At 54.4% G+C, this 108,680-nt stretch overlaps 4 protein-coding genes and 2 long non-coding RNA genes across 19 annotated transcripts; 3 read left to right on the top strand and 3 right to left on the bottom strand.

Moving 5' to 3' along the window:
- The first annotated feature begins 3,464 nt into the window (after nucleotides 1–3,464).
- PITPNA (phosphatidylinositol transfer protein alpha) lies at nucleotides 3,465–47,992 on the top strand. The gene is made up of 12 exons (XM_003912057.5): nucleotides 3,465–3,735; nucleotides 7,787–7,817; nucleotides 13,773–13,918; nucleotides 18,205–18,296; nucleotides 24,039–24,046; nucleotides 25,460–25,534; nucleotides 27,436–27,519; nucleotides 29,297–29,374; nucleotides 29,520–29,630; nucleotides 30,425–30,547; nucleotides 44,191–44,258; nucleotides 45,417–47,992. Exons 1-11 carry the CDS (start codon nucleotides 3,716–3,718, stop codon nucleotides 44,233–44,235), a joined length of 813 nt encoding a protein of 270 aa, XP_003912106.1. The 5' UTR covers nucleotides 3,465–3,715; the 3' UTR covers nucleotides 44,236–44,258; nucleotides 45,417–47,992.
- On the bottom strand, nucleotides 33,776–34,124 carry LOC116271003. The gene is made up of 3 exons (XR_004179306.1): nucleotides 34,046–34,124; nucleotides 33,852–33,920; nucleotides 33,776–33,813 (listed from the first exon to the last, which is right to left on the bottom strand). It is a non-coding gene; the product is annotated as an uncharacterized LOC116271003 (long non-coding RNA).
- On the bottom strand, nucleotides 47,890–49,489 carry LOC116271002 (atherin-like). Of its 2 annotated transcripts, none has more exons than XM_031657240.1 (2): nucleotides 48,850–49,489; nucleotides 47,890–48,235 (listed from the first exon to the last, which is right to left on the bottom strand). In XM_031657240.1, exons 1-2 carry the CDS (start codon nucleotides 49,463–49,465, stop codon nucleotides 48,213–48,215), a joined length of 639 nt encoding a protein of 212 aa, XP_031513100.1. In that variant the 5' UTR covers nucleotides 49,466–49,489; the 3' UTR covers nucleotides 47,890–48,212. The 2 variants fall into 2 exon arrangements, with proteins under 2 accessions (XP_031513100.1, XP_031513101.1); XM_031657241.1 differs by having other exon boundaries at nucleotides 48,931–49,489.
- INPP5K (inositol polyphosphate-5-phosphatase K) lies at nucleotides 49,076–72,548 on the top strand. Of its 8 annotated transcripts, none has more exons than XM_021928510.2 (13): nucleotides 49,395–49,507; nucleotides 51,696–51,830; nucleotides 52,362–52,469; nucleotides 52,780–52,888; nucleotides 57,368–57,484; nucleotides 57,866–58,041; nucleotides 58,591–58,702; nucleotides 59,428–59,537; nucleotides 69,056–69,242; nucleotides 70,353–70,490; nucleotides 70,749–70,850; nucleotides 70,993–71,097; nucleotides 71,274–72,548. In XM_021928510.2, exons 4-13 carry the CDS (start codon nucleotides 52,856–52,858, stop codon nucleotides 71,328–71,330), a joined length of 1,137 nt encoding a protein of 378 aa, XP_021784202.1. In that variant the 5' UTR covers nucleotides 49,395–49,507; nucleotides 51,696–51,830; nucleotides 52,362–52,469; nucleotides 52,780–52,855; the 3' UTR covers nucleotides 71,331–72,548. The 8 variants fall into 8 exon arrangements, with proteins under 8 accessions (XP_003912101.1, XP_021784200.1, XP_009187569.1 ...); XM_021928511.2 differs by lacking the exon at nucleotides 51,696–51,830 and adding an exon at nucleotides 50,404–50,420 and having other exon boundaries at nucleotides 49,434–49,507; XM_003912052.4 differs by lacking the exon at nucleotides 51,696–51,830 and having other exon boundaries at nucleotides 49,076–49,507; nucleotides 70,749–70,832.
- LOC110741567 lies at nucleotides 71,600–74,545 on the bottom strand. The gene is made up of 4 exons (XR_004179305.1): nucleotides 74,429–74,545; nucleotides 74,090–74,158; nucleotides 73,312–73,466; nucleotides 71,600–73,114 (listed from the first exon to the last, which is right to left on the bottom strand). It is a non-coding gene; the product is annotated as an uncharacterized LOC110741567 (long non-coding RNA).
- MYO1C (myosin IC) lies at nucleotides 73,813–104,167 on the top strand. Of its 6 annotated transcripts, XM_021928506.2 has the most exons (33): nucleotides 73,813–73,992; nucleotides 74,377–74,698; nucleotides 82,853–83,008; nucleotides 83,428–83,543; nucleotides 84,078–84,276; nucleotides 84,461–84,541; nucleotides 86,433–86,612; nucleotides 86,692–86,790; nucleotides 87,642–87,755; nucleotides 87,846–87,917; nucleotides 88,430–88,549; nucleotides 88,670–88,752; nucleotides 88,966–89,071; nucleotides 89,185–89,265; nucleotides 89,559–89,650; nucleotides 92,721–92,815; nucleotides 92,895–92,941; nucleotides 93,062–93,142; nucleotides 95,525–95,630; nucleotides 95,729–95,846; nucleotides 96,421–96,534; nucleotides 96,610–96,686; nucleotides 97,067–97,135; nucleotides 97,237–97,321; nucleotides 97,421–97,580; nucleotides 98,155–98,238; nucleotides 99,544–99,637; nucleotides 99,732–99,787; nucleotides 99,962–100,097; nucleotides 100,176–100,246; nucleotides 100,536–100,633; nucleotides 100,839–100,938; nucleotides 102,444–104,167. In XM_021928506.2, exons 2-33 carry the CDS (start codon nucleotides 74,624–74,626, stop codon nucleotides 102,468–102,470), a joined length of 3,192 nt encoding a protein of 1,063 aa, XP_021784198.2. In that variant the 5' UTR covers nucleotides 73,813–73,992; nucleotides 74,377–74,623; the 3' UTR covers nucleotides 102,471–104,167. The 6 variants fall into 6 exon arrangements, with proteins under 6 accessions (XP_021784198.2, XP_009187576.1, XP_021784199.1 ...); XM_009189312.4 differs by lacking the exons at nucleotides 73,813–73,992; nucleotides 74,377–74,698 and adding an exon at nucleotides 75,365–75,496; XM_021928507.2 differs by lacking the exons at nucleotides 73,813–73,992; nucleotides 74,377–74,698 and adding an exon at nucleotides 79,821–79,913.
- The last annotated feature ends 4,513 nt before the right edge of the window (nucleotides 104,168–108,680 follow it).

The following is a 108,680-nucleotide window of genomic DNA, read 5'->3' as shown; positions in this document are numbered from 1 at the left end:
CCACCATGCCTGGCTAATTTGTGTATTTTTAGTAGAAATGGGGTTTCACCATGTTGGCCAGGCTGGCCTCGAACTCCTGACCTCAAGTGATCCACCCACCTCGGCCTCCCAAAGTGGTGGGATTACAGGTGTGCGGACTGTGACCAGCCTAGAGGTAGTTTTGAGAGGCGGGAGTGTCCATTCCTCCTTGTTCGCAACACCTTTTTCTCAATAATAATAATAATAATAATAAGGAAATATGCCACTCACTGCACAAAGCTGCTTTATGTTCATTGCCTCATCCAAGGAGGCTCAGCAGCCCCATGACACGGGTACCGGCATGTTCCCTGTTTTCCAAGTGAAGACGCTGAGACACAGAGAGGTGAAGTCACTTGCACAAGGTCACAGAGGTAGGAAGTGGAGGCCTGGGACTCCAGGGCAGTGGGAGTCTGCCTCCGGGGCGGGACTGTTGGCTCACCGTGGGGCATAGCTGGACAGTGGTGTGACCCTGCCTCTAACCCCTATGGACACCTGCAGCAAACTTGCTACTGGAAGAGATGGAAAAAACATAACTCAAAATAAAATATGAAAAACAAAATACACGGACCTCGCCTGGATACCGAACTTCTCTAAAGGAAACTATAGCATTTTTTAGATTAGCAAGGAAATTAGAATATGAACTGGGGATGAGACAGCATCGGGAAATCATTATTAATTTTGTTAAGTATGACAATGGCATTATGCATTTTTTTTTTTTTTTTTCTGGGACAGAGTCTCGCTCTGTTGCCCAGGCTGGAGTGCAGTGGCGCGATCTTGGCTCACTGTAAGCTCCACCTCCTGGGTTCACGCCATTCTCCTGCCTCAGCCTCCCGAGTAGCTGGGACTACAGGCACCCGCCACCTTGCCCGGCTAATTTTTTTGTGTTTTTAGTAGAGACAGGGTTTCACCGTGTTAGCCAGGATGGTCTCGATCTCCTGACCTCGTGATCTACCCACCTTGGCTTCCCAAAGTACTGGGATTACAGGCGTGAGCCACCGCCCCCGGCCCTGGCATTGTGCATTTGTAAGAAATATGCATATTTCTAGAACGTGCGCTGTAACCTGGAAGGGTAAGATGACATGATGTCCAAGGTCGACTTTTTTTTTTTTTTCCTGAGATGGAGTCTTGCTCCGTTGCCCAGGCTGGAGTGAAGTGGCTTGATCTCGGCTCACTGCAAGCTCCGCCTCCCGAGTTCACGCCATTCTCCTGCCTCAGCCTCCCCCGAGTAGCTGGGACTACAGGCGCCCACAACCATGCCCAGCTAATTTTTTTGGTGTATTTTTAATAGAGACAGGGTTTCACTGTGTTAGCCAGGATGGTCTCAATCTCCTGACCTCATGATCTGCCCGCCTCAGCCTCCCAAAGTGCTGGGATGACAGGCGTGAGCCTCCGCGCCCGGCCTAAGGTCAGCTTGTTTTTTTTTTTTTTGAGACAGAGTCTTGCTCTGTCGACCAGGCTGGAGTGTGGTGACGTGATCTCGGCTCACTGCAACCTCTGCCTCCAAGGTTCAAGTGATTCTCCTGCCTCACCCTCCCGAGTAGCTGAGACTACAGGCGCCCGCCACCACACTGAGCTAATTTTTGTTTTGGTAGAGATGGGGTTTTACCGTGTTGGCCAGACTGGTCTCAAACTCCTGGTCTCAAGTGATTCGGCCACCCCAGCCTCACAAAGTGTTAGGGTTCCAGTTGTGAGGCACCAGCCCGGCCCCCACTCTAGGATCTGATAAGTAGGTGCAGTGCTCAGGGCAGACCCGGGGCGCCAGTCGCATCCTGATAGCAACATGGCCAGCTGTTCCACCCTCCCTTCCCAGGTCCCTGTCTTGGGCAGCCGTTCACCATCTCCCCTGGATGCCCCTCTGCATCCTGCGCTGAGTGTGAGTCCAGCACTGGAGGCATTACCTGCACCCATGCCAGCCTGTCTTGCCTGTGTTCTCAGAGAAGACAGTACCGTCCACCCCGGCTCCCAGGCCAGAAACCTGGGTGGTTTTCTCTCCTCTCAGCCAATGAGTCAACAAGTCTCATGGAGTTTACCTTCTGAGTTGCTCCTGAATCCAACCCTTCCATTTCTTCCCTCCCAATGTCCTAGTCCACCTGCACATCTGGAGCAGCTTCCTCACCAGTCTCCCTGCCTCCGCTCTGGCACTCCATCCCCTCTGTCCACCGAACCACTAGAGTGAGCCTTTGCCCAGGACACCCGCTTATGTCACTGCTCAGAGCCCTTATATGCCCCCCCATCACCCTTAGGGTGGACTCCAAATACCTTATCATCACCCACCAGGAACCCTCCCCTATTGAGCTGCTCAGCCCTGAAATGTTCTGTTCCACTCACTTGTCAGTTCTCCAAATGCACATGCTCTCCCGCTTGCCTCCAGCCTTTGCATTCACTCTGCCTGCTATGCTCTTCTCTGAAGCCCTCTGCAGAGCTGAGAATCTCTTCCTCCGGGAAGCCTTCCCTGACTACATCCCTGACGCTCAATTAGGTGCCCCTCCTGTGTAATGCCGCTAAGCCTGTGCCTCACCTCTCACAGCCCTTTTCATTCTCTTTTTTTTTTTTTTTGAGGCAGAGTTTCGCTCTGTCCCCCCAGCTGGAGTGCGATGGTGCGATCTCGGCTCACCGCAACCTCCGCTTCCCACGTTCAAGCTATTCTCCCGCCTCATCCTCCCAAGGAGCTGGGATTACAGGCGCCTGCCACCGCGCCCGGCTAATTTTTGTACTTTTAGTAGAGACGGGGTTTTGCCATGTTGGTCAGGCTGGTCTCGAACTCCTGACCTCAGGTGATGCGCCCACCTGAGTGCTGCATTACAGGCATGGTGTGCCTGGGATTACACGCATGAGCTGCCGCGCCTGGCCTCACAGCCCTTTTCTTTTCTTTTCTCTTTCTTTTTTTTTTTTTTTTTGGAGAGGAAGTCTCACTTTTGTCCCCCAGGCGCGATCTCGGCTCACTGCAACCTCCGCCTCCCGGGTTCAAGCAATTCTCCTGCCTCAGCCTCCCGAGTAGCCGGGATTACAGGCGCCCGCCACCACGCCCGGCTAGTTTTTGTATTTTTAGTACAGACGGGGTTTCACCATGTTGGCCAGGATGGTCTCGATGTCTTGACCTCATGATCCACCTGCCTCAGCCTCCCAAAGTGCTGGGATGACAGGCGTCAGCCACCGCGCGTGGCTATTAATATTTTTTGACACAACCTTTTCCTGGGTCTCAATTCCCTCAACCGGGGAAGCCCCTCAGCCAGCACCCGCGTGCATCCGTGGCGGTTCACACCGAGGGCGCTGACGGACACCGCAGAGTCCGCCCCGTCTCCTGCCGGGCCCGGCCCTCGCCAAGGGGCGCCACCTCGGAACCGACGCCTGCGCCGCGGCCCATTTAAGGACGGGAGGGCGGGCCCGGGAAGGCTCCGCCCCGCGTGACGTCAGCGCGCACCGCGGCGTGTGACGCTCTGGTTGCCGCAGAGACGCCCCGCCCCCGCGCGGCGCTGCGGAACCGGAGCTCCGGGCGGCGTCGGCAGCGGCGCGAGAGGCGACGAGGCCGGGGCGGCAGGAGCCGGCGCGGCGACCGCGGCGAGGGCGGCGGGGACGGAGCAGACCACGACGAAGGCGCACAGGCAGCCGGGCCGGGCCGGGCCACGGGGAGAGCGGCCGGCGGGCAGCGGGCGGGAGGCCGGGCGGGCCGCGGGCAGCCACCGAGCCGCGAAGCGACATGGTGCTGCTCAAGGAGTAGTGAGTGTCCGGCGGCCGTGCGGAAGCGGGGAGGAGGGAGGGTGGGGACGACCGCCGGGGCGACGGCGCGGCGGGGGACTCAGGGCCCGGATGGACGGAGGGGCGGCGGGGACGGGGGGCGCCTAAGGCGGGCCCAGCGGGGACGGAGGGGATCCGGGGCGGACGGCACCTGAGGCGGCGCCCACGGGGCACGGAGGGCGGCCGGGACGTGGAGGAGCAACCGGGGCACGGACGGGCGGCCGGGACGTTCGGCATCTGAGCCGGGGCCCACGGGGCAGGGACGGGCGGCCGGGGCATGGAGGGGCCCACGGGCACGGAGGAGCGACCGGGGCGGACGGCTCTTGAGGCGGCCCAGGGGGCTCGGAGGCCCAAGTGGACCCAAGGAGAGGCCGGGGACAGCGAGGGCCAGGCCGGGCCCGAGACGGGGTCAGGGCAGGGAGCGCCGGCCCGGGACTGGGGGAGGCCGAGGGGACGCCGAGCGCTGGGAGGGCTGTGGGGTCGCCCTGCGCGGGCCGAGGAAGAGGCGCACCGGGGCAGGCAGGGCCTCCCTGCGGTGTGGAGGGTGGAGGGCCGAACAGTCCACACGGGGAGCCGGGTGGGTGGGTCAGAGGCTCCGGGATGGAGTCGGGATGGGGATGGGGAGGAGCGGCCGTCAGGCATCGGGTGAGGGGTGGTGGTAAGTGGACGCAGGAGGAGGACTAGGAAGTCAGCGCCCTGCTCGGGCGACAGGGGAACGGTCAGAGGAGATAAAGCAGAAGAGACTGAGTTGGGGGCCCGAGTGACCGTGGTGCTCAGGCAGCGGGTGCAGAAGAGGAGGCTTTTGGAACAAGCTTGGGATGACTGCTTGGGACTTTGGGGACACTTGGGCGAGGAGGCCAGAAAATGTTGGGTAGGCGGCCAGGAAGTTACCAGGGTCGAGGCTGGCCCGGAAAGAGAGTATGTTTGTGGATGAGTATACCTGTTGTTGGAGATGGGGGAGACCCAGGGCCAGCTTGTTTCTAGGGGATTCTCAGTCTTGGTGCAAAGAGGGAATTCTTTGAGGAGTTGAGGGGTCCATGAAGCTGTGAACTGGGGAGAGATGGTAAAGGGGGTGGGGAGTTCTTGAGTAGTGAAGAGGGGTACGTGGGAAACTGGTGACATCTGGAAGGAGTTGCAGGATGATGGGTTTGCTCCTGAAATCCCGGGGACTGGGGGGACAGGTGGAGATGTTTGGCGGAAACTGGTGACTTCTGGAAGGAGTTGCAGGATGACGGGTTTGCTCCTGAAATCCCGGGGACCGGGGGACAGGTGGAGATGTTTGGCGTACTAAATCTTTCAAGTACCAGATGACCCATTGTAGAAGCTCAGGGTTCCAAGTAAACATCACAGGATGTTTTTCCTCCCTAAGAGGAGAGATTGGATGTGTGTGTACGTATCTGTGTGTGCGTGTGCGTGTGTGTGCGCACGTGTGTGCACAGAATTTACAGTGAAACTGCTTTCCTGGAGGGAAGGCACGCGGGCAGCATAGGGCCAGAAGCCCCAGGAGTGGGAGATGGCCAAAGAGAGCAACTTGTGGGGTGCTCTCGGCAGCCAGGCAGGCGTGCACAGGGCTCTTTCCACTTTGTCAGCCAAGGCACTTTGACCATCCCCACCATGCTGGCTTCTTGGAGGTGCTTAGGACATTTAGGGCACAGAGTGGAGTTTGGGTAACAGAGGGAGCCGAGACCCACATGGCATCCCAGCTGAACACCTCATCTGAAGAACATTATTTTGAGGCCTCACCCGCTCTGTTTCTTGACATCCAGTCTGATGTGAATTCAGCCAGGGTTCGGAGCTTTTCGTGGTGAGGAGGAAGACCTTTAGGATGCCAACAGGAGAACGTGGTACACTTTGGGTTTTAATCTTCAGTGCCCAGACTGACAGGCTTTTCCCACCTTCTGATTTGTTTTTCTGTTCCCAGATGAATCCTAGAATCTGTAGAAATCTGTGGTTTTGAAATGAAGGTCAGGCAGGGAAAGGAAGGGACCTTCAGAAGAGATCTGAGTGAGGTTTGAAGAGAGGCATTCCTTTCCCCTTCTTTGTTCTCCTCCCCTTGAAGCCTGCGAGGGAAAAGTCCAAGGTGCCGGAGATGCAGAGCCTGCCTGGCATCTGCGTTTCCTTCCTGCCCGACTTGTGCCGTGTGCGTGCATCCCTGGGCAGGGGCCAGGGGAGGAGCAGGGGCATCCGAGACACTTGGCTGTGGCTGCAGCGCTGCAGCCTCTGAAAAGGGTGCGAGTGAAGGTCACGTTAGAGTGAGCCCTGCTCCAGGCCCAGCCCAGCAGTTCCTCTGTGGCCCTGTCCTTTGGAATTGTACCCGATCGCTGCCGACGTGGTTTTGTTCCCGAGGAGCAAGGGGGCAGTGTCTGAGTGTGCAGCTGTCCTGCCAGCAGCCTCAGCGCATCCCGTCAGGAATTGGCCCATGTCACTCTCTTCTGGGTGAGACTTGGTTCCCACCCAGCGTCTGCAGGTTGCCCCTGTTGATTTTTCCAACACCACTTCTGACAGGATTCTATTTAATTTGATTTCTGCTAACTCTCGGGTGCGATGTTGACTGCTGTTCTTGAAGATAAAAGGCTTATTGTTTTCTAGGAAGTTTCTTCCGAGGGTGCGGAAATTCCAGCCTCCAAGTCGGGAGTGTTTTTCTGCACCGCTGGCTTTGTCTAATGGGAGGGGAGCCTCGGTGGCCGCATCCAGTAAACTGGAGGATTCACGTTATTGAGTGGCTCGGGAGGAAGGGAGTTGTTAGCAGGCAGTAAAGATTTGGAGCCCATTTTGTTTTTCCTGCTACTTTCATGCTTGGTGCCTTGCCTTTAATGTGATGTTTTCCTCAGACTCCTCTGTGTCCTTCTTGCTTCCTGGGGGACCTTTGTGGAACTAGAAAATAGCTGTTTACCAGCCTGGAGCAAGGAGCCTGAGTGGTGAACCCACTGCGTGCGGAAGGCACAGCAGCTCATGCTTCACTACACATGCCAGACACAAAAGGACTCAGAGGGCTCCAGCAAGGGTCTGGGGACCGAGCGTCTAAGCTTGGGAACTGGCTTGACTTGTATGGGTAAAACCAAGAGTTTTTGTCTTTGCTCTCCCGCCTCGCAGCTTTGAACTGGGAGTTGGCTGTTGGCCTGCATTTCAAATGCAAGGCACCCGGAGAAGTGCTGCCGGCCCTAGCACCTCTGTGGGGTTGTGACCCTGGTGAAGACTTTGCCGGCCATGGCTTCTCCAGCAGGTCATTGGTGGCATCTCCAGCAATTGGTGGTCATTGAGTTGGAGAAGAAGAAAAGGAAATGATAAATTGGGATTCCTTTGGACAGCTCCTGGAGGTTAGGACATAAGTTGAATGCCCTCTTGGTGGCCTTGTGGTGGCAGCTTGGATTGTAATATCCGGCCCCGAGCAGAGGTGCCTGGTGTGTGTTCTTAGGGTGATTAAGGCTTCAAGGGGCTTGGTCCCTTCCTGGCCTTTCCCCGGAGGGCTGTTCTTGGGAGGTTGGATCCACAGCAGTGTAAGTCCCCAGGGCCTCTTCTTTGGGTCTGAATCCTCGCTGTGGTAGGTCCTCCTGTGTTAACCTGTCTTGCTAGACTCACTGGCAGGTCCTGCTGGGGGATGACTCGTTGGCAAGTTTGGGTGAAGTTAATCATCCATGTGTCCAGCTCCATGTGAGGTGGAGGCCTGGGAAGTAGCTGGGGGAGGACAGGTTTGGACTGAATCGCAGGGTTCTAACTGGGAGGCTTCCGAGGCACAGAGGGTCCTGTCCTCAGAGCACTCAGAGGGCCATTCTGTGCGGGCGTGGTGGGGAGGTTTCGTCATGAGTTTAGTGTCTTACACAATAGAATGCTGACTGGCGGGGGGGGGGGGGTCACCACGTCACCGAGTTTAGTGTCTTACACAATAGAATGCTGACGGGGGGGGGGGGGTCACCGCATCACCGAGTTTAGTGTCTTACACAATAGAATGCTGACTGTTTTAGGATGATGCTTTAAAGAGCCTCCAGCAGATTGCACAGCCTAAAGTTGATACTCTCTTTTTCCTTTCTTATAGTCGAGTAATCCTGCCTGTGTCCGTAGATGAGGTAAGTCCTCTTACTTTCTAGTCCATAGTTGTGTGTAACTGTTTGTGACCATTGGCTAAGTTGGGCTCTGAGTGGTCATCCTCTTTATGTAGTTTTCTTATTTGTTCTAACATAAAGATTTCAACGTGAATTTTCCTGGTGCCACTTTCAGTTGAAAAATGGCACTTAATTTTAATATCTGGGCAACTATGTGCAACCTGCCCCAAGCTGTTGGTATGCTGGATGACTCTGAGTAGAGACTAAACCAGCCCCTTTTATCTGCTGGGGCTGTGCATGTTTGGGGACATGTTTTGTTGTTGTTGTTGTTTTTTTGAGACGGAGTCTCGCTCTGTCTCCCAGGCTGCAGTGCAGTGGTGTGATCTCGGCTCACTGCAACCTCTGCCTCCTGGGTTCAAGCAATTCTCCTGCCTCAGCCTCCCAAGTTGCTGGGATTACAGGTGTGTGCCACCACACCCGGCTAATTTTTGTATTTTTAATAGAGATGGACTTTCACCATGTTGGCCAGGCTGGTCTCGAACTCCCGACCTCAAGTGATCCGCCCGCCTCAGCCTCCCAAAGTGCTGGGATTCCAGGCGTGAGCCACCGCACCCAGGCGGGGACACATTATTGATGGGATCAAGTGTATGCATTTCTGGGACCTCCATGACTCAGCTGGCAAGTGTGTGTGGCTCTTTCTGGTTGTGCAGCAAACCAGCAGGGCAGGAAATCTCTTGAGGCCCTCCCTAGTCACGATGGGTGACTGCTGGAAAGACCAAGACACAGAACCCTCCTTTTACAAAGGGCAGGGAATAACAAATAGACTTGACTTGCCCTCTGTCCTTTTATAGTTCCTGGGTCTGACATCCTTGTATGTGGGGATCTGGCAGCAGGATTTGCTGTAAGAAGGTTCATAGGCCATGCTGACTCAGAGTCAGTCTCTTGGACAACAGAAAACTGTCACGGAACCTCCCTTGTCTCACTCTTTCCCTGAGCTGCTTCCACTCTCCTCTCCTGGCGCAGCCCACCCCACCCCAGCTTCCAGTTAAACTCGAGTTTGGGTGAGGTTCATCAGTCAGTGTAGTGCCTCCAGTCACTGGGCTTCGTCTCTCTTTCCTGCAGTGTCAGCATGAAGCTCCTGTGATAACTTCCACTCTGTTCCAATATGAACTGGACCTTTGAAAAATGAAATCAGGCCAACAGAGCCTGCAGCACACTTAGCTGAGACAGACATCCAGGCTTGTTGGCCCCCGAGAGGGGTGGGCAGACATTGGCCCTTTAGAGGATTGCCTCCACGGGTGGGCTACATATCCGATAAGAGCTGTGGGGATCCGGGGAGGGGCCAGAGGTGGGCCCTGACCATGATCTGGGGGTTCTGGGAAGGGCAGAAAAGAGAAACGAGACTGGGGAACCTGGGAATCTGGGAAAATGAGGGAAGGACTGGGTAGGTGGCTCCGATCCCTGTCGGCACTGGGGCCTGAGAACCAGGTGCCTGGGCTATTAGGTATTGGCTTGGAAAGGGTCTTGTTAACCCACCTGCTTTGGCCATGCTGTCTTTATTTTTTTTATTTTATAATATTTCTTTTAAATAGTGGAGATAGAGTCTCACTGTGTTGTCCAGGCTGGTCTTGCCTCAAGCAGTCCTCCTGCCTCAGCCTCCCAGAGTGCTGGGATTACAGACGTCAGCCACTTCACCCAGCCTGTGCTGTCTTTATTAAAAATAGCAAGCAATGATTTTCCAAACCAGAAGACCAAGCAGGAAAGCCCAGCATGTCCCTCGCCCTCACACTCAGCTCTTGGGGAGGTGTCTAGTGACATCCTCTCTGCTGTACAGGATGATCCCACCCTGATCGTTAGGAACTCGGGATTTCCTCGGCGTGGTGATTGGGGTGAAATGGATCCTTTGATAGGGAGTTTCTTGATGGAACAAAGGGCTGCAGACCAAGGAGGGCCAGCCTGTCCTGGAGCCCCTGGGGCTGCTCTTGGAGTGAGGCTGAAGGGCCTGACACTGATGGCTGATGGTGGGGCCAAGACTGGAAGGAAAGGGGAACCTCCACCTTGACAGCATCCACAGCTGGCGGGTTTTCGCTTGTGATGGTTTTTCTGCAGCATTGAGGAAGTGGTGGGGCGGAGTCAGATAGTCAGAGCCTGAAGTCTGAGCAGAAGTTTGGGAAGTGAATGCTGGTCAGGATTCAGCTGTCTGCCTGGCGGTGGTCAGCCCATTCTCAGCAGGAAACCATTGACGAGAAAGTACCACGTGGCCTGGGTAGGGTTGAAGCAGAACCTAGTTTCAGAGGATTAGAAAAATCTTGGAGGGGAAGGCTGAAGAAGAAACAAGTCATGATGAACCTTTTTTTTTTTTTTGAGACAGAGTCTCGCTCTGTCGCCCAGGCTGGAGTGCAGTGGCGCGATCTCGGCTCACTGCAAGCTCCGCCTCCCGGGTTCACGCCATTCTCCTGCCTCAGCCTCCCAAGTAGCTGGGACTACAGGCACCGCCACCTCGCCCGGCTAGTTTTTTTTGTATTTTTAGTAGAGCTGGGGTTCCACCGTGTTAGCCAGGATGGTCTCAATCTCCTGACCTCATGATCCGCCCGCCTTGGCCTCCCAAAGTGCTGGGATTATAGGCGTGAGCCACCGCGCCTGGCCATGATCAACCTTCTCAGAGTCTTTGTCAATAACTCCATCCTGACTCACAATTCCTATGGGAACAGCTCAGCGCCATGTGGCTGGTGGATTCGCTTCCTAAATTGAAGGCCATGACTTGAGGCCCTTGCAGTTTTCTGATTTAGGGGGAAAAGTGAAGAAAGAGAAAGAGAAGGTCATGCCTGTGTAATCATTCTGATGGCCTGCAGCAATGTTTTGGGGGCAGAATTAGCTTCTGGGTGGCCAGAGCCTTTGGTCTAACACTGAGTGTCCAGGCATTGTGCAGCAGAGCGAGAATGCCCTGGCTGTGTGACGTGCGTGTGTCCACCAGTGCTTCCTGGCGCAGGTCGGCCGGCTGCTTTACTTCTTGTTTCCAGAGATTCGTGGCACCATTCTTCCTCTGGTAGCCAGCCTGACAGGGCCATGTTGGTGGGACCAGTGCTGCACTGTTGTTTATGACATGTTTCATATCGTATTTCAGGCCCACCCACTGGGCTCCCGCTCCCAGAGTGCCAAAGTGGTGGAGTCTCTGTTTTTCTTAGTTTAATGACTTAGTTCTTTGGGACAAGCGAACAAATCTCAAGAGCAAGGAACATCATCGTAGGTCTGAGGAGGCTGCAGCCCCAGTCTTCTTGGAATTTTTTAAAATCTGATTTAATGATCTGACCCCCCCACTCCTCCTATCTCCGCCCCATCTGAGTCTGGCTGCTTTCCCGGGGGGCAGAGCAGCTGTGCCAAAAGGAACTCTGTAACGTGAAAAGCGCCCTTCACTTGTGGCTTGTGCAGGCCAGTCTTCCTTACCCCTTTAGATTCACAAAACTGCCTTCACTTGTCTCATTGGGATTAAAGGATCAGAATATCAAGAGAGATTAAAGGGGGAAGATGCCAGCCAACAGGCTGATCCTCTTAGAACCTGCCCTCTGATTCCGGCAGCTGAAGAGAAACCAAGGCGATGAGTCTCTGCCTGGGGGCCCCCTTCCCAAGTGGCACCACTAGCCGGGAACCTCGTCCCCTCCACCAGGCCCTCTCCCCAGCCTGTCCTTTAGAATTGCTGAGTCAGTGGTTAGATGTTCTTACGACTCTTCTCTGAAACGGAGTTTCTGCTCCTTCTTAGGCACCCCTGGCTCAGCCAAGCCCTGACCCCCTTGACGGGTTTTCATGTGTGCCTAGCTAGGTGGTGGACTTGGAAAGGCACAGGGACAGCTTGGGGCTCCAGGGGGCATTGAGGCAGCACTGATGCAGCTTAGGATTAGCAAGGTCGAGGTGACTGGCTTTCACCCAAATGTTCCTCTTTTTGGATTTAACTGAGCCTTGGTTGCTTGCCCCTTTTCATGGCATTTTGTTCTGGAATTTTGCTTTGAAAGTTAGGGCTCTTTCAGCCTTTTGGTGAGCAGTGAATTGTCCTGGTCCCCTGCTTCACCTTCCAGATTTTGCCCAGAAATGTCCCTGCAGTGCTTAGGAAGCTGCCTGGTAGAGCAGGTTTCCAGGTTTGAGGCGAAGCAGCTCTGGAAGCTGCCTCTATTCCTTGCTGTTGCAGGCAGTGATTTAAGTGGCAGCTGCCTAGAGATACATCCTTTTTTTTTTTTTTTTTTTTTTTTTTTTTTGAGACGGAGTCTCGCTCTGTCGCCCAGGCTGGAGTGCAGTGGCCGGATCTCAGCTCACTGCAAGCTCCATCTCCCGGGTTTACTCCCTTCTCCTGCCTCAGCCTCCCGAGTAGCTGGGACTACAGGTGCCCGCCACCTCGCCCGGCTAGTTTTTTATGTATTTTTAGTAGAGACGGGGTTTCACGGTGTTCGCCAGGATGGTCTCGATCTCCTGACCTCGTGATCCGCCCGTCTCGGCCTCCCAAAGTGCTGGGATTACAGGCTTGAACCACCGCGCCCGGCCGAGATACATCCTTTCTTTTTAATCTCAAAGAGAGAAAAACCCGGTGCCTGTAATCCCAGCTACTTGGGAGGCTGAGGCAGGAGAATCGCTTGAACCCTGGAGGTGGAGGTTGCCATGAGCCGAGATCGCACCACTGCACTCCAGCCTGGCGAAAGAGCGAGACTCTGTCTAAACAAAAAAAGAGAGAGAGAGGAACACCCTGGCCTTCCCCCCCGGGGTACCAGGAGTTGGGGGAGAGGGCGTAGAGCTCGAGGAAACCCTTTGTCCCTCCCCGCACCCCCCCCCAGCATGTGGGGTAATCCCGTAGCTTTTTCCCTTTGTCTCACACTCCCTAAGCTGTCACGCCTGATAGGGCTGTGGTAGGAAAGACACATCTGTTGGTGTAGATATAACTTCCTGCGTCAAATGTTGCTGTTCATTTTCTTTTCACCTTGTTTTCTCCTCTGGACGGCTTCTCAGAGAAGAGGGCAGAAGGACTGAGTCCGGGCACTGCCTAGGTCCTTGGCCCTAACACAGCCATCCTGACAGGGTCAGAGGAGGCCAATCATGTTGACTGGTGACTTGATAGGGTGGCATGTGACCCAAATAAAGGAAAACTAGGCTTTTGCCGTGTAGTAAGTGCCAACACAGAGGGTGTACCCAGCTGGCACAGACTGTGGGGCAGGAATCTGTGATATCTAATGTGGGAAGGAGGAATACTTGCTTCGGCCCCACCAGGAATCTGGAAAGTGTCAAGAGGTTTCATTGCCTGAAAGAGCTACTTGCGGGGTGAGGAGAGGCCTAACACTGGAGAAGAAGCAAGTAGATGAGCCAGTTTTACCATCGAGGTTGTGGATTTCACAGAGCGCTGAGCACCTTTCTTTAACAAGAAATCATGTCTTAGGATCTATTTAAATGAGTGAGATAAAGTGATTTCTAGCAACCAACCCAGATCTTCCGGGGTCTTAATACCAGAAGCAGGTTCAGCACAAAAGCTCCTTTGGACTCTGTAATCTGTTTTCTGCATGGTGGTGTGAGGTTAAGTAGATTCACCTGCCTCTTTAAATCCTGACGGATTGACTGGGAACAGTGGCTCCTGCTTATAATGTCAGCACTTTGGGAAGCGAAGGTGGGAGGATGGCTTGAGACCAGGAGTTTGAGACCAGCCTGAGCAACATAGCAAGACCCTGTCTCTACCAAAATAAATAAATAAATAAAAATAAACCCTGATGGATGATGTGAAAATGAGAAGGATGAAATAAACATGTCTGATGGGTCAGGAGGGGCCATGGAGCAGCACTCTCTGTTGCTTTGGGTGGATTTGGGCAAGGCCTGATGGGAAACTCCAGAGTGAGCTCCTGCATGAGGAGACCCCAGGGTGATCCAATTAGACACTTACTGGCAGCTGGATTATGTGTCACCATTGAGAAGAGTCTGTGTTGAGAATAACATCTGTCTCTGTTCCTTTAGTATCAAGTAGGGCAGCTGTATTCTGTGGCTGAGGCCAGTAAAAACGAAACGGGTGGTGGTGAAGGCGTGGAGGTCCTGGTGAACGAGCCCTATGAGAAGGACGGTGAGAAAGGCCAGTACACACACAAGATCTACCACCTGCAGAGGTACGCAGCGCGGGCAGTGGGCTGGATGCTGGCTTTCATGTGTGTGTGTAAATGAGTGTTACTTCCTGTATTGTTTTATATAGATGGGCTTATACTAATTGTTGTAGCTTAACAATTAATGTTAGTAGTTATATGCTGACTATATAAATGTTATACTCACATTTATATAGATGGGAATATACTATTCTGTTTTCTTTTGTTACTTATCATGGCTGCCTCTCTCGGCCTGTTCTGTCTGCCTCAGTCTCTGAAGTCCACATAGGATTCACAGTGTCATAGGGTACAGATGTGCTGCAGGTTGTCTAACCCTCCTCTCCTGATGCGTATGTCAGTCATTTCCAGATGCCTACATAATCCAGTAAAACTCCTTCTGTGTAAATCTTCTGATGTCCTTGTATATGCAGATCTTTAGCAAATATTCCTAAAACTGAATTCCTAGAGTTGCTGGGCTGGTAGGATTTTAAATTCTGATATTGTGAAATCGGTTACCAGAGAAATTTTGATACCTCTCTTTGGATCAAAGGCATTAGTATTTTTAAATGAAGCTTGAACTGATTTGTGTACTGGAATCCATATCAAACTATACAAATTTGCTGAATCCCTAACCAAAAGAGTAATACTTCAGTAAACGATGAGCAGACCCAAAGGGCATTGATGATGTTAATCATACATCAGCTTGAATGGAAGTCAAACCAAGCTAGTTTTAGCAGCTATCCAGAACTGGAAAAGGTAAACCTGAGTCTTTTTAAAAGTTATGATAAAGTACACATAACATAAAATTCACCGTTGTGACCATTTTTAAGTATACAGTTCAGTGACATTAAGTCCATCCACACTGCTGTGAAACTGAAACCTGGATCTTAATTTCTAGTCTCTGAACTGAACTGAAATCAGTTGACTTTCATTTGGTCAAAGCCCCACTTCACTGTGGTCTGTCACTTTGATGGTGTCAGAGTACTAACGCCAGAGGGTCCAGGACCTCAGTGCCGGGGTGCGAGGAGAGCAGTGCTGTGCAGTGGGGAGGAACCTCGCCATCACTCAGTCTCCTTGCCAGCACACTTTTTCTCCATGTCTCCTATTGCTCCTCCTCTGGTGTTTGTATTTCTTAAAGAGAATTTTGAAGAGAGATGGTGAATTGGTATTTTAGGTAGAAGGGGCCAGTTGTTTCCTCAAGACTAAGTTGGTCCAACCAAAGTGACAGAGACAAGGTCTCTCCATATAAAAGGTAGGACCTGGCTGGGCGCTTTGGGGACTCACACTTGTAATCCCAGCACTTTGTGAGGCCAAGGCGGGTGGATCATTTGAGTTCAGGAGTTTGAGACCAGCCTGAGCAACATAGCGAGACCCCGTCTCTACAAAAAATAAACAAAATTAGCCAGGTATGGTGGCGGGTGCCTGTAATCCCATCTACTCAGGAGGCTGAGGTGGGAGGATCACCTGAGCCCAGGAGGTCAAGGCCGCAGTGAGCCATGGTCACGCCACTGCACTCTAGCCTGGGCCACAGAGTGAAATCCTGCCTGTCTTCTGAAAAAAAAAGAAAGAAAAGGCCAGCAGTGACTGCTGCCACTACCTCTTCCCATGGTGACAAGAGAAACTTTACTGTATCAGCCATCTAGCTGCCCAAATCAGAAAAGAGAGCCCGCCCCCCACCACACACACACACACACACACACACACACGCACACGCACTCGTCCCTCATATCACATCAAGTCCTGCTGACTCCATCTCCTTAGTGTCTCGAACATGTCCCTTCCTTGCCTTCTCTTGCCTGGATTACTACAGCAGCTTCTACTGAGTCTCCCTGCCTTCCAGTTCTCCGCACTGCTTCAAGTGTTCAGTCTGGATGGTCTGTCACTCCCAGCGCCACAACTACCGACGGCTTCCCTTTGCCTTCGCGATGAAGTCCATGCTCTCTGACATAGCTTACAGGACCTTTTAGCCAGCCTGGGCAACATAGCAAGACCCTGTCTCTACCAGAAAATACAAAAATGAGCCAGGCATAGTGGTGTCCACCTGTAGTCCCAGCTACTTGGGACACTGAAGTGGGAGGATCACCTGAGTCCAGGAAGTCAAGGCTGCCAGTGAGCCATGATCACACCACCGCACTCCAGCCTGGGCGACAGAGTGAGACCCTGTCTCAAAAAAAAACAAAATTCTTTTAGGATCCAGCTTCAAGTGTCTCCTTGAACTCCCCACCTTGTACTGCACAGGTTACTTGAAACTTCTCCCTCTTTTCTACAGCTTTTCCCACCCCACCCCTTTCTGTCTCTTACCTTAGCCCCACTCTCTGTTCCATGCATTGGTTCATCCTGACTTTCCCTGCAGAGCCTGCCCGGTGCACTGCGTGTCCCTCCTTGTGTTCTCACAGCACTCCGCCGCCCAGGGCCCTGTGCCCTCCCCATTATGGCATGCACTTACCGTGTTGTGCTTGGCCTTGTCTAGTTACACGCCCCAGTAGACCAGAAACTCCTTGAGGGTGGGAGCCACATCTGTTTGTTTCTCTGTGTGTCCCCGTGCCTAGACCTAGAAATACTGGCCTGAATTGGGATGGCAGTGAGTTCGTGAATCACAGAGGTCGCCCCAAGTGCTCCAGGTTAGCTGTTTGCTCTAGTTCACTCTGTCTTAGGCCTGAGGCACTAAAGCTGATGAGGTTGCCAGAGCTTGCCAAAGACTGGATAGATTATCCGTTAGAAACCAAGGACGGCCGGGCACGGTGACTCATGCCTGTAATCCCAGCACTGTAGGAGGCTGAGGCGGGCAGACTGCCTGAGGTCAGGAGTTCGAGACCAGCCTGTCTAACATGACAAAACCCCGTCTCTACTAAAAATACAAAAATTAGCTGGGCGTGGTGGCACATGCCTGCAGTCCCAGCTACTTAGGAGACTGAGGCAGGAGAATTGCTGGAACCTAGGAGGCAGAGATTGCAATGAGCTGAGCGTGCGCCACTGCCCTCCAGATTGGCGATAGAGCGAGACTCTGTCTCAAAAAAAAAAAAAAAAAAAAGGTAAAGGAATATATATACCATTTTCATTTTAATTTAAAAAATTTTTTCTAGGCCAGGCGCAGTGGCTCCTGCCTGTAATCCCAGCACTTTGGGAGGCCGAAGCAGGCAGATCACAAGGTCAGGAGATTGAGACCATCCTGGCTAACATGGTGAAAAATAAGCCGGGTATGGTGGCAGGTGCCTGTAGTCCCCGTTACTCAGGAGGCTGAGGCAGGAGAATCGCTTGAACCCAGGGGGCAGAGCTTGCAGTGAGCTGAGATCGCACCACTGCACTCCAGCCTGGGCGACAGAGCGAGACTCTGTCTCAAAAAAAAAAAAAAAAAAATTATAAATGTTTTCCTAGTACGTCAAATCACACACCCACCAGAAAAAAAAGGGGGGGAAGGGCAGGGTGGGGCTTATACTGTACATGTTGTTCTGTAACCTGAGATAAGAATTGAGTAGAAGAGGCTGGGCCTGGTGGCTCACGCCTGTAATCCCAGCATGTTGGGAGGCTGAAGTGGGTGGATCACAAGGTCAGGAGTTCAAGACCAGCCTGGCCAACATGGTGAAACCCTTTCTCTACTAAAGATACAGAAATTAGCTGGGCATAGTGGCACGTGCCTGTAATCCCAGCAACTCAGGAGGCTGAGGCAGGAGAATCGCTTGAATCCGGGAGGCAGAGCTTGCAGTGAGCCAAGATCGCGCCACTGCACCCCAGGCTGGGCGACGGAAGGGGACTCTGTATCAAACAAAAAAAAAAAAAAAGAAGAAGAAGAAAAAAAAAGAATTGAGTAGAAGAAAATATTTTGTCCTGGGAGACAAATGGGTCTGAGGCCCTCCTGGCCTCTCAGAGCTGATGACAGCAGATCAGATAATCCTGGATCCTATACCCAAGTTAGTCAGCCAGTCACCCTGGCCCGTAAACCCAGACTGGTTCATGCTTGGAGGCATCTCCTTTGTATGTTTTTCGCGCACCTTGTAGTATAATGCCCTGGGCCCAGCGACCTCTGGAAAAATGTGTAGTGTTGACGGAATGGGTGATAAGCCACAGCAGGTAGCCTGGGGTCTCCTGTGCGGTTCTGTTTCTGGTGGCTGATGGGGCACTTTGTGGGTACGTGTTAGGAGCCAGCCAAGGTGGGGTGTCAGGCTCTGACAGGTAACTTCTCACTCCTACCAGTAACCTGCTCATCTCATGGAAACTTGCTTGTCAACTCCCCATGAGGAAGCTGGATCTGAAAAGCCTCTTGTCTCCTTTCTCTCTTCCATCTCTATTTATAATCCTTTTTTTCCCCACTATAGCAAAGTACCCACGTTTGTTCGAATGCTGGCCCCAGAGGGAGCCCTGAATATACACGAGAAAGCGTGGAATGCCTACCCTTATTGCAGAACCGGTGAGTGCAGATGTGGCCACATCGGCCGGACGGGGGAGCAGCAGGGCTCTGTGTCCCACCTGCATGTTCCAGATGAGGTCAGGGAAAGGGTCAGGCTGGGGCCCCTTCAGGCTTTGGTGGGTAGCAGTGCTGTGTCCAGCACAACGTGGTGGACAGCCGGGTGGGAAGCAGCAGTCGTCATGGCCTGAGAGCATACAGCCAATCTCTCACTTGGGGATGCTGTAATAATTTTGATTGTTATTATTCATTATAAGATTTTAGTATATTTTTCTAGTCATTTTTGTTTTTATTTATTTGTTCATTTTTTTTGGAGATGAAGTCTCACTCTGTTGCCCAGGCTGGAGTGCAGTGGCATGATCTCGGCTCACTGCAACCTCTGGCTCCTGGGTTCAAGCATTTCTGCTGCCTCAGCCTCCCAAGTAGCTGGGATTACAGGCGCATGCCACCATACCTGGCTAATTTTTTTGTATTTTAGTAGAGATGGAGCCTAGGTTGGTCTTGAACTCCTGACCTCAGGTGATCCGCCCACCTTGCCCTCCCAAAGTGCTGGGATTACAGATGTGAGCCACTGCACCCGACCCAGACACATTTTCTAGACAAATTTTAGATCATTACTAATTTTTTTTTTTTTTTTGAGGTGGAGCCTGGCTCTGTCACACAGGCTGAAGAGCAATGGCACAATCTCAGCTCACCGCAGCCTCCTCCGCCTCCCGGGTTCAAGCGATTCTCGTGCCTCAGCCATACAAGTAGCTGGGATTACAGGCGCCCGCCACCATGCCCAGCTAATTTTTGTATTTTTAGTAGAGATGGGTTTTCACCATGTTGGCCAGGCTGGTCTCGAACTCCTGACTTCAAGTGATCCACCCGCCTCAGCCTCCCAAAGTGCTGTGATTACTAATATGATTACTAATTTTTTAATTGCTTTTTTTGTCTCACTCTGTTGTCCAGGCTGGTGTCCAGTGGCGCAACCACAGCTCACTGCAGCCTTAACCTCCCAGGCTCAAGTGATCCTTCTGCCTCAACCTCCCAAATAGCTGGGACTATGGGCGTGTACCATCATGTCTGGCTAGTTTTTTTGTTTGTTTGTTTGTTTGTAGAGATGGGATCTCACCATGTTGCCCAGGCTGGTCTTAAATTCCTGGGCTCAAGCGATCCTCCCACCTTGGCCTCCCAAAGTGTGGCATTACAGACATGAGCCACCATGCCTGACCTAAGTTTCTCATTTTTCTTCAGTGAATAGAGAACATTTTCCCCGTCACTAAGGTGTCTGGTATTTGTTGTTTTTTTTAAATATTTTTTATTTATAATAACTGCGTAGTATTCCATCATACGAATGAACTGTGGCTTCTGCTGAAACAGCATGTTCTGTAGTTGAGGATAGGGTGGAATTATTTTCTTAATCTTGACCAGTCTCCTGCATAGAGTTTCTGGAAAGGAAAGATTTGAACCTCCACAGAGAACTTTCTATTCTAATCCAGACATTCTTGGATTTATTTGGATGATTCAGTTTCTTAGCTTTCCAAGATTCCTAGGTTTCCAGGGCCAACTAGGACTAGACCTGTTGGGAGGGCTTAGGCCTCAACAGACTCAGACTACTTGGGAGTCTGAGGCAGGAGAATCACTTGAACCCGGGAGGCAGCTTAGGCTGGTACTGATTTATAACCCTGGGGAGTCCCGAGAGGTCCCCTGGCACTTGTCTGTGAGGTGGGTGACCTTTCCTCCCGCCAGCCTCCATGTGTGGGTACAGACAGTATTGGGCTGCGGTGTCCTCCCTGCAGCCTCTGCTGACCTGTCGTCCTTCACTTGCTTTCTTTGTTGGCACCTGGCACTCCCTACAGTCTGATGAGTCTGTGATCCTTATGTGATGCACGTCACCCTTATCCTGTGGACTTTGGGAATGACTGCAATCCAGAACACGGGGTCATTGCTCTTTCCAACCCTCGGTGGCCCCACACAGGTTTAAGGACCTTGTATCAGGAGATGCGCGGTCATTGGTCGGGTCTGGGATGTGTAACCCTTAGAGTTTTCTTGCTGTAGCTGAAATGCAGCCCTCCCCACTCCCTAAGCACTGGGCCGGAAGTTAGATTCTTGGAAATGAGGCACGCACACATGTTCTTAAAAGACAGGGCCAGGTGCGGTGGCTCACGTCTGTAATCCTAGCACTTTGGGAGGCTGAGGTGGGCAGATCACTTGAGGTCAGGAGTTCAAGACCGGCGTGGCTAACCTGGTGAAATCCCGTTTCTACTAAAAATACAAAAATTATCTGGGCATGGTGATGTGTGCCTGTAATCACAGCTACTCGGGAGTCTGAGGCAGGAGAATCACTTGAACCCAGGAGGCAGAGGTTACAGCGAGCCGAGATCGTGCCATTCCACACCAGCTTGGGCAACAAGAGCAAAACTGTCTAAAAAAAAAAAAAAGTATGCAGTGTGGCTGGGTGTGTCTGGTCTAGGGCCAAAGGTGGATTTTCTTAGTGTCTGAGAGAGTCGCAGTGAGCATGCGTTGTAAGAACCTTAGCCAACTTGGCATAAACGAGGCAAACGGATAGTGTGGACATCTCCCTGTCTGGGGCAGGGTTCTGGGTACACAGCTTGTGCCAACTGAGAGATGCCCCTGTTCTCTGTGTAATTCTGGGGAGAGTGTTGCAGCTGACATGGGCATTTTTCTGCACATTAAATGTTAGTTCATATATTGATCCTTGGCCAAAAGAAAAAGAAAAAGAAAAACATAATTTCTGTATCAGTACCCTGCGCTTACCGATTGCGCCACTGGAGCTCCTCTGGAAAAATATAATTTCTAACTATTTCATGGAGACAGGGAGTAGGGGAAGGAAGGTTGGTTTCCTCAGTGGGTACTGGCCTCCTGTTCAGGATACACCTTCACACAGAATGGACATGTTGGATCTTAGATCTGTTTAGTTAGACACTTGCTCTTTTAAAACAAGAGGTAGAAATAGGCAAGGAAGGCTACCTTCCAGTTACCTTGGGGCTGATGGGAGAGAGGTTATTAGTTCAGACATCTTAGCTTGGCCTCAGTAGATCCAAGTTTGAAGGAAGATAGATGGAGGAGCATGAAGTAAAATGCCCCATGGCTTTTGGAAGGCTCTTCCTTACTCTGAGTGGAATGCAGATAGATTGGGACGCTCTGGTAATGATCAGCTCTTGCTGTTCTTAGCTTGTTTCCCTCTCTCTTTTTCCATTGAAGCTGATGGGTTGGAAGTGAGGAGAGGGTAAGATAGGAGTTGGTCTGTGAATAATTGAAAGTGGGAAAAGGAAGAGAAAGTTTGTTTCTCCTTCCATCCCTTCCTGGAACCATAGCCCTCGGCTGGATGCAGTATTGCTAAGCCATGCTTTTATTTATTTATTTTAAACTTTTTTATTTTTTGAGACAGAGTCTTGCTCTGAGTCTTGCTCTGTCACCCAGGCTGGAGTACAGCGGTGCAATCTCAGCTCCCTGCAACCTCTGCCTCCTGGGTTTAAGCAATTCTCCTGCCTCAGTCTCCCGAGTAGCTGGGATTACAGGCATGCGCCACCACGCCCTGCTAATTTTTGTATTTTTAGTAGAGACGGGGTTTCACTATGTTGGCCAGGCTGGTCTCGATCTCCTGACCTCAGGTGATCTGCCTGCCTCGGCCTCCCAAAGTGCTGGGATTACAGGCATGAGCCACTGCACGTGGCCCTGCCATGCTTTTTTTTTTTTTTTTTTTTTTTTTTGAGACGGAGTCTCACTCTGTCGCGTAGGCTGGAGTGCAGTGGCCGGATCTCGGCTCACTGCAAGCTCCGCCTCCCGGGTTTACGCCATTCTCCTGCCTCAGCCTCCCGAGTAGCTGGGACTACAGGCGCCCGCCACCTCGCCCGGCTAGTTTTTTTTTTTTTGTACTTTTTAGTAGAGACGGGGTTTCACCGTGTTCGCCAGGATGGTCTGGATCTCCTGACCTTGTGATCCGCCCGTCTCGGCCTCCCAAAGTGCTGGGATTACAGGCTTGAGCCACTGCGCCCGGCCCCTGCCATGCTTTTAAAATGCCTTATTAGTCTTATTTGGAAATCCCTGCTCTCCCACTGCAAAAGATTTCCTGCGGCTTTTCTGTGTACCTCGGGTTACAGTTTGCACAACAGGGAATACTGGAATGCAGAGGTGTTTGAGGGCCTGGGAGGCCTGGAGAAGGTTTGGGGAGGATTGTTTGGTCACCGAAGTTGGCATGAAAAGGTGAGCAAGGGCTGTCACCCTCATGGATTCGGAAAGCCAGTTTGTCAGAACTGAGTGGATGTGTCTCACGGTGTCACAAAGACAAATGTATAAAAACCCCAGCGCCAATCTGTGAAGTTACACTAAAATGCAGAATGACTACCGAAACTGGGCATCCCATTTGATGATCAGGGCATTCTCTCCTTGTGGATTCTTCTACATGAGAAACCAAATTACAATCGGAACGCCAGTGCGTGGCGAAGAACGTCACCTTGGCTGAGTGAGCAGAGTCCTGGTCCGTTGATGAGCACGTCTCGGAGAGGCCGGACCAGGAGAGGCTTTCTCAGGGGAGGTGGATTCAGAAGAGGTGCTCAGCCGGAGGAGTTTAATGGCTGGTGTCATCAGACCAGGCCAGCCTGGCACTGCTGCCCCCACTCCAGGGTTGGCGCTGCCCGAGATGCCGCATGCGCGGGCTGGGGCTCCCGGGCCCACTGGGGCACAGCAGAGTTTCTGCCGACGAGATACTGTACCCGTCATTTCCTTTTCTTGTTCTAACGTGGTTTTCTTGAAGCTGCTCACAGGCGGTGACTTCAGTGGAGGCCTTTCGGTTGTGATCTTAATCTGGTGCTTCCTTCTAAGTGTCTTTCGTTGGGTTGGGGAAGTTACAGTCTTTTGGGTTATTTCTGTACATGATGGCTCTTATTCTTTTTTTTTTTTTTTTTTTCTTTTTTTTTTTTTGAGACGGAGTCTCGCTCTGTCGCCCAGGCTGGAGTGCAGTGGCCGAATCTCAGCTCACTGCAAGCTCCGCCTCCCGGGTTTACGGATGGCTCTTATTCTTTATATTTCAACTTTGCCTCATTTTGTGCTCAGGGGTAACCTTCATTTCAGTTATGGTGTTTATTAGCCTCGCATCCTCTACAAACATGGCAGTGGGCAGCCAGCAGAAATGGACATAGCTCCTAAATTCAGAGGGTACTGAATGAACCAGGCAGTCTCAGGAGCAGCTAGTCCGCTCCCCAGTGCCATGAGAGCTGCAGTCATTTTCTCTGATAAATAATTGAGCCATCTTTCTAAGGGGTTCCCATTACAATGAGCAGGAGTGCCGTGCCTGGGAGGTTCGATTACAGCGAGGGGAAGGGTGCAGGAGGCAGAGACAGTGCCTGGCCCCAAGCCCCCCGCTCTGGGCCCCGGGAGGTAGAGGCTGGGGTGGAGGTGGGAGGCGCCTGGGAATTCTCTGATGTGAGAGTGATGGGTTGCGGCACCTCCCCTGGTCAGAGCTGGTCCCTGTCAGTGTCCTGCCAAGAAGAATCCCAGGAAGCCCATGGTGGCGTCGCTTTAATTAAATTCCCTATTTGGTTTTTTGGGACATTTGTCTGAGTGAAATTTGTGGGTTGGTGCGTTAAGGTATTTCTGACTCCCTGGGGCTTGGAGGTGACTGTGGAAGAAGCCACAGGGAGTGAAGAACTCTGCCGTTCATCCTCCCTGTGGGGGGGCAGGTGTTTCTGCATCCTCAGTAATCTTTTTCTCTCTTCTTTCCATGTCCTTGCCTGGGAGCAGTTATCACAGTAAGTACTGGCGAGGGGGCTGGAACTGTAGATGACGCGTAAGAACAGGAGAGAGAAACGTGACCGCACTGCTGGTCTCGGGTATTCTTTCCCGTGGCTGATGTTTGGAGTTGCTGAGGCTCAGTCCTGTCAATGGACTAACGAGGAACCTGTTCACTGGCATGGTGACCTGCTTTAGGCTGCATTGGCCTGTGGCTCCATCAGGTGCACCCTGGCTGTGAGTCTGACTTGTACACAGTGGCTCGAGGCCGTCCCTCCCCAGGTCACACCTCTTCAGGGTTGTGGAGGGATCTCCATTCAGCTGACCTGACCGACATCCCTTTCCCATCTGTGCATCTGTTGACCCCACTGAGCACTGACCCTTGGCAAAATCGTGACGTCAGCAGGGTTTTTCTTCCACAGCCATCCCCTCTGTCATTGCCCACCCCCAGCTATTCAGCACACCCATCTGAGTGCCCTGTACCTGCCGGTAAACACTGGCTGTCTCTGGGAAACTGGGTCCTGCTGAGGAGTTAATGGGTTAATGTGTGTCTCCTTTGAGAAGTTCCAATTTTTAAGAGGCAGTAAGGGAGGGAGGCAATAATTAGCTTGAAGGGTTGAGTTACTGAGAAGAGAACTGAAGGTCTCAGCCACAGGCTAGTTGGCGGGAAGGGGGCTGTGGTCAGTATCTTTGATGGGTTAGGAAGTCTTCCTGTGCCGTTTCCACACGACTTACTACCCATCAGCACTTGGCACACTGAAGTATGCTAGAGTGGCTAAATGCATGGATTTTTGAGGTCAGACAAACCTGTTTTGAGGCCCAACTCTGTCATGATCTCTGTGACTTTTTTTTTTTTTTTATTAAAACAGAGTCTTGCTGTTACCTAGGCTGGAATGCAGTGGTGCAATCTCAGCTCCCTGCAACCTCTGCCTCCTGGGTTCAGGCGATTCTCCTGCCTCAGCATCCTGAGTAGCTGGGATTGCAGGCACCCACCACCACGCGTGGATAATTTTTGAATTTTTAGTAGAGACAGGTTTCACGATGTTGGCCAGACTGGTCTCGATCTCGTGACCTCAAATGATACACCCGCCTTGGCCTCCCAAAGTGCTGAGATTACAGGCGTGAGCCACCATGCCCAGCCCGATCTCTGTGACTTTGGGTAAGTCGCCTAACCTCTTTGAACTTCACTTTCCTCATCTGTCAAATGAGGGTGATTCCACAGAGCTCTCAGGCTGGGGTGGGGATTGAATGCCTGGGAATGTGGGAATCATGCATGCCTAGTGTGTCATGGGCTCCCAGTCTAGTTACTGTTACTAGAAGGCTGGACTCTCCCAGCTGCCTGTGATCCATTAATGCCCATCTCCAGTAATGGGAGATGGTTACTCTCAACTGTGAACCTGTGACTTTCATGTATTTTTTTTTCCTTCTTCCAGAATGAGTACATGAAAGAAGACTTTCTGATTAAAATTGAAACCTGGCACAAACCAGATCTTGGCACGCTGGAGAACGTGAGTAGTAGTTCCCAAGAGCCCCAGGGTGAGGTCTCGAGTCTCTGCCTTGTAGCTTCTCCATCGCTCCCATGGGGTCCTCCCTGTGGTCCTCTTTTGCCTGGCCAGGAAGGCGGTGGCCTCTGCCTAGACCTGTCTTACCAGCATGGGATTGCTGTGTGTCTCATTTGCAAAATGTGATCTCCAGAACTTTTTATGAGGCTTCTTGTGCTGCTTGGATTGGTGCACTTCCTGGCACACGGGAGCTGTATTTTTAAAAGACCAAAATTACAGTTTTCTATAGAGTACAGTTTGCAGTAACTCCCCAGATGTAAAAATACACCTGTCCTTTAGCATTTCCATGCCTGGGAGTTGATCAGATAGTTATTTTCACACGTGTGAAATAACATATGTACAAGGAGACTCATTGCAGTCTTCTTTGTGTAGCCAAAGATTTAAAACAATGTAAGACCGTACTGGGCAACATAACAAGACTCTGTCTCTACCAAAAAAAAAAAAAATTAGCTGGGCATGGTGGTATGTGCCTGTGGTCCCAGCTACTCTGGAGGCCAAGGCTGGAGGATCATTTGAGGCCAGAAAGTCAAGGCCGCAGTGAGCTGTGACTGCACCACTGCACTCCAGCCTGGGCAACAGAGTGACAGACACCCTGTCTCCAAAAACAAAAAACAACATAAGAGCCCGTTAGTAGGACAACGGTAAATGAATTGTGATGCAGCCAAATAGTGACATCCTTGCAGCCGTGAAAAAACCAGTAGGGAGCAGTCTTCAGGTTTACTGTTTAGTTAAGAATGGAAGTTATGAAACAGTGTGTATGCATGCCGCCCTTCATATTAAAAGCAAAGTCCACGCACATGGATGTTTGCATGTAGGATCTCTTAGAGGTGGCTGTTACTAGAGTGAGGGCTGGGGACAAGCAAGAGGAGGAATTACTCTGGTTACTCTCTATTGTATCCTTTTGTCCATTTTGAATTTGTGTCATAATTTTGTATTATGTGCGTGTACAGCCTGATCCGAATTATCAGCATGTTGCTAAGCAGGCACCATCTCTGGAAGGGTTTACAGTCTTTACAGCGGGGAACATGTGGAAATGGTGTGGGCACCGTGAACACCCGGAAAGCACTTTGACCTGTAGAAGTGACGTTTAGCCTGAACAGTCAGAGCATTCGTTCTCAGTCATGTCTACTTAAAATTCAGCAGGGGCTGGGCGGGGGACGGGAGGCCGAGGCGGGCGGGACACTTGAGGTCAGGAGTTTGAGACCAGCCTGGCCAGTATGGTGAAACCCCATGTCTACTAAAAATACAAAAATTAGCCGGGTGTGGTGGCGGGTGCCTGTAATCCCAGCTACTTGGGAGACTGAGGTAGGAGAATCGCTTGAGCCCAGGAGGCGGAGGTTGCAGTGAGCCAAGATCGCACCACTGCACTCCAGCCTGGGCGTCGCAACAAGACTCCATCTTAGACAAACAAACAAAACATCCAGCTGGGTGCAGTGCTGCGCGCCTGTAGTCCCAGTTCCTCAGGAGACAGAGACAGGAGGATCACTCGGGCCCAGGCAAGAGGATCACTCGGGCCCAGGCATGAGGATCACTCAGGCCCAGGCATGAGGCTGAGGCAGGAGGATCACTCGGGCCCAGGAGTTCATGCCGGAGTGTGCTGTGATCACTCCTGTGAATAGCCACTGCCTGAGAAACATGATGAGACCCCGTCTCTTAAAAAAAAAAGAAAGAAAAAAATCCATTCTCCCATTTCTTTGGATAATTTTGTATGTAATTATATAATTACTTACCAGTAGGAATCTTACATCTGCGGCTGTGGGAATGGCAGTTTCTAGGTGTCCGTTCTCCCTAAAGGGTATTTGATAGCTGACAAAAACTGCATAGTGGTGACCCACTTGTTCCCGCAGGTGCATAAGCTGGAGCCTGAGACGTGGAAACATGTGGAAGCCATATATATAGACATTGCAGATCGAAGCCAAGTGCTTAGCAAGGTAGGATCTGTTTAAAGATGTGGGTGGCCTTTGAGATGCAGAAATGACTTCTCAATGTTAGAGAAACCAGGAAACCATACCGAACTTGGCACAAAAGGAAATTCTGATGTGTATTGTTTGTTTTATTTTTAAAAGTGAGTATTAGGAGTCTTCTTGTCTTGAGTTGGGGATACCACCAGAAAATTAGTGGCCCAAATTTATGTGCCCTGTTTGGCCTCTGAAAATTATTACTAGACTTAGTAGGTGCTGTAGCTAGAGTATTTTGCCCTGCTAAAATGATGCTTAGCCTGAAAAATCAGAGCACCAGTTCTCAAATTTATTTTTCCAACTCAGTAATTAAAAAAACATTTATTTCCTGCCTACTGTGTTGTGGAATATTGTCAGGATCTCTGGGTTCCAGGTGAGGGATGCAGAATGTATGGAAAGACAGGTCCTCTGCCCTCAAGAAGTGGGTGGTAGCTTTTCAGAGTAACACACATTGCAGCAGTGTTTGTTAGGACAGTCCGCTGCTGGACCATGACCTTGGTCAGAAGAGGGACCAGGTCTTGCTTGCTCACTGTTTTGCACCCAGGAAGTGTTTGCTCATGGAATGAGGGGGTTATTCATTCTTACTAGGCAGAGGCCCTGTTGGGATTAAAAGGCAGGAATGTAACTCGAATGCATGTTTGCTCCTGGTATCCCAGGGGTGTGATACGTCTTTCCTGTGGTCACTCTGCACTTAAGATATTTTGGGGCCGGGCACGGTGGCTCACGCCTGTAGTCCCGGCACTTTGGAAGGCCGAGGTGCCTGATCATCTGAGGTCAGGAGTTCAAGACCAGCCTGGCCAACACGGTGAAGCCTCGTCTCTAATAAAAGTACAAAAATCAGCCTGGCGTGGTGGCGGCGCCTGTAGTCCCAGCTACTCGGGAGGCTGAGGCAGGAGAATGGCGTGAACCCGGGAGGCGGAGCTTGCAGTGAGCTGAGATCGCGCCACTCACTCCAGCCTGGGCGACAGAGCGAGACTCCGTCTCAAAAAAAAAAAAAACCTTCTCAGCTTTGGGAAATACTTTATGAGAGAGAGAAATTTATTATCTTTGTTATTTTTGTTAAGTAGATGCTATGAGTTTGTATTTCCCGAGCCCACACAGAGGGACAGCTGAAATTTGAACTTCTGTTGTGGTTTAATTAACACAGGAAATTGACTGCATTAGAAATCCGTGAAGTGAGACTCCCCAGTAGTGGACGGGTTCCATACAGTAAATATTTCCAGTACTGACTTTGTGAAACAAGCCAGAGGAGATGGCACTGGGAGAGTTAAGGAAGGACACCTGGTTATTCTGAGTGCTGGCTGTGTTTTAGAGTCACTTGCAGAGATTTAGAAAAACAAAAAACAGATCTGTGCTACCCTCACCTGCAGATATTCTCAGTCACTGGGTTCTAGTTGGAGTGACTCAAAAATCTACATTTTTAAAAAGTCTTCCCTGGTGATTTGGCTGCTCACCCCAGGTTGAAATTCTCTGTCTTCAAGACTGTAAATATGGGCCTGCTCAGACAGTCTGGTGAGACCTTCACACTGGCAAAATGGAAAACAAACCCTGTCAGAGAAAATCACAGAGAACTCTCCTCCGAGGCTAATGTAAACAGTCCTACATCTTGTTTGTAACATTTTCTCATATTTGCTTTGCGCCATCAGCATCAAGATCTGGTATGAAGTGAATGCTAATGAAAAATCTGTTCTCCCCATCTCTCGCTGCCTCTCCCACTCCCCTCCAACCCCACTTCCACAATTTCTCTCAGGATTACAAGGCAGAGGAAGACCCAGCAAAATTTAAATCTATCAAAACAGGCCGAGGACCCTTGGGCCCCAACTGGAAGGTACCATTCACACCCCACTGCCAGGGGGCTGGGCTGCGTGTGGGTGAGCCATCCCTGCGGAGGAGGGGAATGGCTGGGGTGAGCTGGGACGGCCTGAGGTCTGCCCGTAGTTACTTGCCTACCCGTGGGTATGTTTCTAATGCAGCAAGAACTTGTAAACCAGAAGGACTGCCCGTATATGTGTGCGTACAAACTGGTGACTGTCAAGTTCAAGTGGTGGGGCCTGCAGAACAAAGTGGAAAACTTTATCCATAAGGTAAGTAGCTCGGCTGAGGCCTTCCCAGTGACTGCGTGTGTGCGGTGGGGGGTGTTTGGCCCAACAGAAGACGATGGCCCAGCCCATGTGACCTCATGGCAGGGTTGCCAGCATGAGCACACCTCACAGTTTGGCTTCCCAGATGTGCACTTTCCCTTGCACTTAAGTGTCTTACGGTTTAATGCTGTCCTTCCAGGGGTACCACATGTGACAGGGAAAGAAACCGAGGCCAAAGAAGGCCACAGGAAGGGACTTGCTATGACTGACCTACAAATAAAACTCAGTCTTTCTTTTCTTGCAGCTAAAAGGCAAGAGGTACTGTGAGCCAGATTGGCCAGTGCCCTGAATTACTCTGCTGGGCAGATCTAAGGAGTTTTATAGCCTTTTAATCCTCCGACGTGTTTGAGCCTCACTTGCGCCACATTTCATAGCCGCTGGCCAGTTTTCATCTGGCATTAGACACCAGAGACAGGAAGAAATGTGGCAGTTGTTTGGGGCCCTTGGCTTGCCTAGGAGTTCATGGGCTGCTGTCTGGCTAGTGCTTTGGGCAGAGGGCCTAGCGTGAGGTAGGCGTCCTTCTTTCTTGGGGGCTCCCTCCTATGTAAAGCCATACCTGTTAGACGCAGGAAGGCAAAGGTCCTTGACCCATGGCTGACCGAGATAACCAGCCGGGCATCCCTCCTCCTCCCGTCCCCAGTCTAGTGTGGGTATCTGTGTGGAGTGCATGGGGGGAAGGGCTGTGGCAGCGGCCTTCGCCTCCTGCGTTCTAACGTGTTTCCCTCTTTTCTACATAGCAAGAGAGGCGTCTGTTTACAAACTTCCACAGGCAGCTGTTCTGTTGGCTCGATAAGTGGGTTGACCTGACCATGGACGACATTCGAAGGATGGAAGAAGAGACGAAGAGACAGCTGGATGAAGTAAGTGGAGGCTCTCGATTAGATAAACGCATGAAGATTAAGGAGACTGTTTTGCTGGGCACTTCCCTGAGAGCACGATCCTGTAGTTCTGGGAACACGTCAGTGTCTGCTGCGGGGAAGGTATCCTGCTGGGCAATACGTGGGCACTATATGGAAGAAAACAGCCTGTGCTCTTGAATTGACAATTGAGTTGAAGTCTTGGCGTATTCACAGAGACAAATACGGCAGTATGTGCCGAATGCCAAGTGGGTAACACAGCTGCTACAGCGATGCTTCAGAGCCTGGTGGGGAAGAGCATGCGGGGCTGCAGAGCTGGAGGTGACCCTGGGAGGAGGCAGGCTGGGTGACCCATGAATACCATGCATATTACACAGAGGACAGCCGCAGCGTACGCAGGAGCTGACCGCTGGTGGCTCTATACGGTCGTTGTGAGCTGTCAGAGCTGGGAGCTTTTGCTTTCCTTTTTTTGGCCTTGGCATGGATCGCAGAAGGAGGACCCAGCGCTCCTCATACCTCCTTTGGAGATGCTGACGCTTCCCTGAGAGGCCCACTCAGAGGAGATAGTCAGTAACATTCAAGCGCTCACTGTGTGCTGTGCACCATTCTCAGGGCTTTTACGTACAACGTCTTGCAGTCTTCACGATACCCTGTGAGGAGGCGCTGCTGCTCTCCCCACCCTCAGATGAGGAAGTGGAGGCTCTGAGAGCTTAATGCTGCTGTGCCCTGGGTCACACTGTCTTGTAGGTGATATGGTCAGAGTAAGAGCTCAGGACTCTCTGACCCCAGAACGACAGCTCTTAATCATCCCCTGTACTCTTCCCTCTAAATGCAATTTTGAGCCCTCCTGCCTCTTGGAGCTAAAAATATAATAAGGCGGGAAGCTCTGTTTCATAAGAACTGCCATCACTTCTCCCTCCTTGCCCCAGGTGGGACTACAGGCGCCCGCCACCATGCCCGGTATAATTTTTTGTATTTCTAGTAGAGACAGGGTTTCACCATGTTAGCCAGGATGATCGCGATCTCCTGACCTCATGATCCACCACCTCGGCCTCCCAAAGTGCTGGGATTACAGGCGTGAGCCACCACACCCAGCCAATCCTTTTAATTATGATTATTATTATTTGTTGAGACAGGGTCTTGCTCTGTTGCCCAAGCTGGAGTGCAGTGACATTATCACAGCTCACTGCAGCCTCAACCTCATGGACTTAAGCAATCCTCCCACTTCAATCCCCTGAGGAGCTGGGACCGTAGGTGTGTGCCACGACGCTGCCTAATTTTAAAAAATTTTTTGTAGAGACGTGGTCTCACTTTGTTGCCCACGCCGGTCTTGAACTCCTGGGCTTAAGTGATCCTCCCATCTTGGCCTCCCAAAGTGTTGGGATTACAGGTGTGAGCCACTGTGCCCAGCTTGCTCTTAGTTCTGATTTTCTTCACTTTAGATGTTAACTGTTGACTTCGTCCTATGGAAGATTTAGCTCTCTTACCCACCCACCATTCGCACACGTCTCCTCTCCATCCTTCACTATCACCATATTTGGCTAATTCATTACTTGGTGTTTACATTATGATGATGTCATTCTTTTTCCCAGTGAGCCCTGTAGTCTACTCTGATTTTAATTCCCTTTGTGTACAATTTTTTGTTTTCTAAAAACAAATTAATAATTGCCTCCCTTCTTTTTGCTAGCTTAGTTTTTATGTGTACATTTGACCCTGAAACAACATGGCTTTGAACTGCGCAGGTCCACTTATAGGTGGATTATTGTAAACCAAATACAGATCAAAAATATAGTGTTCATGGAATGTGAAGCCCACATACGCAGAAGGCCAACTTTTCATGCGCTGATTCCGCACTTAATCGGGGGACTTGAGTACACACAGATTTTGGTATATGTGGGGCTCCTGGAACTAACCCTTGGCCCCCCAGTATGTTGAAGGACAATGATCTATATCCTTAGGGTTGAGTCTTTACATGGATGGTCTGCTTGGCTGGTGTGTGATATGCACTGCATAATAATGTGGTAGGGTTGCTCCGTTCATTCATTTTGCTCTGACTTGGCGGGCTCTTTATTTATTTAGTTTTTGTTTTTTGAGACGGAGTTGTGCTCTGTCGCCCAGGCTGGAGTGCAGTGGCACAATCTTGGCTCACTGCAACCTCTGCCTCCCGGGTTCGAGTGATTCTTCTGCCTCAGCCTCCCGAGTAGCTGGGATTACAGGCGCACACCACCACACCCAGCTAATATTTGTATTTTTAGTAGAGACGGGGTTTTTACCATGTTGGCCAAGCTGGTCTCAAACTCCTGAGTTCAGGTGATCCGCCGGCCTCAGCCTCCCAAACTGCTGGGGTTAAAGGTGTGAGCCATGGCGCTTGGCCTTGGTGGCCTCTTTAAATCAAAAGATCTCTTCAGTTCTGGAAAATGTTTTTGTATTATTTATGTAATAATTTTCTTTCCTGTTTTGTTTGCTGTCTAGAATTTTTATTAGCCAGACATTGGACCCTGTGAATTGACTTCCCAATTTTTTCTGTTTTTTCTCTCCTTTTTAGTCTGCTTTCTGGGAGTTGTTTTTGTTTGTTTGTTTTTTGTTTTTGAGACAGAGTCTGACTCTGTCGCCCAGGCTGGAATGCAGTGGCATGATATCAACTCACTGCAACCTCTGCCTCCCAGGTTCAAGTGATTCTCCAGCCTCAGCCTCCCGAGTAGCTGGGACTACAGGCATGCACCACCATACCCAGCTGATTTTTGCCTTTTTAGTAGAGATAGGGTTTTGCTATGTTGGCCAGGCTGGTCTTGAACATCCCCGCTTAGGTGAACCATCCACCTCGGCCTCCCAAAGTGCTGGGATTACAGCCGTGAGCCACTGTACCCGGCCTGCTTTCTGGGAGATTTTTTTCCAATGTTAACTTCTCTCTTTCCTTTATTTTTTTTTAAGCATTTATTCTGTGTTCTTTATTAATACATCTTTTCTCCTTTCTCTTCCTTTTCTGAAGCAGCAGTGTTGGATTCTGTTTCATGTGAGGGGCTTTCCTCAAATCAGTGGGTGGGCTTCACTGCAGGGTACTGGGTAGTCACAGTGGGCAGGGGAACCTCTACCTCAGTGTACTCTGTAGTTACAGTGGGTGGGGGGTGAACCTCTACATCAGGGTACTCGGTAGTCACAGTGGGTGGGGGAACCCTCTATCACGACTCTGTAGTCACAGTGGGTGGGAACCCCATCCTCAGCCAAGACTCGGTAGTCACAGCGGGTGGGGGAACCTCTACCTCAGGGTACTCGGTAGTTACAGGGTGGGGAACCCCACCTGTGGTACCTCGGTAGTCACAGTGGGTTGGGGAACCTCTACCTCAGGGTACTCGGTAGTCACAGTGGGTGGGGGAACCTCTATCTCAGGGTACTCGGTAGTCACAGTGGGGGGGAACTCCCCTATCCCTTTGGAAGCGACTGGGTAGTCACAGTGGGTGGGGAACCCTCATCAGCACTGGTAGTCACAGTGGGTGGGGGAACCTCTACCTCAGGGTACTCGGTAGTCACAGTGGGTGGGGGAACCTCTATCTCAGGGCACTCGGTAGTCACAGCGGTGGGGAACCCCACTTGTGGTACCTGTAGTCACAGTGGGTGGGGAACCCTCACCCTCAGGGTACCCTCGTAGTCACAGGGTGGGGAACCCTACCCCAGGGTACTCCGGGTATCACAGTGGGTGGGGGAACCCTATCTCAGGGCACCTCGCAGTCACAGTGGGGTGGGGGGAACCTCTATCTCAGCAAAGACTGGGCAGTCATACAGGGTGGGGAACTCCCTATCACGACTCGGGTAGTCACAGTGGGTGGGGAACCTCTATCCTGGTGGCACCTGGGTAGTCACAGCGGGGAACCCCATCAGACAAAGACTGGTAGTCACAGTGGGTAGGAACCCCCACTTCAGGGTACTCCTGCCAGGTCACAGTGGGAGGGGAACCCCTCCACCCCAGGGGCCCGGGTAGTCACGGCTGGGAAACCCCCACCCCAGGGCACCTCGGTGAACAAGAAGGCGGGAACCCCACCCCAGGGCACCTGCAGCCACAGCCATGGGGAACCCCACCCCTGAAATGGTAGTCACAGTGGCGGAACCCCCACTTTGTGGCACTGGAAGAAGGAAGTGGAACCCCACCAGGGTACCGTAGTCAAGCATGGGGAACTTACCCCTGAAATGGAACACAGGGATGGAACCCCCACCCCAGGGTAATGTAGTCACAGGAAACCACCTAGAAATGGAAGCTCAGTGGTGGAACCCCACCAGGGCACGGTAGTCACAGTGGGGAACTCATCCCGGTGGCACTGCAGTCACAGTGGTGGGGAACCTCAAACTCAGGGTACCCGGGTAGTCACAGCGGTGGGGGAACTCTACCTGTGGCAATTCTGGGTGACAGTGGGTGGGGGAACCCCATCTCAGCACCGCAGTCAAGCAGTGGTGGGGAACCCCACCAGGGTACCTCGGTGAACAGTGGTGGGGAACCCCACCCCGGGTACCCGGCAGTCACAGCCGGTGGGGAACCTCATCCCAGCCGCGACTTGGCAGCCCACAGCTGGTGGGGAACCACCCTCAGGGTACCTGGTAGTCACAGCGGCGGGAACCCCACCTCAGGGTACCTGTGGTCACAGGGCGGGGAACCCCACCAGGTACCGGTAGTCACAGCGGCGGGGAACCTCTCACCAGGGTACCCGTAGTCACAGCGAAGGAACTCACCCCAGCGCACCGGTAGTCACAGCTGGCGGAACTTATCCTGTGGTAACGGCAGTCACAGCATGGGGAACTCTATCTCAGGGTACTGTAGTCACAGCTGGCTGGGGAACCTCTACCCCAGGGTACCCGGTAGTCACAGCGATGGGAACCTCTACCCAGGGTACCCGGTAGCTCACAGCGGGCGGGGAACTCTACTCAGGGTACTCGGTAGTCAAGAATGGCGGGGAACTCTATCTCAGGTACTGCAGTCACAGTGGGCGGGAACTCATCTCAGGGTACTGCAGTTACAGTGGGCTGGGGAACCTCTATCTCAGCGACTCCGGTAGTTACAGTGGGCGGGGAACCCTATCTGGTGGGTACTCGTAGTTACAGGCATGGAACCTCTTAGCTCAGCGCACTCCGTAGTTACAGTGGGCGGGGAACCTCTACCTCAGGGTACCCGGGTAAAGTTACAGTGGGCGGGGAACCCTCTACTCCCAGGGTACTGGCAGTCACAGCATGGGAACCTCTACCTCAGGGTACTCGGTAGTTACAGTGGGCGGGGGAACCTCTATCTCAGGGTACTCGGTAGTTACAGTGGGCGGGGGAACCTCTATCTCAGGGTACTCGGTAGTCACAGTGGGCGGGGGAACCTCTATCTCAGGGTACTCGGTAGTCACAGCGAAGCGGGGGAACCCTAGCCTGGTGGGTACCTCGGTAAGCCAAGCAGGGCGGGGAACCTCTAGCCTGGTGACTTGGAGTCTTTTTTTCATGGAGGCTTCTCACTTTCCCTAGAGAGGGCTCCCCCGTTCTCTTGCTGGGGAGACAGGCAGGCAGCCGGCATGCTGGAGGCCACACTGGGGAAGGGTCCCCGTGGGCTCATTGTGCCATTGGTTGGCTTTAACTTTAATCCCCTCATATTCTGCCTGTTGCCCGCCTTCCCGCTAGCAGCACCTGGGGTCCTGACGTCAGGGTTCTCTCAGTGCTTGAGACTGAACCTCCTGGCTTTTGCTGTGAAGGGAAGCAGAGTGGTTGCTTGACTTCCAGAGCAGGAAAAGGGAACACCAGGTCCTAACCATTCTCCATTTGGACTTTCAAACAAGTCACCAGTCAGTTTTCAGCCACACCTGGTACTCCCACCTGCAGCGGGACCTGGTGCTTCCATACCTGAGCCTTTGCAGAACCTGCAGCTCCTTCTCGGCTTCCCATTCTCCAGGCATTTAAGTTAAGCTTCTGCTGCTCTGCAAATTAGCTACTGACTCTTCTGTCCTTTTTCTATCTCCCAGAAGGTTGTTAACTGGCTCTTACCTGCTGTGGTGTCCTCTGTTCTTGTTGCCTTCATAGTTTTTATCTTTTTAAATTCCTTTACTGTCATGTCATAGGGTTTGGGGGAGGAATAGAGATAGATGCCTGTCTTCCGTGGGCCATGATTAACTGCACATTTGCAATAGGAATTATGACTGTTAGTCTCTACGGCAATACACAGTCGTCTAGTGCAGGCAGATTCTGTTTGTGAGTGATGAAGGGTCACTATAAGGCCACAGCCACCACTGCTGTAACTCTAGTCCCTGTGTGGTGGACCCACCATTCTTGAATGAGGCTTAAAGATTTGGGAAGCAAGGGATCAAGAGATTAGTTCTTTGCCCTAAAAAGAAAAAATTTCTGGAACTAATGTGCCTGTAGGAAAGCAGTTTCTGTCTCTCTCTCTTTCTCCCCACCTTGCCTTTTTTCTCCCTTTCCCAAGCTCTTGCTCTCTTCAGAGGCCCATATTCTGAAAACTGGAAGGAGGTATCTTAAAGGTCATTTGGTCCAATGATATGTTCCGTGCTTGAGTCCTCTCTGCAGCTTCCCCACCAGCCTATGCGTGATTACTGCCTGTAATGGGGAACTCACTGTCTCCCAAATATGGTAGTAATAAAAATGTTTGTATTAGTAATAGAGGCTAACATGTATTGAGGACTTCCTGTGTGCCTATCATGTATGCTAAGAGGTTCACATGTATTACATCACTCAATTTTCATGGCAACCTATACACAGGTATTAGTTTCATTTTATAGATAAAGAAACTGTGGCTCACAGAAATTAAGGACATTTTATAATTCACTGAACAAGAACCTCTTGGGCCTTTGGCCATTAACTCTTTAGATAATGAGACTCAGAAAAGAGAATTCACTTAAAAATTTTTAAGAAAACTTGTTTTCTTTTTTTTTTTCTTTTGAAACAGAGTCTTGCTCTGTCACCCAGGCTGGAGTGCAGTGGTGCGATCTTGCTTACTGCAGCCTCTGCCTCCCTGGTTCAGGCAATTCTCATGCCACAGCCTCCCGAGTAGCTGGGACTACAAGTGCACGCCACCACGCCCGGCTAATTTTTGTATTTTTAGTAGAGACAGGGTTTCACCATGTTGCCTGGGCTGGTCTCGAACTCCTGAGCTCAGGTGCTCCGCCCGTCTCAGCCTCCCAAGGTGCTAGGATTACAGGTGTGAGCCATCGTGCCCAGCCAAGAACCTAAAACTTCCTTTTTTTTTTTTTTTTGAGACAGAACCTCGGTCTGTTGCCCAGGCTGGAGTGGAGTGGCACCAGGCTGGAGTGCACTGGCACAATCTTGGCTCACTGCAACCTCCACCTCCCAGGTGCTAGCAATTCTCCTGCCTCAGCCTCCCAAGTAGCTAGGACTACAGGCACACGCTGCCACGCCTGGCTAATTTTTTGTATTTCAGTAGAGACGGGTTTCACCGTGGTGCCCAGACTGGTCTCGAACTCCTGAGCTCAGGCAGTTCACCTGCCTTGGCCTTCCGAAGTGTTAGGATTACAGGTGTGAGCCACTGCGCCCAGCCTCTAAAACTTTCATAGGAGCTGCAGAGGCTGCAGGATCCCTGTATGTGAAGGATGACGCTGCCCTCATGGAGTCTCTTTCTGTTTTTGAGACGGAGTCTTGCTTTGTCACCCACGCTGGAGTGTAGTGGTGCAGTCTCAGCTCACTGCAAGCTCCACATCCCAGGTTCAAGGGATTCTCCTGCCTCAGCCTCCTGAGTAGCTGGGATTACAGGTGCGCGCCACCACGCCTGGCTAATTTTTGTATTTTTACTAGAGACGAAGTTTCACCATGTTGGCCAGGACGGTCTTGAACTCCTAACCTCAGGTGATCCGCCTGCCTCGGCCTCCCAAAATGCTGGGATGACAGGCGTGAGCCACCGCACCCAGCCCCTCATGGAGTCTTAATTCCCTCCAACCTCCTGGCAGTGATGGCAGACCATCTGGAACATCAGCCAACATCCCCAATTATGGGAATAGCTTTGTTTTCTTTTTTTTTTTTTTAAAAAAAAAAAAAAGAAAAAAACAGAGAGATAGTCTCGCTCTGTGGCCTAGGCTAGAGTGTAGTGCTGTGATCATAGCTCACTGCAGCCTTCAACTTCTGGGCTCAAGTGATCCTCCCACGTTAAGCTCCTAAGTAGCTAGGACTTCAGGTGCCCACCACTCCACCTGATTTTTTTATTTTCATAGAGACAAGATCTCAATATGTTGCTCAGGCTGATCTTGAATTACTGGTCTCAAATGATCCTCCCACCTTGGTTTCCCAAACTGCTGGGATTACCATCATGAGCCACTATTCCTGGCCCTGTTTGCTTTTTAAATACAGTTTAGGCTGGGCATGGCGGCTCAAGCCTGTAATTCCAGCACTTTGGGAGGCCGAGGCGGGCTGATACCTGAGGTCAGGAGTTCAAGACCAGCCTGGCCAACATGGAGAAACCCCGTCTCTGCTAAAAATACAAAAATCAGCCAGGTGTGGTGGCAGGCGCCTGTAATCTTAGCTTCTCAGGAGGCTGAGACAGGAGAATCGCTTGAACCCAGGAGGCGGAAATTGTAGTGAGCCAAGATCACGCCGTTGCACTCCAGCCTGGGTGACAGAATAAGACGGTCTCACAGTGTTGCCTAGGCTGGAGTATGGCAGCCTGAAATGCTTGGATTCAAGTGATACACCCACCTCAGCCTCCCAGGTAGCTGGGACTACAGGTGCAGGCCACCACGCCTACCTCATTTTTTAAATTTTAAAATTTTTGTAGAGACAGGATCTTGCTATGTTGTCCAGGCTGGTCTCAAACTCCCAGCCACAGGTGATGCTTCCACCTCAGCCTCCCAGAGTGTTGGGATTGTAGGCGTGGGCCAACACACCCAGCCAGCTTCATTTCTGCACCAAACCTTTTATTTTGAAATGATTGAGATTCACTTGCAGTTATAAAAAATAATGTGGAAAGATCTACGTACCCTTTACCCAGTTTTTGCCAATGGTAACATCTTTCAAAACAATAGTACAGTTTTGTAGAACGTCTTTCAATGTGGATGTGTTGATGTTTCTGCACAATTAGACCCACTGGTGTATCTGAAGCCAAACGTCACAGACTGTGTTCTTTTCATCCTGTTCTGTGTCTTTCCGTCCAGTTACCAGTGAGGTTACTGCTGTCCCCTTGAAGCACAAGGGGTTCTGGGTTTGTCTCGTTTTTTCATGACCCAGCTCTGTAACTGGCCACATCTTCCAGGAGCCCGGCTTCCGTATAGTGGAGAGGGGTGTTTGGAAATGGGATCTGGGTGCTGGGTGTGCCTATTTCCACTGGAGTAGTGCAGCTCCCAGCCAGAGCTTCTCATAGGATAGAGCTAGGGGACTTGTACATCTATAGTTATTTCCGTATCCGCATCATATATCATGTTCACACAAATGCATCTAATTCCAATCTAATAGCACAGGGTTGTCTTTTAAAAATATGACAAACTGGCCATGTGTGGTGGCTCACACCTGTAATCCCAGCACTTTGGGAGGCCAAGGCAGATGGATCACCTGAGGTTGGGAGTTCAAGACCAGCCTGGCCAACATGGAGAAACCCCGTCTCTACTAAAAATAGAAAATTAGCCAGGCGTGGTAGCGCATGCCTGTAATCCCAGCTACTTGGGAGGCTGAGGCAGGAGAATCGCTTGAACCTGGGAGGTGGAGGGTGCAGTGAGCTGAGATCACACCACTGCACTCTATCCTGGGTGACAGAGCGACAGAGTGAGATCCTGTCTCAAAAAATATATATATTTTCCAGTGGAGAACTACTGCCAGAGATAGAATCTCCACAAAATGTGGCAGTATTAAACTTTCAGTGACTAGAACACAATTCTGAAGTGGGCTATGGCTTAAAATTCCAGGTTCTTCAGAGCTTCTATACAACATCTCCTTTGCTACAGGACAGTGTCTGGAACAAAAGAGTAACATAAATAACATTTGAAACGGGGTCTCAAATAATTTTTTATTGGCTGGGCGCGGTGGCTCACATTTGTAATCCCAGCACTTTGGGAGGCCGAGGCAGGCGGATCACAAGGTCAGACATTCGAGACCAGCCTGACCAACATGGTGAAACCCCATCTCTACTAAAAATACAAAAATTAGCCAGGCGTGGTGGCGCTCGCCTGTAATCCCAGCTACTTGGGAGGCTGAGGCAGGAGAATCACTTGAACCCAGGAGGCAGAGGTTGCAGTGAGCTGAGATCACACCACTGCACTCCAGCCTGGGCAACAGAGCGAGACTGTCTCAAAAATAACAATAATAATAATTTTTTATTATATAACATAAATAACATTTGGAACAGCATCTCAAATAATTTTTTATCTCTACAATAGGTCCCAAATACTGAATGCATACTCCATGTCAAGCAGTCTGCTATGCTAAGTACCTGAAATTTTTGTTTTGTTCTTTTTTGAGATGGAGTCTCACCCTGTCGCCCAGGCTGGAGTGCAATGGTGCAATCTCAGCTCACTGCAACCTCCGCCTCCCGGGTTCAAACGATTCTCCTGCCTCAGCCTCCCAAGTAGCTGGGATTACAGGCGCCTGCCACAATGCCCAGATAATTTTTTTTGTATTTTTAGTAGAGACGAGGTTTCACCATGCTAACCAGGCTGGTCTTGAACTCCTGACTGCAATCAGCCGAAGATCTTTTTTTTTTTTTTTTTTTCAGATGGAGTCTGCGTCTGTCACCCAGGCTGGAGTGCAGTGGCGCGATCTCGGCTCACTGCAAGCTCCGCCTCCCGGGTTTACGCCATTCTCCTGCCTCAGCCTCCCGAGTAGCTGGGACTACAGGCGCCCGCCACCTCGCCCGGCTAGTTTTTTGTATTTTTTAGTAGAGACGGGGTTGGTTTCACCGTGTTAGCCAGGATGGTCTCGATCTCCTGACCTCGTGATACGCCCGTCTCAGCCTCCCAAAGTGCTGGGATTACAGGCTTGAGCCACCGCGCCCGGCCTGAAGATCTTAATCTTCATCACAACCCCATGTACTTTTATCTCTATTTTATTATTATGGAAATTGGGGCTTAGGCCAGACACAGTGGCTCAAACCTGTAATCCGAGCACTTTGGGAGGCTGAGATGGGCGGACTGCTCGAGTCCAGGAGTGTGAGACTAGCGTGGGCAACATAGTGAAACTCCATCTCTACAAAAAATACAAAAATTAGCCTGGCATGGTGATCGCATCACTGCACTCCAGCCCGAGTGACACAGTAAGACCCTGTCTCAAAAAAAAAAAAAAAAAAAGACCGGGCGTGGGGGCTCACGCCTGTAATCCCAGCACTTTGGGAGGCCGAGGTGGGCAGATCACAAGGTCAGGAGATCAAGACCATCCTGGCTAACATGGTGAAACCCCGTCTCTACTAAAAACACAAAAAATTAGCCAGGCGTGGTGGTGGGTGCCTATAGTCCCAGCTACTTTGGGAGGCTGAGGCAGGAGAATGGCGTGAATCCAGGAGGCAGAGCTTGCAGTGAGCCAAGATCACACCACTGCACTCCAGCCTGGGCGACAGAGCAAGACTCCGTCTCAAAAAAAAAGAAAAAGAAAAAGAAAAAAACTGAGGCTTAGAGAGCAGTGCAGTAACTTACAATTAGTGATAGAGTCAGACTACAATCCAGGCCAGGCGCAGTGGCTCACACCTGTAATCCCAGCACTTTGGGAGGCCGAGGCAGGAGGAATACTTACGCCCAGGGTTTCGAGACCAGCCTGGGCAACACAATGAGACCCTGTCCTCACACACACCAAAAAAATAAAAATTAAAAATCAGCCAGGCAGCCGGGTGCGGTGGCTCATGCCTGTAATCCCAGCACTTTGGGAGGCCGAGGCAGGCGGATCACGAGGTCAGGAGATTGAGATCATCCTAACCAACATGGTGAAACCCCGTCTCTACTAAAATACAAAAAAAAAATTAGCCGGGTGTGGTGGTGTGTGCCTATAGTCCCAGCTGCTGGGGAGGCTGAGGCAGGGGAATTGCTTGAACCCGGGAGGCAGAGATTGCGGTGAGCTGAGATCACACCACTGCCCTCCAGCCTGGCAACAGAATGAGACTGTCTCAAAAAAAAAAAAAAAAAATCAGCCGGGCATGGTGGCACATGCCTATAGTCCCAGCTTCTTGGGATGCTGAGGCAGGAGGATCACTTGAGCCAGGGGGGTTGAGGCTGTCATGAGCCGTGATTGCGCCACTGCACTCCATCCTGGGCAACAGAGCCAGACCCTGTCTCAAACCAAACAGAATATAGTCCAGGGAGTTTGATTCTAGGGGCTGTGCTCTTAGGTGCTCAAAATTTGTTGAACATTATAAAGAACAAAAGTTGAGCAGAAAACTAATGCGTAATGAAGAAATACTTATGTTACTGACATTCTTCACATAGGATACAGTTTTCACGTCAGAACTGATTTTAGGGAGATCACGTCTACAGCATCCCCAGTAAGTGATGTCTGCTTCTGCCTGGAAGGTGCCAGTGACAGGGACCACTCGGTGCTTCCAGAGAAGCCCCCATCCCGTTTTCCAGCAGCCTCGCACGTCTGTGGATCTGAGACCTGCCCCTGCACTTTTCACCTCTGCATCCTTGTGCCTAGTTCTGACACCACATTGTGCCCACCTTTAAACAGGTCAGGAAAGGGAAGTTCTGTTCCTCTGCGAGGAGCGCTCCTCTCCTGGAGAACCACGGGATTTTCTCCCTCTTTTCTTTCAGGTTTCGTCTCAAACCTCGCTTACAGGCTTCCGTAACTACCTAAAATAGCACTTACCCACGGTCGGTCTCTATCCAAGGAGCCCATAGTCCCAGCTGATAGATGAATGTTTGTTCTCTGCCCACCCTGCCCCAGAATATGAGCTCCTTGAGGAGAGAACTGATCTGTTTAGTTCACAGCTAAAGATCCCCAGCTCTGGAAGTTCCTTGCACTAAAGAGATGCCTCACTGAGGCTGCATGCGGTGGCTCACGCCTGTAATCCAAGCACTTTGGGAGGCTGAGGCAGGCGGATCACTTGAGGTCAGGAGTTCAAGATCAGCCTGGCCAACATGGTGAAACCCCATCTCCACCAAAAATACAAAAATTAGCTGGGCGTGGTGGGGCACACCTGTAATCTCAGCTACTCGGGAGGCTGAGGTAGGAGAATCGCTTGAATCTGGGAGGCAGAGGTTGTAGTGAGCCAACATTGCGCCACTGCACTCCAGACTGGGCAACAGAGCAAGACTCCTCACACACACACACAAAAAGATGTTTCGTAAGTATTTGTTGAATGAATAAGTGAATGAAACAGAGAGGGGCAAAGTGTGGCTCACACCTGTGCTGTAATCCCAGCACTTTGGGAGGTTGAGGCAGAGGATTGCATGAGGCCAGGAGTCCAAGACCAGCGTGGTAAACATAGGAAGACCCTCACACACACACACCTCTCTACCAAAAAAAAAAAAAGTGCTTCAAACACCGTGACACAAGGAAGAGAACTAGAAACCATGGATAGTGAGGTCAGTGACAGACTGGAAATGTATGGCTTCAAGTCCATACATAGAATTCTGTCCTTCAGTGTCTTGCTTTGTACACAAAATATGACCCACCCCACTGATGGGCAGGACTGAGAAGGCGGGAGTTCCATCAGTAGCAGGAGCCTTCCATTTTTCCTGCTTTTTCTTTTCCAGATGAGACAAAAGGACCCAGTGAAAGGAATGACAGCAGATGACTAAAGCCACCCTTCCCCCTCTGCACTGTACGTACCACATTTCTCACTGCGCGCCACACTTCTCACTGCGCGCCACACTTCTCACTGCGCGCGCCACACTTCTCACTGCGCGCGCCACACTTCTCACTGCGCGCGCCACACTTCTCACTGCGCGCGCCACATTTCTCACTGCGCGTGTCACAGACGCTAAAATCAGTTTGGGTTTCGAGGCCTCAGCAGCTCACTATGGAGTCAGAAAACCTATTCCTCCTTCCCTCTAGTCATGATGGTTGCCATGCTCAACAGCTCTCTGCTTCCTCTAGAAGAGATTATGGCTATTGGGACATTTCAGGGACGTTTTCCAAAGAACCACCCAGATAGAGACATGGACAGGGAGGGTGGTGGACATAGCAGGGAAGTTCATCTGCTGCTAATCACTCTTCCCCTCGGCACCTTGATCCATCTCAAGTTGCAGCTGTCATGCTGGGCACTCCTGGCCCTCCCATGCCAGCGCCAGTTCCTAGCTCCCAAAAGCTGCCATTACCTGCCCTTCCCCCTTAGAAAACTTGCTGGCCAGACAGCTTTTGTTAGAACCCACTGTTGTGTCTGGTTTTTCATTTCCTTCCTCTTTATACCCCCGATCCCACACTAAGCTGCCCTCATCAGAGGTGGCATCTTTCAGATGCTGGGAGGGTGTTTCTGCCCAGGTCACAGGGCCAGAGTGGGGGCCCCTTGTTTCATGCTGTCACTCTTCCCCAAGCCTCTTCCTTCCATTAGCTCTCAGTGCTGGTTTCCCAGTGCCCTGTACACCACCCGAGTCATGGGATTCCAGCAGCTCACAGCAGTCTAATCATTGAATGAAAAACCTGGCTCTGCTCCCAATTAGGCTCAAAGAGAAAATCATTTTCGCAAATAAAAACTGGCCTCTTAACACTAAGAGGGTAAGGAGGGCCAGGGTCTCACCAGCAGTGATGCCAGGCCCTGCTTACTCTCCCTGCCCCATGTTCCTAAAGCAGCTTCTGGGGGGCAGGAGGGTGGAATTAGGTGGACTGCTGTGATGCCAGCTTCTCAATCACTGCTCGGACCTCAGTACCCTCCCCACTCCCTTCCCCACCCACCCACTGGCATCCCTCCTCCTTTTCAGGATGATTTACAGTGTTTCTGTTTTCTCCTCTTGCTTCCTTAATACTTTTATTTTTCTTCTAGTTTTGCAAGACAGTGGTCAACAGGAAGGCCCAGCAGCTCCATCCTCCCAAGTGACAGGCCATCTTCAGACGCAGCCGTTCTGTGCCCATTCTTCAGGCAACTTTCGATCCCTTACTGTAGCTAATTCTAGATGCCCTTTAATATTGTGAACAAATAGACCGTCTGATGTTACAGAGCCCGCGTGTGCAGGAGTCTGCTCCTCTGATACGTGGCGTGTAGGCTGCTGTATTTACAGCTCCTCCGTCTCTCTCCATTGTGTTCTGACCCATTTCTGTGTGTGCCCCCGGCCTTTATTTCCAAGTGACATTTTCAGTCTTTCAAATAGCTGCCTTTTGTGATGTGGTGATTTAAATGATTTAAGTTCATTTGTTCTCAACCTTGGATAAACTGAGGTATTTTGCTTCCTGGGCAGATCTTTGCAATTTTGAGTGCTCATGTGGGGAGAGGGGATGAGCTAAAGATACAGTGTTTTCCCCCGCCCCCCGCCCCCCCCCCCCCACTTCCACAAAGTAGCAATGTGGTTTTGCAGCTCTGACTTCTGCTCCCAGTAACCCATCGTTAGGGCGCTCTAGCACTATGGAGGTACCCAAGGCCCAGCCAGTCTCTATTTAAGAAAATTTAACAAATATGAATAACTGCCCCAATCACTGAATCTCTAGTTACTGTTCTTAGAAACACCTGTGGCTTCTTGGCCCTCCTGTTGCCCACTCTGAATCTCTCTGCAGAACCTACAAAATCACCCCCAGTCAACTCTCCACTTGGAAGGAATTCTCCTAGAATGTGGCCCCTAGAATTGAGTCGCCCCCTAGATGCCAACTGTCCGACCCCGAGGAGCTCTGTACGTCCCCGCTCCTCCTCTTCCCTTTGGGGCTGGTGCTGCCACTCAGCAATAATCCTCTTTTCTCTGTGCTTTCTTAGGTCCCTGTCCTCTGTCTTTGAGGCTGGTTAGGACACAAGAGTCCTGATCTTTCATGCTGCACAATATGAGCATGCAAAAAGCTTTTTCCAGCAGAACATGTTCCCTCGTCTCCAGTTGCCGGAAAGGAATTTGGGGATCAAGAACTTAGCCCGTCCTACCCCCATGTTGAGTTCTGTCCTGGAAAATCCAAAGCAAGTAGTGATCATAGTACAGAACCCGACCAAAGTAGGCTGGTGAGGAAGTCCAGGCTCCAGGGGAATAGATGCTGCCCAGTGTTCACAGCTTCCTACAACTTGGCAGAGCCTGAGTTTGCCTCTTAGTGGGAGAATCTGAGAGAGCTGTAGTGTCACCTGACAGTCCCCAAACCTTGTGAAGCACGCTGGCCTAAGTGTGCCATGATCCCAGCCCACGCTAGCCTGGGTGCATCTGCCAATGAGAGACCAAATCTTTGGGAAGCAAGAAGTGGGTGGGAGAATGTATCCTGTTTTTGTCAGTTTGTTTGCCTTACTCATTTCTAAGTGCAATAAGGGAGTGTCTCACAGGATTGCACCTGTACCATCCTGATGGACGCTTCCCTGTGGCCCTCCTGGGGCAAGGGTGGACAGACTCAGACCCCCAGCATGGTTAGCTCTGACATTCATGAGGTCCCTTTGGAACCAGATGTCTTGTTACAGACACCTTCCTCTGTGTGAGTCTCCTCACCTTGAGGGGTCTTTAGTAATGCATCTGGGTAGCATCTCAACTGCTGGTAGCATTTATCTGACTTGGAAAGTTGGAGAAGAGGCATTCCTACTGGAGAAAAATGTAAATGTTTTCCTGTAAGCTCTGTATTAGCTATTAATTATATTTGTACTTAAAGATGTCCCTTCTTCATTCATCAACTAGGGGAAGTCCAGATGTGGGTTATCTCGAAACAGACAAACTAACATTCTAGGCAGACAGTTGTTTATGTGGTCTGAGGGTCAGCAGCTGTTAGTCTCCTACTTTTGGTTCTTGAGACCGACACATATCACTTTAGCCCTAACGAGGGCTCCTCCCACCTCCACCTGTTGCCCCAGTTGAAAAGCATCCATTATGAGCTAAGGTCAGCCTGGATCTGGAACTCCAGCCCATATAAACAAAGGAGGATGTCCCTGGTCTGTTCCATCCCCATGGATGGTGTTGCTGCTGGGCAACAGTGTTGGCTTCTTTTAAGTACCCCCTTTCCTCGTCAACGCCCGCCCCCCCCCCGGCCCCAAACTGACTAGCACTCAGAGGGACTTATGATAAAGGCTCAGCTCCAGGGGTAGTACCTGAGTATGTCCCATGCCACTTCAGACCAGCTGCTTCCATTAGAATTCCAGGGTCACAGCCCCAACAGAAGCAGCAGTGCCTCTATAGGAGGGGTGCTGGGCTCTGGCCTTCTCATGCAGAGAGGTCTGGGACAGGGTCAGTATCATGGGCATGTGTATAGCTTCCCAAGTTCTCCTTTTACAGTCCCTGCTGGGACTCCCTGACTTACTTTGGTTGGTTCCTAGTGCTACTTCTTTTACAAACTACACTTTGTAGAATTGATTAGATTACCTTGTTTATTTAATGTGAGTTTGTGCCTTTTTGTCTCAATCTTCCAATACAGGTATATTGAGAAAAAAGCAGTCTAATAAAATCCTAGACAGAGCTTTCTGGAGTCCAGTTTGGTGATGTCCATTTTCCAACTATATATATCCTCAAACTTGCACTGATAACCCCCATTTTACCAGGGCAAGATTAGGAAGAGGTACCAAGATGTGTCTGAAAATTTCCCTTGTCAGTTTACTTATGCAAACATTGCACATCTGAATTGTAATTTGACCATTTCCTACTGACAGGATTTCCTTTTGCTTTTGTCTGCCTCCTCTTCACATCTTCCTCTTTATCCACCCTACCAAACAAGCAAAACATTTATTTAAAGTAGTTCTAGGCCGGGCGCGGTGGGTCACACCTATAATCACAGCACTTTAGAAGGCCGAGGCGGGCGGATCACCTGCGGTCACGAGTTCCAGACCAGCCTGACCAAGATGGTGAAATCCCATCTCGGCTTTTTTTTGAGACGAAATCTCGCTGTCCCGCAAGCTGGCGTACAGTGGCGCAATCTCGGCTCACTGCAACTTCCGCCTCCCGGGTTCAGGCGATTCTCCTGCCTCGGCCTCTCTAGTAGCTGGAATTAACAGGCGCGCGCCATCAAGCCCAGCTAACTTTTGTATTTTTAGCAGAGACGGGGTTTCACCATGTCGGCCAGGCTGGTCTCGAACTCCTGACCTCAAGTGATCCGCCCGCCTCGGCCTCCCAAAGTGCTGGGATGACAGGCGGGAGCCACCGTGCCCGGCCTGCGTTTCATTTATTGACGGCTAATTTTCCAGGAGTCCAGGAATCCCCAAACGTCCTCTATGCCATAGGTAATCCAATCAGTTTGGGGCAGAAAGCCGCCTGGAAGTGGGCGTGGAGAACGGAGGCGCTGCAGCAGCGGCGTGAGCGCCACGGGAACGGGGCGATTACCTGCAGCTGGGGGGCGGGGAGGCCGGATCCCAGGCGGGACAGTGGCTAGGCTGCGTGTCGCCACCCCCGACCCTCGTTTACCCCCTGGGTCTCTGGACGGCGGGGAGCCGGGGCGAAGACAACACAAGGACGGGGTTCTCGGATGCCTCGCGAGTGGGGCAGAGGCGGCGGCGGCGACGGCGGCGAAGCGATAACTTCCGCCGGAAAACGGTCCCTGGCGCGGGGCACGCTGGGAGCCGCGGACGGCGGGCGCGGGCTGGGCCGGGTCTGGCGGCGGCCGCGCACCCCGCGTCGTCTGGGGTACTGTTGCGTCGTGCGCTGATGACAGGCCCGACACGCCCCCCTGACGTCCGCGATCCCGTCTTGGCTCAGCCTCTCGCAGCCTCGCGCTCGTGGGAGAGTCCCGCCTCCTCCTGCGAACCGCACCACCCAGAGCCCGGCGTGCGCCGCTGGCCCGTCTCTGACGGAAGCGGGGGCGGAAGGTCGGAGTCCGGAAGAAAAACAGCCCGCGACAGCGAGGCGTCCGACCGGCCGCCGGCAGGGCTGCTCTGGCCGGGACCCGCTGGCCGGGAGACGCGAACCTGCCGGACCAGCGCGCGGGGACGACGGCGGCCATGAGCTCGCGGAAGCTGAGCGGGCCGAAGGGCAGGAGGCTCAGGTGAGGAGACGCTGGCGGCAGAGGAGGCCTGCTCGGGGCATCGCTGCCGCCGACCCACTTGGGCTGCGGGCGCGCTGGGGGTGGACGCAGACCGGGAGACAAGGCACCAGACCTCCATGACTGCCTTTGGTTCAGGGGCGCTACCACCTTCTCCCACGCCTGTGTCAGGTGGGCTGTGTTGGGCCCGAGCCTCGCGCCCCCTCTAAGCCGAGGCTGCCAAGCTCGTTCCCACTGGGGCGCAAGCAGGTGTCCCGGTTGCTTTGTGGAGAGGACAGCCGTGTTGGGTTGTTTGAGGTTAAAGACATAACGAGGCCGTCACCTTTCAGCTCCAGGTTAGAAATCTTGTTCCTGCTTCTCATCAGCACATACATCAGGAGGTCTGCCTGATCCCATGGTGACCCCCGGGAACCCGAAATCAGATTGAGATAAGATCCTTTAGTGAAGTGACTTAGCCTGGTCTCTTGCCTGCTCTTTCACGGGGAACAAGGCTAATCGCCCACTTAGTGTAAGTCACGATGCTTGGATTTGCTGCTAATCGTCGGATTTGAGAGTGGGAACAAGAAATCCGGACTTTTGCTCTCCATCCTCTTAGAGTGAGTCTGAGAAAATAAGACTCTGAGTAAAAGGTCTTTTGTTCCTTAAGCCTCTGTCGGACAGCAGGGGGAGATCGTAAACAAATGAAGCACACAATCTCAGGCTGAGTGCTTGGGAAGGTGGTTTCTGTACAGTGTTGCTTATGCTAACAGGGAGGGACAGGAAGTTGCTTTAAACTGGCCAAGAATTTCTTGAAGTGCCTTTGAGAACGTCAACCTCTAAGAACAGGGTCTGTTGGAGAACAGATGTTTTGGCATCATCTGCTCTTTTCTCCCGTGCCCCTGTACCCTCTGCCATTCCAGATCTCCAGCTGCTGCAGGTACTCCTCATCGTGTGCCTAGGACTGAGGCCAGGCTGTTCCTGGTCTCTGCAGGGTCTGCAGCTCCTGCGTGCTCTGTGCTGCATACAGTCTGGGGCTTCTTGAAGAGCTGCTGTGACTGAGTGTTTGCAAAGACATCTGTAGGTCTCTCCTTCCTCTGAGCCTCTGACTGGATCCCGTGTCATTGAGGCCCCTGATCTAGTTTTCTTGCTTCCCTAAGACTTGTAAGCTGAGGTGGAAAATGTTATCCAACTGATGACTTTTCCCGAGAGAGTCCTTTTTATTTTTCACGGAATCCTACACAGACGTAGAGCATAGACTCTTAAGAGAGATGTCAAGAAACCCGTTACTTAAAAACCCCTTGGCCGGGCGCGGTGGCTCAGGCCTGTAATCCCAGCACTTTGAGAGGCTGAGACGGGCAGATCACCTGAGATCAGGAGTTCTTTTTTTTTTTTTTGAGACGGAGTCTCGCTCTGCCGCCCAGGCTGGAGTGCAGTGGCCGGATCTCAGCTCACTGCAAGCTCCGCCTCCCGGGTTCACGCCATTCTCCTGCCTCAGCCTCCCGAGTAGCTGGGACTACAGGCGCCCGCCACCTCGCCCGGCTAGTTTTTTGTATTTTTTAGTAGAGACGGGGTTTCACCGTGTTCGCCAGGATGGTCTTGATCTCCTGACCTCGTGATCCACCCGTCTTGGCCTCCCAAAGTGCTGGGATTACAGGCTTGAGCCACCGCGCCCGGCCGAGATCAGGAGTTCAAGACCAGCCTGGCCGACATGGTGAAACCCTGTCTCTACTAAAAATACAAAAATTAGCCAGGTGTGGTGGCACACACCTGTAATCCCAGCTACTTGGGAGGTTGAGGCGGGAGAATCGCTTGAACCTGGGAAGCGGAGGCTGCAGTGAGCCGAGATCGTCCCACTCCACTCTAGTCTGGGCAACAGGGTGAGACTGTCTCAAGAAAAAAAAAAAAGGCTCTCTGAAGTGCTGGCAAAATTGGTTTCTTCCTGGGATCTGCTAGGGAGGAGAGAGGAAGGGAATATGGTGGTGTTATATCTTTTATTTTTTAAATTCCTCTGCCCTTGTAGTGCTGAGGCCTATCACAAGGTGAAATCTGAACCCCCAGGACCTTTCTGGTGGTCTTAGGAACACTTGGGGTGAGAAGTAGGGATGGGAAGTTGCTGACTGAGCCCTAGATGATCACAGAGGTGTGTGGGTGGCTGGAGGAGCTGATGGAATTAATATATTCCTGGCAGCTAAGTCCCCTAACCCTTCCCTAGCCTGACCTGAAAGTCTTGGGCTCCCTTTGGCAACTCTGCTATATCAGCAGCACCAGTGCTGCCAGGTGTGGGCGGCTGTGACCCTGCATGGAGGACCCAGTCCAGGGTGGGGATTTCCTGCTTCAGCCGAGAAAGGTGAGGACGGACAGCTGATGGTTCAGTATCCCCATTCCCTCCACTAGCGCAGAAACCCGCATTTCCATCATGAGTGTGGCGGATTGTGGTGACATGAGCAGGCCTAGACCCCGTGCACTATCTTTTTTTTTTTTTTTTTTTTCCTTTTGAGACAGAGTCTCACTCTGTCACCCAGGCTGGAGTGCAGTGGCACGATCTCGGCTCACCGCAACCTCCGCCTCCCAGGTTCAAGTGATTCTCCTGCCTCAGCCTCCTGAGTAGCTGGGATTACAGGTGCCTGCCACCATGCTGGGCTAATATTTGTACTTTTAGTAGAGACAGGGTTTCACCATGTTGGCCAGGCTTGTCTCGAACTCCTGACCCCAGGTGATCTGCCCGCCTCTGCCTCCCAAAGTGCTGGGATGACAAGCGTGAGCCACGTGCCCAGCCAACCCTGTGCACTCCCTTATCCTCCTTCCTCCATGACTGGCCGACCCCGTGCACTCTCTTACCCTCCTTCCTCCATGACTTCCCTCTGCTTCCCTTCCACAGCATACATGTCGTGACTTGGAACGTGGCCTCAGCAGCGCCCCCTCTAGATCTCAGTGACCTGCTTCAGCTGAACAACCAGAACCTGAATCTTGACATATATGTCATTGGGTAGGTATCTGCAGGCTCCTTCGCTCTTCCCTGACCAGTCCCGGGTTTCCCTGTGGGAACCACTGTGACCTGCCCTCCTCCGCTTTGGAGTCTGAAGGACGGGAGCTTTCAGCCTGCTCCAGGGACAGTCCCATGTTTCTGATCCTGGGTCAGCAACGGCAAAGGGGGCTGGAGATCAGCCGGCAGGGGAGGGAGACCTCACGGCCGTCAGAACTCAGGGCTGGAAAGTCTGTGAACACGGTGTTAAATATCTGTGGCAGGGGAAGTAGCCTGGAGGCCAGGGGCCAAGCCTCTGAGCTGGCATGGTCAGTTTGCAGGAACTGAACTCTGGGATCATAAGCCTCCTTTCCGATGCTGCCTTTAATGACTCATGGAGCAGTTTCCTCATGGATGTGCTTTCCCCTCTGAGCTTCGTCAAGGTAACTTGCCCGTTCGTGGGCAATCGACAACTATGTTTTCACATCTGCACTGACCCCGCTTGTTTGGTCTGATGTGTTCCTCTTACTCCTACTTAGCCTTTCATGCTGTTTCCCATTTGTTTAAAGGGCTAAACCTCACTTGCACCTGGACCCCTGGGGCTCCTGCCTGCTTTCGCCTTTCTGAGGGAGCCGGAGCTGAGCTGAGTCTCCAGGGGTTGGGGTAACACCTGCGTATGTTTCAGCTTGGGAAGATTCTGAGGGGAGGTGCAGCAGGGCTTGTGAACACCCCGGTGCTGGCCCCCGCCCCAGCCACCAGTCTCTACTCAAATGCCCGTCCTGAAGTCTCTGAGTGTAATAATACTGCTGTCATTTATGAAGCGCTTACTTGGTGTTAAACATCATAAGTAGCTCTTTATATTATATATGTTATTTTAAAATCGTAACAAGTGTGTTGAAATAGAGGTATTTTACAGAGAAAACCATGGCTCAGAAGTCACATGCACTATCTGGGATTTGGATCCAGGTCTTTCAAACTTTATCACCCAAGTTCTTAACTACTAATACTTTATTGCTATGCTGGTGAACTCTAAGACTGACAGATCTTAGACATGGCTAGCCTGCTGGTGTCATAGGGTATCCTCAGGTCGTATGGGACGTGCACGTCAGATTCTGAGGGTCCAGAAGTTAGGAGAGGGAGTCAGGTGTGGTGGGTAAAAGTTCTCAGTCTGAGGGAGCAGTATACTCTGGGGTGTCTTTAGACCGTAGGAGAGTCCACAGGAAGGCCCTAGGTTGCTGGATCTTCACCTTGCTTCTGCCCTGCACACCTGAGGGATGAAACCCTCCCATTCATAGCACCTGGTGTACAGCTGCTTAGAAATACAGAATTCCCTCTTTCCCCTTTCCCAGATGACTCCTTCTTCAGAATGAATTCAGTCAGCCTAGTTTGCCTGGGGGTACTGGGGCAAGAGCCGTGTATCCTTTGGAGGGGGAGCAGAATGGGGAGGAAAGAATCTAAGGTTTAGAGCTCCTGCGGATAGAAAATGCCAGCGAGAGTCCTTGGTTCCCTCCATATCAAGCCCAGAGGCCTCCTTCTGTAGATAGGGAGCTAGATCCTTACAGAGGACAGAACCACTTCTCTCTCACCCGCCACTCCCTTCGCAAGACTGCAGGCCTCCTTGCTTCTTGGCTGACTGGCAGAGGTTGGTAGGATGGAATTGAGCCAAGGAAATTAGCTCAGCTTGTGGCAGAGACACAGCTCTTTCTACCCATGTGGCCGGCTGAAATTGGGAGGCCAGCCTGAGGGCCTGGCACCCAAAACGGATGCCCTTCTTTCCCCAGCCAACAATCAGGGTGGATGGGTGAGCTCCGTGTAAGCCTCTTCTTAGGTGTGCATTTGCCAGCTATAGACTGAGAAGGGCTGACCCCCTTCCACTGCTCCAGGGCCCCCAGCCACCTCCTGCTAGTCCTTTCTTTGCTCCTCCTACTTCATTTCCTCCAACTAGAACTTTCCCTAGAACTCTCCTGCTTTTCCCACAGCCCCACCCTTTCTCCCAGTCTGACTCTGTCCTGCCCCGACCCCGCCCTCCCTGCCCCCACTTTCCTGCTGCTCCTTCACAAAGTAAGCCAGTGTCTTTGTGGTGGAACCCAGTGGCCTAAAGCTCCTTTGTGGGTGGGGATTAAGCTGAAACTTTTCCTGAGTCTTTATCAGTCCCCTTGCTTCAGTCCTGACCCTGGGAGTCAGCCCCTCATGGTCCAGCCTGTCCTCCATCCCTGTTGTCCTGTGTGCTTGGGTGGGAGAGAGAGAAGACTGGGGAGGATGGTCGGCTTGAGGACACGTCTGTAGCAACCTCTGGCCAACCTGAAGTTCTCATGCCTCCCTTGCCCAGTGCTGGGTTTGAGGTTCCCCCTGCTTTGACTCCGCTCTGCTAGGGCTCGTGGCCTACAGGATCAAGTTTCATAATTCCTGGAAGGCCCCAGTACACGCTCCCCACCCGGGGATTTCCTCCTTGGCCTCCACACTTCATTCTCCGGAAACAGCGACTCGGGTGCTGGTGGTAGCCAGCCTGAACCTGAGAGGGAGAGCTACTGGCTGCGGCCCATTCCCACCCCACCTTTGGCAGCTGCAGATAGCAGGGATCTTGGCAGTCCTAGCCCCTTGCTGTTGTTTTACAATACAGGTAGCCCTCCTGGTCCCTTAGCCTCCCTAAATCTTAGTCCCTCATCTGCAAAACAGGGACAGTGATTCCTCCAGGGTTGATAGGAGTAAATGTGAGAGGAGGCACTTGAGCTGCTGTTCGCTCTTCTCCCCAGCCTGTGGGTATCTTGAGCTGCTGTCCGCTCTTCTCCCCAGCCTGTGGGCATCTTGAGCTGCTGTCCGCTCTTCTCCCCAGCCTGTGGGCATCTTGAGCTGCTGTCCGCTCTTCTCCCCAGCCTGTGGGCATCTTGAGCTGCTGTCCGCTTCTTTCTCCCCAGCTCAGGCATCTTGAGTTGTTGTCCGCTTCTGCTCCCCAGCCCAGGGCATCTTTGAGCTGCTGTTTCTTCTGCTCCCAGCCTGTGGGCATCTTGAGCTGCTGTCCCATTTGCCCCCAGCCTGTGGGCATCTTGAGCTGCTGTCCTTCTGCTCCCCAGCCTGTGAGCCCAGGTCCTCACTCCACTGGCATTACCTGGGTATTGCCTCATGTGGCACCCAGTGGCACTCCAGTATATAGTTAAGGGGTTTGGGGGAAAACATTTTCTTTATTTTCTTTTCACTGGAGCTTTAACAATGTACACACAGAAAAGCATGAAATTCAGTGTACACTTTGATGGATTTTTGCACATACCCATGTTACCATCAGCCACATATAGATAAAGAGCAGACCGGACGCTGTGGCTCAATGCCTGTAATCCCAACACTTTGATTACAGAGGCAGGCAGATTGCTTGGAACCCAGGAGTTCAAGACCACCCTGGGCAACATGGCAAGACCCTGTCTCTACAAAACAAACAAAAATAGCTGGGCATGGTGGAAGACTCAGGGTCCCAGCCCTCAGGAGGCTGAGGTGGGAAGATTGCCTGAGCCGGATGTCAAGGCTGCATGAAGTCGCGATTACTGCACCACTGCACTCCAGCCTGGTAGACAGCAAAATCATGTCTCTAAGAGGGAGAAAATGGGGGCAGACGGTGGACAAAGAACATTCCTGAGGGAGGGAGGAAGGGGATAAAGAAGAGCATTTCCAGCACCCTGGAAACCTCTCATGTTCCTTCCTTTACTTTTAAGAATGCTTGCCTGGCGAAAGTGGCTCACGCCTATGATCCTAGCAATTTGGGAGGCTGAGGTATGGATCACGAGGTCAGGAGATCGAGACCATCCTGCTAACATGGTGAAACCCCATCTCTATTAAAAAAATACAAAACTAGCCGGGCGCAGTGGCGCCTCTGTAGTCCCAGCTACCGGGAGGCTGAGGCAGGAGAATGGCGAACCCGGGAGGCATGGAGCTTGCAGTGAGAACAGATCGTGCCACTGCACTCCAGCCTGGGTGACAGAGTGAGACTCCATCTCAAAAAATAAAAATTGGCCGGGCTTAGTGGCTCAAGCCTGTAATCCCAGCACTTTGGGAGGCCGAGACGGGCGGACTACAGCGTCAGGAGATCGAGACTATCCTGGCTAACACGGTGAAACCCCGTCTCTACTAAAAATACAAAAACTAGCCGGGCGATGGCGGCTCTGTAGTCCCAGCTACTCGGGAGGCTGAGGCAGGAGAACATGGAACCCGGGAGGCGGAGCTGCAGTGAGCTGAGAGATCCTGCCACTGACTCCAGCTCAAGGCAGAACGGTGACCCGCCTCAAAATAAAAAATAAAAAATAAAAAAAATAAATAAAGAATAAAAAATAAAAAATTAAAAAATTTAAAAAAAAGAATGCTTAAACCAAAAAATAATAACTTTCAGATAATCCCCACAGCGTCTATGAGATAGATTCCTGCTTTATCAATGAGAAAATACACTGAGAAACTTCCTCAATGTCAAATACTAAGAATCAGAGCCGTGGTTTGAACCCAGATCTAACTTCAAAGCCAGTATCCTTAGCTGCTGTCCTCTTTCCTCTTTGAGGCCCTGGCAACCCAGGGTTGCAGCCTAAGGGTACCCAGAGGATCTCAGGATAGCATCTCTGAGAGGGGACTAGGCATCCATGGGGCAGCGACTGAAGAGTTGGTGCTCTCCTCATGGCAGGGTGCCCTGGCAGCCTTATCTTCTCTCCCCACCACCCCCAGGCCTAGGAGCAGAATCTAAAACCTCAGCCCCCAGCATGTATCATTTGGCAGCTGAGGAGAAGAATGAAAGGCTTGAAACTCTGAGATTCAAACTGGGATATCGTAGACCCTGGGGCAGGACACTGCATGTAGCTGAGGGCTCTCTCGTGTCCCTAGCATGGGGCTTGGAAGGGATGCACTTGGCCTCTGTGGTTTAATGAGCGACCTTTACCCTCTCTCTGCTGCAGGTCTCCCATGTCCGTATGCAGGGGATTCTCTTACTGGTCTTTGCCAAGTATCAGCATTTGCCCTATATCCAGATTCTGTCGACTAAATCCACCCCCACTGGCCTGTTTGGGTACTGGGTAAGGACGAGCTGTTGTCCGAGTGGTGAGCTGGGAAGGGTGTTTGGGTACTGGGTAAGGACGAGCTGTTGTCCGAATGGTGAGCTGGGAAGGGCTGGGAACTGTGGTGCTGGGCAAAAGAAAAAGGAAGTGAAGGAATCTTGGTTCTCTGTCCAGCCCAGTGCATGTTTGTTCTTTTGCCTCAGAGTGGGCTTGCTATCCCTGAGGCCAGGTGCGGCGAGCTGGGCTCTGTGCATGGAGAGGTCACCCTGGGAAGCTTAGTTGCTGTCCATGGGAGACCCTGGGGGAAGTGAGACTGTCTCCCCTCAGGTCTAGGATGTGGGAAGAGGGGTGGTCCAACCCAGAGCAGCTTCCCACTCTTCTGTTGACCTGCTCCACCAGGGGAACAAAGGTGGGGTCAACATCTGCCTGAAGCTTTATGGCTACTATGTCAGCATCATCAACTGCCACCTGCCTCCCCACATTTCCAACAATTACCAGCGGCTGGAGCACTTTGACCGGATCCTGGAGATGCAGAATTGTGAGGGGCGAGACATCCCCAACATCCTGGATCACGAGTGAGCCTGGCTCCGCAGACTGTTCCCCGCCCTCTGCCCCACGCTAACCCAAGCCAGCGTCCTCTGCCCCGTCACGGTTCCCCAGCCAGTGTCAGTCCGTGTTCTGGCTCCCACCCTCTCCCTGCCCCTTCCCTGGTGCCCATCTGCTGTCTCCCCTCGCTTTGCCTGCCTGGGGTCGCCTTCCTCCAGCCCCTCTGTCCTGCCTAGAAACCCTGAACACTTGGGAACAGGTCAAAGCCCTTGAGGTTCCTGAGGTCACCAGGAGGGCTTCTCAGCCTTTCCTTGTGACCAGTTGAGGAGAGGAAGCAAGGGCCACAGCCTGCTCTGTGTTTGCTAGAGCAGGCTCTTTGGTGGGTCTCTTTGGTTTGAATGGTGGTTTAGGAGCCATGAGAACAGTTCCAGAGGACCCACGTGTGCCCTGGTGCCTCACCTGCCCCTCGGGCTTTCTGTGCCCCCGCAGCCCTTGGGTTGAGCAGGCTGAGCCACCTGGTGATCTCCTTTCCCTGACTTTATCACAAATCCTCAGGCTGCCCTCCTTTTTTTCTGAAGCCTCATTATCTGGTTTGGAGACATGAACTTTCGGATCGAGGACTTTGGGTTGCACTTTGTTCGGGAATCCATTAAAAATCGGTGCTACAGTGGCCTGTGGGAGAAGGACCAGGTATCAAGTGAGGGGAGGGCCCCAGGGGGTGATCTGGGCCCACGGTGGGAGCCATGTGAGCTGTGCGGACTGTTGCTAGATGCCCTCGCCGCTGTTTTCCTTTGCCCAGGTCTGGTGGGGGAGGCTGTCTAGCAGGGCTTCGCGTCCAGGGGTGAGGCAGCCACGCCTGCCGGTGCCTGATCTTCACGTGGAAGAGCCAGGGTAACAGCCCGTGGGTGTGCTTTAGAATAGGGAGCCAGATGCAGAGCATGAAATGAATTATTTAGAAAAGAAGAATAGGGCACCAGAAGGGCTTTGCACCAGGCGCCACCACGCATCAGCCCATCGCGTCCCTGTCGTCTGTCTTTCCCGTCCCCAGCCTCGTTTCCCTCCTGGAGGGTGCGATGACCCTTTGGAGGACCCTGGCTCCGCCAGCTTCCCCTCTGACACATGTCTGCTAGTGACCTCCACTAGAGATGGAATTCCAAGTCGGGTCCCTGCAGTGTAAGGACTGGGAAACGGCAGACAGCTGCCTCCCCTAGGCCTTGGTAATGTTTCTGCAAGGATTCACCTGCTTTCTGGTGGGGGTGGGCTGTGAGCAGTCACTGGGGCAGTGAGGCAGTGGAGTGGCATTGCTTGACTCTTGCCCCGTTTGTGACGGCATGTGCTGATGCCTTGAATGGAGTGTGGTGCTGGGCCATTGGGTCGAGTCTAGAGGGAGACGGGGACTGTGACTTTGTCCGCAGCTCAGCATTGCCAAGAAACATGACCCGCTGCTCCGGGAGTTCCAGGAGGGCCGCCTGCTCTTCCCACCCACCTACAAGTTTGATAGGAACTCCAACGACTATGATACCAGGTGAGGAGGAAGGGGGGCCAGAAGGCCTAAGAAGTCAGGTTACATTGGCCCTGCTGGCATGGGCACTGTCTCAGAATAGAAGTGTTAGGGGCCGGGAAGCAGTGTAGCCATCTCCTCTCCAGAGTGGCGCCTCCTGTCCACTTCATGAGGCACTGACTGGGGGAGCCGTCCCAGATCTCAGCGAGAGTGGGAGGGAACGCCAGTGCCAGCAAAGACAGGAGAGGTGTGTGGGGGGTGGGGGTGTTACAGATAGAACTAGAGGAGAGGGTGGAGCAGCTGCCTCCTGACCTAGGAGGGACTGCACATCAGCTTCTGGAAACCCCAGACCTTCTGGTCCCCAAACAGGGCAGAAAGCTTGGGCCAACCAGTTACTGGTATTAAGGACCCCTGCCCCAGCCTGTGGGTGGGTCAGGTTCTGTGTGAGAAGGTGAAGTAGTGGGTAGAGAATTTCATCAGGATCAGTGAGATCATGAGTCTGGTGGTTAGAAGCACAGCTCTGTCTGACTTTAGACAAAGTGTTAGGCCTCGTTTTGTCATCTATAAAGTGTGGATGACACAGCACACACCTCATGAGGCTGAGGATTGAAGAAGGCCGGCACCGAGTAACCATGGGAGAGAACTGCTATTGTGACTTTTAGATTCATGCCGGCTGGGCGTGGTAGCTCACGTCTGTAATCCCAGCACTTTGGGAGGCCAAGGCAGGTGGATCACTTAAGGTCAGGAGTTCCAGACCAGCCTGACCAACATGGTGAAACCCCATCTCTACTAAAACTTCAAAAATTAGCCAGATATAGTAGCGTGCACCTGTAATCCCAGCTACTCAAGAGGCTGAGGCAGGAGAATCGCTTGAACCCAGGAGGCGGAGGTTGCAGTGAGCCGAGATCTCACCACTACACTCCAGTCTGGGTGACAGGCGAGACTCTGTCTCAAAAAAATAATTATAAAATAAATAGATTCATGTCTTCCCATCATAGATTTACTAAAAACCTTTCTAAGAAGCTGAGAAGGGGCCAAGTAACCATCAAAACCTGAGAAAGAACTTCTGGCAACATGTCCCTGACCCAATTTGGGGCAGGGACCCTCATCTCTTTGAAGAAAGGAAGAGCCTCTTACATGTCATGAGGGTCTTTGTCCCAGCGGGAGCGGCTCGTTCATTCCTCCGAGCGGGAGTGTGTCTGTGAGGGAGGCGGGAGGTGCCAGCAGGGCAGCCCAGGCCTTTGGGATTTAGGCAGTGCAGGACAAGAGGTAGAACTCAAGCTTGGTTCTGGAAGTGGTACAGCAAAGCCAAAATATCCTTGCCAAGGAAAGGGGGAAAGAGCGAGCTGACTGAGCAGTGTGGAGCAAGACAGGGTAGGGTTGTGAGCAGGGCCGTCCAGAGAAGAGGAGGCAGCGGACGCTGGGGACAGGACCCGCCCTGGGCAACAGAGCAGGCAGGAAAGGAGGTAAGAGGCCAGGCTGCGACAGGCTGGCCGGCCCAGACCGACAGCTGCAGGGAGACTGCCAGTCTCTGCAGCCATCCGTTAGAAATGAGAGTCCTGGTGGGAGCTGTAAGGACAGGCTGGGGCCTTGGGTGGGGAGAGGTTGCTTGAAGCCAGGAGTTCAAGACCCACCTGGGCAACATGGTTAGACCCTATCTCTACAAAAATTTAAAAATCAGCTGAGTGGGATGTGCCTGTAGTCCCAACTACTCAGGAAAGCTGAGGCAGGAGGATCACTTGAGCCCAGGAGTTAAAGGCTGCAGTGAGCTGAGATTGACCCACTGCACTCCAGCTGGGCAACCCTGTCTCAAAAATAAATAAATAAAAAATAAAATAATTCCTCTTTAAACACTTGCCAGCAGGAAGAGAGGTGCTGGCAGACCCTACGGCCAGGTGGCCCCTTCTCCCAGCCCTGTGCCAGAGAGGTCTCCAGGAGACTGAAGTTTGTTGCAAAAGCTGGGTCTGGGCTGGAGTTGACAGGGTCTAAAAGGGTAGTGAGCTTTGGAGAAGTTCAAAGACTTCCCCAGGTAGCTCACCCAGTGAGTGGCAGAGCTGGGGCTCAGACTGATCTCTGAATCTATAGCCCACAGTGCTTTCCTGAAGCCCATTGTGCGTCAGGATTCATGGTCATCCTTGCCAGCAACAGCAAAAAGGATGGCACGGTGAGGAAGGCAGACTCCTGCTAAGGAGGAGGCACACACCTATTTCCAAATAACAGCTCACCATGATTGGCAGGCAGGCGTGCACCCAGGCTTTGCCTGTGTCAGTTCTTACCATGTCCTCTTTAGGTAGACAGTGTCACTATTGACTGTTTACACAGAAGGCAACTGAGTCTCAAAGAATATATAAGTAAGGAGCAATAGACTTCACCACTGCATGAGGATTGGAACTCATATCTGTGACTGTCGACTCATGAGCCTTCAGTACTTCCCTTTGGCTGGAGCCCAGGAAATGCAAGAATGTCCGGGCAAGAACAGGGGACATGGTAACTGAAATACTCCTGGCTGGGGCCAGGGTCCAGAGGCAGCTGGGAGTTCCTGCAGGGAGCAGGGCCTGAGCCCACCTGGGGCAGAGACATTTCCTATCTAATGAAACTGTTATTTTATCCTTGAAAACCCAGTTGAGACATCACTTTTCCTAGGACGCCTTCCCGGCCCCTCCCCATCTCACTGAGCGTTCCTCTCCTGCCCTGTGCCGCTCCCAGCCTTGCGCACGCCATGCGCTCAGTGTTGCTTTTAAGCAACACTGTACCTTTTAAGCAACAGTGTACCTTTCTTACTGTACTGTGATGGCCCAGAGAGCAGAGATGATCTGATTTAGGACCATCCCTGGGAGTAGCACAGTGCCTGGCATATGTTACCAAGTCCGGGAGTTAGTCAGTAGAAGGTTTCCAGAACTGCGTGCAGAAGGTTGGAGCGAATGTTAAGGAGGTGGACAGCTAACGCTAGGAGAGGCCTGTCAGACTTCCTGTCAGGAGAGTATCTTGAAGGAAGCACAGAGTTTGGCAGAAAGCAGAGGGCAGGCTTTCCAGTCAGTCAGCACACTGACCAGAGGCACCTGCAGGGGCCGGTCTGATGAAGTGACCGAGCATGAGTGTGCTGGGCCAGCGACTACAGTGTTCCCAAGCCAAGATGTAATGAGAGGCTAGCTCCCTTATAGGGGAGGGCGAAAGGGCTGAGGGCAGGGCGGGAATCCTGCTAAAGTCCCGGATTACACTGGAGTTTTCTTACAGTTGCCACTATGAGCCCAGATAAACGGTTTTATTTTTTTCAAGACAGAGTTTCCCTCTTGTTTCCCAGGCTGGAGTGTAACGGCATGATCTTGGCTCCGTGCAACCTCTGCCTCTCAGGTTCAAGTGATTGTCCTGCCTCAGCCTCCTGAATAGCTGGTGATACCCCATCTCTACTAAAAATACAAAAAATTAGCCGGTCGTGGTGTCGGGCGCCTGTAGTCCCAGCTACTCGGGAGGCTGAGGTAGGAGAATGGCGTGAACCCGGGAGGCGGAGCTTGCAGTGAGCCGAGATCGCGCCACTGCACTCCAGCCTGGGCGACAGAGCGAGACTCGATCTCAAAAAAAAAAAAAAGAGGCCAGGCATGATGGGTCACACCTCTAAACCCAGCACTTTGGGAGGCAGAGACAGGACGATCACTTGAGCCCAGGAGTTCAGGTTCAGCCTGGGCAACATGGCGAAACCGCATCTCTACAAAAAATGCAAAAGTTAGCTGGGCATGGTGGCACATACCCGTAGTCCCAGCTACTCGGGAGACTGAGGTGGGAGCCTTGCTTGAGTCCAGGAGGTTGAAGCTGTAGTGGGCTGCGATCACATCACTGCACTCCAGCCTGGGCAACAGTGAGACCCTGTCTTAAAAAAAAATAGCTGGGCATGGTGTGCACCCCTGAAGTCCCAGCTCCTCGGAAGGCTTGAGGCAGGAGGATCATTTGAGTCTAGGTTCAAGGAGGCTGCAGTGAGCTATGAGGACACCACTGCATTCCAGCCTGCATGACAGCAAGACCCTGTCTCTAAGGAAAAACAAGGTGGGGTAGAGGGAACTTGGTTGGTTAATTTGTACACGCTCACTTTGTTTCTTGGATTTTGCTAAACAGGCTCCTCGAGAACCTCGTCCATCCTATTTCTCATATCCGCAGGTGTGGGGCATATAAGAAGTGCTAAGTAAATCTTGGTTAAAAGAATGAACAGGCCGGCGCGGTGGCTCACGCCTGTAATCCCAGCACTTTGGGAGGCTGAGATGGGCGGATCACGAAGTCAGGAGATCAAGACCATCGTGGCTAACACGGTGAAACCCCGTCTCTACTAAAAATACAAAAAATTAGCCGGGCATGGTGGCGGGCACCTGTAGTCCCAGCTACCCAGGAAGCTGAGGCAGGAGAATGGCGTGAACCCGGGAGGCGGAGCTTGCCATGAGCTGAGATCGCGCCACTGCACTCCAGCCTGGGCAACACAGCCAGACTCCATCCCAAAAAAAAAAAAAATGAACAATACAGGTGCCCAGTGATCAGCCTGGCCATGGCAAGGAAAAGGAAAAAAGGAGGGTGGGGGCGAGCTGAGAGTCGTGAGGAGGAAGGAAAGACAGGCTGTGGTCAGGACTTGGGGAGGATCCTTACATGACAGCAAATGTGGGCACCCAACCATCATAGGGAAGTAAGGGAGGGAGAATGCTTTGAAAGAATGTCCGCCGGGCGCGGTGGCTCAAGCCTGTAATCCCAGCACTTTGGGAGGCCGAGACGGGTGGATCACGAGGTCAGGAGATCAAGACCATCCTGGCGAACACGGTGAAACCCCGTCTCTACCGAAAAATACAAAACTCCAGCCGGGATGCAGGTGGCGTGGCACTTCGTAGTCCCAGCAGCTGGAGGGGCCGGGAGTAGAGAATGGCTTAAACTGGGCGGAGCTTGCAAATGAGCTGAGATCGCCACGTACTTCAGCCTGGGCTTTGGCTGGTGAGAGCTGCGACCCTGGGCCTCAAAAAAAAAAAAGAATGTGCATTCGCAGGGTTCATTACCTCCAGTTTTTTGTTGTTTGAGACGGAGACTGCCTGCCCCAGGCTGGGAGTGCAGTGGTGAGATGTGCCTCACCGGTAAGCACCGCCTCCTGCCTGCCTGCCTCCTGCCTCAGCCTCCTGAGTATCTGGGACTATAGGCGCCCGCTACCACGCCCAGCTAATTTTTGTATTTTAGTAGAGATGGGGTTTCACCGTGCTAGCCAGGATGGTTTCAATCTCCGGACGTGATCCGCCCGCCTCGGCCTCCCAAAGTGCTGGGATTACAGGAGTCAGCCACCATGCCCGGCCCTTTGTTTTTGAGAGGGAGTCTTGCCCTGTTTCCCAGGCTGAAATTCAACAGTGCGATCTTGGCTCACTGAAACCTCCGCTTCCCAGGTTCAAGGAATTCTCATGTCTCCGCCTCCTGAGTAGCTGGAGTTACGCCGCCACGCCCAGCTAATTTTTTTTTGTATTTTCAGTAGAGATGGGGGTTTCGCCATGTTGTCCAGGCTGGTCTCGAACTCGTGATCTTGTGATCCACCCGCCTCAGCCTCCCAAAGTGCTGGGACTACAGGTGTGAGCCACTGTGCCCGGCCAATTTTTGTTTTGTTTTGTTTTGTTTTTTTGAGACAGAGCCTTGCTCTGTTGCCCAGGCTAGAATGCAACAGTGCAATCTCGGCTCACTGAAACCGCTTCCCAGGTTCAAGCGATTCTCCTGCCTCAGCCTCCCGTGTAGCTGGTGTTACAGGCGCCCGCCACCACACCCAGCTAGTGTGTGTGTGTGTGTTTAGTAGAGATGGGGTTTCACCATGTTGGCCAGGCTGGTCTTGAACTCCTGACCTTGTGATCCGCCCGTCTCAGCCTCCCAAAGTGCTAGGATTACAGGCATGAGCCACCACACCCAGCCCCATTACCAAGTTGGAAGCATTGCTAGGCATCTGGTGTCCGAGGCAGATTGAGGGACGCAGTGTCTGTAGTCTCTGGGATGGGAATACCACATTCCAGTGCCCTCTGAACACTCCTTAGAAGAGTGAAAGGTTGGAAACGACCCAAGGATCCAACAAGCAGACCAGGGTTAGTCAGAGTTCCCGCTTCTCGACCACTCCCTTGACGCCCTTTAATTTCGTTGTTGCTCTTTGAAGTAAGTACTGTTATCACCCCATCTTAACAGTTGAAGAAACTGAGGCTTAAAGAAATGAAGTCACTTGCCCAGGGGCATACAGCTCTTAATTAACAGGACGGAATCTTCCCCCAACTGGTCCCTGATTCTAAAGGCTGAGCTCACCACGCCGCCAGTCTCCTCAGTTGCTAGAGTACTTAACTCTTACTGTTGAAGGGACAGCAGTACATTGGGAACATTTATATAAAATAGCAGTTGAATAGGCCGAGCGCGGTGGCCTACGCCTGTCATCCCCACACTTTGGGAGGCCATGGCGGATGGATCACCTGAAGACCAGAGTCGGAGACCAGCCTGACCAACATGGTGAAATGCCATAGTTGCGCATGGCCGGGCACAGTGGCGCATGCCTGTCATCCCAGCACTTTGGGAGGCCAAGGTGGGCGGATCATGAGGTCAGGAGTTCAATACCAGCCTGGCCAGCATGGTGAAACCCAGTTTACTAAAAATACAAAAATTAGCCGGGCGTGGTGGTGCATGCCTGTAATCCCAGATACTTGGGAGGCTGAGACAGGAGAATCACTTGAATCCGGGAGGCAGAGGTTGCAGTGAGCCGAGATTGCGCCACTGCACTCCAGTCTGGGTGACAGAGTGAGACTCCGTCTCAAAAAAAAAAAAAAAAAATTGTAGTTGAATAAAAGAGGAGACAACAGTAGTGTTTCCAACTGATTGCGAGTATATGGAGCTGTAAACATTAAGATTAGATGGGCATTTTTGAGGGACGAGCTTGAGCTTGGGTTTTTAGTAAGTGTACCTGGTTATTGAGTACCTGTGTGCCAGGATCTGTGTGAATGCTGAGGATACACAGGACACTCCAACAGCCAAGTCCTTGCCTTCAGGGCTCACACACTAAGTGACGTGCTGAGTGGGAAACAGAAAATTGCAATATAGTGTAATCGTATAATACTGGTATAAAATGCTTCAAAAACAAAAAGATGAGGTCCGGGATGGCTTTGGCAGAGGCCTCTCCCTGGTGAAGAACGGTGTTCCAGGCAGCAAGTACCACAAAAGCAAAGGTCCAGAGGCGTGAGAGAGTCAGCAAGGTGGAGTGGGTCTGGGGAAGTGATGTGAGATGAAGGACGGGGGTGGTCAGACTCCTGAGCCCCTTGAAAGCCCCACTTGGGGACTTAAACTTTATTCTGGAGGCAGTGAAGACACCTTAAAGGTTCTAAAATAGCCAGGTGCCCTGGCACACGCCTGTGGTCCCAGCTGGTCAGGAGGCGGAGCTGGGAGGGTTGCTTGAAGCCCAGGCGTGTGAAGCTGCAGTGAGTTAGGATTGTGCCCCCGCACTCAGCCTGGGCAACACAGTGAGGCCCTGTGGATAGATCAGTAGATGAGGTGACATGTGAGACCCTGTCTACAGATTGATTGATTGACCCAATCAGGCTGTTTTACTCTGGGCTCATTCAAGAAAGGGGATTGTCCACCAAGGGGGAGGAACCCAGAAACAGCAGCTGTCCTGCTCCCCCTACCACACACGCAGCCCACCTCCAGAACTCAGGGCTACCGGGCCAAGCTGAAACTGCCCCAGTAGTCGCTTGGGAAGGCTGGATTACGGGTCAGAGACTTTTCTTTGGTCAACTTCAGTTACCTAGAGGAGGAATGCATTTTGTCTCCAGAGCTGTATGACCTCTTCCAAACCCCGGTGGGAGGTCTCTCAGTCAACTTTTCTTTTATTTGGAGACAGAGTCTCACTCTGTTGCCCAGGCTGGAGTGCAGTGCTGCGATCTCGGCTCACTGCAACCTCCACCTCCCAGGTTCAAGCAATTCTCCTGCCTCAGCCTCCCAAGTAGCTGGGATTACAGGCACCCGCCACCATGCCTGGCTAATGTTTGTACTTTTAGTAGAGATGGGGTTTCACCATGTTGGCCAGGATGGTCTCAATCTCCTGACCTCATGATCCGCCTGCCTTAGCCTCCCAAAGTGCTGGGATTACAGGCGTGAGCCACCACACCCGGCCTCAGTCGACTCTTAAGAGGAAATCATAAAGGCCAGTGTGCATGGGGAGCTCATTTTGCACCAACCAGTGTGCTAAACATTTTATGTACTTAATCTCATTTAGTCATCTCAGCAACCCTTCGCGGTAACTACTGTTACTCCCTCCACTGGCAGACGAGGAAGCTGAGGCCTGAGAGAGGTTAGTTTGGTGGTTAAGAGCACATGCTCGGCCGGGCGCGGTGGCTCAAGCCTGTAATCCCAGCACTTTGGGAGGCCGAGACGGGCAGATCACGAGGTCAGGAGATCGAGAACATCCTGGCTAACACGGTGAAACCCCGTCTCTACTAAAAAATACAAAAAACCAGCCGGGCGAGGTGGCGGGCACCTGTAGTCCCAGCTACTCGGGAGGCTGAGGCAGGAGAATGGTGTAAACCCGGGAGGCGGAGCTTGCAGTGAGCTGAGATCCGGCCACTGCACTCCAGCCTGGGAGACAGAGCGAGACTCCGTCTCAAAAAAAAAAAAAAAAACAAAAAAACAGCACATGCTCTGTAGTCGTGCTGGCTGGCCCTGTATCCTGACTCCACCAGTTAGTAGCTTGTGACTTTGGGAAAGGTGCTTCCCTTCTGAGCTCAGTCTGTGTCTCTACTTGTAAAGAGAGCATATACCCAGGCACAGTGGCCCATGCCTTCTAATCCCAACGTTTTGGGAGGCTGAGATGGGAAGATCATTTGAGGCCAGCAGTTCAAAACTAGCCTGGGAAACATACTGTGTTTACAAAAAACTGTTTAAAAATTCGCTAGGCATGGTGCCACGCACCTAGAGTCCCAGCCACTCAGGAGGGTGAGGTGTATTGCTTGAGCCCAGTAGTTTGAGGCTACAGTAAGCTGGGACAGCACCACTGCACTCCAGCCTGGATGACACAGCAAGACCTTGTCTCTTTAAAAAAAAAAAAAAAAAGAAAAGGTATGGTAACAGTCCAGATCACAGGCATCGTCTGGTAAGCATTTCCTACGTGCTTCCCTTCCCTTTCCTGAGGTATCCTTCTAGTATGCAGGGCAGTCAGATTCAAGCTCAGGTCTGTCCAGTCTCAGAACCCCAGACGTCAGCTGCTTTGATCCACTGCTGCATTTGCTCAAAAAAGAGCAAATGAAATGAAGTGTTTCTGAGTCACAATCTGACCCTAAAAACATGAGCTGAACATACAGAGGGTCCTGGCTAAGTCTGACAAGGGCCGGCATACCTTGGATTCTGTTGGGCACCTTCCTGTCTGCTGCCATGCTCCCTCCGGCTCTGGCCTGGGGTCTGTGGCTGCCAGTGGGTGCTGGAGTTAGGGGCTCCAGCAAGCTCTCGTGGGCTCCTTTCTGCTCTTATGCCAACCTTTCTTCTCTCCCCATTCCTCCTCTTTATGCCTCCTGCCCCCGCAGTGAGAAAAAACGCAAGCCTGCGTGGACCGATCGCATCCTGTGGAGGCTGAAGCGGCAGCCCCAGGCTGGCCCCGACACTCCCAGACTGCCGGCCCCAGACTTCTCCCTGTCTCTGAGGAGCTACAGCAGCCACATGGTGTACAGCATCAGCGACCATAAGCCTGTCACCGGCACTTTCGACTTGGAGGTGAACTTCCAGGCTGCCTGATACTTGCCAGAGGAGTAGCTATGCTGGCCACATCCCCAAGCCCTCCATCCCTGGATTCGAATGTCAGCCAGTCCCCCAGGGGAGACCTGTGGAGGCCATGATTGCCTTTCCTGCCAGGTCAGATATCCCAGCTCCTCTTAGGAGCCGTTGATGGCTCTGTCAAAAACGTGTTCAAACCCTTTGTGAAAAGGTTTCCATTTCCTTTGGGTATTCTCCCTTGGGGCTAATGAGTTCCATTAGGCTTATTACCCAATGTGAGAAGTAGGACTTCTTTTATTTGTCCTAAACCTACCTGGATCAAGTTGCAATGGGAGCTCCCTCCACCCCTGCGTCCTTGTATCTTGCTGTCTAAACGACCAAGGTGTTGGCCTCCTTCAGGCTGCTGCCTGTCAGCCTTCACATGTTCATACAGGTTTACCGGCGTGCATGTGTGTGCGTGTGTGTGTGCGTGCGTGTCTCTCGTTCTGCCATCCAGGCTGGAATACAGTGGTGGCATCACAGCTCACTGCAGCCTCCACCTCCTGGGCTCAAGTGATCGATCCTTCCACCTCAGCCTCCCTGGTAGCGGGACTGCAGGTGCCACCACGCCTGGCTACATTTTGTATTGTTTGTAGACGCAGGGTTTCACCATGTTGCCCAGGCTGGTCTCGAACTCCTGGGCTCAAGTGATCCTCCCAAACTGTTGGGATTATGGGCGTGAGCCACCATGCCCGGCCCACACTGGTTTCTCTGTTGTGTTCTTGCACATTCACAGCTGTTCTCACCAGAGCAGCCCCCATGTGGGGCTTTGGGTCAGATACCCAGGAGGCCTGACAGCAGCTGCCTGGCCACCTCCTTAAGCCTCTCAGCCGAGCCTCTGCTCTCCGCCATTCCCACCCCCGCCATTCCCTGACAGGGCCGGCCACCCTCCTGACTGGTGTATGGCCCTCTTTCCTGCTGGCCAGCCAAAGCCCGCTGGAGCAGCCCAGCGGAGTCCTGTGCCCACCCCCTCTGGGTGCCCCACCTTCCCCGCTATGTTGGAAGGGCACAGTGAGGAACACTTGGCCTCAGAGGAGGGAATGATTCAGCCCCTCCCACCCCCGTGTCTAGCTGAAGCCGTTGGTGTCTGCTCCGCTGATTGTCCTGATGCCCGAGGACCTGTGGACCGTGGAGAATGACATGATGGTCAGCTACTCGTCAACCTTGGACTTCCCCAGCAGCCCGTGGGACTGGATTGGACTGTACAAGGTGATGTGGTGGCAAGGCAGGGAGTCCATCAGCAACAGCCCCCAGTTCGTCCTTCCCGAGGGCTCCTGGGAGCTGGGCAGATGCTGACAAACACCCTCGTCCACCCCAGCGGTTCTTCTGTAGCTAAGGGCTGGCAGGGAAGGGCAGCGGGGAGGCGTACAGTATAGTAGCCAGGCCCAGCGGTGAGACTATTCTCCTAGGACTTGCCTAGCGTCCCAAGTCCTCCCTGACCACTGATGGCCTGACTTCCCCTCACAGGTGGGGCTGCGGGACATTAATGATTACGTGTCGTACGCCTGGGTTGGGGACAGCCAGGTCTCCTGCAGTGACAACCTGAACCAGGTACGTCACCAGCACCAGGTACGTCACCAGCAGGCGGGCCTGCCTCAGCACTCCTGTCTCGTGGAAGGAACAGAGTGCTGGATAACTTGTCACTCCGAGCTAGGTGGAGCCCAGAGCCCTGGAACTGACCCCAGTCCTGTCCATCCCCCTCCCCCTCCAGGTTTACATCGACATCAGCAATATCCCTGCAACTGAAGATGAGTTTCTCCTCTGTTACTACAGCAACAGTCTGCGTTCTGTGGTGGGGATAAGCAGACCCTTCCAGGTAAGCGATGCTGGTGAGGGAAGCGGGAGCGGGAGGGCTTGAGCCCATCGTCGGTTCCCTGAGGCCCAGGCCTGGGGCCAGCCTGTACGTGAGGAGCCGCTGCAGTAGAGGAATGGGGTGATGGAAAGCAGAGGAAGGCCCACTCTCCACTTCCACCACCTGCTTTACCCCTGCAGATCCCGCCTGGCTCCTTGAGGGAGGACCCACTGGGTGAAGCACAGCCACAGATCTGAGCCAGGATGGGAGTGAATCCCAGGAGGAGGCCAGAGCTGGCAGCCAGTTCTGCCTTTCCACTGCCAGGAGTGCTGGGGGCCCAGCCTGACCCCCTGAAGAGACAGCCAAGTGTTCTCCGCATACGCCTCCCAGAGTGAGCTCTAGCCAGACTCCTTTGCTCTCTCCACTACTCATCTCTGGAATTAGCCACTTAAATACAGGTTTTTGTTGCTGAGATGTGAGTGAAACCAGCTAGTGCATCAACAGTGAAGACCTGGGGACAGTTCTGCGACTTATTTCTGGATTCCTACCCCCTCTTCTAGTCTAGCCCAAGTAGTCCCGCCAGGCACATGCCCCATTTGGCACAGGCCTGCATTCTTGTCCTGCCGTCCTGGGCCTCAGGCTGTCTGGGAGGGGAGATGCTCACATTTGTACAGGCTACATAGACTGGTGCAAGCAGTGCTGTTTCCAGGAGTCTTGGCATCTCATAGCTTGTCCCGGGAGGAATGAACAGAGGGTCTGGATTCCTGCTCTCAGCAAAAGCATTCTGACCCCTCTGGCCAGGCTCTTATGTCATGGTTGTGAGGAGGCTGATGAGGGTCCTTCGGCCAGCACAACCTTCCTCCCTACCCACGGCGTGGAGTCTGACCCAGGAAGTTCCAGAGCCTGAACAGAGAGAACTGGGAAGGATCTAGGTTCGCTTCTGCTGGTAGCTTGAGTCCCATGCCTCCGCCCTGCCGGCTGAGGAAGGGGTGACAGGTGGTCAAGGAGCTGTGGCCACAGAGTTTTCCAGGGTGGTCTTTGTCAGGTTAGGTGCATATGCACCACCCTTGTCAAGAGTCATTGATGACAGCCCCCCTCTGGACCCCCCAGGACCTCAAAGTGGGGGCAGGCCGAAGGGAGAACCAGCTCAAGACATTTTGGAGGATCTGGCCCTGGGGGTCTTCAGAGAGCACTCTCTAGGGGCTTTGTGGACATGGTCTGTCCCCACATCCACCACTTGCCTCCTGCCGTGGTCACTCGGCAGCCCTTTTCCCAGAAGACACCTCTGGGAGCCTGCTCAGTGCTTGTCCTGCCATCCTGTGTCCTGAGACTGAGGGTCACTCCAGCTGCTCTGTGTTGCATACTCTCCCCCTCAAGCCTGTGTATGAAGAACTGTCCCCTGGCTTCCAGCAGGCCATGGCTGGCTGTTTTGTGACTGTTACATTGTGCAGGGGTAATTAGAGCGTGGTTTTACACTTGTGTGTGACTGATGATTGGGGGGTGGGGGGTACAGTGGTGGGCCTGGGACTCTCTGTAGACTCCAGGAACAGGGGCCCTGGAGATCCCAACTAGACTTCTGTGTCTGAGATTTGCAGAAGTGGCCAGGATTGGGGCTAGGATGAGGTTCCAGAATGGTGAGCCGCTGGGGCGCTAACCAGGTGGAGCATGCCGTCTATGCCAGTGGCGGCTTCATGGACTCTGCTAAGTCGAATGAGCTCTCGTTCATCCCTCCTGACCCGCTGCCCCGCATACCCTGGGTGTGGAGCCTTCTTCCTGCGTTAACCGGTCCAGAATGCCACCATCTTCTCTTTCTGCCCCACTTCTCACACACTTCTTGCTGAGTTTTCCCCCGTGGTAACCTATGCCTGCCCCCAGCACATATACCTAGGGACCTCCAAAGCCCTCACCTGCCCGCCTGTTCCTTCTCACACACACAGCCATCGGGAGGGTTGCTGTCTGGCACCCTTCGTTGGGCAGACAGGAAAGCCAAGGCTCAGAGAAGTGGTGCAGTCTCTTCAAAGTTCCAGGCACCTGTGGTTTCCTGCAGGACCAGAAACAGGAAAGGGGTCTGAACCCACCCGCAGAGCGGTCTCAGTAGTCTGAAAATACAGATGATGTCCCTATTCTCAAGATTATTGTGGGAGAACCATTGCAAAAAGTATATCGCGTAGACCCGCCTCCCCGTTCAGATTAATGCAGCCCTGGGGCTTGACTCCAGGGGTCCCCCCACATGCTCACCTCCCCCGTGGTGAACTGAGGCCCCCACACACCCTGCGTCCTGTGAGGGAGGGGTGAGCCCAGCAGTGATTGAGAGGCGGAAAGGGGAAGCGGGGGTGCTCTCCGTCTTCTGGGCCCCAGTCAGGATATGGCCGCTCTGGGTCCACCCCGACCCACTGGGTGGAAACAGGAAATAAGTGAGACCTGGTGTGCACTGGGTCTACGCCTGGCTCCACGGCTGATAAGGGCCATTGTGTGGCCGCTGGGGATGAGCCTGCCCTGGATAGATGTGCTTCCCGGAGGAAGGAAGGAAGGCTTGCTAGCCTTTCCGGGGCGGGGGAAGCTGTGGGGAGACAGAAGGGTGCCGAGGGGAAGGCCCCTGCCTATGGGGCTGTCGGTGCCAGCACACGCCCACAGGACTCGGCCCTTCCTATGCCAGCCTCTCCCTCTGGAAAGGTCTGTTCCCCTATCCACTTCCCTGTTCTGACTTCCTCTAAGGAATGGCTGGAGACCGGAGGGCTCAGTCTCAGGCCAGGAAAGTGTCAGCTGTGATTTAGCAGCAGTAAAAATAGAAAAGCAGGAACGTCAGGGGTGGGGGGTCACCTGGGGGTACTGTCGAAATGCAAGGATGAACAGGGCTAGAGGTTGCCACACCCAGGGAACCCAGGAACTCACCTCACAAGCTCTGAGGCTCGGAGGAGGGTAAGACAAGAGTCTTCTCCCTGTGGGACAATGCCCTCTGCCCAGCACGACCAGCCCCCAGCAGCCCTGGCCACTCAAACTCATGGTGGGGGCTCACCTGCTGTGGGGGACGGCCCGTTGAGGGGATGTGCAGGAAAGGCAGTGCGCACTGAGGGGTCCTCTTGGCCTAGGGGAGGGCATGCCTTCTGGTTTGGGGAGTGGGCCCTGTGCTTTAGCTGGTACCAGAGAGTGGCAGGAGGAGGGGCCCAGCCATAGAGCTGCTGGGGGGTGGCGGGGGAAGGGGAAAGGCGCCCTACCCTTTGACCTGGAGCCCAGGGTCCCCCATGGGTGGCTGCATGGGCTCCTCTGGTTACCTGGGACAACAGGCATTTCCTCCATCCCCAGCCCCTCCTCTTCCTGCTCCAACCATCCGGGCCAAGAGGCCTCCCAATCAGACCTGGACGGCTCCAGCTGTGTCCTGAGGCGCTGGACCAGCCACATCCCCTGGGGCTGGAGTTGAAGCAGAACCAAGTGGCCATCCCGGCGTTAGACCATAGGTTCCTGGCTCCTGGAGCGGTCAGAGCCAGCCAGTGGGCAGCAGCTTTTGCTCACAGGCCCCAGTGCCCAGGGCGCTGGCTCTCCGCAGGGCGGAATGGCGCTGCAAGTGGAGCTGGTACCCACCGGGGAGATCATCCGCGTGGTTCATCCCCACAGGGCCTGCAAGCTTGTAAGCTGGGATGCTCTGGGCTGGGAGGAGGGTGGAGTATCTCCCCCAGGGCCGGGCAGCCCCTCTCAAGCAGAGCCCTAGGGCAAGAGGTGAGCAGAGGGGGACGGGTTCCAATCCTTGGATGGGGCCAGAACAGACTGAACAAGACGGGGTGAGTGGAAGAGTAAGGATGTAAGCGCCACCAGCAGCAGGACTTTTGGAAGTGGAGGTCTGGGTTGACTCCTCCAGCTTCCTGAACCTCAGTGGGCAGAACTGTGAATACTGGGCACAAAAGGCAAGTGCCGGCTGCTGTGAGGTCGAAGGATGAGGGCATGGAAGCTCCTCTCCAGTCCGCCGGGCTGGGACCTCCCAAGACTCAGAACAGGAGGACGGTGTGGGAGGCGGGTGAAGGGACATGGGTGGGTGGAAACCGGGGAGCGCGGCCCTGACCCGGCCCGCAGGGAAGGGGCTGGAGATGCAAAGGGCCCGGAGGAGGGAGAAAGTCAGGCGCCCCCGCGCCCCCAGCACCGCGGCGGGGAGCCGGGTCTTCGGCCGGAGGGGCGCGCGCGTGTTCGCTGTGGCCGGACGCGGCTGCCCCGGGAACCGGCCGAGGCGGGGGCCGCCCGCATTCAGGCTTCGCGGACGCGGCCGGGCTGGGGTGGGGCGGGGCCGGAGGGTGCGCGCCCTGCCCGGGATGACGACAGGCTGCGGCCCGGCCCCCGGCGGGCCCTGGGCGGGGAGAGTGCGCCCGGGCCGCGGATCCTCGAGCCCGCCACGCCGCCCAGCCCGGCCCCCGCCCGCGCCGGAAGAGCCAAGCCGGTGGGTACTCGGGGCGCGGGGACGGCGGCCGCGGGGGGCGGGTGTGGGGAGCGGGAGGCCGGGCCGGGAGCCGCCGTGCGCGAAGCGGGGGTCACGGCCGGGGATCGCTGGGGCCGAAGAGCGGCCGGGGGGACCCGTGCGGGGGTCCCAGGACCCGGAGGCGCCGGCGCAGCCTGGTGGAGACTTAGATTTACCTGCGGGGAGCGGGAGGCGGGGAAGAGCGGCCTGGGCTGCGGGACCCAGGACCCCGCGCGCCCTTCGGGCCCCGCCCGCAGCCCTGCTCTGCCTCTGGGTTCCGGAGAAGCCGCCTGAACCCGCCCCTTCCCGTTCTCCGCCCCTGGGGCCCAGCGCGCCCCGAGTGTGGCCGGAGAATGAGGCTGGCCACGCGGCCCTCCGTCCTCACGCTCCGGCCTCCCGCGCACACTCCTGCCTCTGAGATTCATTCATTCATCCAGGAGGCCGGGAAGGGGTGACTGAGCCCCACCGTGTGCCTCGCTGGGTGTAGGGAGTGGGAGCCGTCTCCTGGGAGGGACTGACAGCGAAACAGCTGACTCCTGCGGGGTGCGATAAGGAGACGCGGCGTGTTCGGGAGAATCAGGCAGGGGTTCTGGAGGAGGTGACACCTGAGCCTAGTCTCCGTGAGGTGGGCAAGGAGGGTGCCCCGGGCTGGGGAAGCCGCAGGTGCAGGCACTGAAGGTTGGACTGGCTGGCGACGGTGCGAAGGCTCCTCCTGGCTGCGTGTTGTGGGTGGGAGGGGAGGGGTGGGGACAGAGGGGACTGGAGCGGGCCACCTGGCACACCGGAATGCAGGAGCAGTGGGGTAAACTGAGGACAGCAGGGGTGTCTCGGGAGTTCATAGGCAGGGTCCCGGAAAGCAGCAGTGGGTGTGAATCATGGGCCTGGCACATGGAGGGTGCCCTAAACCTTCACTCTGTGAACATGAGGTGTTGCTTTGATTGGTATTGCGGGAGGGGAAATGGATTGGTAGGAGGAAGGCAAGGCGTCCAGTTAGGAGGCTGCTGTCTTGGCCCAGGTAAGGAGAAGTGATGGAGGTGAGGTTTTTGTTTGTTTTATGTTTTTGTTGTTGTTGTGTTTTGTTTTGTTTTGAGAGGGAGTCTCGCTGTCACCCAGGATGGAATGCAGTGGTGCGATCTTAGCTCACTGCAACCTCTGCCTCCTGGGTTCAAGCTGTTCTCCTGCCTCTGCCTCCCAAGTAGCTGGGATTACAGGCGCGTGCCACCACGCCCAGCTAATTTCTTTTTATTTTTAGTAGAGAAGGGGTTTCAACGTGTTAACCAGGATGGTCTCAATCTCTTGACCTCGTGATTCGCCCACCTAAGCCTACCAAAGTGCTGGGATTACGGGCATGAGCCACCTCGCCCAGCCTGGAGGTGAGGTTTTAGCAGGTTGTGAGTAGTTGGTGTGAGGAGTGGAGGGAGGAGAGCAGGCCTGTTAATGCCAGGCTGTGATGACCAGCTTAAAGTGCCACCCTTCTCTCTACAAAGACATTGAACAGGGAGTACAGGTTAGGGGTCAAAGGCCCTGTTTGTTTGTTTATTTATTTATTTATTGAGACAGAGTCTTGCTCTGTCACTCAGTCTGGAGTGCAGTGGGGCGATCTCAGCTCACTGCACCCTCTGCCTCCTAGGTTCAAGCGATTCTCTCCTGTTTCAGTGTCCTAAGTAGCTGGGATTACAAGCGTGCGCCACCACACCCTGCTAATTTTTGTATTTTTAGTTGAGACAGGGTTTCACCATGTTGGCCAGGCTGGTCTGGAACTCCTGACCTGAAGTGATCTGCCTGCCTTGGCCTCCCAAAGTGTTGGGATTACAGGTGTGAGCCACTGCTCCTGGTCCGTTTACTTTTTTTCCCCCATACAAATTTATGTTAACATGTTATGGGTTTATTGTTTTGTTTGTTTGTTTGTTTGACACTGAGTCTTCTGGGGCACCCAGGCTGGAGTGCAGTAGCACCATCACGGCTCACTGCAGCCTCAACCTCCTGGGCTCAAGCGATCCTCCCACCTTAGCCTTCCGAGTAACTGGGACCACAGGCACACAGCACCATGCCTGGCTAATTTAAAAAAAAAAAAATTTCTAGAGGCAGGAGTCTCACCACTATGCGGCCCAGGCTGGTCTTGAACTCCTGGCCTCAAGAGATCCTCCTGCCTCGGCCTCTCAAAGTTCTGGGGTTACAGGCATGAGCCACTCACTGCACCTTGCCTCTGTTCACGTTTGCTGGACCCCCCAGGCAGAGGTGTCTGGCAGCCCAAGGCCCATGGTTGTGAAGCTAGAATGGACAGTCCTTGACTGAGGCCCTGTGAGCAATCAGGGTAGAGACCCTAAGTCACCACTTTCTCCTCCCCATTTCCCTTCACAACAGTTCCCTGAGGCCTGGAATGGTCCTTGGTGGGCAGCCAGGCTCAGATCTAAGATTTGTTTAATAAATAGAAGTTGAGTCCCTGCTCTGTGCCGCCCAGCACTGTGCCACCCAGCACTGTGCCACCATGAGATGGTCTTTCTGCTGCCTCAGGGGCTCGGTGGATATCGGTTTATAGCAGCAGTCCTGGGTGCCTCAGATGACACCTCCTCCCAGCCCCCAACACTCCTACCCCATGGCAAGATCTGTGTGCCCATAGGCTGGGGGAACATGAGGTTCCCGCTGTCCCCAGAAGTCAGGCTTGTAGGCACCTGGCCTATAGGATCCGAAGGGCACAAGATAGCCCAGGTCTGCTGGGCCACCCCATCCCCTGTGGTTCCAGTAAACGCCTCCCCAGGTGGGAGAAGGCCCAGAGGCAGCCTTGGGGAAGAAGGTCTCCTAGGTCACTCAGGGGCCATGGCCTGCAGGGAACCTCTAGGCCCAGAGCCCTGGCCCACTCCTAAGGCCCACATGTGACATAATAGAATCACACGACACCGACAGGGGCCTGTACCGTGTCACTCACTGAAGGTCTCAGCCCTGATAGCCCTGATAACGCACAAAGAGGCTCAGGGCAGCCCCGCGGTAAGGTGTTCGAGTGCCTGGGTTCCAGTCCCACTCCTCTTGAGACCTTGCACAAAGTCACCTGCCCAGCCTCGATTTCTTCTGCGCTGGACTGATCATACAGACCTTATGGCTTGGCTAGGGGCACTGAAGGGAGGGACCTAAAAAAGCGCGGAGAACGCAGGAGGCGCCTGGCGCTGCAGCCTCAGCCGCGGTGTCTTTCCCAGCCCGGTTCTCCGCTTCCCTCCCCGCCCGGGGCTCGCGCTTCCGTCCAGTGAGGCGGGGCAGGCCCAGGGTTGCCAGGGCTGGAGCCGCCCTGGGGCGCGCGAGCGGCGGAGATGCCCCCTCCTTCCGCCGCCGGGCGGTGGCTGCGGGGGCGCCAGCGGGCATCCCGGGAATGCGGCGGCGCGGCCGGGGATCTGGAAGAAGCGGGCCCGACCCCTCCGCGCGCGGATTCCCCTCATTCCAACCGCGTGACGTGGAGGGGCGGGGCGGACACTGCGGCCGCGAGGCTCCGCCCCTCCCTCTGGCCGCGCCTCCGCAGGCTCCGGCCACGCCCCCGACCCGGGTCCCCCACGCCTCGCCGGGCAGGGAGGGAGCTGAGCTTCCGGCAGGGGCTCTCTGGACCCTTTGCCCCGTCTTCTAAGGCGCTCCCCACCCCTGGGCGGGCTGGAGGCTGGGTCCCCTCCTTGCTCCCTCTAGATTTTTCTTGTTTTGTTTTGTTTGGAGACGGAGTTTCGCTCTGTCGCCCAGGCTGGCATGCAGTGGTGTGATCTCGCTCACTGCAACCTCCGTCTCCCGAGTTCCAGCGATTCTCGTGCCTCAGCCTCCCGAATAGCTGGGATTACAGGCGCCCACCACCACGCTCAGCGAATTTTTGTATTTTTTAGTAGAGACGAGGTTTCGCCAATGTGGCCAGGCTGGTCTCGAACTCCTGAACTCTGATGATCCGCCTGCCTCGGCCTCCCAAAGCGCTGGGATTACAGGCGTGAGCCACCGCGCCTGACCCTCCCTCTGGATTTTAAACCTGGGGGCACCGCAGCGGGTGCCTCCTCCCGCCCTCCCCCGCCTCTGCCCGAGACGCCCCCATTTCCCCTTCCCCGCTCCCATGCCCCCACCAGCTGGCGCCCCCGCTTGGGGGTCCCCGGGGCCGCCGCTCCGGCCGGGCTGTTGTTGCAGTAACTAGCCTTCCCCGCGAGGATCCAGCCCGCACCTGCCGCAGCCTCGCCCTCTCCCCAGGGAGCGGCGTCCGCGAGCTGGGGGTGGGGCGCTGGGGCTTTGGGCCCCGGCTCTGCCCACCCCCCCAGGGCGAGTCTGTGTCTGCCGTTGGGTTGGTAGGGCAGGCAGGTGCCTGTAGACGCGCCTGAGGCTCTCCCCACCGGATCGGAAGCGTGGCCTAGGGCCTGACTCTCAGTAGGCCTCTGCCCGCAAGCAAGTGAGGAATGAGCGTCCGGCCGAGGGAAGGCGGTGGGTGTGGGAAGCGGGGTCTAGAGCGGTCTGGGAGATGCCTTCGCGCTCTATCTCAGGCCACCCAACGGCCCTTCTAGGCCTGTGTTAACCTCATGTTGGGGATGAAGAACAGAAGCCGAAACGTTAAGTGACTAGCTCAGAGTCCCACCGCGAGGAAGCACCAGCTTTTGCTGGCTCTAGACGTCCCCGCCCCTGCCCGCGGTGGGATCTGAGCCAAGGTTTGCCACAGGAGAGGGAGGGTGGTGCCCGCAAAGCCCAGCGAGGGCGGGGCTGCCAAGGCCGGTTCGGGGTTGGGGGGCGTCCCGGAGATCCGGAGAGACGAGAGAGGTCCCCTTCAAAGCAGGGAGGGAGATGGGCCGAGCGCGGTGGCTCACGCCTGTAATCCCAGCACTTTGGGAGGCCGAGGCGGGTGGATCACCTGAGGTCAGGAGTTCGAGACCAGCCTGGCCAACATGATGAAACCCCGTGTCTACTAAAAATACAAAAATTAGCCGAGTGTGGTGGCGGGTGCCTGTAATCCCAGCTACTCGGGAGGCTGAGGCAGGAGAATCGCTAAACCCGGGAGGCGTAGGTTGCAGTGAGCCGAGATCGCGCCACTGAACTCCAACGTGGGAGCTAGCGCGACTCTGTCTCAAAAAAAAAAAAAGAAAAAAAAGGAGAGGGAGGAGGCCCGGGCCCAGAGGCGAGTGGGGTGCCTCGGGTGGGGAGAGGCTGTGGGCCCCAAATGCCGTGGGCGGGGATACGCGAATTTCCCAGAGGGGGGAACTGAGCCCTCCAGAGGTGCCGGGGACTCCGCGCGCTCAGCCAGGGCACCCGGTGGCCGTCCCTGTCCCTGGGGCACGCGCTCCGTGCTGACGAGGAAAACCAAGATCTTCCTGGGTTCGAGGCTCCGGCCAGGCCCCGGCGCGTGTGGGTGGACGGCGTCCCGCACGGAGAACGCTCCGCCCGCCAGGCGCGCCGGCCGTATTTGGACATTGGTTCTATTTTTAACTTTCCCGGGACTCGAGTTCGGGGGTTGGGGGAGGGAAATCCCGCTTCCTCTGGGACCCGCAGGCCTCGGTGCCCGCCCAGAACCCGAGCCCGCCGCGGAGTGTCGTCCCAGGCCCGGAAGTGAGTTCCGGGTCGGTGTAGACGCGGCGGCCGCGCGGGTTCCGGGCTCCACCCTGGAACCAACGGCGTCCCTCCTGGAAAACCTGACTCAGGCGGAGCCCGCCCCGCCCGCCCTCGGCCCCGCCCCCGCCCGCGGACCCCCCCCCCCCCGACACCCCCCCCTCCACCAACCCCACCTGGCGGGGACCCCAGCCCGGCCGCGCGGGAGGCGAGGGAGGCCGGGGAAGCCCCGCGCTTCAGGGGCCCTGGTGGGGGCGGTGCGGGGGGCGGGCCCTCCCTCGCTGACGCCGCCGCCGCCGCCGAGCCCGGGACCCAGAGCGCGGGCAGCAGAGCGGGCGCCAGGCCGGCGGGGCAGGATGCGCTACCGGGCGTCGGTGAGCCGGGGGGCGGCAGGGCAGGGCGGGGCGGAGGGTCCCGGGCGCCCCTCCCCGCCTCGCGGCGTCGCCTCGGCCTCGCCAGGAAGCGGGCGCGGCCCAGGAATTCCGTGTGGAAAAACGTCCCGGGAAGTTGCAGGGGGAGGAGGCCGAGGCGGGGAGGGCCGCGCGGGACGCTCGGACCCGGGGGGCCGGACGAGGAGCTGCTGGGGACGCCTGAGAACGCGGAGACCCCTGACCCGAGGGCGAGGGGGCGGGGACCGCGGCCGGATTTGGCAGCCGCTTGGGCGCGGGATTGGAGCGGGGCGGGGAGGACAAGCCTGGGAGGGGCAGGCCCCCGGCCCGGCCCGGAGTGACGCCCCAGGCCAGGAATCTGGGCCTTTTGTGGTCAGAGGACACCCGGCGGCCCCTTTGGGATCCACCCCCAGTCACCACCACCTTGTTCTTCTCTGACCCTGGATACTCTGGGTGTCCGTTTTCTGGAGCCCTGAGACCCTGTTTGGAGGGGGATCCATCTCAGCCCTAGTTGTGGGGCGAGGGTCTTGCTGAGCCCTCCAGTGGGACCCAGAGGCAGCTGGGCTTTCCATGGTAAACCCCCCATCCCCTGAGGCTTCTCAGGACTCAGTGGAGGAGGCGCCTGGGGAGTTCGGCAGCTGGAGGAAAGGGAGTGGCCCCAGCCATGCGAGGGAGGCCCCCCTTCTGGAGTGGGTGGCTGAGTCCAGCTGGGGTGGGAGGCCCTCCGGGGGAACCCCTCTGGTGTAGTCTGGGAGTAACCTCTTCCTTGGTGCCAGACGGTCTACCTGTGGAGATGTGGGTGGGTCCCGATGGGAGAGACGGCCCCACTCTGCCTGCGGAATTGACCCTGAGCCATTTGTCCTCCAAAGCACCTGTCACACGTGGCTCAGAGCTAAGGGACCTGAGGTCACCTGGTCTAACTCCTCCTCCTTGAGGAGGAAGCAGCCCAGAGAGAGGAGGGGCTTGGTCCAAGCTCCACAGAGCAGTCTTTCTGCTATTTCAAGGAGTTCCTTCTTGTGACCCGCTCCTTTCTCCACCCAAAACCAGCACCTCCCAGATTCTGCCCTCTGGTCCTGCGTGCGTCCGCCCCTGTGTACACACCGGGACCCAAGTGCTTCATGTGGTCTCTGTTCTGTGCCCGCAGCCTCGGTGATCCCGGTGCCGCGACACCCGGACCCAGGCCCTCCACACCCGGCTTTCTGCACCCTGCCCACCACACCCAGATCCTCCAAACCCAGGCCCTCCACACCCAGGCCTTCCGCACCCATCAGGCTCATGTCCCATGTCCAGCCCTGAGTCCACAAGCCCCTGCGTTCCCTCTCAGTCCCACAGGCGCAGTGGAGGAGAAGTGGCCTTGCCTGGTCCCCCATGACTCTGACCCTCTTCTGTGGCCCATTCTCTGCAGGCCCTGGGCAGTGACGGGGTTCGGGTGACCATGGAGAGTGCGCTGACTGCCCGTGACCGGGTGGGGGTGCAGGATTTCGTGCTGCTGGAGAACTTCACGAGTGAGGCCGCCTTTATCGAGAACCTGCGGCGGCGGTTTCGGGAGAACCTCATCTATGTGAGGCCCTTGTGGGGAGATGGCAGGGGTGCTGGGGTCACAGACACAGGGCAGAGGGGAAGGAGACACCAGGGGTCACCAAGATAAACTGTTTTTTGTTGTTTGAGTCGGAGTTTCACTCTTGTTGCCCAGGCTGGAGTGCAGTGGCGCGATCTTGGCTCACTGCAACTTCCTCCTCCCCGGTTCAAGCAATTCTGCCTCAGCCTCCAAAGTAGCTGGGACTACAGGCATGCGCCACCATGCCCGGCTAATTTTGTATTTTTAGTAGAGATGGGGTTTCTCCATATTGGTCAGGCTGGTCTCGAACTCCCAACCTCAGGTGACCCGCCTGCCTCGGCCTCCCAAAGTGCTGGGATTACAGGCGTGAGCCATTGCACCTGGCCCGGGATCAACTTTTGACCCTCTTCCCCCAACCCCAGACCTACATTGGCCCCGTCCTGGTCTCTGTCAACCCCTACCGAGACCTGCAGATCTACAGCCGGCAGCACATGGAGCGTTACCGTGGCGTCAGCTTCTATGAAGTGCCCCCTCATCTGTGAGTGACCCCAGCCCCTCTGGGAGCAACCCCTCTGTCTCCATCTGAAGTAACCCCACCCAACCCTTACTCTAAAATGATCCTGACCTCCTGCGCCACAGCTGTGAGGAATCCCACAGTTTCTCACCCCCCAGTGACCAGAGATGAGTGTCACAACTCAACTCCATCTGGGTGGGCTCAGTCCATACCCCAACTGGGAGTGGCCCGCCAATCTTAGTGACCTCTGAACCCCACCTGCGAAGACCCCCCCAACCCTACCTATGAGTGACTCCAGCCTCCACCTAAGTGACCTCCAGACTCCCACCTGTGAGATCATCTCAGTCCTCCCGCTGGCAGTGACGCCCATTCTCAGCTGTGACAGATCTCCCATGCTCCACACCTGCGAGGGACCCCCAGTCCCCATCCTTAATACATCCTCAAGGATATATTAGACTTCCACTCATGAGAGGACGCCACCCAGACGTGGGAGCGGGACTCCCTGTGGGGCTCCACTTGGCCCCCCTCCCCGAACTCCCTGACGAGCCTCTGCCCCAGGTTTGCCGTGGCGGACACTGTATACCGAGCACTGCGTACAGAGCGTCGGGACCAGGCAGTGATGATCTCTGGGGAGAGTGGGGCAGGCAAGACCGAGGCCACCAAGAGGCTGCTACAGTTCTATGCAGAGACCTGCCCAGCCCCCGAGCGCGGAGGTGCTGTGCGGGACCGGCTGCTGCAGAGCAACCCAGTGCTGGAGGTCAGGGGCCCAGAGAGGAGGCCAGTGCAGGAGGGGAGGGGCCCAGAGAGGAGGCCAGTGTTGGAGGTGAGGAACAGGGAGAGAAGCCCAGTGTGGGAGGGGAGGGGCAGCAGTAGCTACAGGGTGGGGTGGGGAGGGCAGGAGGAGAGTGCCAGGTGTCCCTCAGACCCCCGTCCACTCCTAGGCCTTTGGAAATGCCAAGACCCTCCGAAACGATAACTCCAGCAGGTTCGGGAAGTACATGGATGTGCAGTTTGACTTCAAGGTACCATGGATGTGTGTGTCGAGAGGATTCCCATTCAGTAGGTTAAGCACCTACTAGGTACCAGGGACTATTCCAGGTGCTGGAATTCCAGCAGTAAAACAAAGCAAACAAAACTCCTGCCTTGCAGGGTGATAAACAATAAACAGGGAAATTGAGGCTGTGGCAGAAAATACAATGCAGTAAGGAGTGGGGGGCAGGTGTGGTCGTATTAGGGTAGGCCCCACTGAGACAGTGGCATTTTAAAGTGACAGCTGGGTGGGGTGGCACATGTCCGTTGTCCCAGCTACTCTGGAGGCTGAAGCAGGAGGATCGCTTGAGGCCAGGAGTCCGGGGTTACCCTACGCTGTGATCACACCACTGTACTCCAGCCTGGGCGATGGAGTGAGACCCTGTCTCTAGAAAAAATAAAAAATAATGGCTTGATGGAGACGAAGAAGCAGGCTGTGCAGGTGCCTGTCCAAGCAGCGGGAAGGGCCAGGACAAAAGCCCTGAGATACGAGGGTCCTGGAAGTGTTCCAGAACAGCACGGAGGCCACAGTGGCCAGAGAAGAGAGCAGGGGCGTGAGAACAGAGAGAGGCCACATGGTGCAGGCCCTTTTGGGTCATTGCAAGAACCTTTGTTTTGTTTTGTTTTGTTTTGTTTGAGATGGAATCTCGCTCTGTCGCCCAGGCTGGAGTGCAGTGGCAGGATCTCAGCTCACTGCAAGCTCTGCCTCCCAGATTCACGCCATTCTCCTGCCTCAGCCTCCCGAGTAGCTGGGACTACAGGCGCCCGCCACCACGCCTGGCTAATTTTTTGTATTTTTAGCAGACACAGGGTTTCACCATGTTAGCCAGGATGGTCTCGATCTCCTGACCTCGTGATCCACCTGTCTCGGCCTCCCAAAGTGCTGGGATTACAGTTGTGAGCCACCGCGCCTGGCTTTTTTTTAAAACTCTGAGTAGAAGGGGAGTCATTGGGCTGGGTGAGGTGGCTCACGCCTGTAATCTTAGCACGTTGGGAGGCTGCGGCAGGTGGATCACGTGAGGTTGGGAGTTCAAGACCAGCCTGGCCAACATGGTGAAACCCCGTCTCTACTGAAAATACAAAAATTAGCCAGGCGTGGTGGCAGGCACCTGTTGTCCCAGCTACTCAGGAGGCTGAGGCAGGAGAAACACTTGAACCTGGGAGTCGGAGGTTATAGTGAGCTGAGATCTCACCACTGCACTCCAGCCTAGCCCTGGGAGGTTGAGGCTATAGTGAAAAACTCCAGCCTGGGTGAAAGAGCAAGACCCTGTCTCCAAAAATAAAAAAAAGACTTTGGCTGCTTCACTGGGAGATTGGGAGTAGATGAATAGATGGTGGGGGAACCAGGCTAAGCAGAGAAACCGGTTAGGAGGCTGATGTCATCGTGTAGGTGACAGGTGACGGTGGCTCAGACCAGTGTGGTGCAGTGATTGGATTCTGGATGTTTTAAAAGTTAAGGCAGCAGGATCGGCTGCCTGATTGGATGTAGGGTATGGAAGAAAAACAGGCTTGCAGGAGGACTGCCAGGGCCTTGGCTTGAACGAGAAGGATGTACTCACCACTGACCACGATGGGCGGACACTAGCAGGAAGGAGCTCGTTTGAAGAGGGGGAAGGTCCGGTGTTCCGTTTCAGGCCTGCTGAATTTGCGATGCTTGTCAGGCATCCAGGTGGAGCCGCCAGGTGGATGGAGTTGAATCTCCCCATTTCCTAGATGAAGTAACTGAGTCCAGCGTGGGTGGCGTGCCTGAGCCCACACAGCTAGTGGCAGGACTGGAATTGGCGCCCAGGTCTGGCTGCCCAAGACCAGGAGTCAGGGGAGAAGACGGGCAGATGGCTCTGTTCCCACTCCCCCGACCAGGCCTATGCCCTGCCCTGCCCACAGGGTGCCCCCGTGGGTGGCCATATCCTCAGTTACCTCCTGGAAAAGTCACGAGTGGTGCACCAGAATCACGGGGAGCGGAACTTCCACGTCTTCTACCAGCTGCTGGAGGGGGGTGAGGAGGAGACTCTTCGCAGGCTGGGCTTGGAACGGAACCCCCAGAGCTACCTGTACCTGGTGAAGGTGAGTGGCTGGCAGGCAGGGCAGGTGCCACCCAGGGATCCGTGGCCAGGGCTCTAACCCAGCTGTGCCCTTCCTCTAGGGCCAGTGTGCCAAAGTCTCCTCCATCAACGACAAGAGTGACTGGAAGGTGGTCAGGAAGGCTCTGACGGTCATCGATTTCACTGAGGATGAAGTGGAGGTGAGGCCTTTTCCGGGACCCTCCCTTTCCTCCTCTCACACCCCCAAAACTTCCTTCTTTTGTTGTTGGTTTTGTTTTGTTTTGTTTTGTTTTGTTTTGTTTTGTTTTTGAGATAGAGTTTTATTCTTGTTACCCAGACTGGAGTACAGTGGTGCAATTTCGGCTCACTGCAACCTCCGCTTCCCGGGTTCAATCGATTCTCCTGACTCAGCCTCCCAAGTAGCTGGGATTACAGGTGGCCACCACGCCTGGCTAATTTTTTGTATTTTTAGTAGAGACGGGGTTTCTCCATGTTGGTCAGGCTGGTCTCGAACTCCCAACCTCAGGTGATCCACCTGCCTCAGTCTCTGAAAATGCTGGGATCACAGGCATGAACCAACACGCCCGGCTCCTTTTTTTTTTTTTTTTTGAGATGGAGTCTCGCTCTTTTGCCTAGGCTGGAGTGCAATGGCGCGATCTGACCTCACTGCAACACCTGCCTCCCAGGTTCAAGTGATTCTCGTGCCTCAACCTCCTGAGTAGCTGGGATTACAGACACCTGCCACCACACCTAGCTAATTTTTGTATCTTTAGCAAAGATGGGGCTTCGCCATGTTGGCCAGGCTGGTCTTGAACTCCTGACCTCAGATGATCTGCCTGCCTCGGCCTCCCAAAGCGCTGGGATTACAGGCGTGAGCCACTGTGCCTGGCCCACCCCCAGAATCACCTTCCACCTTTAACACCCATTCCCACTTCCAGCCCCTTCTCCTCTCAGACACTTCACCACCCACCCCTGCATGGCCATCCGCTACTTGCCCTCTTGGGGCTCTCTGGCCCCTCTCACCCACTCCTGCCCCCGGCCTGCTCCCCAGGACCTGCTGAGCATCGTGGCCAGCGTCCTGCATTTGGGTAACATCCACTTTGCTGCCGACGAGGAGAGCAACGCCCAGGTCACCACCGAGAACCAACTGAAGTATCTGACCAGGGTGAGCGGGGGCGGGCAGAGGGTAAGGGAAGGACAGCGGGGGTGGGGGCTGGGGGTGCGCCCTCACCACATCCTTGCCTGCCCTTGGCAGCTCCTCAGCGTGGAAGGCTCGACGCTGCGAGAAGCCCTGACACACAGGAAGATCATCGCCAAGGGGGAGGAGGTGAGGCCGGGCCCTTGCCCTCAGGTGTGGAGGGGCATGTGTTCCAAAGCAGCCCCTACTCCCATCACTCCCCTTTGCCTGGTCCCCTCAGCAGTGCTGGAGGGATGGAAGGAAGGCTGCTCAGGGAAGTAGAGAGCCAGGCACAGTGGCTCATGCTTGTAACCCCAGCACTTGGGGAGGCTGAGGTGGGCGGGTCACCTGAGGTCAGGAGTTCGAGACCATCCTGGCCAACATGGTGAAACCCCATCTCTACTAAAATGCAAAAATTAGCCGGGTGTGGTGGTGGGCACCTGTCATCCCAGCTACTCAGACCTGTCCCTCTACCACCTTCCCACTGGGGCGGCCACCTGTCCTCCCTGAGGTCCCACTACCAGCACCCCTCCCCACACTGCAGGCTCGCTGGAGCTGGGCGTGCAGAGTGGTGACGGCTTCCTGGTCTGCCTGAGCCTGGGGGCAGGTGGGATGCAAGAGCTGTGTGGCATTCATCTCCTTGCCTCACGCTGCGCCCACAGCTCCTGAGCCCGCTGAACCTGGAGCAGGCCGCCTATGCGCGAGACGCTCTCGCCAAGGCTGTGTACAGCCGCACTTTTACCTGGCTCGTGGGGAAGATCAACAGGTCGCTGGCCTCCAAGGTGAGGGCTCACTCCACGCTGCTCCCGAGGCAGGAGGGAGGGCCATCAGTGGGGCGGGGGGCTGCGGGGTAGGGCTGGCACACGCAGGGGCCCACGCCTTCGGTTGAATGACTGCCCTAGGATGCGGAGAGCCCCAGCTGGCGGAGCACCACGGTTCTCGGGCTCCTGGATATTTATGGCTTCGAAGTGTTTCAGCATAACAGGTCAGTGCCACGTTTCCCCCGTCTCCTCCCAGGTTCCTGTCCTGCTTCCTCTCTTCTGTCCCCCAGCCTTTCATTCCTGCCCCGTGACTCCCCAGCCAGCCAGGGACTGGCTCTGTGTCTCACCTGCTATGCTCAGGGGCCTTGTCCAGCCTTTCCCCTCTGCTGGTCCTGTGTCCCCACTGAGCCGCTGTGGACGCTTCTCCTTCCTTACAGCTTCGAGCAGTTCTGCATCAATTACTGCAACGAGAAGCTGCAGCAGCTCTTCATCGAGCTCACGCTCAAGTCGGAGCAGGAGGAGTACGAGGCAGAGGGCATCGCGGTGTGTGCAAGCCTGAGGGCACTCTCTGGGCCATGGGGAGCCTGGGCATCGGGGCCCCTGGGAGAGGGTGCCAGGACCCCACGGTGATGCCTTCCTTCCCTTCTGCCCCTCAGTGGGAGCCTGTCCAGTATTTCAACAACAAGATCATCTGTGATCTGGTGGAGGAGAAGTTTAAGGGCATCATCTCGATTTTGGTGAGTCCTCTGTGCCTCCAAGGCCTCGTGCTGGAGGCTGGGTGGGAGGATGTCCCCGTTCTCCGTTCTCTCCAGGCTGGTCCACAGAGGGCCAGAGTCTGGGGCTGAGTAGAGACAGGGCAGGGCTGTGAATGGCGGATGGAGGGAGGCGCCGCCCCGGTCGGAAGCTCTATGGAGGCTCCCAGTGATCTGCCCCCTCCCCTGTGTCTGTGCCTCCCAGCATGGTGACCCCAATCCTCTGTGCTCTCTGGCCCCTCCCCCATATGTCCCTCCCCCTGTGCCACACCCCCCAGGATGAGGAGTGTCTGCGCCCCGGGGAGGCCACGGACCTGACCTTCCTAGAGAAACTGGAGGACACGGTCAAGCACCATCCACACTTCCTGACGTGAGTGGGGCCGCGGGGCTGCTGGGGGCGACTCACTTGTGGCAGAGCCTGCAGAGTGCGGGAGTCCCTCCCTGATCCCAAAACACCAGCCACAAGGAGGTGACCAAGTGCTGAGTTAAGGACCCCTCATGTGTGTCCAGAAACTAAGAAGCTTAGCCAGGCACGCTGACACATGCCTGGAGTTCCATCTGTGCAGAAGGCTGGGGCGAGAGCATCACTAGCCCTGCAGTTTTGAGGCTACAGTGAGCTAGGATCAACCCACTGCACTCCAGCCTGGGCTACAGAGCAAGAGCCTATCTCAAAAAGTAAAAAAAACAGCTGGGCGTGGTAACTCACACCTATAATCCCAGCACTTTGGGGAGGCCAAGGTGGGTGGATCATTTGAGGTCAAGAGTTCAAGATCAGCCTGGCCAACATGGTGAAACCCCGTCTCTACTAAAAATACAAAAGTTAGCTGGGCGTGGTGGCAGGCACCTGTAATCCCAGCTACTTGGGAGGCTGAGGCAGGAGAATTGCTTGAACCCAGGAGGTGGAGGGTGCAGTGAGTTGAGATCTCACCATTGCACTCCAGCCTGGGTGACAAGAGCGAGACTTCGACCCAAAAAAAAAAAAGAAAGATGCTAGTAGCCTGGCTTCCTCCCTGTTCTTTTTTGAGAATGAAACTTGCTAGGCCAGGCTCAGTGGCTCATGCCTGTAATTCCAGCACTTTAGGAGGCCGAGGCAAGCAAATCATGAGGTCAGGAGATCGAGACCATCCTGGCTAACATGGTGAAACCCCCGTCTCTACTAAAAAAAATACAAAAAACTAGCCGGGCGAGGTGGCGGGCACTTGTAGTCCCAGCTACTCGGGAGGCTGAGGCAGGAGAATGGTCTGAGCCCGGGAGGCGGAGCTTGCAGTGAGCCGAGATCGCGCCACTGCACTCCAGCCTGGGCCAAAGTACGTGACTCTGTCTCAAAAAATAAATAAATAAAAGAACCTTGCTGAGATTTTTCCTTATTTGGAAACTGCTTTTTATTGAAGGAATCCCCTGAGGTGGGGCGAGGTGGGAACAGGAGTAAGTGCCTCTGTCCAGCGCGGTCTCACGCGTGCTGTGCACGTCGTAGCTTCTCCTGCAGCCGCTCCTGGAGGGGTTCTTGGTGTTTTCTCACTGAGACTCCAAGAGGCAGAGGCACTTCCCCGAAGTTACCTCTCATCTAGGTTGCCGAGCTGGGGTCAGTCCCAGGGCTGCTGAATGCCAAATCCATGAGTATTTTTTGCATAATAAGATACTGAGGCCGGGCGCGGTGGCTCATGCCTGTAATCCCAGCACTTTGGGAGGCCGAGACGGGCAGATCACAAAGTCAGGAGATCGAGACCATCCTGGCTAACACGGTGAAACCCCGTCTCTACTAAAAAAAAACCAAAAAACTAGCCGGGCGAGGTGGCGGCGCCTGTAGTCCCAGCTCCTCGGGAGGCTGAGGCAGGAGAATGGCGTGAATGCGGGAGGCGGAGCTTGCAGTGAGCTGAGATCCAGCCACTGCACTCCAGCCCGGGCGACAGAGCGACTCCGTCTCAACAAAAAAAAAAAAAAAAAAAAGATATTGAAAATTTGTCTCTGGATGGGCACAGTGGCTCACGCCTGTCATCCCAGCACTGTGGGAGGCCGAGGCAGGCGGATCACCTGAGGCCAGGAGTTCAAGACCAGCCTGGCCAACATGGCGAAACCCCGTCTCTATTAAAACTACAAAAATTAGCCAGGCCTGGTAGTGGGCACCTGTAATTCCAGCTACGCGGGAGCCAGGGAAATCACCCTGGAGGCGGAGGTTGCAGTCAGCTGAGATCACGCCACTGCACTCCAGCCTGGATGACAGAGCCAGACTCCATCTCAAATAAAAAAAAAAACTTGTTTCTGGGAGTCTCTCTGAATCTATTCTGGTTTAGGGGCTGCCTGATTCGTTAAATAATAAATACTAAAAACTTGTTTCTGATTATAAAAATAATATTGCTCATTAGCGCAAAGTTGGACTGTACGCAAAAGCCACCTGTGATTCTGTTGCCCAAAGGCCACGGCTGATAACCGTGTGAGGCATTTCCCTCCTGCCTTTTTCTATGCATTTTTTTCATAGACAAGAACTTCTTGTGTATAAGGCTCAGGGTAATGCTATATCCTGCACATTTTCCTGTATCATCAAACAGAAAATTTTCCTCAAAACTCTTCCTGGAGTGGCTCTGACCCACAGATACTCCCCTCTCTCAGCCAGCTCTTCGGGGCCCCTGGCCAGCCACCGGGTTTCTGCTGGAATCACAAGGCTGCCCCAAACATCTCGTGCCTTCCATCTTTGTATCTCTGGTTAGCTGCTTGAAATAGTTCTTAAAAGTAGCAAGTGGGCCAAAGGGTATAAACATGCCTAAGACTTTAGTGCTCTCTTGGGGCAGCAGATTCTGTTCTGAGAAGTAGTGGGCAGCTCACCACCGCCTTCTGAGCAGAGCCCGCAGCAGCCGGAAGCAACTCGAGTTGCCCTCCCTGCAGCGTGCCCTGGCCATCAGATGGCGAAGTTCCCAGTCCTGGCACTGTGTGGCCCTGACCAGGGCCATCTACCTCTCTGAGCCTCTGTGGTCTGCTCTGAGCAGGGAGGCCATTGGCTCTGCCTGGCCTGCCTCAGTGACCCAGCCCTGGGGTGTGCCTGCCCTTTTTTTTTTGAGACGGAATCTTGGTCTGTCACCCAGGCTGGAGTATAGTGGCTCAGTCTTGGCTCACTGCAACCTCCACCTCCCAGGTTCAAGCGATTCTCCTTCCTCAGCCTCCTAAGTAGCTGGGACTACAGGTGCCCACCACCATGCCTGGCTAATTTTTGTGTTTTTAGTAGAGACGGGGTTTCACCATATTGGCCAGGCTGGTCTCGAACTACTGACCTTGTGATCCGCCTGCCTCGGCCTCCCAAACTGCTGGGGTTACAGCCGTGAGCCACCGTGCCCGGCCTGGGGTGCGCCTGCTCTTTACGTGGCTGGTTCCTGTTCCTGAAGCCCCTTCAGCAGGCAGAGGGTTTGGTTCCGGCCGGCCATCTGCAGCTTCCACCCCATCACCCCCAGGCACAAGCTGGCTGACCAGCGGACCCGGAAATCTCTGGGCCGAGGGGAATTCCGCCTTCTGCACTACGCTGGGGAGGTGACTTACAGCGTGACAGGTGAGGGTCCTGGGGCTGTGTCCCCACCGGGGCCTGCAGGGAGGCTGTCTCTCACCTCACACCTGCTCTCCCCTCCCAGGGTTTCTGGACAAAAACAATGACCTTCTCTTCCGGAACCTTAAGGAGGTGAGGAGGACCCGGGAGGCTGGGGTGGGGGTGGTGGTAGCCCACAGCTCTGCACCTGTGTCCAGGAGCCTGTCCTGCCTGTCCCTGTGCCCCTCCCTGACCCCGGCTCTGCCCACACAGACCATGTGTAGCTCAAAGAATCCCATTATGAGCCAGTGCTTCGACCGGAGCGAGCTCAGTGACAAGAAGCGGCCAGAGACGGTGAGGAGGTGGCGGGACCGGGCACAGGGGTGTGTGCACCCCAACATGCATGAGGGCCTGCATGAGCCTGGGAGCTGGCAGCTTGTGTGTGAACGCGTGTTGGAGCCTGTGTGCACATATGCAGGTGTCTGTAGGGGGCTGCCTTAGGTGCCTCTTTGCCTACTTTTGTTTTTTTTTTGAGACAGAGCCTTGCTGGAGTGCAGTGGCGCAATCTTGGCTCACTACAATCTCCACCTACCGGGTTCAAGCGATTCTCCTGCCTCATCCTCCTAAGTAGCTGGCATTACAGGTGCCTGCCACCACACCCGGCTAATTTTTTGTATTTTTAGCAGAGATGGGGTTTCACCATGTTGGCCAGGCTGGTCTCCAACTCCTGACCTCAGGTGATCCACCTGCCTCGGCCTCCCAAAGTGTTAGGATTACCGGTGTAAGCCACCGCGCCCATCCCTGTTTGCCTACTTGTGTGTGTGTGTGTGTGCTGTGTCTAGAGTGGAGCCGTGTGTCTTAAGTGTGGGCTGTGTCTGTAGGGGAATCCGTGTGTACATCTGTCTCTGTGGGTGTCCCTGTGTTGACAGCTGCCTCTGTGGCTGCTGTCATGTGTCCACCCACTCAGCAGACATTTATAGCAGACGCTGCCAGGCACTGAGGTACCAGAATGAGTGGGTGTGCCTGCAGCAACGTGCACAGGGTGCTTTGCAAACTTAGAAGAGGGAACAGCAAACGGCCTGACAGGGTGGAAGGGGTGAGGGGTTGGGGAGGCTCCCTGGAGGAGGAGGCATTGGAGATGACTTGGGAATGTCAGATGAACCTATAGTCAGGGTCCAATCCAGACACAGAGTCTAAAAAGGCCAGGAGGTGAGCGGGAAAGCCATGGCATCAAGGAGAAGGACCGGGAAAGGCAGGCATGGCCAGGGTGCCAGGTGCAGGGAGAGCTCCAGCGAGCTGGGGGCAGAGGTACGGCTGTTGGGCTTGGCAAGAAGAGGGAGCCCCAGAGGAGTGAGGTCAGTGGGTCCATAGGGAGGTGGAAGCCAGACTGCCTAGCAGGGAGGGCATGCCGGCGTTGTGCTGCCCAGGGTCTGGCTCCCTGGGCCCCTGCCCGCTGCTGCTGTCTGCCCCACCCTCTCCCTAAGCGCCCACATCCTCCTGGCCCTAGCGTCTCCGTGCTGTGGATGCCTGCGCACCCTCCCGCCTAGACCTCTCCCACAAGCCACAGACTCTATCTCATCCTCTTCCCCTAGATGGCCCCGGGCACCCTAGACCCCACTGGTCTGTAACAAACGGGCCCTTGGTCTCCCCCTCCAGGCTTTCTCCTTCTCTCCCTAACTCAGGACAGGGATCACTAGCCCAGTCTCCCAGGCCAGAAACTTGGGTGTCATCCCTGGTTCTTTTTTTGTTTTGAGATGGAGTCTCGCTCTGTCGCCTAGGCTGGAGTGCAGTGGTCGCAATCTGGGCTCACTGCAAGCTCCGCTTCCCAGGCTCAAGTGGGAGGTTCACTTAATTATCTTGCCTCAGCCTCCCGAGTAGCTGGGATTACAGACACCTGCCATCATGCCCAGCTAACTTTTGTAGAGCGGGGGTTTCACCGTGTTGGCCAGGCGATCTTGAACTCACGACCTCAGGTGATCCGCCCGCTTCGGCCTCCCAAAGTGCTGGGATTACAGGTGTGAGCCACCGCACCCGGCCCCTTAGTTCTTTTTTCTCCTTGTCCCCCTCCTCCAGCCAGTGGATCTTGCCGGAGTACTTAGCAGCTTCCCCTCAGTCTTTCCCGGTAGCCACTGCTGCAGGCGTGAGCCACTGCACCCGCCCCTCCTTACCCTTTAAAGCTCAGCCAAGCGTCATTTCTAGAAGACGCCTCCTGGTGCTCCCTACCCCTCAGACTGGATGAGCTGTCCCTTTGTGGGGCTCTCAGAACCCCCAGGCACACACCTGCTACTCTCGGACCACACGGAATTGTGAGTCTTTGCTAAGGAGTGTGTTCCTCCGCCAGGCCTGAGATCCTTCCAGATCCTGCAGAGCAGCGTACCCAGATAATAGCTGAATGTGTAGCATGGGACACGCTGTTCAGGAACGCAGCCCTGAAGTTCTAGAAAGAAAAAGAAGGGTCACTAATGGGAGGTGTAGCATTGAGGTTGCTGGGAGACCTGAGCAGGAGTTTCAGACTGGAGTGAGGCTCGGAGACTGCGGTCCCTCGCCCAGCCGGAGGGTAAGGGTGGAGTCTGGCCCCCTCCTCTGCGGTGAGGAACGTGCGGTGGGAGGAATAAGGGCCAGGCCGAATCAGGGGCTGTTGCTTGCGTCACTAGCCGGGGGAGTGGGGTACTCGCTGCTGGGGTCAGCAGCTTTAGCCTAGCTCCGGCCAACCTTCCACGCCTCTCGGCTCGCCAGGTCGCCACCCAGTTCAAGATGAGCCTCCTGCAGCTGGTGGAGATCCTGCAGTCCAAGGAGCCCGCCTACGTCCGCTGCATCAAGCCTAATGATGCCAAACAGCCTGGTAGGTCCCTCCCACGGGGGACTTAGGGGCCGGGCCTCCCCTGCAAGTGACAGACTGTCAGCGCCAGCCCGCTGACCTTGGCTCTCCCCCTCCCCCAGGCCGCTTTGATGAGGTGCTGATCCGGCACCAGGTGAAGTACCTGGGGCTGATGGAGAACCTGCGCGTGCGCAGAGCCGGCTTTGCCTATCGCCGCAAATACGAAGCTTTCCTGCAAAGGTAGGGGCAGGTCCGGCTTGGTGCCGGGGAAGGGGAGCGGGAGGGTAGGAGCCCCTAGGTCCCATGAGGGCAGACAGGGGTTCTCGGCCCCATTTTAGAAATGTGGACGCGGAGGTCCTGGGCTGCTGGGGGCCTCGTGCTAGGAACCTTCGGTGCTGCAGACCTGACATCAAGCTGGGTGGAAAGAACGACCGGCTCCCCTGGCCGTGCCCTCCGGGAGCGGCTGCTCAGGGGCACAGGATGCCTAGGTCCACGTGCCAGGCATCAGAGGCAGGCGGTAGCAAGCCTTGTAGGGCAGCTTCCAAGCGGCTCAGAAAGGGTGGAGCGGCTTTGTGGTTCTTCTGAGTCGGGGGTCTGGGGGGTCAAACGGTGTGAATTTCATCTCTACCACTTCCTAGTTACTTGGCCTTAGGTAGATAAGAACGGTTTCCTCATCTTTAAAATGGGGGCAGTGACCGAGTGAGCCTCCTGCGAGCTGTGAACGAGTCAATGGGAGCACCCAGTGGGTGCCCAGAGCAGGCTGCTAACTGGGGTGGGTGGGGACCGCGTGCATTCCTGCCCCTCCTATCCCCAGGTACAAGTCACTGTGCCCAGAGACGTGGCCCACGTGGGCAGGACGGCCGCAGGATGGGGTGGCTGTGCTGGTCCGACACCTGGGCTACAAGCCAGAAGAGTACAAGATGGGCAGGTGAGTAGTGCCCATGCCAGGTGCCTGCGGGGAATAGGGGTGGCAACCCCAGGCTGATCACTGCTGCTTTCCCAGGACCAAGATCTTCATCCGCTTCCCCAAGACCCTGTTTGCCACAGAGGATGCCCTGGAGGTCCGGCGGCAGAGCCTAGGTGAGAGAGAAGGCCACCTTTCCTGCCGCACGGGGTCTGTTCCCGGAAGCAGGGAAGTCACTCCCTTGGGCTTCTTCTCCGGGGAATCCACCCCTCCCTACCAGCTCCAGCCCCACACCCAGCTCCAGGGAGTCCTTCTCCGGGGAGTCCACTAGTTGACTTGGAACCCCCTCCCTACCAGCTCCAGCCTCACGCCTGCCATCGCACCCACTGCCCCCCCTTCTCCGGGCAGTCCCCACATTCATTCTTCTTCACTACTCTCCTGCTCGCTGGCTCCTTCGGCCACTGTCCCATTCATGCCACTCATGGAGGGCAGACGGCACCAGGCTCCCAGCTGGCTCCCCGCGCTCTGGCCAATTGCCTTTCTTTCCCAACTGCAGCCACAAAGATCCAAGCTGCCTGGAGGGGCTTTCACTGGCGGCAGAAATTCCTTCGGGTGAAGCGATCAGGTTCGTGGGCCCATGGGTTTTCAGGAGGGGCAGGGTCTGGGGCCAGGGGGGGCCACCATGGTAAGAAGATAGAGGTCAGCCATCTGTGGTCTCCACGACAGCCATCTGCATCCAGTCGTGGTGGCGTGGAACGCTGGGCCGGAGGAAGGCAACCAAGAGGAAGTGGGCAGCGCAGACCATCCGGCGGTGAGCACCAGGGTGCCTTGTGGGGGCTGCAGAGCAGGGCATGTGGGGGGTTCATCACCAGCCTCCTCGCTCTCAACCCTGTCTGGCCCCCGACCCCAGGCTCATCCGAGGCTTCATCCTGCGCCACGCCCCCCGTTGCCCCGAGAACGCCTTCTTCCTGGACCACGTGCGCACCTCTTTTTTGCTGAACCTGCGGCGGCAGCTGCCCCGGAATGTTCTGGACACCTCCTGGCCCACAGCCCCACCTGCCCTGCGTGAGGTCTGTGGGCACCCCCTGCCAAGTTAGGGACCATCAAAGTACACAGCAGAAGGGTCTGATTTCTTGGGGCCAAAGGATCAGTCAGGGAGGGGCTTATGGAAGGCCCAGACCAGAGCTGGGCAGTGAAAAGTAAGGTTTCTCTTTTTTTTTTTTGAGATGGAGTCTCACACTGTCGCCCAGGGAGTGGTGCGATCTTGGCTCACTGCAACCTCTTGCCTCCCGGGTTCAAGCGATTCTCCTACCTCAGCCTCCCGAGTAGCTGGGATTACAGGCACCTGCCACTACGCCCAGCTAATTTTTTTATTTTTAGTAGAGACAAGGTTTCACCATGTTGGCCTGGTTGGTCTTGAACTCCTGACCTCGGGTGATCCACCCACCTCAGCCTCCCGAAGTGCTGGGATTACAGGCGTGAGCCACCGCGCCATGCTGAGTAAGGTCTCTTGACTCAGGAGTGGAAGTGTCGTCCAGATGGAGGGGGCTTTGCTTATCCAAAGGCTGCAGTAACATATGTTCGATGTCTTCAGAGGGAAGGGCCCAGGGTGTCCAGGAGCTCTGACCTCACTCTTCCCTTCAGGCCTCAGAGCTTCTGCGGGAGCTGTGCATAAAGAACATGGTGTGGAAATACTGCCGGAGTATCAGCCCTGAGTGGAAGCAGCAGGTACGCAGAGTGGTGCTGGGTGAGGATGAGGAAGTGGAGTCAGGGAACCGCAGGCATTCCTGAAAGAGTGTCGGCCTAGAGGGGCATTTACCCTGGTCTACCGTATTTATCCCGCCTACTGTATTTACCCCGGTCTATTCTATTTACCCCAGTCTACCGTAGTTACCCTGGTCTACTCCTGCGTCCTGTCGTAATTACGGTCCTACCCGTGTTACCTGCCTTCCTTATTTATCTCGGCTTATCGTATTTACTCTGCCTACCGTATTATCTCGGCCTACCGTATTTATCGCGTCTGTCGTATTTAGTCTGATCTACCGTATTTATCCTGCCTACCATTATTTGCCCTGGAGTCTACATTATTTACCTTGTCTGTAATTGTTTACCTCGTGTATCGTGTTGCCTTCTATCATTGTTCCCAGATCCATTCCACCCCCCGTCTTTCCATTCCCCCAGATCCATTCATTCCATTCCTCAGATCCATCCATTCCGTCTGTTTTTCCATTCCATTCCTCCATTCCATTATTTGTCCACCATTCCATTCCATTCCTTCCATTCCCCATTCCCCTGTCCATTCCTTTGTCCTTATTTTCAATCTTCTTTCCATCATTTACCCCCTGTCTTTCCATTTACCCCTGTCTGCTGTGTTTACCCTGTCTGCTGTAGTTTCTTGGGTCTACTGTATTTACCTCGGTCTACTGGCGACCTCAGTTGGATGCCAGGCCCTGCTGGTGCCTTATTGGGAAGTGGACACTGGGTACATTTGGGGTGGCCAATAGGGTTCACCTTGTGGGCCAACTGCCCTTGATTGGTAGAGACTGCTCAGAACCCTGTGTTGAAAAGTCTGCGTCTTCACTTGGATGGATTGGTGATATTTGCCCTCATTACAGGCATTGGTTGATGTGCCGTGTTTTTGCCAACTCAGTACTGGATGATTCTAAAACACCCACCCAGCATAGATAACCTCTAGTAACCTTGAGTATTAGTGATCTGCTACTTAGAAGACCCCAAGCTGGAGCTGAGTCTCAGGGCCACCAGGGCCTGATGGGGTGGGGAAACATTGCAAAGGCTAGTTTCAAAACCCGGCAGTGCCTTCATGACACCGCTGGGGAGTGTTTGGTGGCGGCAGAGGGTCAGGAAGTGGGGGGTTGATGGGAGTGTGGGGGGCAGGGCTCAACCTCCTGGTGCTGAGCAAGAGAGGGACCAGCAAGCAGGTGAGGGAGGCTGTCTCAGGTCCTAAGGCTGGCTCTGCCCCCCAAGATGGTACCCCCCACCATGACACTCTCCTCACCCCCCTTGTCTCCTTAGCTGCAGCAGAAGGCCGTGGCTAGTGAGATCTTCAAGGGCAAGAAGGATAATTACCCTCAGAGTGTGCCCAGACTCTTCATTAGCACTCGGCTTGGTGAGCCCTTGACTTTCCAGCACTCAGACCTTTCGTCGTCGTCCTGGTCCCCTGTTGCCTCCTCTGACCTCCCTCCCTGCCATCTGGGTTGCAGGTGCAGACGAGATCAGCTCCCGAGTGCTTCAGGCCCTGGGCTCTGAGCCCATTCAGGTAAGACCCTGCCCTCAACCCTGAGTCCATCTGAGCCCATTCAGGTAAGAGCCTGCCTGCAGCCCTGAGTCCAGCAGCGCGGTTCTGCTGCCCAGGAGCTGGAGGCAGGTCAGGGTACAGGCGGAGCCTTCAGAGCTTTTCCCCAAGCCCCTTCAGCCTGGCCTCTGTCCCCAGTATGCTGTGCCTGTCGTGAAATATGACCGCAAGGGCTACAAGCCTCGCTCCCGGCAGCTGCTGCTTACGCCCAACGCTGTGGTCATCGTGGAGGACGCCAAAGTTAAGCAGAGGATTGATTACGCCAACCTGACCGGTCAGGCAGGGTCCAGGGCTGCAGGGGGAGGGCCCCTGCTTTGACACTTGATCTCTGACCTTTGCCCTCTCCCTTCAGGAATCTCTGTGAGCAGCCTGAGCGACAGTCTGTTTGTGCTTCATGTACAGCGTGAAGACAATAAGCAAAAGGTGCCCTTTCATGGATGGGGAGGTGGATTGGGGAGTAATGGGGGGGATGGGGAGGTGGGGGTGGATGAGGAGGTGGGGGGGAAGGGGGTGTGGGGGTGGATGGGGAGGTGGGGGGATGGATGGGATGAGGGGGTAGGGGGGATTGGGGGTGAATGGGGTGCTGGATGGGGAGGAGTTGGGGGGTAGATGGGGGCAGGGGGTGGATAGGGAGTGAGGAGTGGATGGGGAGGTGAGGCAGAGGGTCCTCAAGTTCTGGCCAGGGCCTGATCCCTCCTTCCTGGCCCCCCAGGGAGATGTGGTGCTGCAGAGTGACCATGTGATTGAGACGCTGACCAAGACAGCCATCAGTGCCGACCGCGTGAACAACGTCAACATCAACCAGGGCAGGTGAGATGCGGGCCGGGAGTGGTGAGGGGGCTGTGTGGGCACCCGGGGACAGGGTGGGGGGTGGAGAGGGGGTTGTGTGGGCACCTGGGGACAGGGTAGGGGGTGGTAAGGGGGCTGTGTGGGCATCCAGGAACAGAGCGGGGGCCCACCTTAGAGTTGGGGGTCTGTCTCCATGGAAAAACCCTCACCCACCCCGTTCCTCCAGCATCACGTTTGCAGGGGGCCCCGGCAGGGATGGTACCATCGACTTCACCCCCGGCTCGGAGCTGCTCATCACCAAGGCCAAGAACGGGCACCTGGCTGTGGTGAGTGGGGTCTGCTTTCCCGCTCATGGCCTGGCTGTGCCTTCCTTGGCTGTGCTGGGCAGAGTCCGGGCACCTCACCATGGGCCTTAATCCAGAGGCCATCATACCACCTCTTCCATCCGCCGGCCCACCCATGAGGGCCGGAGAGAGGGGCCGTTCGCGCCCCTCAGTGCAGAAAGTTGTCAAGGTGGCAGCGCGGGGCCCACGCCTGTGATCCCAGCACTGTGGGAGGCCGGGGCGGGCGGATCACCTGAGGCCAGGAGTTTGAGACCAGCTTGACCAACATGGTGAAACCCATCTACTAAAAAAATACAAAAGCCGGGTGCAGTGGCTCACACCTGTAATCCCAGCACTTTGGGAGGCCCAGGAGGGCGGATCACCTGAGGTCAGGCATTCGAGACCAGCCTGGCCAACATGGTGAAACCCCGACTCTACTAAAAATACAAAAATTAGCTGGGCGTGGTGGTGTGTGCCTGTAATACCAGCTAGTAGTGGGGCTGAGGCAGAAGAATTGCTTGAACCCAGGAGGTGGAGATTGCAGTGAGCTGAAATCATGCCACTGCACTCCAGCCTGGGGAACAGAGTGAGATGCCATCTCAAAAAAAAAAAAAAAGGCCAGGTGTGGTGGCTCACACCTGTGATCCCAGCACTTTGGGAGGCCAAGGCGGGCAGATCACCTGAGGTCGGGAGTTCGAAACCAGCCTGACCAACATGGAGAAACCCTGTCTCTACTAAAAATACAAAATTAGCAGGGCATGGTGACGCATGCCTGTAATCCCAGCTACTCGGGAGGCTGAGGCAGGAGAGACACTTGAACCTGGGAGGTGGAGGTTGCGTTGAGCTGAGATTGCGCCACTGCACTCCAGGCTGGGCAACAAGAGCAAAACGCTGTCTCCAGAAATATATATATACACAAAAAGGTTAGCCAGGTGTGGTGGTGGGCGCCTGTACTCCCAGTTGCTCAGGAGCCTGAGGTGGGAGGATCGCTTGAGCCCAGGAGGCTGAGGCTCCAGTGAGACTCAAGATCTCACTGCTGCATTCCAGCCCGGGTGACAAAATGAGACCCTGTCTCAAAAAAAAAAAAAGGCAGCACGGTAATGCAGGGAAGATACGGGATGATTGGGGGGTGCCAGGAGGGAGGAGAGGCTCACCCTGGCCAGGGTGGTGGGCATTCCTGTGGGAGTCAGGTCCGAGTCTCCAGGATGGAGACCACTAGGCCCCCACCACTCCTGCCTGCCTCAAACGCGTGAATGTAAGCGCTGGGGCTGGGTGCGGCGGCTCACGCCTGTAATCCCAACCCTTAGGGAAGCAGAGGTGGGAGGATAGCTTGAGCCCAGGAGTTCAAGACCAGTCTGGGCAATATAGTGAGACCCCACTCTCCATAAAAAGGATAAAAAAGCCTGAGTGCTGGGGTCCCCGTCTCCCCCTCACCACTTGGGTGTCTCTCTGCCCCCGACCCGGGGCCCCCCGTCTCCCCCTCACCACTTGATGTCTCTGCCCTGCAGGTCGCTCCCAGGCTGAATTCCCGGTGATAGAGGCGCTCACTGGACTCCCAGCTCCCAGCGCTTTGCTTCTGTCCTCCCCTCCCAATTACCAAAGACTCAAACTTCCGGACGGGGATCCGGGGATGCCCCGAAGCCCCCCCTGCCATCTCCCACCTCCTGCCCATCCCTCAGACGGGGACCCAGGGACACCCCGAAACCCACCCGCCATCTCCCACCTCCTGCCCATCCCTCAGGGACCCAGGGATACCCCGAAGCCCCCCTGCCGTCTCCCACCTCCTGCCCATCCCTCAGATGGGGACCCAGGGACGCCCCAAAGCCCCCCTGCCGTCTCCCACCTCCTGCCCATCCCTCTCTTGAGGGAGCAGCAGGGGCCAGGAGCTACCCCAGGAGTGGGCCAGGCCGGGCCACAGCAATAGCAAAGCCAGGGCCAGAGCGAGCCATGCCAGCCCTACTGCCGATGCCAAATGTTTGAGAGAAGGGAACTTTTGCTGAGGTTTTCTCTGAGGTTTTTTTTGATGCTTTATAGGAAACTATTTTTTAAAAAAAGCCATTTCCCACCCGAGCACACATGGGTGTGTTTTCCCTGACCCCAGCAGGGCGAGGAATGTAGCTGAGAGGTGGGGTGGGCTGGGCTCTGGTGCCCTCTTCGCTGGCCAGGCCACCTCTCCTCCTGATTCCCTTGGCACCTTGTCTGTCTACCTGTCTCCCTGCCTGCCCATCTGCACCTTTTGCAGCCCACTCTGGCTTCCATCTGCGGGCTGAGACCACGCTTGCCTGCCCTCTTCTTCCTGCCTTAAGAATGTTCTTTTAGGCCGGGCACGGTGGCTCACGCCTGTAACCCCAGCACTCTGGGAGGCCGAGGTGGGCTGATCACCTGAGGTTAGGAGTTCGAGACCAGCCTGACCTACGTGAAGAAACTCCGTCTCTAGTAAAAATACAAAATTACCTGGGCATGGTGGTGCACGCCTGTAATCCCAGCTACTCGGGAGGCTGAGGCAGAGAATCGCTTGAACCCGGGAAGTGGAGGTTGCAGTGAGCCAAGATTACACCATTGCTCTCCAGCCTGGGCAACAGATCGAGACTCCGTCTCAAAAAAAAAAAAATGCCCTTTTCCTGTCCTCATCATCGCAGTCTGAGGCCGTGCTGGAGTGAGGAAGGACGTCTTAGGCCATAGAAGTTGGAAGACTGGGAGATCATCCAGCTCAGCCCCTTCATGTTAGAGCAGAAGACGGACGCCCAAACAGGAGAAGGCACTTGCCCGCGGTCATACGGCAGGTTGCCACAAAACCAGGACGGCAGCCCTTCCTCAGAGTGCCTCACTGCCACTCCCAGGGACCGGGAGCCCCATAAAACCCAGTCATGTCTTGACAGCAGAGTTGGCTCCTTGACCAGCAATCAGCCCTGGGGGCTGCCAGGTGGGAAAAGCGCCTCTGCCTGAGTCCAGGCCTTAGGATGACGGACAGCTTGCCTGCACACTTGGGCCCCACTCAAGGATGTAGGGCCTTTTCTGGCCCCTGACCCCTCCCTGGCATGGGAGCACGGGGAAGGGCTGGCCTTGGGGGGAGCGGCAGGGGCACCACCTCTTTCTGCTGCTTCTCCCCACCCCTACCCTCAAGAGCCTGGGGGCTGCCCAGCTGCCTCTGTGCCCTTCTGGGGGTCTCAGCCCACTGCTGACACTTCTGCAATCCGGAGAAACACTAAATAAAGCAATATGTGTTTGCCAACGTGGTCTCCTTGTCAGTATTAGGAAACGAGGAGGGCCCCTGGGAGGCAACCAAGGGTCTCATGTTGCAGGTTGTTTTTGAGACGGTCTCGCTCTTGTCACCCAGGCTGGAGTGCAGTGGCACAATTTTGGCTGACTGCAACCTCCGCCTCCCGGGTTCAAGTGATTCTTCTGCCTCAGCCTCCTGAGTAGCTGGGACTACAGGTGCGCGCCACCACACCCAGCTAATTTTTGTATTTTTAGTAGAGACGGGGTTTCACCATGTTGGCCAGGCTTGTCTTGAACTCCTGACAGGAGATCCTCCCGCCTCGGCCTCCCAAAGTGCTGGGATGACAGGCGTGAGCCACCGTGCCCGGCCACCTCTCATTCAAATTCTGTTGCAAGTGACAAACCCAGTCCAAACTGGCTTGGGCCAAAACAAATGGCATTTATGAGCATTAGCACCTTAGTCCCGGGGGTAGGGCTGCTTCCAGGTGCTCACACACGGTCAGGAATGTGTCTGGAGCCATCACCTGGCTCAACCTTCCTCTACGGTGGCTTCTTTCCCAAGCCGACTCTCACCTGGAGGTGGGGTGGCAGCAACAGCCACCCACAGAGGCACCCACAGCTCCAGGTTTTCATCTGTTAGTTCAGCACTGGAGGCAGAGAGAGGAAGTGCTGGCCGGGCGCGGTGGATCAAGCCTATAATTCCAGCACTTTGGGAGGCCAAGGAGGGCGGATCACGAGGTCAGGAGATCGAGACCATCCTGACTAACATAGTGAAACCCCGTCTCTACTAAAAATACAAAAAACTAGCCGGGTGCAGTGGCGGGTGCCTGTAGTCCCAGATACTCGGGAGGCTGAGGCAGGAGAATGGCGTGAACCCGGGAGGCGGAGCTTGCAATGAGCTGAGATCTCGCCACTGCACTCCAGCCTGGGCGACAGAGTGAGACTATCTCAAAAAAAAAAAAAAAAAGAAAGAGGAAGAGGAAGTGCCTTTTTCCCAAAATGTGAAAGTCTCAGAGAGGATTCTCAGTGCAGCAACTTGAATGAGGTATCCACCCTGACCCAGTCACTGTAGCGAGGGAGAGGAGTAGATTCTGATTCGTCAGGCCTGGATCAGGTGCCTGCCCTGGAGACAGCTACGTGAACCACACCGGAAACCACAGGACCAAGAGTGGGAGATGACTCCCCAAAATGAAATCAGTGTTGCCTCCACAAGAAAGAGAATGAGTGGGCCGGGTGCGGTGGCTCACACCTGTAGTCCCAGCACTTTGGGAGGCCGAGGCGGGTGGATCACCTGAGGTCAGGAGTTCAAGACCAGCCTGGCCAACATGGTGAAACCCTGTCTCTACTAAAAATACAAAATTAGCCAGGCGTGGTGGCGAGCACCTGTAATCCCAGCTGCTCAGGAGACTGAGGCAGGAGAATCCCTTAAACCCAGAAGGCAGAGGTTGCGGTGAGCCGAGATTATGCCACTGTCCTCCAGCCTGGGCGACAGAGCGAGACTCCGTCTCAAAAAAAAAAAAAAAAGGAACAAGAGCTTCAAGCTGCCGCCGCGGAGCTCATCAGCAGATGGCTGTGAGTTTTTCTAAGAGGGCGGCGGGCTGTGGGTGGAGGGAACGGTGTACGTGGGGCTTAGAGACGAGAACAGGTTTAGCCCCGGGGTCAGCCCAGCTGCTTGAGCAGCTTTGATTTGTAACCCAGGGTGGAGGTTCTCAAACAATGAAGATACCACACAACGTGTGATATTTTGGGCTTGACACGATCCTGTATACACACCTAAATTTTGATGCCTCTTCCCATGATTAATTTCTCCTGAGGAAAATGAAAGCACTGCAAGTATCTCGCTTGTTTTATCCTCAAGAGTAACAGTGGGTCTGAAGCAGATAGATAAGATAGGGTATTAAGTGCAATTACAATGCTTTATAATTGGGTCAACATTCTTTTCTCTAGCAAACCAGAATGCATGTGAGTGACATCAAGAGACTACAGGCATCCACCTGTTTTTTTTTTTTTAGACAGAGTCTCTGTCACCCAGGCTGGAGTGCAGGCTGATTCAACGCGGTCATCCCAAAGTGATGGGATGACAGGCGGAGCCACTGTGCCTAGCCTACTCTTGACCCTTTTCTTTTTTTTTTTTTTTTTAGATGGAGTCTTTTTTTTTTTTTTTTTTGAGATGGAGTCTCACAGCCTCCCAGGCTGGAGTGTAGTGAGGCTGACCAAGCTCTGCCACTGCAAGCCCTCCCGGTTTTCGCCATTCTCCTGCCTCAGCCTCCCAAGTAGCTGGGACTACAGGCTTCCGGCCACCACGCCTCCGCTAATTTTTTGTATTTTTAGTAGAGACGGGTTTCACTGCAGTTAGCAGGATGAGCCTCCCATCTCCTGAGACTCGCGGATCCACCCACCTCGGCCTCCCTAAAAGTGCTGGGATTACAGGCGTGAGCCACTGTGTGCCCGCCTACTCTGGACCTTTTGGAGAGGTAACCAGTACTGGCTTGTGCCCTCAGCTCACATCCTGGAGGGGAGTCCAGTGACCTCCAGGAACATTCTCCAAGCAATTGTGGGAAGCTAATCCTGGCTCAGACAAGAGCTCCGCCAGTTCTCCATTCATCCTTCCTTCATTCAACCGGCTTTGGGAGGCCAAGGTGGGTGGATCATTTGAGGTCAGGAGTTCGAGACCAACCTGGCCTCCTGAGGCAGGAGAATCCCTTTGAACCCAGGGAGGCAGAGGCTGCAGTGAGCTGAGATCACACCACTGTACTCCAGCCGGCAACAGTTGTTTTATTGTTTTTGTTTTTTTTTGTTTGTTTGTTTTTTTTTTTGAGACAGAGTCTCTCAGCTTCTGTCACCAGGCTGGAGTGCAGTGGCATGATCTTGACTCACTGGGCAAGCCCGGGCCTCCCTGTCTATGCCATTCTCCTGCCTCAGCCCCCGAAGTAGCTGGGACTACAGGCGCCTCAGCCACTCCTGGGCCTCGGGTTAGTTTTTTTATATTTTTAGTAGAGACGGGTTTCACCTGTTAGCTAGGATGGTCTCATCTCCTTGACCTCGCGGATCCCCGCCTCGCCTCGGCCTCCCAAAGTGCTGGGACAGGCTTGAGCCACTGGCCCGGGCCTTTGTTTTTGTTTCTTTGAGACGGAGTCTCTGTCACCTGTGGCTGGAGAGTGCAGTGGTGCACTTGGCCATTGCAGCCTCCGCCTCCCGAAGTTCAAGTAATTCTTCTGCCTCAGCTCTCCTGAATAGCTGGGACTACAGGTGTGCCACCATGCCCAGATACTTTTCTACTTTTTAGTAGAGATGGGGTTTCACCATATTGGCCAGACTGGTCTCGAACTCCTGACCTCATGACCCTCCAGCCTCGCCCTCCAAAGTGCTGATTACAGGTGAGGCCGCCACGCCGCCCATTCAACCAATATTTACTGAAGGAATGCTTGCCATGTGCCAGGATTCAGGAGGCTCTTAGATATAGCAGGAACAATGTCCTTGTTCTCATGGAGAGCCACGCCCAGCAAAGAATAGAGACTTATACATAAGGAAAATATGTAATATATTAGAAAGAGATGTGCTAGGGAAAATAAGCAAAGCCGACAAGGGAGAGGAGGCAGGTAGTTTGCAGTCAGGCAAGGCCTCACGGAGGAGATGACATTGGAGCAGGGACCTGAACAGAGAGGAAGGCACCCTGGGGATCTGGAGCAAGAGTGCTCAAGGCAGGGAACTGCAAGCAAAGCCGCCGAGGAACCTAGGGACTCCTGGAGAGGAAGCAGAAGGAGGCTGGGGCAGAGAAGAGGCAGAGGAAATGGGCATCTTCTCCTTGATTCTGCCCAGCAAAAGGCTCAGGTGGTGAGCAGCTTCCCTAAAAGATAGGGCTTGAGAGGAGCTTCTGCATGCAGCAAAGCCAATAACCCATTCCTCAATGGTCCTACAATCACATCAGCCAGGGGACATCTCACTGACCTTTCCTGGAAGGCGCAGAGCTCTGCCTGCCTCCCGCTCCATCTCCCTCCCAAGACTCTCCTTGGAGTTCCTTTCACACAGTGCTCCAGAGTGTTCCTTTTTTTTTTTTTTTTTTTTGAGACCGAGTCTTGCTCTGTAGCCCACGCTGAGTGCAGTGGCCGGATCTCAGCTCACTGCAAGCTCACCTGGTTCACGCCCATTCCTCCTCGCCTCAGCCTCCGGAGTAGCTGGGACTACAGTTTCGCCACCTCGCCCGGCTATTTTTGTATTTCTTAGTAGAGACGGGGTTTCACCGTGTTAGCCATACAGGATGGTCTCATCTCTGACCTCGTGATCCGCCCATCTCGGCCTCCCAAAGTGCTGATTACAGGCTTGAGCCACCACCGCCCCAGAGTGTTCCTTCCTTTTATTTCCTTTATTTGAGATGGAGTTTCACTCTTCACCCAGGCTGGAGTGCAGTGGCTCGGACTCGCTCTCGCTGCAGCCTCCTCAAATTCTGCTCCAGTACCTCCTGCCTCAGCCTCTTAAGTAGCTGGGACTGCAGGTGCCCGCCACCACGCCCGACTAATTTTTTGTAT

Source organism: Papio anubis, chromosome 17, assembly GCF_008728515.1.
Source record: "Papio anubis isolate 15944 chromosome 17, Panubis1.0, whole genome shotgun sequence".
NCBI classification, from domain to species: Eukaryota; Metazoa; Chordata; class Mammalia; order Primates; family Cercopithecidae; genus Papio; species Papio anubis.
The sequence above is the reverse complement of the archived record's forward strand: the minus strand, read 5'-3'. Positions and strand labels throughout refer to the sequence as shown.

Excerpts from the sequence above, each read along its gene's own strand:
- INPP5K (XM_021928508.2), top strand. The coding sequence starts at position 49,464 with ATGAGCTCGCGGAAGCTGAGCGGGCCGAAGGGCAGGAGGCTCAG. Across the intron at positions 69,243-70,352 it reads CCGGCACTTTCGACTTGGAG|CTGAAGCCGTTGGTGTCTGC; the intron begins GTGAACTTCCAG and ends CCCCGTGTCTAG. Across the intron at positions 70,491-70,748 it reads ACTGGATTGGACTGTACAAG|GTGGGGCTGCGGGACATTAA; the intron begins GTGATGTGGTGG and ends TTCCCCTCACAG.
- PITPNA (XM_003912057.5), top strand. The coding sequence starts at position 3,716 with ATGGTGCTGCTCAAGGAGTA. Across the intron at positions 25,535-27,435 it reads ATCTTGGCACGCTGGAGAAC|GTGCATAAGCTGGAGCCTGA; the intron begins GTGAGTAGTAGT and ends TTGTTCCCGCAG. Across the intron at positions 29,631-30,424 it reads TGGAAAACTTTATCCATAAG|CAAGAGAGGCGTCTGTTTAC; the intron begins GTAAGTAGCTCG and ends TTTTCTACATAG.
- MYO1C (XM_021928506.2), top strand. The coding sequence starts at position 74,624 with ATGGCGCTGCAAGTGGAGCTGGTACCCACCGGGGAGATCATCCGCGTG. Across the intron at positions 98,239-99,543 it reads GCCCTGAGTGGAAGCAGCAG|CTGCAGCAGAAGGCCGTGGC; the intron begins GTACGCAGAGTG and ends TTGTCTCCTTAG. Across the intron at positions 99,788-99,961 it reads TGGGCTCTGAGCCCATTCAG|TATGCTGTGCCTGTCGTGAA; the intron begins GTAAGACCCTGC and ends CTCTGTCCCCAG.
- LOC116271002 (XM_031657240.1), bottom strand. The coding sequence starts at position 49,465 with ATGGCCGCCGTCGTCCCCGCGCGCTGGTCCGGCAGGTTCGCGTCTCCC. Across the intron at positions 48,236-48,849 it reads TCCCCGCCCCCCAGCTGCAG|GGTGGATAAAGAGGAAGATG; the intron begins GTAATCGCCCCG and ends CTTGTTTGGTAG.